General features: G+C 34.9%; 9 protein-coding genes across 19 annotated transcripts; 8 read left to right on the top strand and 1 right to left on the bottom strand.

Moving 5' to 3' along the window:
• Positions 1 to 996: 996 nt before the first annotated feature.
• On the top strand, positions 997 to 14,880 carry LOC130641838 (ribonuclease kappa-B-like). Its single transcript, XM_057448826.1, has 4 exons — positions 997 to 1,173; positions 12,831 to 12,919; positions 13,774 to 13,877; positions 14,783 to 14,880. The coding sequence occupies exons 1-3, from the start codon at positions 1,015 to 1,017 to the stop codon at positions 13,865 to 13,867; spliced, it is 342 nt and encodes a 113-aa protein (XP_057304809.1). The 5' UTR covers positions 997 to 1,014; the 3' UTR covers positions 13,868 to 13,877; positions 14,783 to 14,880.
• A 2,932-nt stretch (positions 14,881 to 17,812) lies between these two features.
• LOC130641826 (ATP-dependent translocase ABCB1-like) lies at positions 17,813 to 32,280 on the top strand. Of its 5 annotated transcripts, none has more exons than XM_057448809.1 (23): positions 18,332 to 18,454; positions 20,166 to 20,269; positions 20,824 to 20,884; positions 21,949 to 22,316; positions 22,401 to 22,697; positions 22,871 to 22,987; positions 23,068 to 23,236; positions 23,468 to 23,581; positions 23,715 to 23,840; positions 23,931 to 24,137; positions 24,464 to 24,634; positions 24,865 to 25,075; positions 25,405 to 25,538; positions 25,878 to 26,060; positions 26,315 to 26,416; positions 26,492 to 26,569; positions 27,113 to 27,196; positions 27,634 to 27,938; positions 28,061 to 28,201; positions 28,381 to 28,537; positions 29,132 to 29,533; positions 30,204 to 30,350; positions 31,374 to 32,280. In XM_057448809.1, the coding sequence occupies exons 4-23, from the start codon at positions 21,982 to 21,984 to the stop codon at positions 31,563 to 31,565; spliced, it is 3,672 nt and encodes a 1,223-aa protein (XP_057304792.1). In that variant the 5' UTR covers positions 18,332 to 18,454; positions 20,166 to 20,269; positions 20,824 to 20,884; positions 21,949 to 21,981; the 3' UTR covers positions 31,566 to 32,280. The 5 variants fall into 5 exon arrangements, with proteins under 5 accessions (XP_057304790.1, XP_057304792.1, XP_057304788.1 ...); XM_057448808.1 differs by lacking the exon at positions 18,332 to 18,454 and adding an exon at positions 19,428 to 19,569; XM_057448807.1 differs by lacking the exon at positions 20,166 to 20,269 and having other exon boundaries at positions 17,813 to 18,454.
• A 4,076-nt stretch (positions 32,281 to 36,356) lies between these two features.
• Positions 36,357 to 39,163, top strand: LOC130641834 (uncharacterized). Its single transcript, XM_057448822.1, has 7 exons — positions 36,357 to 36,464; positions 36,673 to 36,875; positions 36,959 to 37,325; positions 37,518 to 37,630; positions 37,712 to 37,901; positions 38,011 to 38,154; positions 38,277 to 39,163. The coding sequence occupies exons 1-7, from the start codon at positions 36,365 to 36,367 to the stop codon at positions 38,447 to 38,449; spliced, it is 1,290 nt and encodes a 429-aa protein (XP_057304805.1). The 5' UTR covers positions 36,357 to 36,364; the 3' UTR covers positions 38,450 to 39,163.
• A 2,202-nt stretch (positions 39,164 to 41,365) lies between these two features.
• On the top strand, positions 41,366 to 46,760 carry LOC130641831 (islet cell autoantigen 1-like). The gene is made up of 8 exons (XM_057448818.1): positions 41,366 to 41,450; positions 42,922 to 43,141; positions 43,235 to 43,307; positions 43,394 to 43,517; positions 44,040 to 44,238; positions 44,549 to 45,122; positions 45,457 to 45,576; positions 45,707 to 46,760. Exons 1-8 carry the CDS (start codon positions 41,431 to 41,433, stop codon positions 46,225 to 46,227), a joined length of 1,851 nt encoding a protein of 616 aa, XP_057304801.1. The 5' UTR covers positions 41,366 to 41,430; the 3' UTR covers positions 46,228 to 46,760.
• Positions 46,761 to 47,268: 508 nt separating this feature from the next.
• On the bottom strand, positions 47,269 to 79,530 carry LOC130641825 (kinesin-related protein 10-like). Of its 7 annotated transcripts, none has more exons than XM_057448799.1 (15): positions 79,404 to 79,530; positions 55,673 to 55,879; positions 54,397 to 54,658; positions 54,208 to 54,313; positions 53,941 to 54,100; positions 53,594 to 53,791; positions 53,219 to 53,510; positions 52,965 to 53,126; positions 52,627 to 52,725; positions 51,934 to 52,259; positions 49,890 to 51,841; positions 49,694 to 49,803; positions 49,187 to 49,497; positions 49,036 to 49,096; positions 47,269 to 47,944 (listed from the first exon to the last, which is right to left on the bottom strand). In XM_057448799.1, exons 1-15 carry the CDS (start codon positions 79,482 to 79,484, stop codon positions 47,787 to 47,789), a joined length of 4,485 nt encoding a protein of 1,494 aa, XP_057304782.1. In that variant the 5' UTR covers positions 79,485 to 79,530; the 3' UTR covers positions 47,269 to 47,786. The 7 variants fall into 7 exon arrangements, with proteins under 7 accessions (XP_057304782.1, XP_057304780.1, XP_057304786.1 ...); XM_057448797.1 differs by having other exon boundaries at positions 48,955 to 49,096; XM_057448803.1 differs by lacking the exon at positions 79,404 to 79,530 and adding an exon at positions 77,824 to 77,970 and having other exon boundaries at positions 48,955 to 49,096.
• Positions 79,531 to 100,157: 20,627 nt separating this feature from the next.
• Positions 100,158 to 100,676, top strand: LOC130642321 (uncharacterized). The gene has a single exon (XM_057449409.1). The coding sequence runs from the start codon at positions 100,158 to 100,160 to the stop codon at positions 100,674 to 100,676; it is 519 nt and encodes a 172-aa protein (XP_057305392.1).
• A 5,570-nt stretch (positions 100,677 to 106,246) lies between these two features.
• LOC130642322 (uncharacterized) lies at positions 106,247 to 109,580 on the top strand. The gene is made up of 3 exons (XM_057449410.1): positions 106,247 to 106,451; positions 107,831 to 107,927; positions 107,996 to 109,580. The coding sequence occupies exons 1-3, from the start codon at positions 106,247 to 106,249 to the stop codon at positions 109,578 to 109,580; spliced, it is 1,887 nt and encodes a 628-aa protein (XP_057305393.1).
• Positions 109,581 to 128,427: 18,847 nt separating this feature from the next.
• Positions 128,428 to 130,189, top strand: LOC130642323 (uncharacterized). Its single transcript, XM_057449411.1, has 2 exons — positions 128,428 to 129,199; positions 129,285 to 130,189. Exons 1-2 carry the CDS (start codon positions 128,428 to 128,430, stop codon positions 130,187 to 130,189), a joined length of 1,677 nt encoding a protein of 558 aa, XP_057305394.1.
• Positions 130,190 to 132,009: 1,820 nt separating this feature from the next.
• On the top strand, positions 132,010 to 133,616 carry LOC130641840 (uncharacterized). Its single transcript, XM_057448828.1, has 2 exons — positions 132,010 to 132,578; positions 132,711 to 133,616. The coding sequence occupies exons 1-2, from the start codon at positions 132,125 to 132,127 to the stop codon at positions 133,253 to 133,255; spliced, it is 999 nt and encodes a 332-aa protein (XP_057304811.1). The 5' UTR covers positions 132,010 to 132,124; the 3' UTR covers positions 133,256 to 133,616.
• The last annotated feature ends 10,563 nt before the right edge of the window (positions 133,617 to 144,179 follow it).

Here is a 144,179-nt window from a genome sequence, read left to right on the forward strand (position 1 = left end):
ATTAGTGTCCAGGGATGTTCACGAACTACGGCAGTGCACATTTCTTGCGTTATGAAATAATCGGGTACGAACATTAGTGTCCATGAAGCAGCACGGACTATTCGATCAGGCGTTATGAGATGTTTATGAATAGACATCTTTATTATTATACAATAAGATCAATCAACAATTTTTCTGGCGCGGTCATATTTTGAGTATGATAATTCTTATTCATATTCTAATTTTGTTGATGTCAGCATATATACTATATATGCTATTGCGCATGCGTTGATGATGTCATGTATATATCATATATATTATTTTGTGTTGGTTATTGGCATTTCATATTATTTTGTGTTGGTTATTGGTACTATATATTATTTTTGTTGATATCAGCATATGATTTAGTTTTTACTTGTTTTGGGATTGAGGTGGTGGTGGAAGTGGTGGAAGCGGGGTTTTTGGGCGTAAAGGTGTGGAAGGAGCGAAAACCTGATTATAATCACTCCCTACTACTACTAGTCGGGAGAAATTTTTGTCGCCAAATAAAATGCGTTGCCATTAGTTGCCATCCCTCGAATAAAATTGGATTTCAGATGAAAGAAGAAACGCAATAAGCGGCTGTCACCTACTCTATTTTAGTGAAAAAGCGCCTTAAAATTAATTTTTAAAAACTCGGTTCAGTAGTATTTCGTTGGTGACGATTATCTGAAATTAATTTGTCGGTCATATCCATAATCATCGGAAGGTACGCATTTTACTAATTATGGGCAAAGCATCAATACGGAATATTAATTCTTAGTTGTACACTATACTCAAAAAGTCATTTATTTAAATTCACCCTAACATTATAGAGTATATTTAATATATTTTTAAATAAATACATTTATCTTTAAAACAATAAGTTTATTAATTTTTTCAAAAGTCATATTTCAGCAATTACTTATACGTTCACACTGTTTATGGTTGATAATTGTTCTGTTAACATTCTTGTTTTATGTGCCAGGTTGCGTCGATCAAAACACAGCTGGTTGTATGATGTCGGCCACTAATCGATTGCTTGAATATCAAAGCGAAGGAACCGAAGAAATAGTAATCCGCATTAAGTCAAACAGTCACAGAAAAATGCCAATTTGTGGGCCTAAATTATCAAGTTGCTGTTTTGTTTTGAGCATATGGGGTATAATAATGCTGGTAAGTAAATCTTACCTCTTTTGATCTCGCAACCTAATTTTGTGTAAGCATGCCATTCATGATAAAAAAGTCTATATTGTGGATGCAACTGTTCTGCCCGGATAATGAACTTTGGCCTGATTAAGTACGGCAGCTTGCCCCGGTTAAGAACAGGGCAGAAAATACATAATCAGGGCAACATAATCGGGACAGGCCAACTTATTACTCAAAAAATATTATTTGGCACTTATAAAAGGAACATAATCAGGGCAGTTTATATACGACAGTGTAATATTATTTCTCACTTATTATAGAACGAACATAATCGGGGCAGGCCGACTTATGTATGACAGTCAAATATTATTCGACAATTATAGGACTTAAATAAAACAAATATAATTGGGGCTGACTGCTTTTATATCATTCGTGGCAAATACTAAATTTTGGGATTCGCAAGTTTAATAACTTTTCACCAAAATTAATTCCCGCAAAAAGAATAATTTAGGTTCCGTGAAATTTAGTTGCTTCAAAGTATATTATGTTGAAATGTATTTACTACAAGGGTAGTTTATACTAAGAATTACGTCGACACTTTTTTGTTTTGCCATGTCTAGTTTTTAGGGGTGTTCTATCTTCCAGAGAATGTTTAATTTACAAAAGCTCGAAGAAAATGCCAATCACAGCCTGTCTCCCAGCTATTTATATCAGCGTTCATAATCCAGTCACCACGACATAACAGTGCAAATAAAACATAATCGGGCCGTGCGTACATAATCCGGCTGTCCCGGTTGTAAACAGGTCGTTTTCGCAATCTGGGCAGAACACAACCTCGCAGGTCTCTCATATCAGTTGGAATAACTTGCTGCCCATCCGGACAATTTTTGAAATTTTGCTTACAACTAATTGTAAGCACAATTTTTAATGTAGGTAGCTAGCTACATACAAAGAAGAGAAAAAAAACATGAAATTATGACCTCTAACTAGTAACATTCTATTGACAGTCTGATTGATATCCGAAATTGGATATGTCAAGTATATCCAAATTCCTCTAACATAATATTTTAAGCTGGATAAAAATTGTTACAAAATATATCACCAAAAAGGATATTTTCCAATGCTTTTTTCCAGTTTTCCATGTGTTCACATCTTGTTTCAATTAAACTAATTAATTTTCAAGTTGGTCAACAGCGAGTGTAATATTTTTCATTCAAAAGTCGTCATTTTACTTGTACATATATATTTCGTACAAATTAGATTGGTTCCCGTGGTTTGAAAGGTATATTATAAGAATATATTATATATAAGAATAAGAATATATTATATGTTATAAGAATATATTATAAGATTTTCTTCCTTAACATAATGTAGGATTTGTGTTAGGTATGCTTTTTTGCTCCAAGGTACACCTTTAGAAAATCAAGTATAACAGATTTGTAATATCAAACCACCCTAAACACCTGCCTATTTTCCCAAATATGTTTTATCCTGTTTCACCGGTTTTTACTCGATTGATGGATGGCAGGTTAGCTGCTTGCGTTGCTGCACCCATTACAAGGGGGCCTGTGTCGAACACCAAAATTATATCAGAAAGTGGATATGTCGAAACATATTCAGTTTTGGATGTCGATTAGACTGACTGGCTGCGTGGCAAATCTCATGTGTTACTATACCTTTTAGTCATGCTTTGGACTAAGTTGGAAAAAAATTTTTCACTACGTATGTCTTTTTCTACACACGGTGGTTTGTGATGCACACCTGTATTTTTACCGTGTTAACTCTTTGGATACAAAGTTGGCATATACCATATTGTTTGATTCTCTATAAAATGACTTTTTGCAGGAATCTGGCAATTCTGTTCTCTGCACAACTTCATTATTTGACTATCCCCTAAAGGTACTGTTCTGTAAAAAATTAAAACTTGATATTAGTTACATCTCGGCACAAAAGTATAGAAAAAAGTATTTAGATGCAACCAAAATTGTCTTTCATAAGTTTAAACTGAATTTATTTACTTGACCATGCCATTCTCAATCGCCATCTTTACTAAACTTTGAACGCGGAAAAGGACTGGGTAAAAACATTAATATACGCAATTTATGCAATGACGTATTCTTTGGGTTACCCCGTGTAGAGACTGGCGCGTGCAGAAAGAAAAATTAAGAAAAAAAAGTTAATGATATTCCCAACAAAATTTTTTTATGTTTATCAATCATGTTCACAAGCAGAAATATAAACACAATTGGATTTCACTTTGAGCCAGAACAACCCAATAACAAACAACAAATTCCCTCTTATAATGACAATAAACCAAACACACCAGAATCACCTGCTGCTACTCGTACATAGATAGATGTCAGTGAATGCTGCTTATGTGAAAAGTGTGAGAGGATGCCTTCAGCTGTTGAGTGTTTGTGCTGTAACGAGGTGGACATTATAAAATACTTGCAGCTATGGTACCTATATAATTTGACCTCACATTTTTCTGATTGTTGTATTTTAAATGAGCGCCTGGGTACAAGGTTTCTACAGTGTTTTAGATGAGAAGTGTATAACAGAGCATACTAAACAGAGCGCAAAAATTTCAATGCAGTTGTGATTTTAAAGAACACTTTGTGGGCAGCGTTAGTCGCTCTCCACAATTCGGAAAGCTGTGGACTTAAAAAAAGGACGAAGTTTCTAACAAGTAATTCGCTAGCACTCTTGAAATTTCTGTTGTCATAGTATTTCCAATCTTATTTGAGAATGATATTTTTATATCTTATCGATATGCCGCCAATTCTGTTGGTTTGTTCATAACCACTTGGGAAAAGGCGTTCGTCAGGTTATACCATCTTGTGTCGTGTCTAAGATACATAGAGAATATCCAAGTACGAATAGGGTGTATACTGGCTTCAAAGAAGGTGAAGAAATACCTGAAATTGATTTTTCTTGGTCACATTCCGTGCTTAGCTCTCGTTGAGGTCGGACGTATCTAAAACGCTCCGGTCTTGGCGCGCTAAAAGAAAAAAGAAGACTAAAGCTTGAAGAGCTCCTGCTTTGACAGCTAAGTCCTTTTTGATTTAATATATATTGTACTGCCTTTTTTACTTCATTTTTATCTTTTCATTTTTTTAATCTGTTGTTTTGTAAGTTTTTAAATTATTGTTTTTGTTAATAAATTGTTTTTATCCCAGTCAGTTTTTTATCCATCTATCATCTAATATGGTAGCTTTGCTGTGTTGTGGGTTCCTGCTGCTCCTTCTGTGTAACATCGTAAGGAAATGGGCTTGCCTTAGATCCTTCAAACATAGTTTTGGAAGAGCACATAACCGTAGAATGATCTCTCTACGACTTAAAAATAACTTTACTCAGGTAGGAAACCCCACATTTACGCTAAAACTGATTTTTGTGTTCGTTGTATTTTTGAGCAATACAAAACCTTCGTTCAAAAGTAGCTCACCCAACAACAACGAAATGAGTCGACTAGATAGGAGTTTCTTTTCTATCTCTTCACTTGATGCCTGCAATAGAGTTTCTGAAAGCCAGCTCACTCTCCAATTAAAATTAATGGCTTTATCAAAACTTAAGCCAAGCAGGCACAAGTATTTCTATTTTTTAATCCTCTTGTCAGGGGACATCTGCCTCAACCCAGGTCCTGTTAAGTATCCCTGTTCTTCATGCTTAAAACCTGTGGCAAAAACACACAAAGCACTTTCCTGTGACAAGTGTGGATTATGGGCTCATAAAAAATGTGAGCGTATTTCTGACAAAAAATATCAACAATTTATGAAGACTCCTGAAGATAAACTGTTTTTCGTTTGCAGTCCCTGTCTTTCTCGTAATTTGCCCTTTGCTAATGAGGAGTCATTTGGTGACGAAATTCCGGACAACATCAATATTACTATTGATGAAAACTTTGATTTTGAGGCAATCAGAAATGGGAAGGGCTTAAAAATGGCCCATCTCAACATTAATGGTCTGTCATCCAAACTAGACTATGTTAAACTTCTGCTACATCAAACAAAACTTGATGTATTCTCCATCTGTGAAACCAAAATTGATGACACCATCACTGACAATGACGTTAAAATTGATGGCTATGTTTGTTATAGGAATGATCGGAATAGACGAGGTGGGGGTGTTCTAATTTTTGTTAATGAAAACTTGGATAGCCACCTTTTGAAACACCTTTACTTCGAAAATGTTGAATCACTATGGGTGAAAGTGTGCCTGAAAAAAACTAAACCTATTTACGTGTGTGGGGTTTACAGGCCACCTGGAGGTAGTGATTTGCAGAGTACCGAAAACCTGTGTACTCATTTTAAACAGTGTTTTAACAAGCTCCCAAAAGAAAAAGAAGTTTTTATCTTGGGAGATTTTAACTGTAACATGCTTTCAAAATATGCTCTTTCCTCCAAAATAAAGGAATTATGCTCCACTCTTTTCCTAAAACAACATGCAAAAGTGTGGAATAATCTTCCAGACCAAGTGACCTGTGATGGAAGTCTGCTTTCGTTTAAGACTTCCATCTCGAATGTATTTGGCAAATTCTAATGGAGATCACTTTTTAACTTTTTAATTTTTGTTTTTTATTCTTTTTCTTTTCAATTTTCACAGATTATAAATGTTACTATGTTTGATTGAGCTGAGGCAGTCTAAGGTTTATCATTTTTTGTTTCTTTTTTGTTCTAGTGGCCCCCAGTGGAAACAATCCACTAACTATAGGTTTTTGTGATTTTCTGGGCTAGCCACTTTAAATATTTATTATTATTATTATTATTATTATTAAATCCTGAGTTATTGAGTCGTCAGCAAAAAAATAAGAGACCTGGGATGAGCAAGCGAGTGTCATTTTAGCAAAAACATTTATGTCAATCAATTACCCTTTATATATGCATTGATAAAGTTTGAATGCAACCCCTTAACAGGTCTAAAATTACTGAGGAAAGGAAATGTCCAAATTTGCTATTACTCAAATATGACATCATAATTCATGCAGCATAATTAAATCTGAAATTCTTTAAATGTGAATATCTTAAGAACAAAAAGAGCTTTTAAAAAAATTTAAAAAGACTTGTTAGCTAACTTTTTAAGCTCTATAATATAAGTCCAACATAAAACAACAGTATTTTCCAGGAGAAGCACGCGCACGCCGTGGCACACGCGTAAATCGTTTCAGGCGTGCAATTAATCGCACACCTGAAAAATAGATATTGAGTTTTAAAAATCAACCTATAAAATCCCATTTTATAGCGTGCGATGGCAACCCTTGAAATAATTTTTGGAGTCTTGTCAGACAAAATGCCTGCCACATTTCCAGTTTGGTCGGACATGTACTTAGCTCGTTTAGAACTTTCGTCGGACAAAACGCTGATAGATTTCCGGCTTGGTCGGACACTTTTAAATCTCAGAATTATCGAATAGTCCTGGTCCTTTTCATCCATGAGCAACCCTATTCATAGCCAACCTGACCATCCAAGCTAATTCAATGAATTCTGACCTAGTTAAAAGAACTATGTAGACATAAATCTCTTTTGCCTGGCCCCTTTGCCTTACACAAGAAATCCAGCCATGTAGTTCTTAACTTATGCGGAGGTGAATGCCGATGGAGCACGGATGAATCAAGTCTGCAAAACTGCACTTACAGGCAGAACAGACATTTTGTCATGGATTTAATTGTATATAATTTCTTCATTTGACAAAACAATTGGAAACCATAGCAGGTCCGAATTTACTGGGGTTTTTTCTTCATGCCCAAGTGTTATTTAAACAATTTTAATCAATGTGCGGTATAATCTTTCTTCTGGGGGCGTTTATTCGAAGCATTACAGTATAAAAAAGTATAAATATGAATAACCTCGAACTATAAGTATTTCATTTTGTTCGCTAATTGAGGTAGCTTTGGTAATAGAATAGGGGTACTGGAAACGAGGTTTATAATTGTCGAGGAAGTATAAAGGTACATAAAACACAATTTATTTAATGCGTATTTTCTATAATTTCTTCTTTCGCTGGTCTGTTTTCTGGAGTACGATATATGTACGATATGACAACAACAGTTGATAGTTTGGTATTACAAAAAATGATTCAGATTCCGTCAAGGAATTTAACTTGTAATGTTGCGTCAGATTTTTTCATTTCATCATCTCACGATGCTGTCTGCGTTTGAGCATCGGCCACTCCAACGGATGTCTGTGTAGATATACTTTTTATACATTTTTAAAATAATCTACTTAAATTTTTGTAGAGACAGACGTTCTGTTTGTGTGGACAGGAACATAAAGTTCATCTCTGGAAGTGAGTTGCATGCTTTGAAATTAAATATTCATAAATTGCTACATTTTTTTAAAAAGGGGGTAAAATATTAAAAAAAAAATTAAATTTAATCTGGTAATATTGTTCAGAGTAAAACAATCATTTTCTATTTACAATGTTTTGATTCGCCGAGAACCCAACGCTTACGTCACAACAAAAATATTATTTTGGCCTCTCTTTCATCTGGAATGGCTTCAGTATAAATTTGCTTTTCGACAATGTGCGATATGAAAAATTTGTAAACATAAAGGTAAAGTTATTCGAGTTGTAAAACTTTAGAAATATAATCACTTATATTTTTGCAAAATTCAGTTCAGGTTACTTTTTTATTATTATATTTTTACTGGACAGTACCTTTAAAACAACCTTGGCAAAAATGCTAATGCACAGGGCAGGTTTTGCACAAAAAAGAAATCTGCTGAAATGTCCTAGTTGTGTGATTTATCTCTCAATTCTGTGGCTTCAGAATTAATTCTCCTGGAATTAATTTTAAAACGTATTTTATGACTAGAATGGTTGAAATACCTGCTGTAGCAGATCGCTGCTTTAAAAATGGCCATTTATCTTTTTCTATTGCTCAAAAAGTGTGTGTGACATTATAAAAACCTAGTAAAGCGAACTAACAAAAAAGATCCAGGGAGGAGAGCATGTGTGCCGCTACATTTTAATCTTAAAAATATCCTCCACCCTGTCTAGTTTCATCATCATCATCATTCTCGGCCTAACGTCCGTTTTCCATGCTAGCATGGGTTGAACGGGATATATTAATGATCCTCTTCCAATCTGATCTAGACTGTGTTAGATTTAAACTTAACTTCCTCTGTATCAAGTCTGTCCTTATAACCTCCTGCCAAGTCTTTCTCGGTCTGCTTCTGGGCTTTGCCCCAGGAACTATTAAGTCTCTGCACTTTCTTACCCAATTATCCCCCTCCATTCTTTCTAAGTGCCCCAACCAATTCAATCTTCTTATCTGGATAACATCTTTAATTCTACGGATACTTAGCCTGCTTCTTAGCTCATCTGAACTCTTTCTGTCTCTCAGACTGGCGTTACACATCCACCTAACTATTCTCATATCATTCCTTTCTAAACTGTCAAGATCTTCCTGCTTCTCTGCCCATGTAATAATATAATAGGTTTGTTTTGTATTAAATGACGGATTGCAAAGATAACAATAAATTAAATGTTATACCCCATGGTGTTCTGTAAAATACACAAGTTTCAGTACTGATGAAATTTGGAATGTGGTTAGATCCTAGACTAGATCCTAACCATGAAGTCTTGCCAGACAACAGAGAAAGTTGGTGAGAAAAGAGAAATCACATAATTTAGATTTTCTTTTTCAAATAAATAGTTTATAAAGTGTGCCCCCAGAGTATCATTTATCTTGACTGGTCGTCTTCTGGCATGCTTGCATTGTCGGCAGCCCAACAGTGTTGCAATGACTGAACCAATTGGTGTTTTAAAACAGTTTTTGAGACTAGTATCTGCTTCCCTAATTAGGGTTTATGGTAAATTAAATAATCAAACTGTTTATTACTGCAAATTCCTTCAATCTGAATACCACATCCTTTCCCATGTCCACCACAACCACGACCTCACCCTCTACCCAGGCTTCGCATTATGAGGTATACGCTATGAGGTATACGCTCTGTTGAGTACCTGAATTACATGAGGTACAGGAAGAACTGCGTACCTCCGTTTACATACTTCCTAATGAAAAATAGTTATATTTAAAAAAAAAACTTGTTGTTTTATCAATGTGTGGTGGGCTCTTTATCTCTATAAATCAATATGCTGTGATGCTAGCAATGTTTAGTTTAGAGCTACCATATTGGAATAAACAATAGACCCTGTGAGCATCGACTCTACGACATCAGCCCCGAAAGACCTCACAACATCGGCAGACAGGCCGCAGAAACAGGGTTGTTAAACAAATAAATTCCCATTTAAAAAATTTCGTACCTGGAGCAAATTAGGTACACTACACAATCACATAACATGGTCAACTGTCATACGTGATTGATCACGTAAGCACACATTTTCAAAATGAGAAGCCCGTCTACCACAATCTTTTTGCCAACCACATCCTTGTCAAAATTTGTCTTATACTAGAATATTTTCGCCCTCTTTCAGGTTTGTCACTTCATTGTTTTTTGTCAGAACTATTATTAGCAAAATTACTATCAAATATAGCATGTAACACACAACCTTATTCTCTGGTATTGACAGCTGTTTATCACCCTTCTTAGTGCCCTATTAAAACAATTAATTGCCAAGATACATACCTGTTGTTGCTTGTTATGATATCAAATTTCAAAAATCAAACTTCAAAAAACCTTTTTTTAATTTAAAGAGTGGCTGAAATTTAAACCAAGTATGATGTTATGTGACCTCCCATGACTGGCATATTTAGGAATACACACTAATTTGTTTTGCCTAAAGAGAATGGACCTGTTAACATTTCTGCAATTGTACTTCTACTTTTTTGCAACTTAGTAAGTTTGATGGTTAGGCATTGTTAAAGCTTACTTCCCCATAAAAATCAAGTTGACCTAAATCAATTCATGACATCTTCAGAAAAAACAATTTATTGTTTATTTTGGTAAAATCACTACAGTATTCAAGAAACCAGACAATGTTTACCTCATGTTTTTAAGCCTTCACCTCACTTGTTCGCCATTTTGCAAGTCAGGATTTAACAGTATAATTATGCGCCTGACGTCACTAGTTAGAAGCTCACATTCAGACCCCCGGATGAGAGGCGAAACTTTGCGCATTGGATGTGATTTGTAAAAAAAAGTTCCACACGTTTGATGAATAAGGACGAATCCTTTTTTTAAATAATAATATGGCTTCTTGCGCAGTACCTAGTTGTCTTAACCACCAAAAGAAACAAGGTTTATTTTTTTCAACTTTCCCAAACTGATCAAGAGAGAGGAGACACTTCCAAAGAATTTTAAGATCTGTGAAGCTCATTTTACTTCCGAGTTCTTTGATTTTAGAACTGAGTTTGAAAGAAAAAAACAAAAAGAAGGTTAGAGGATTTTTTCGTTTTTATCATCATTCATCGAACTCATACGTTATTATCTAATTCGAATACGTTTTTTTACGACGACAGGTAAGGCATTCCGTGCACACAAGTTAGTACCCGGTTCTCTTCCATAAACCGTAAACCAATCACTGTTGAGTGACCGTCAACTGCAAGATTGAATCGCATCAATGTAATTGGGACTATTGTGTGAATTTTCCCCTGCCATTGTTTAGCCGTTTTCATGAAAGTTGAAGCTATTGTAAAAGTAGCATGGGGACGAAATTGCCTTTTTACATTTGTTTAATTACTTCATTTCTCTGACTTTGTCCATATTCAGCTCATTAAATATGCATGTTCGTGCAGAAAAGCCAAGTAGAGAAACAACCATCGAACTATCTTCAAAGTATTCCCGGCTTAAATAATATTTAAAATTGTATAAATAATGTTAATCCAATTCTTCTTCTTCCCTCAATGCCCATGCGATGTCTATTTCGGGTACGGGTTCACCATCTTTATAACCAACATAAACCCTGTTCGGAAAACGTCTTTTATTTTATTGACAACACAACTAGGTATCACTCGACGAACTTCTCTTCCTATACTATTATGCACCCACCAAGTAAACTGTCTATAACTTGCATACCTATAAGTCCTGAAAATATAAAATAGTACTTGTATTTACTTTATATATTTAATTCTGTAATTATGTTTAAAGACTGAAAATATTTACTTGTTGGTTACGTTTTTTCGTTGTGGTAGATGACTCACATTTGTGTCATGGATTCCTACCAATGCGGTCTTTAAAACCTCCTTTAAAAGTGTGATAGCTACTGTGGAAGTTTTCATGTTCTTTACTGCAGTTATCTAAAAAAAAGTATAATTTTCACACTAGCAGAATCGCAATACTGACATGTGCGTATGAATCGCAAATCAAAACTCGCGGATTCTAATTTGCAACAACAATGACACTCCGCTTCGCTCGGCATTATCTTACACTTTCCACACTTGCACCACGTGCTTACAGCAACAGCAACACGTGAAGCGACGTCTTCTTGAATAGTATCCTCATCACGGCTCTCCCAACTGAAATCCGAGACAGTGCTTGGTCTAGTATTTCGCCTGATAGGCTCAAATCGAAATTCTACAACATTTTCCTTATCGCTCTTTTTTTCTTTTTTTTTTGCGTCACAGCTTCTCGGTATTGCAATTGAATGATGATTTCTCAACTGCAGTTAGTATTCATTTTCAAAGTTTCCTAATATTTTCACGAGGGAAAACATACTCATTATCAATAAATTATTAGAGTTTGATTAAAAAATTTCAATGTGAAGATGATTTACGATCTTCTAACAGGTGACGTAAGAGCACTCAAGGTGAAGAAATTTATAAAACAACATTTTAGATGTTTTACCTTGTGTCAGAGGTGAATTTTTGAATCTTTGAATAGGCATTATTAACTTGTAAGTGCGAATTAAGGAAAATAAACTTTATATTCATAAATCGCGTATGAATATAAGCCAATTTAGGTCAACTTAATTTTTCTTGGAAGGTAATTTTTAAGTTGTTTATTCATTGTTTATATATAATGCAATCATCAATGAAACGATTAATTTGCTCTCCCTAATGTAACTGGCCTTTTCGTCTTTAAAAATATGTTTATAAAGCTTTGTGCTCATCTGGAGTGAGTTCAATGTGCTATTTGGAGTTAATTCTTATTGTTAATGACTCATTAGCGCCACCTGTTTTAATTCGGATTAGCAGGAAGACCAAATATCATATTTTCGGATGAGATAGTGCATGCACACTTCTGTATAAAATAATAGCATATTTTACTAACCATTTTTTAAAATGGCAGACAAAGAAAGTTTATCATTACAAGATTATAGATAAATTCTTTCAGAAGATGTTGATATTTTCTATATTACCCTTGCTTTAGAAAATCCTGGACACAAAATATAGGTCGTTTTCTTTTTCATTAGCCCATTGAAAATCTATAACAAAATTTCCTCCTTTATGGTATTAGCCATATTTTATATTTCAACGTAAAGAATTAAATCAGTATTAATTTTATGATTTATAATTAACTCTGAGGTCAGAAATTAGTATATATGAAAAATTTAATGCAATTTAGCGTCAGAAAAATATGCTTAGATGTTTTTAGGTAAAAGCTAATAGTTGAGTTGTCCGTTATACTAATATTTTATAGTCCGCTAATAACAGCCTACCCACCTATTTCTTGTTTGTATAAGACGTTTCGTCAAACAAACCATTTAGTATGTCTTCACCTAAGCTTTGACTGTGTTGTTATGTGTTTTGGAATGCTTCAAATTTTGATAATATTTTTTTATAGATCCTCATGGGTGTGTTCTTTCGGATAGAGTCTGTGTCTTTACTAGAAGATGTTCCAAGTGGACCTAATGGATATAATGAAGCCTCAAAGTATGTTAATGTTTGCTTGTTTAATAACGTTCTAACTTTGATACAGAACAATTTTCCCCTCTGTTTTATGAATATCTAAATACAACATATTCCCCAAAATACTGTTTCCTAATTTTGGTATAGGCTTCTTGGTATAGGCTTCCCTACTAAGTATTAAAAGTATTCGTTTTTTAAATTTTTTCTTGGAATTTATCCCAATTAACAGACACATTCCTGATAAAAACACCAGTAACGGTAGAATTGTAACAGGTTTTCTTCAGCTATGCCAAAGTCAGATCACGATTTGAATGTCTACTGTGAAAATTTAGTCCCTAATTCACTTATTAAATTTTTTTTCGCTGCTGCACAAATTTCAGGAACAATAAAAAAAGAAATGGCTACCATAAATGCTAGAGTACTTAGAAAAATAGCCTCAATTTCAAATAAGGTCTGTTATATAAGCTGTGCTGGCCGAACAAAAGTCAAAATTTCCATTGAGTTGAGACAGCTTGTGAAATCAGTGACAAACCGTGCTCAAGCTCGACTCAACTCATATGAAAAGTATGCCAAAATAGAACCATTTGAGGAGTGTTAAAAATTTTGAAAAGTTTGGCCTTGCATAGCACAGCTTATATAATTTGCCTAAGCCTATATGGGTGTTTACAATACCTTTAGCGCATATATTCTTTCAGAGGAAAAAGCACATTTTATAATAGCGCTCACATATTTTTGTATAAGTGACTACTAACTAATTATACGTTATATTAGTATATTTTATCGAATCTAATTTTGTTTCGAATTTTCCTTCCAATATACTTAAGAATTTTTGTGATATTTAAAATATATTTGAATAATAGTAACTTTGTCTTTTTTAGGAACTGTTTTATAGCAGCAGGATTATATGGTTTGGTCTTTTTATTCAGTGGGTATCAAAAAATTGCCATTAACCGAGGTTATTCACGATTGTGAGTTATCCAAGGTAAGAAATTAAAGACGTCTTACTTTCCAAGGTCGAATGACACGTGTCCTTTTTTTAAGCAATAGGCAATGTCCGTTAAAATTCGAGAGTTCCTTCCATGTTAAAATATGCCAAAAGGGTTATTTGACTGAATAATGTTTTTGAACTCCGAAAATGTAAATTGAATTATTCAGAATCAAAACATTGTCTTGAAGTATGTTCCCTATGATTTTTTTCTTCGGATAATTCTTGGGTGCCATTTCTTTTTGAATAAACACACTATAAAGTCTGCAAGTTAAAACACTCTCTTGTAGTTTCTGAGCTAACAACTTATTTTTTGAATATTTTATGAAGAAAACAAACAAAAGAAACCATTTGCATTCTGTATTTGCATGATTTTTGTTGATATTAAACTCTTTTTTCTTTCATTATTTTTTTACATATTCTGTTTACACTTTATGTGTAATTTGTGTAATGCCTCTTTATTTGTTGCTATACTGTGAGGAAAGAGAGTATTTGGTGAAGAAACTTTTAAGGTTTCTGAAAATGAGAAATTACTTTTTGGTTTAGTTTTTATGAGTTTTTTCTTATCGCACTTTGAGGCCATTTCTAACTGGAACATTTCTCAGCAATAAATTTTTGCGGTTCATGAGCTCAAAAGTAAGGTTACTTTTTGCAGGAATAAATGTTTTTAAATTTTCAAAAACTGAAAAAGTTCTTCCAAGACACTTTTTCTGTTAAAGTATCAAAACACGTGACGAGCATTGTTTAGTCGGGGGGTCTCACTGCTGACATCAGCAATAAATCAAAGCTGTAACATTCAACTCAATTTGTATTCATTACCCTGTAAACGTGAAAACGTCCTCGGAGTGTTTTAAAAGACCTACTAGCGAATTTACGTTAAATGTTAATGTCCTTTTTTTTAGATTTTTTTCACAAAGCATGATTTATCAATGGTCTTCGAAACAGCTGTCATATTTTGTTTTGGTCGAGCACGATGAAAATTACACATTTTTTTTTTTTTTTTTTTACAAAACTTGCAAGCATTGCGTTCTTTCCAATAATTATTTTTGCACTTAAATGTATTGTTGAATACCGAAAAAAATATTCACACGCATTCTCTCCGTCTCAACTTACCAAGTCTTCTATCAACCAAAAGTATATATTTAGTTAAGTTATATGAATTAAAAAAATATAATTTTGTATAAATAATGTTAGAAATTATTGTTTTTTTATAAATACGCATTGTTATCTGTCTGTTGGCGCGTGGCCTTGTGGTTATGGAGTTGCTTCGTAATCACAAGGTCCGTTGTTCGGTCCACAGCGCGGGCATGTTTAGCAAGTGTCTTTACCACAGCTACGGGTCAACCCATGCCATGTGAGGGAAATTGGGTAGGTAATAGCGGTGTATACTTAATGTATACATTCCGAACACAGGACCCACATTGATAAAAGTGTTTCCAACACTGAAGTAGCTATATCCTGTATAAATATTCGGAATAATAATAACTTCTTACTTACAAACGTCGTCATGACGACAACGCTACAATTATGATCACGATGTAATTAACAAATTTCGTTCGTGTAAATCACGTTTGCGATACCTCTTGTTTCGGTTTTCTGATGCAAGTACGGACCAGCAAGTACGGGCCGTTTAAATATACCACGATATCATATTGCAACTTTTGTTTTCACTAAAAAGTATACAATATGCTACATATCCACCTTGTGCGATTTTAAACGATGAAAGTCAAGTTTAACCTTGTCCCAGGTCTCTTCTACGCCTCTAATATTCTGCCCGGGGAGAAGCTTGAGTCAAATTAGCACATTCATTCCCACTGATTCTGCAGTTCACTACAAAAATATTGAGACGAACGTGCTGTTTGGATCATCTTACAAAATTGGCAATCATAAACTCCACTGCAAGCTTTGTTCTAAACCATAGACCTGTTGTTTTAAAATTGAAACCCATTTTGAAGATTATTCTTATAAAACAAAAGGCGTGTAATTCTCCGCAAATAGGCTACAGAAGTGCTGCGCTTTGAACTTTTTGGTTTGTTTGCTCTCAAATCCTTAGACAATATTAACAATTAGTGACGCATGAACGGACATCGTGCCAAATGATCATTTATACGAATATTGCTAAATCTGCGAGTGGCATCCGTTTAGCAATTTTCCGAAATTGTCAAACATAAAGCAATTGACGAGTGCTCCACAGTGGTAGGCTGTGAAAGCTTTGCTTTGACTACAGATGTATGTACCTGGATAACAAGGTTAAAAATGCGCTAGTCGCAGTGTTCGCGGGTTGTTATGATAACATAATTGTCTCATTATAAAAAGGCCCGTACTTACATCAGAAAACCGAAACAATCCGGACCGTAAACTTTATTTATAACACAAACGGAATTTGTTGATTAAATTGTGGTAGCACTACAAAACCACTTTAATTAAAACTAAATTCGGTTTTAGTTTTATATTGTACTTAAAAGTTTTTCATGCAAAATCCTTACCGCCGCAACGACAAGTTTAAATTTACATAACTTTTTCTGGAGTTTTGTTCCCAGTAACTTTTTCTGGAGTTTTGTTCCCAGTATATTTAAAAGAACTGGTGACAAGGATGTTATTTATTACATCAGGTTGTTATAACAATTATCTTCCATCTGTGCTTCAAAATATATTACCATTGCAATACGTTGGAGCTAAGTTTATACGTAGCGCATAGTTTTTATAAATTAGGCTCAGGGACAGGTTTTTAAATTTACCGTATTCGTATTGAGGGTGGAGAAAGGGGGGTTGGGAGGAGATAAAAAGAAGTAACATTATTACAGGGTCGTTCACAAAGCTATCAACCACACAAATGTCCACTATAGATTAAAAATACTTTCATACCACGATCCAAAAAAATTTAGATTGCATTACAGCCAGATTGGCGGAGGACTGAAACTTTGAAATAATACATGCTTAATAGCCTGAAACCAACGACAAAAAGTCCACCAATTTACTTTAACTAAAAATCTGGTGGATACCCCTCTGTCTTTCATATTAACCCTGATTGACATTCATTTATTTTTTGGACGAGAGGGGGGCGTGGCTTTTGAATTTACTGACAACAGCAAAAAAATTAAAAAAGAAGATAAAAATCCAATTTAACAATGGAAGTATAATATATTTACGATATACACGATAGTGTAACATCTTTTGTGCTAATTATAACATGACCTCTAACGAGGAATTATAAAATGTTTGACCAAGTTAATCATTAAACCATAAAATAATATTAATTTGGACACAAAGCGAGAAAGGTAAAGAAAATACAAAAAACTGCAACACCTGTTCTTGACCCGACTGCCGCCTTCTGCGGCAACTCTTCACTTTATCTCGAATTTTTTTTAAAACTTTTCCCTAGCTGAAAGATTGCTATGCCACATTTCTCAGTAAAAACGACTTGTAGCCTTGTGGCAACCTCGATCCCAGAGTTTTTTCTTTTAAAAAAAACCCTGGGATCGAGGTTGGCCTTGTGGTAGAGCTTTTGCTTTCAGTAGGAATATTGTGAGTTCGTTCTCCAGCCAATCATAGCATATATTGTAATAATGTGAAACGAAATTTTCTGCTTTTAGTACGAGAATAAAATTAATATTTTAAACAGTTGTCTATAGTTGATCTGCTGTTTTTACGTCAAATGGAATCCTTAAACGCACTAGGACCCCTTGAGAATCTCTACCCTGTGATAACAGTTTTAATATAGGTTCTGAAAGGCTATCCTGTGTAAACTTGGAGGGAAGAATACGTACAGGGTATTTCTGTATTTCTTCCTCCAAGGTGTAAATAATACGCACAAAAACATTTGAGCTGCTATTTAAAACCTTTGTTTAAGAGGGCGTTTTTTTAATATTTATTTATATATATTTTTAATTATTAATAAAAAATAATTGAAATATGCGTAGACTAGTTCCCACATCGTTCCCAAGGCCTTTTACCTTGTTGTCCGTAATAACGGCTCAGGGGCCACGAGACCCTGGAGAGGTTGGACTGGCAACGAGTATGAAAGCCACCAAAATACATGTGGCTATTATTTACAATTACAGGCATCTGAAAGACTGTTTTGTTGATTCTTTTGTCAAATATTCTTCTAATAATCAGTGACTTGGGAACTTTTCTTAAACAGAGACGTTCATTAAAACAGTTTATGATATAATCAAGTGACTTAGAGGTCAGCAAGTCTTCAGTTATAAGTTATATAAGGACTCCATAGCTTTGATGCTAACTGAAATCATATATAAATGCAATTCTTTGCAAAATATAAATTCAGCTGACAAACCAAAACTCAATTTTATTTATTATTGCCCATATATGTAAAACGCGTTAAATTGCTGAGAAAGTCAAAAATAAATAAAAATTTTAGAATATAAGTTTCTCTTTACCAAAGTGATAATCATATATCTAGTAGCCAACACGATGGTTACTCGCAAAGAACACGATGCAAAAAGTTCAAATATACACGAACCAAAGAACAAAGACAAGGCAGAAACGTGGGACGAAAATGTAGATACCGCCAATGCACAAGTTGTTCCTGACGAATCTAAAGAGGGAAATAAGGGGTAGGCAAATAAAGTTAAGTTTATATTGAGAATGGACTCATGTTATATCAAACTCGTACTCAGGGCTTCTTTTTTCTCTTCTTGACAATCTTGAACAGCAAGAAAAAAATTTTGTACAACATTTGTTAAGTTGTAAAGATGTTATTAAAAGACGTCGAGAACGTAATATAGATTGATGAAACGTAGGAGGATATATGATATTCTTGAATTGTATTAAAAGAACGCTGGAATATATAGCTGTATAAGAACAAACCCGGGACAACTCCAAATATATTGTTTCTTATAAAATTCTGATTGCCTGAAGAGCAGAAGAAAAAATTTAAGCTCCAACTTTATGAGGCGTTTACATCGCATTTTAAATAAAGGAAAAATCCTTTTTTTATGGAAAAACAAGCAAAAAAAACTCTTTCACGGAAACAACACTCGATGATTATATGCATTCAACCACATATCCGGACTCTTAGTCCCGCGATATTTAAAAAATAGACAAAAAAATCTAGGAATGACGTTGATATTAAGCCCAAGTCAACAATACATATTTTAAATACAATCTCGTCCCGCCAATTTTCGTCTCCTTCTCCCTCTTAGATTATGTCCCTCGCCGCAATACGCAACCATATTTTATAAAAGAAACTTTCAATGTTTACTACCTGCGTTTTACTTCTTATTTGTGCGCATTTACCACTGAACATCAACACCGCGTGCTTGGTTTTGTTGTTCTTTTTTGGGAATGTAATTGCGGTTTAAGTGCTATTTTGGTATCAATTTTTTTTTGCTGTATTGGCACAAATAAAACAGCTGACACAGCACAATACCAAGAGTAATTATCAACGGCAATAATGATATTTTATGATTGCAACAGAGTTTCCAGACATTTTTATTTTCTGCACCAAGACATTCACTTTATAAAGTGATACTGCGTGCAGAGGCTTAATTAATCCCTAAGAATTCAAAAGTATGACTGTTGATTGCGAAACACGTGCAGAAAATTCTCCGACATCTGACGAGCAAGATGCTGAATACCTTCACCTCAGCGACAAGACACTTAATGAAAATGTAGATACAGTCCAAGTAGAGGTTGTACCTAACGGTTCCAGTCATGAGAAGCCTAAGGGGTAAGAGCACTAAGCTTTTTTTCTAAAACAATGTACGCCAAAAGAAAATATTGTCTTTATTTTCTAAAAACAAAAACAAAAAAACATGTGGTGGCAGTTGTGGTTTTTGACAAAAGCACAAGAACTTATTTTTGGTCATATTATTTTTTATGTACTTTGAATGGATTTATTAGACTTATTTATTCAAACATGCTTAGCTGGTTGTAACTATGTATATATAGAGTAAACAAAAAAAACAATACTATTGCTGAGCCAACATTTTAAATGTTTTTCTTTTCAAGTTTTTTGTACATATGTTGTAATGTTTGTTGATATATAAATGGTGGTTATAGCTGTGGGAGCATAGGAAAGTCTAAAAGCTTTACATACAAGTAAAATAATAGGACACATATTTTAAAGCATTATAAATGGGACCATATTTAAATGAAACAGAGAATGAGGAGAACCTTTATAAAAGACAATTGGACCAAGAAAAAAATGGGAACGTAGAAGTAAAAATAGTTACTGAGGAGGGCGAAGTAACTGCTGTTGAGGAAGATTTTTTAATTAAAACAAATAAAACTATGTAAGACTACAATTGTATTTTTTAATTTCAGATCCATGTGAGGAAAAATTTCTAAACACAGGATCCCTGAATGTAGTACTGTATCTATCAAAGTGGTGGTGCCCTGTAACGGACCATAAAAACGAAATAGTTCAGGTTTAAACTTAAAGTATTTAAAAATTTTTGTTACTTTTTTATGGACCAAACCAAATCAAACTCATGGTCTAAAAACATAAAAGTGCCGACATGTAAGACCTTGTTTAATGATTTCTCAAGCCAATTGTATTTACCAAAATTACTGTATATAACTTTGTTTAGTGATTTTCTCTGACAGATCCATGCACCTCTAATAAAGTTCATATTCAAGTTGTTTAATGCATGCTATTGCTAGCACATGCATTATGCACATGCAATAATTTTTAAAAAGTTAACCAATGAAGCGCGTGTAATTTTTGTTGCACATGTGCTAAAATGTTCCTTAAAAACCCTTAGTTCTAAAAGCACAGTAATCGCCTTAAAATGAGAAAGCTGGCATCTGCTTTCTACTGGAAATAACTGACACAAAAAAAGAATAATACTACAACTCCACTAATTCATAACAAAAGAGAATTGTGACAAAACAAGAATTATCCTGGTGTGCTCAAAATTGACCTTACTGTTATTGTAAATTTAAATTTGTATTTATGATGCTGTTTTTTTTTACTATTTAGAAAAGATGGTGACGAAAAAGAGAAGCCCAAGCCAGCAGAGACAGTTTCCATTTGTTCTCTGGTAAGTGTCAATTTTGCTAGTGATTAGAAGAGATTATTTAAAAGAATCCACTCTGTTGAGTTATTGTTTAAATTAATTTTTAGGTGCTGGGTGTGCATTATAGATTATAGTACTTGTAATCCAAAAAGACGCAGTGCATGCTACACTTTATTTAACATTTTGTACATGCAGGCAGAACTCTCTTGCCAGAATGCCTGGTTAAAAAAAGTTTTCTTTCCATGCAACACTTTCACAAAAGTATCACATTTCAATACTTTGCATATAAAGTGTTGCAAGTAAATGAAAAAATAAACTACTGGAATTAATATTCCTTTCGAATCACCTTAACATTCGGTTAAAAGTTGTATCAATTAAAACTAAAAATCACCCAATACTAGCCAAAACCACCCATAATCAACCAAAACCAGCAATACTCACCTTAAGAACATTAGAAACATGACATCACCTGCTAACTATTAGCGAATGGTATAATAAAGCCAAACTTGCAACAATGATAATATTTTAAGAAATAATTACAGTCAAACCTGTCTATTACGACAAGTTTAAGGCAGGTGAACATTATAGACAAAACTTGTGTATAAAATATTGCCTACCGGACAAAACATGTAACTGCATGTGCGATCATGTATCATGTACACGTAACCTTACCTACAAGATTAAAATTTTTTACCTTAAAATCTATTTTTCAGTTCTTTTTCATATGGTTAAAATTACAATGCTCCTTGAACAATAACAATTTCCATGCTCTAACTGTAACACAATCCTGAAGAACATTTTTTTCTTTTGCCTTCAATATTATTCTAATCTAATATCTTTGTAATCACATTGAGCATATTATAATTACCTGCTTTTGGTAATAGAGAAGTATTGCAGGTAATTTATGTAGCAGCCAACATTGTGATTTGGGTTGTTCTGGCTTATTTTAGCTTGTTTTGACTGGTTTGTGGTTTTAGTAGTTATGCTTAAAAGTAAGAAGTAAAATAAGTTTCTGTTGTAACCTAAAATTCTCTGATGTAACTGAAGTTGTTCATGATACTGATGCATCACTCATAAATTATATTTAGTTTCGTTATGGTGACGTACTCGATGCTCTGCTTATGTTTATTGCTCTGATTGCTTCCATGGGAAATGGTGTGGCTCAACCAGCATCTTTTGTAATTTTCGGAGAATTAATTGAAGAGTTTGTTGATTTCGCTAAAGATATAAATGGAACCACCAGTATTGAGGACACAATGAAAGACTTTGCAGTATATTATGTCTACGTAGCTATAGGCATGTTTGTATGCTCCTTTTTGCAAGCAGCATTATGGTCCGTCTCTGCAGTCAGACAAATACACAGAATACGAATTCATTTTTTTCAATCCATTTTGAGGCAGGACATCGGATGGTTTGATGTCAATGAAGGAGGGGGTTTGACATCTCGACTGTCAGAGTAAGTTGATGTTATTTAAGAAATATAAAGTTTAAGTAATAATAATAATTAGTGACATCTTTTATAAAAAAACCATTTTTTCAGTGACCTTACAAAAATGCAATCTGGTATCGGCGATAAAGTTGGAATGACAGTACAAGCATTAACAATGTTTTTTGCTGGCTTTGGACTTGGGTTTTCTTACAGTTGGAAACTGACACTGATTATTTTGTCACTGACACCAGCTATTATTATTGGAGGTGGAATCACTGGCAAAGTTGTAGCAGCCTTTACTTCCCGTGAACAAACAGCATATGCTGAAGCAGGAGCTGTAGCAGAGGAGGTGATTAGTTCGATACGAACTGTTGTTGCTTTTGGGGGACAAGAAGATGAAATAAAAAGGTTAGACTACACGTAATGCTCCATAAGAAAATTTATTACCACCTTCACTTTCAAGTGTTACGTAACAATTGAATGTTTTCACAGAAAGCTAAAAGAGAAACAGTTTGTAATGAGGGTACCAAATACTACTTTCAAACTTGTCTTTGCTTATATGTTTTTACTTTATTTTTTAGATATGATCAAAAATTGATAGGAGCGGAAAAGGCTGGAATAAAGAAGGGTGCAACAATGGGCGGATCATTTGGATTTTTTCATATTGTTATTTTTTCATGTTATGCTTTGTCATTTTGGTACGTGCTTTTCAAATTATTTTCTGCTTTTATGTAAATCAGTGTTGTAAAGTATAATAAAGCTTTAAATATCCATCTAGGTATGGATCAAGAATGGTTGCTGATGAGGAACTGACATCTGGCAAACTTATGCTTGTTTTCTTCTGTGTTATGATTGGTGCTGCACAATTGGGACAAGTGTCTCCAAATTTTGAAGCAGTTACAGCAGCTAGGGGCGCAGCATTTCAAGTTTTTAAAATATGTGAAAGAGTAAGTCTTGTTTAAAACTTTCTGATCCTTCTTCGTTGTAGTTTGTGAATGATATCCACATCCACCATGCTTGTCACACACAAAACTGGCTTATTATTACAAAAATGGAAAATAATCTCAGATTTTTTCTACATGAACCAATAGCCAAATTAAATTAATTAGTAAATCTTAATTCTGTGTGACGATTACTGATTAATTCTACTATAAGTTGCATTAACTTCGTTTTTCTAGGTTCCTATAATAGATTCTTTAGCAGAAAATACAGGAAAGAAAGTTGGGGAAGTAGATGGTAACATTGAACTAAGTAATGTTCATTTCCGTTATCCATCTAGACCAGAAGTAAAGGTAATGGGTTTTGAATATCTTGTTAAAATGATCAAATCTCATTGTCGTAGCATAAACATAAGAAATATAAAATGTTGATATAATTGATATTTTAATATGTAATAACAAACCATGTATTTATGTTTGAATTTAGGTTCTGGATGGGTTCAATTTGCTTATTAAGAAAGGTTCAACTGTTGCGTTGGTTGGGGAATCTGGTTGCGGAAAGAGCACTATTGTTAAGCTTATTCAAAGATTTTATGACACAGAGGAGGGAAAGGTGGATATATATTTTCTGATGTGTAATCAACTGCTGATGTAGTTTGTGTGTATATGTTTAGTATTATAACATGTGCCTCTCAATATTTAGGTAACTCTAGATGGAGAAGATTTACGGGAGTTAAATTTAAAAGAGATGCGTTCAAATATTGGTGTTGTCAGTCAAGAACCTGTCTTGTTTGATATGACGATTGCCGAAAACATCAGGTTTGGTGCAAGATTTGGTGCCACTCAGCGTGAAGTGGAAGAGGCAGCTAAAAATGCTAATGCACATGATTTTATCATGACATTGCCTAAAGTAAGAATATTGCAAATATGTTTTAATTCATATTGCATAGGCTGGTGTAACTGCTTTTTACACAGTTGAACCAAGAACAGCTCAATTTTTAAATTTATTTTGCCTAAACATCTTTATTTACTAAAAAAGACTGACAGTAAAATGTATGTTACCCCTTGATATAGGGTACTCAATAAAAATTAAACTTGCTTGTGCCATTTCTTGATAGAAAGTTGTCCTGAGCACTGGAAAGCCCCTATAAAGTTCCAAAGAAGTCATCTTAAATTAAATGCAGGATTCTATTCTGAGATTTAATTCTAAAACTTTAGCTGTTTGATGTTATTTAGGGTTACGACACAAATGTTGGTGAAGGAGGTGCTCAATTATCTGGTGGTCAGAAGCAAAGAATTGCAATAGCACGAGCGTTAATTCGTGATCCAAAGATATTGCTGTTTGATGAAGCTACTTCAGCTCTTGACACTGAGAGTGAAGCTATTGTACAAGCAGCTATGGATAAGGTGTGTGTGTTTTCCTGTTTTTATCTATGGTTGCTGTCGAAAAATTTTGATTTTTTACGACTTTGGAGGAGGGTTTCGATTAGCAGAAAAAATATTATTGTGTTTGTTGATTTTTGAAGAACAATACAATTTTATATCACATTCACATTCATTTTTGAAAATCTTGTTTTTTATGCTCAGAAATGTCATAACTACAAAACCGTGTTAAAAAGTAAAATGTTTCGCATTAGGCTAGCGAAGGACGCACAACTGTTATCATAGCACATAGATTATCTACTGTCCGAAATGCTAGCTCAATCGTGGCTGTAAAAGATGGAAAAGTAGCAGAGATTGGAACGCACAATGAATTAATGGAAAAACAAGGGGTATATTACCAGCTTGTTTTGCTACAAACAATGGCAGACGAATTGGAAGAGGAAGATTTAACCGAAACAGAGAAAGGTACTGTAATGCCTTCCAATCTTCAGGTAGAAGGAAAAAACACTCTTATACACGGTTGTTCCTGTTAGAACAGACTATATAAGAACATAAGGCTTCAATGTTTTCGAACATTTAAGAACATTTAAGGCTATGCAATTCTAAGGAGTACTGAAAACCATCTTTAAAAATCCAAAAATGTCACTTTTTGAGATTTTACACCAACGTGTATTATATTTATTATGTATTATATTACACTTCCTGAAAAAAAAATAATTTTGGAAATATATATTATGGCATAAATCGTCGCCTAGCATTGGATCTTTTAACTTGCAATTTTTGTATATATTTAGATGAAATTCTTAAAGCTAAATTTATGCGCAGCATTTCTGCTATGTCTAGTGGAAGCGAAGAAGAACGAAATGTTTCCGTCAAACTTTCAAAGCAGTTATCTATAAGACATTCGATGAGAGCAAAATCAACAGTTGTATGTTTTTTTCTTTATTTAGTCTGGCTGAAAAGTTGTAATGAACATTTTATGCCACAAAGATTGTAAGAACTTTAATAAATGTGATAAAGTGAAAATTCTGTAAATAGTTTGTTTAATTTTTAAGTTTTTCATCAAGGCAATTATATAAGGATTTATCCAAAAGAATGTTTATCCAAAATAATGGCAAAAGGAGGCATTTTTTGAATAGTGCTTATCCTGATGGACGGGTTCCTATAGAATTTTTAAGGACTGGGGAAGGACTAACGATATTACAAGAATGCAGGAAAGAATATTGTTAGCAAGAGAAATAAACTTCTTTTATCTTTAACATTTTAGGATGTGAAGAAAGACTCGAAGAGTGAAAAGGAAGAGGACTATAAACCACCCCCTGCTGGTATAGGGAGAATTATGGCTTTAAATAAAACAGAATGGCCTTATTTAGTTGTGGGTGGCTTTTTCAGTGCTATTGTTGGTGCCTTTCCTGTAGCATTCGCCGTTATACTCAGCGAGCTTCTTGTAGTAAGTATGTTTTTTTTAAGAAATATTAGGTCAAACAGCAACAGTTTACAGCTTCCAACATTCTGTATCTTGTCGTTTTTTATTTGTTATTGTTTGGGACGTGTAGAGATAAGTTAACTTTAAAAGAGTTTGCAACGGATCTTCTCAACAACCAATAAAAATCACGAAAGGGTTGCCATCTTTTGTGTTATGCAGATTGAGCGTATATGCCGATGCTGGGAAGGATTTGCACATAGCTTGTTTTTTACTTTTAGACTTTTACAAAACCACCTGAGCAAATGAAAGAGGAGTCACGGAAATGGGCGTTAGGGTTTTTAGCCCTGGGTGTTGTGGATTGCGTATCATTATTTTTCTCTGTAAGGAATACATTTTTTTACGAGCTATGTCTAATCACAGAAAATGAAATTTTAAAAGTGCTTCTTGTTTTTTAGGCTTACCTGTTTGGGATAGCAGGAGAAATTTTAACCCGTCGATTAAGGAGAATGACATTCACAGCGATACTGAAACAGGTATTGCGAATTGTCGTAATGACGTTTTTTAAAAAATGTTTTTAGATATTTTTGGTTTAACATTTTGTGATTATTCTGAGTATAAACGCATTTTTTTAATAAGAATCGTATTTTTTTGTGTTGTTTCAAGAAAATCGACATTTTGATTTTTAAATAATTCTTAAAAGTGATTCTTAAATAATTGTTAAAGCGCTTGACCAAAGTTGAAACTGTTGGAGAATAAGATGACATTAAAACACGGTTGAACGAACAAGGAAAAGACTTACACTCTATAAAAACCAATGTTTAACACATTTTCAAAATATGCATGTTTGGTTATACACAGCTATATTATTCTATGTATTTAGTTACTTCTGGGAAAATATTTTCAAAATGAATAAGTTAAATTCTTCGAATTTTGCACAGAAAAACAAAATGGTGTCCGATGATAGAGCCTAAAATTTTAGAAATCGAGCTTCAATCTTTTTTAATTTTTTTACATCTTTCTGCTTCATTTATTGTCTTGCTTCTGTTTTAACCTTTGTTGGATAATTTTTTTTGTAGGAAATTGCATTTTTTGACCATCCAGATAACAGTACCGGAAAATTGACAGCGAGACTTGCAACTGATGCATCAAACGTGAATGGAGTAAGTTCGCCTCATAGCACTACACTCGTTGTTTTTCCCTAGTTAACCCCGGACATAATGCTTGTGAAAAAGGCAGTTTTTTAGTATTTCTTGAAATGGCCAAACAGCCTCACTTGGCCGGTACTCTGCAGCCAGTTAGCTGAAAACGTTTTACCTTGCTAGGGATGTAGCCCGGTTATCAACATGTCCGCATTATGAAACAATCCCCCCGAAAAGAATTAACAAAATCGAGGAATTGGGATGTGCGGACGTAGCAAAAATAATTAAAACCATCTAAGATTTTGGATCTAACCAAATAACCAAGTTCTAAGCCCACTGTAAACACCACAAGTAAACATGGATAAGTTCGAAATGCGTGTTACTTGTAAAGAAACGGCTTTTCTGATATTCACAAGTTGTAGTAATAATACCTATGTGTAGTCTTCAATGTTCTTTAGGCTACCAGCAGTCGTTTGAACACGATGATACAAGTTGTATTCATGTTGTTGTTAGCTCTGGGCGTAGCATTCGGTTACAGTTGGAAACTCACCTTAGTGATTATCGCTTTTGCTCCGTTTTTACTGTTTGCTGGTGCAGCTCATACGAAAATTTTCACAAGCTTCGCTGCCGAAGAAGGTAAAAGGCTAATTCATGCGAGTGCTTTGGCTAATCAAGCTATTATGAACATAAGGACTGTCGCTACGATTGGAAGGGAGAGCTACTTTATTGAGAAATATACTGAACTCATTGAGCAACCGTACAGGTACCTTGTTTGAGCTTGTTTATTTTTATTAGTATTTGCTTGCTTGTTTGTTTGTATGTTTGTTTATTTTATTTGCTTTTCCTTTTAATTGCTTTTGTTGTTATGCATATTTGCTTGTTTAGGCAATCTCTTCGAAAGTCTTTTGTTTTTGGCGTTACGTTTGGTTTATCGAGCTCACTTATGATGTTAGCGAATGCTGCTGCATTTTCTCTCGGTGGTAAACTAGTGCAAGATGAAGAAATAACATTTGACGAAATGTTCAAGTACGATACGCGAATCTCTCGTTGTTATTATTATTATTATAATTGTTATTTTTATTGTTAATATTACAAGATCGCGTCAAGGGCTATATGAACACGTAGTGAAGGCACGTTTGAACGAAACTGTTTTCAGAAGTGCGCCTTTCTAATATTTATCAAACAATATATGTCTTTGTTTATAGAGTTGTGTTAGCTGCAGTGTTCGGCGCGATGATTGCTGGTCAAATTGCTTCATTTGCTCCTGATTATGTTGCGGCTAAAGTGTCAGCTGCTCGTATCTTTAACCTGCTTGACCGTGTTCCTGCTATCAATGCTTTTAGTACAAGTGGATCTCGTCTAGTAAGAATAATTTGTTACCGTAACGTAAACGTATTGTAACGTTAACCTATACAGGCGTTACCAGAGCGTTACTGACAAAAACAGGGTTGGTAACTAAACAGGTTTTGAAAGAGGGTTGATAACCAGACATTTGAAAGTGGGTTGGTAATTGGACAGGTTATTAGAGAGGATTGGTAACCAGTACAGGCTTTAGGGAAAGTGTTGGTAACCAGTCGACTTTAAGTGACAGGATTTCAGAGAGAGAGTTAATAACTGGACAGGTTTTAAAAGAGGGTTGCTAACCAGACAGTTCAGAAAGGGCTGATAATTGGACAGAATATAAGAAAGGGTTAGCAACTAGACAGACTCTAAGAAAAAGCTGATATTTAAACAGGCTTTGATTGAGGGCTGGTAACCACTACAAGTGGTTGGGAACTAAACGGGCTTTCAGAAAGAGAGAGAGAGAGAGCTAGTAATCCAGCAACCTTCGAATGGTAAGCAGTACAAGCTTTGAGAGAGCGTTGGTAATAGTACAGGCTTTAAGATAGAACGTTTCAGTGTTATTGCATTGCCGCTGAGGTCTTTTTTTAAAACTTTCATAAAAACTATTTTTAGGAGAAAGTTGATGGACACATCGACTTTGAAAGTGTGTCTTTCAACTATCCAACTAGGCCTGACGTCAACGTTCTGCAGCAGTTATCATTTGGAATAAAATCGGGTCAAAAAGTGGCGCTGGTTGGCGCGTCTGGGTGTGGCAAGAGCACCAGTGTTGGATTATTAGAAAGATTCTACGACCCCTTTGAAGGAACAGTTAAAATCGATAATCACGACATCAAAGATTTCAACGTCAAGTGGTTGCGTTCGCAGCTGGGTTTAGTGTCACAAGAACCAGTCTTATTTGCTCGCAGCATAAAAGATAATATTAAATATGGTCTGGACGAGGAGATCGCAGATGAGCTAGTCCAAGCTGCAGCTGAAAAAGCCAATATACACGGTTTTATTTCAAACTTACCAAAGGTTTGTGCAATCTCTATCTGTATTTTCCAAATACTTATTGTTATCATACGGTATGATAAACAAAGCAGCAACGCTTACAGTAACCAAACAATTTTAAGTTCCGATGTAAAGGTGGGTTTACAGTCTATTCGTCGTAGACGTGCGAATAAGGGGAATACAAAATATCGTTGCAAATGAAAGAATGCAGTTCACACTAGCGCGAAAAATAAAACAACTGCACATACTGAATGAGTCAGTTATTTTTTAGTTTGGTACCAGCAGTTTTACACTATTTCAGCACATTTCAGCACTTTTTTATTTATTGATATTGATACTCAATATTATACTTAACAATCAGATATTCAATATTGCACTCGTTTTCTATTTTGAAATCTGATTGGTTAATAAATTCCCATTCGCCGTGGTAGTTGAACTTATTGCAACTACTGCGACGAATGCTGGCGAATGAAAGAAAATAACGTTGTATGCTTAAAATAAGTATTGCGCATGTGCAGATTCATAAACGCTTATTCGTGCGACTACGGCGAATGAAGTGTAAACCCCACTTTAATGTGTGACATTTCCAATATATCTTTTTTGAGCTACAAGGCGGAAAACTTTATCATATAAGGAATGATTTATTACTAATATTATTTCACTTTTTTTATTTAATATTTCTTTTTTATTTCAGGGTTACGATACAATGGTTGGAGAGAAGGGAACGTTGATTTCAGGCGGTCAGAAGCAACGAATTGCAATTGCCCGCGCGTTGATTAGAAATCCCAAAATAATGTTGCTTGATGAAGCTACTTCAGCCCTAGATTCAGAAAGTGAAAAGGTAAAACGCATGTTATTGCGTTGCAGCAAAGTCAATTGTTATTGTGGTGTAATTCACTTCCCCTGTAGCAGAAATATAGTGTTTTTTCTATTATTTTCAAATTGCTCTAAGTCTGCATATACATAGCTTTTTATAAGCAAATAACATTTAAAAACTTGACTTTTATACTTAAAATATTTTTACGAATAAGATTTTCTTTTTTGTTTTCTTTTGACTATCTACGGCCAACGAATTGGTTTTGCAAGTGAAGGTTTTGGGGGGAGGAAATGGAGTGTGACAGTAAAAAAAAAATTTTGAATTTCTTCAGACTGAATAAAGAACTGTAGTTAGTGCATTCTCATATGACGCGTTTGGCCACCTTGAAAGGCAAAATTCTCTTATTGTTTGGGAAGTCTATACAACTTATGGTTTTGGGCCAACTAGGTGGTTATGTGGTATTTTGCAGACTGTATATGAAAAACAACTTCATGTACGGGAAGTGCAAATGAAATTTAAAAGTCACTTTTTTAAAAAAGTACTTGTACCACTGGAAAGATCTTGAAGGAAGGATAAAAAATGGTACGTGTGAATCTTACTTGTTGTAAGAGGTATGGTCTACTAAATGCTTAAAAAACTGCCTTAATATGACATAAATGCTGATGTCAGCATTTATAAGGTAGTCATTGGAGAGACGTTAACAATTTGTTTATAGACATAGTTTTACCTTTTTTTCGTTAAGGGGTCATTTCATGTTGAAAAATGATAAATTAAAATCTTGCAGGACATTTTGGGGGACGAGTACCCGTATTTGACTTTTCACCATATTTTGTCAAATTCAGGCAGACTATAATTATGTGAATGTAAGACGTTCCATTTTTCATCCTTTTTTGCGAGATCTATCCTGTGTGGTATAGTTAGTTTCTAACTGCAGCGCTAACAAAACTATTCTAGTTAAAGGTGGCATCTCGCTGCCTATTTGCTTGGACTATCCACTAGGTTCCAAAACCTTAGTTTATTACGCTATGATATTCTTTCTTTCCTTAGATTGTACAAGAAGCACTTGATGTAGCCATGGAAGGCCGTACATCCATCATTATAGCGCATCGTTTATCAACCGTGCAAAACTCTGATCTTATCGTTGTTGTTCAGCATGGAAAAATTGTTGAAATGGGAACACACCAAGAATTGATAGCTAACAAAGGACCATACTTCTTGCTGAATCAAGCACAGTTGTAAGATTTATAAATCATACCGAAAACTGGGAGATATTTTTATTATCAATTTTTAACAGAAAACTGAAACTCCAAAAAAGTGGATCTGCTTCGCGACAGGTTTTATTATATTTTAAGTTATAGACGCAATAATATTTTTGTTACTATTGGAATACGTTACTGGTATTTATGGTTTATTTATATATGGTAATCTTCATAGTTTCATTGTAACGTTGTTGTTCCATTTGTTGCACATATTGTTGCAAATACTCTTTATGATGCAGCGTTTCGAAAAAAAGCGTTTTGATGTACAGAAAGGGCTCTAGATGCTTTTCCCCAAGCGAAATCTTATAAATCTATATAAATTTATATAAATTTTTCTTTAGTGTTTTTTCCACCGCCGTTTATAAGTATAGTAGTGATGCGGAAAATTCCATCGGTCATTATATAACGAATCTTGTTTTTTCGCCTCCACTTCATATATAAGAGAGATAATACTGCATATGTATGTTAATTTTTTTACAACATATTTTTAGGTAACTATTTACTGATAACTATGTTATTTTTACTCTTCCTCGTTACCAGGGTTTGTTGCCTCAGGTCAAGCGCATACTTGACAGAGTTCCTGACCTCAAAAAGACAAGAACCTCTGGAAACGGGGTTGATTTTTATTTCAAGGGATTATATAAAGTTCAGTTAATTGTGTATCACTTATATAAAATATACTTCTCTTGTTATTACATATATTTATTTTAGCATCTTTAAAGATAAAACCCTGCTTTTTTGTAATCATAAATTTACAGGCATGGCTGAGGCTGAATTTTAAAACTTAAGCTAAAAACGGAACACATAAGAAATCACCAAACTCGTCTCCAGGGCATATTGTGTCTCAGGAACGAAGTTGGAATTACACAGTTTAAAGAAATGTGGCAGTGATCCCAAAATTATTTTTGTGTTCTTACTTGTTAGCTCTGATCAAGTTTTTATTTATACGAATAACTTTCATTGATCCCACCAAATTGTTGAACTGCAAAATTGCATTTTATTGTTCATGTGCAGACTGTCAGAGAGACTGAGGTGATGGTGAAGATGGACATTGCTCACTTCGCCTCAATTCTATGTGAAAAACTAACAAGCTTAGTAGGACAGATTGGTCACAGACGATAATATTAATAAATCTACATAACTAATTCATATCTTTCATTGTGTTTTTGAGAAAGTTAAAAATCTTTAACTGCTGTCTCCAACAGAATAGATGATTCGTCAACCTCGGTCCCAGGGAATTTTGTCTTGTTGATGAAGTTTACAGTGGCCACTCCGTAATAACAGCTCAGTGGCCACAAGACCCTTGGGACGCGTTTGCCACATCGTAGCAACAACTTAGGGGTCACAAGACCCTGGAGATGAGGTCGATGATTCGTCTCAAACTCGCTTTATAGCGCTAATTCAAATGAAGAATGTTGGTCATTGATTTTGCTTGTTAAGAAGTTTAAGGATTAGCTATAAGTTTTCATACAAGAAATTCTACTTTGGAGATGTGAAATATCGACTCGCGAAATTCAAGGTAACGTAAATGGCGAAATAACCGCCCAGCGGTTTTAAACTGAAACGCTTCTTAAATCGCTTCTTAAAAACGCTTTTAACGAAGAACTTAGTGTAGCTTAGCTTTATTTCGGCAGAATATTGAAAAATAAAAACAAAATAGAAAAATTTTTTTACACAACCTTCTCGAATTAAATTTCATCGAATTGAAATTTGGGGCGTTTTTTTCAAAAGGCCTTCATCACGGCTGTTTCAGCTAGCGAGATTTCGGAAACTCAGACTGCGCATGTCAAAAAAAAATTTAAAATAAGGACTGGGGCGAGTTGCGCTTAAAAGTAAACAAATTTTAGGGTAGCTAGCACCAGGTTTAATAGGCATTTTAATCACATAAACCAACTTAAGGACTGGAAACTAAGTGGTTTAAATAAAATATAGTCCTATACCAATAAGATTAATTCAAATACAAAGCTATTCGCTTGTTGCCTAGCTAAAACAAAACAAAAACTTTCAACCTCCATTTTGAAGACTGTGGACACCATGCCAACTTAAAGCAAAATATTTTCAGATACGAAGTTATCCCACAGATAATTTTTATAAAAATCATTCCAAGATAGTTACGAGATACGAATAAAAAAAGAACTGTAGGTGTATCAGTACATTACGAATTGATATTGTATCAAACATTAGGTACTTTTTTTTCAAAATTTTTGTTAAAGTTCAAGATGGCTACTGGGGATTTACACCTAGCTCGGTTGAACAAGCTGTGTCGAATATGTGGAAACACTCTGCCTGGACGATCACATATTGTCCAAGAGCACATAAAGAACTTGGACAGTATTTTCAGAGCTGATTTTTATTCTGATCGGGCAGGCATTCACCCAAAAAAATTCTGTCACTCGTGCTTTGCTACAATAAGTAATGTCCTAAAACGTGACTCAGCTACCGCTATTGTGCCTGTTAAATGGTATACACATAAAGACACCGAGTGCAAAACATGCATATTAAGTGCACAAAAAAAGAGAGGTGGCAAACCTATGAAAAGAAGGGGCGGTGGTAACCCAACACACAAAGCTGTGGATTCCGCAGAAAAAACTTGGACACCCCTAGAACTTAATAAAATTTACAGAAAAACCTCTGAACTTTTTGACTATAGTGGAAACGTTCTCTCAGACATAAATATCAGTGAAGGCAACTGGGAACATCTGATTTGTGCTTTGTGTAGCAATATTTTAAAAAGGCCATTAATGATAAACCAATGTAACCACGTGTTTTGTGCCTTGTGTTTAACAAATTGGTTGGAAAATTCAAATAGATGTCCCACCTGCAGCATCCCAACAACACCCGGGGATGTCTCGCCTGGTTTGTGCATTTCCAGGATTTTAAACACACGAGTTGTCAAGGGAACATGTGGTTGTTCATTTAAACTGCTGTCTGCACAATCGCACACATGCTCTCCAGCATTGTCATTTACAACACTAGAGATGATGCAGTTGAGCCCTTCCAAGCCTGTACCGAAAAAGGTAGAAGAATGCATTGCTCATGTGGTTGGAATAAAAATGCAGCAGTCAAACTTGCCGAATAAAACTGTCCAATTGCCCAGTGGAAGTTCACAAGTAAGATTACTTATGTATGGAGTGGACTCAGTAAAAGTGATTTGACATTGACTTTTTTTAACAAGCAACTGATTTTCAAACGGCTGATAAAGCAAAAAATTTTGATCTTAGCAATTTTAAGGCTGAAATCAAAACTGAAAATAAGTTGCTTTTGTATATGTCTATATATGTGCATACCTAGGTTATCATTTTTTTACAATTCCAGTGAAATGTTTCTTATACACATTTTTTATACAAAAAACAAGCCATAATAAGAACAAGACAAATTTTAAAATGTTCAGAGTAAATAATTAAAAATAATAATAAATATAAGTAAGTGGCTAGAGGGGTCACAGAATATAGGAAGTTTTGGGGGTCAATAAAAACCATTCTATATATTAGGAGATTTACTAAAATTTTGATGTGCCCACCCTAAATGCTAAGGCGTCTACATCGTTAAGTGATCTTATATAAAAAATGTGTATAACTACTTTATACAAAAATACAAAACTATGCTATGTTATATTAAAAATAATGTACACATAATTGTCTGTAACAATATGATAATTTTAATAGTAATATTACATTTTACATAAAACAAATTAATAACATATGTTCCATATTTTAGCCATTGACAATAACACCCATTAGAATTCCTCGCAAGTCTTCTGATGAAACATGTGAAAGGAATGTGCGGAAAAGAGCAAATACAGCCAAGGAGTTAATCCATCTGATGTCTGGTGAAGAAACCCAATCTGTCACAAAACAGACCACAGCACTGCTAAAGTCTATGGAAGAAAGTGACAGAAATACTATCATTAAAAATTTGGGTACAGAAGTCATTATTCCAGCCAATCACATCACAGCAATGAAATCAAATTTAAACATGCCATGGAATCAACTACGTGAAATATCACGTTGGTTGAAAACATTCAACATAAAAATTGAATCAGAAAAAAAAGCAAGAAGTGTCGCTGCTGAATGGGTAGGCCAAGGACTGAGAGTTGAGCTGGCTCCTCTCACCAAATTATCAGTTGGAAACAGGGTATCCGTTATACCTAGGCCCTGGGGGTATCTGTATAATGTAGTTGGCCACATTCTGTATCAACTCAAAAAGCTAGAATGTCACAATTTACTTGTAAAACATAGTTTCATTCCTGACAATGAGATCCATGTTAAAATTGGTGGAGACCATGGAGGAAATAGTTTTAAAATGGCATATCAAATAGGCAATGTTCTAAACCCAAACAAGAAGGAAAACACAATAATGTTTAGCATTTTTGAAGGTAACAAACATTAATGCAATATATTACAAATATGAAAAAAAAAAAATTAAAACTGGAATTTCCAAAATTCTATGCATGTGATGTCTAATTGTGATCTAAAGTAGAAATGATCTAAGTGATCTAAAGTAGAAATCAAAACATTTTTTATATTTTTTTTTTAAATTAGGGAAAGACACAAGAACAAACTTAAGAGTCTGCCTTGAACGGTTTCGACCACAAATAAAAATGCTGCAACAAGTCAAATATAAAGAGTCGATATTCCGTGTATTTATGTATGGCGACTACGAATTTCTGTGTGCAATGTATGGTATAACTGGTGCAAATGGTAAATATTAATTACTTAAGATCTGGGGCAAGTTGCTAGTTGATAATCAAAATTAATTAATTTTTGACCACAAATAAAAATGCTGCAACAAGTCAAATATAAAGAGTCGATATTCCGTGTATTTATGTATGGCGACTACGAATTTCTGTGTGCAATGTATGGTATAACTGGTGCAAATGGTAAATATTAATTACTTAAGATCTGGGGCAAGTTGCTAGTTGATAATCAAAATTAATTAATTTTTACAGAACTTTTTTTGCAACTTCATAAAGTTCCTGTAGTTTAACAATGGGTTTTTACTACGCAGATATGGGAAATGCATAGTTAAAAATGGTTTATTTTTAAAAGTTTCTAATAAAATATGTATACTTTAACATTTGTGTTTAGGGCGTCACAGCTGTTTGTTTTGCAACATTACCTCAAAACTAATGAACATCCCAGTGTTTACTCGCAAGAAATTTAAGAAAAGGTCACTGGCGACACTTGAAGAAAATTTAGCAGATTTCCGTGAAAGTGGTGGGAGCCCTAAAAATGCGAAAGAATTTTATAATGTCATTGACAACATATTTTTTGACATACCTATTGATCAAGTATACATCATATTTTTATGCTTTTCCACTGCAAGTTGATTTAATAATCCCAAAATAAAATCTATATAAACACCTAATTTTAGGTCTGTATTCCTGGTCTTCATATTTCCTTGGGTGTATATCAAAAGATGTTTAAAATGTTTGAGTCTTCTTGCCAAGACTATGATGTAAAAATAGCTCTGCTGTTGGCAACAGAAGACAATGAACTGGATTCAGATTATGGTGACTACATCGAAGTCCTTAAAGAAACAAATGACTTGCAGCAAAAGCTGGAAGATGAAAAAGCCAAATTAGCAAACCAGCAAGATCAGTTAAACTGGCTTGTAATATCTGGTGGCTTACAACGAAATATACTGACGTACGAGAAAAGTATAATAAAAACTGAGAAGAAAATCACAGAATTAGAATTAGAAATCTCAACCTTGGGAAACAACAAAAGAATTTTAGTGGGTATGATCATTTTTATTACCTAAGTAATTTTTTGTGATATTCGCAAATGTTTTTTTGTCTGGAAATTCCAAGAAATTTAATTCCCGAAAAAAAACTTTCCAAAATTATAATTTTCATTCTGATCTTATGATGCAAGCCTTATATTCTCTCCAATCTAAAGCTATGTTTAATAGTTTGTTCATCTTATTTTAGGTGTTGGTCCTTGTGCTTCTTCAATAGATAAAACGCTGCAAAAAATGGGTGTTGAACGTCAGGCCTACCATGGCCAAAGTTTTATCGGCAACCATGTACATAAATTGCTAAAGGTTTGTTAATACTAACAATAATGTAGCAATTTAAAAATAACATATTTAAAGAAAATTAAAAAAACAATCTTGCTCTTATAGAAAGAAAACATCCAAAATTTAACATCCAGCATTAAAGAGATTGTTGCAGCACAAAAGCATGATGACCAGCTTATTCACAGTGTGAATTTAGAAATGGATAAGTACGACATGTTATTTACTTACTTTGCAGAAGTTCATAACATTTACAATTCGGCAAAATATCTGTCATGTGAGGAAATACTGGCTTTAGGTGAGAAACTTGTTCCTTTTTTTAATAATAAATAAGTTTTTTTTAAAATTTCATGTGCCAAAAACAAAACAAAAAGAAAGAATAATATACATATAGTACATAATTCTAGAAATTTCAATTAATAAATTCATGATGCATCTGCGAACTAACTGGCCAAAAGTTAATATTTCACCAAAACTGCATATGCTTGAAGATCATGTCACTGAGTTCATAGCAAAATGGAATGTTGGATTTGGGTTTTATGGCGAACAAGGTAAACAGCCACTTAAATTTGTAACCTGGTAACACCAAAATTTGTGTTTTTTACCAAAATGTGTTATTTTTCAGAAAATGTGTAGCTAGCTAGCTTAAATGTCAAATTATAACATTTTTAAGGTGGAGAAAGCTTGCATCATGAAATCAACAGGATGTCGAGCAGGTACAGCTGCATCAAAAACCCAGTCGAGCGGTTACGAAATACATTAAAGCAACATTTTGTTAATGTAAATCCTGAATCGAGCCAATTAAAACCAAAAATTAAAAAAAGAAAAATTGCACGTGAAGAATAACTTTTAGACTTACAGCTTAGATAGCTAGTTATATCTTTAACTGCATATTAGCATTACTTTGCAAGCTCCTTTAGTCTTTGCATTATTTCAAAGGTGGATCAGCTGGTCTAGAAAGAAAAAGAATTGAACAGTTAATTAGCTTACTACATGCATAGTTCATTTTTATTTGACTTTTTGTCGAGCTTACGTTAGTAGTGTATGAGACGCAGAAACCTTATTTAGAGTTACAGAATTGTTTATATAGAATGTTGTTTAGTGTTGTTATTCTGTGAAATATTAGCTTAGTAAACTACAACAGTTTTAATGCCTACAATAAATCATACAGTAGATTATGTCAAAGAGGGAGTTAAAATTTTCAGGTTTTACACTAACTTTTATTGCCAGAATTCAGCGCTCTAGCATTCTTTCAGAAGTACTGATACAGTTTTTTCGTTTTTCTTACCTTGTAGATGAGCCTTTCAGCTTTCCAAAAATATATAATACACCAGCCACATAACTTCGCAACGTCCACAAAACCAAAAATTAGTTGGAACAAGTTGCCATGTTAATTTTAACAAAAAAAAGTATGCCTTCAAAACTGCCACAGTATTACTCCAACAGCATGCTTGTCGCAAAGGTAAAAGAAAGATTTAGCTTCCAGCGTGTTGAAATGCTTTAAAAAACTAAATTAAATCCACTGAAATAGATTCTATCATGCAAAAGCGATTTCAAAAAGTTAGTTACTTATTTATCATGATTGTTTTTATTTGCGCCCGCCATCTTGCGCCTCAACGTGGCCGTAATTATTGACGCATGCGCAGTCTTAGTTTCCGCTCTGAAACAGCCGTGTCATTAGAAATAATTTTTTAATCACTCCACAAGGGAAGGCGATTTTCCGAAAAATTCACTCCTGCCTTGCTACATTGAGGAACTCTTTATTTATCTTTCTTTAGCCTGATTAGCTAGTTTTAATTTTTTCAATAATAAGTGATAGTTAGATGTGCATATTTTACATGGCTAGCCTCACAAATATCGAGGGATATACCCTGTCTAATTATTTCCATGACTTAGATAGAGAGTCCTAGAGTATTTAATACTCTTTTTGATTAAGGCCCGCGCTCTACTAGAAAACTCCCAGCAACATCCAACGGCCCACACAATGTGCCATCTCCCCAATTTGCCTCATATGGCTTGAGTTAACCCGGGGCTATGGTGTAACATTCAGTCGCCCATGTTGAATCGCCGTCAGGAGGAATCGAACCCCGGTCTCCCGCACAGAGTACGAGAGCTATATAAACACTAATCTACGGCGCCACAATAGCCTTATACCTGGGGCATGAGGGATATTTTAACCAAAGTTAAAGTTTAAAGAAATAGGACACAACTTGGAGTCCCTAAATTAAAGTTTATTGGGAAGCGATTTTTTTTTCTTGTTTTACTTCACCGCCCGTCTGGCGGTGATATTTTACGCGCATGCGCACGTATTTGCCAGCTCAAAAAGTCAGCAAAAATGGCCGATTCAACACGAACATTAGATCATCTATGTTATGTTTGTTTACATTGAACAATTTATCTGTTGCACGCATAGGTTGAAGACTTGCGCCTTTAGCTAACTATTTATGTATATTTTATCGTGTTTGTAGTTTTCTTTTCCTTTCTTATCTTTTCATTATGCTCTAAAAGCTGGACAAGCCATCTGTAATTTATTTTTTTTGTTTTTTGTTTAGTATTTTAGTTCTCGCTGTTAAGTTATAAAACTTTAGCTGCAAATATAAGAATAACAATTGTGGTTGTTACAATCTAGCTAGCTATTTAATGAGAAAAATATATGAGGTTGATAACTAGCTATCATCCTTTACTCTCTAAAAAGTCAACCCACCAGCAGAATGATTCATTACCCCACATGTTTGTTTCACATTGTTACTATTAAATATGTATTCATATGCTGTTATAATTGGATTTCTTTGTTTACAAAGCTCCTTTAGTTTCATCAAATAGTGTACGCTGTCTTTAATATGATATTTCTGGATGGGTAAACAAACAGGAACAAGTTCAGATTTGTTCCTATTCAAATATTCCAATTATATAATTTATTCAACATCTCAATGGCTTTGTGGCTTCATGAATTTGTAGCTTTGTGGCATTTGTACAACAGCCTAAAGGATTTATTACCTGGCTTGTATACCACACAAAACCCTGTTTGGATGTTATTTTTAAAAATTCTGCCTCCTTACATAATATCTGCTGTGGTACGCAAGTCAAAGAATCTATTTACATAGATTTTTTATATATAACTATTTTAAAAACAATTGATTACTATATACTGTGTACACTCATATAATAAACCCATGATATAATAACCATCTTGTTATAATAAACCAAAGTCCATTCCCCTTGGATTTATCTAAACCTTTCTATATACCGAACCCCATAAGTGAACTCTTGAATCCCCACCTTTGATACAACAAACTCTTGATATAATGAACTTTTCCTATTCCCCCTGGAGGTTTGTTATATTTAAAGTCCACTGTCATCACAACTTCCTCATCACATTTACCACAAATTCTTCAATTTCTCTGTTCACACTTTCTCCCTTGACTAAGTAAAGTACTGCCACAGGAGCAGGGTTGTAATTAGTCACTATAGAGCAAAAAAGTGTAAAATGTTGATGCAATAATGTTCACAAATTCTTTTAAAAAGCTTTTTGAATATTCTTTGGGTAGTATTTTTGGACCAAGCTCTAGCTAGCATCTTTTTGCCTGTAATGCAGATGATGGAACAAAAAAAAGTGTTAAGTAAGCCTTTGTTTATTGTCAATGTCACCACTGCACAATTAGCATGTCCTTTTTCTTTTCAGTAAACAGAAACAAAAATCAAATAATCTGTAGAATTTCAAACCTATTGTTAATGTCAGTTTTTATTATGAGCATATGATTTTTTTTAGATCATAGTATAAGCACTGACTATGCCAATTATAACAGAAAAATAGAGTGACAAAAATAATGTACCAAGGAGGACAAGGGTAAGGATTCTTTCGTTATGTTAGTTATGTTAATGTCTACTATATACATTGGAAGAGTCGTGAAATTAGCTGTGAGTCAGGTTTAGCATGGTCAAGAATTCAATGGGTCAATATAAGCCTGTATGACACATTGCAAAACTGGTAGCAATGTTTTTATTGTTTTATTCTAAGGCTTTGTATCCACCTGGAAAAATTTATATTTGTTAGAAATGCGTTAAGATATATTGCAGTGTTCGACTTAATGGTCCATGAATCGCAATTTGCAAGTCTTTTTTTGCATATCAAGTTTAGCTGCTAAACTTAAAATTTACAGATCAAAACTTATTGTTTAAAAAAAATATCACATCACGCATCTACAAATAATAGTACATTAAAACGTTATCTTAAATAACACCATATTTTGTTGAGAACAAAACTATCAACTATAGTGAAAAAGTTGACTATTTTGGGGTAACATTTGACCAAAAAATGTAATGGGAAGAGCACATTAATGACATAAATAGAAAAATACTGATTTCTCTTTTTTTTCAATTTTCACAGATTATAAATGTTACTATGTTTAATTGAACTGAGGCAGTCTAAGGTTTATCATTTTTTATTATTATTATTATTATTATTATTATTATTATTATTATTATTATTATTATTATTATTATTATTATTTAAAATCATCAAAAGCCGATTGTATGGAGCTAAAACGATCTTGTATTTTTGCTCAATGTAAACATTTCGGGCAAAATTTTCGAAAATCAGTTTTAATATTTAATTTGAACCCTGTATTGGATACTACATTACACAGAATTATTGCTATGTTTACCTTAGCGTCATACAAATTGGGGGTCTGGTGCATATAGCTAAATAAACTGATTACCAGAAGTGGCTTGCGTAAGTTAATGTATGAAAGATTATCATAGGATGGCAATTTCTTTTAGTGACAAAGTATTTCCCTGTAAAATTTTAACCAATTAGAATGCAAACTTCAGTGTTTATTCTTTGAAAAATTAATAACTGAAAATAATTCAAAATAACTGCCTTGTTTTTAATACCCAAAAGAGTGTTTACATTAGTATTTTAAATTTGCCACATGTTTTTGTGCCTTGTGTATCAAAACAATATTTTGCAGCTATTTTGCTACCAAATTCCCTATTCATAATTTGTTTTGTGAAAATCATGCTTTAGACATTATGGATTGATGTTGTAAAAACGTCTTAACAAAAAAAGAGTGACACTATTATGAGGAGTTTAAAATAACTGTTTGGTGATAGATCGTTCAAACCTCTTTTTATGTTAAACAATTTTTTTACACCTTTCAAAGGTGTGTCTTTGCAAGGCAGTTTAAATGTTTTACTTGATGTGTGGTGCATTTTTATACTCACTTATGTGGAATACAAGTTTTCAGTTAGTTAAAAAAAAAGAAAAGATCAGCTGAAAGCAGTAAAGAAAAAACTAAAATTTTGTTGATTGATTTCAGGCACTACCCTGTCCAATCTTATCGCGATGATGATGGTGACTATGGAAATCAAAGCTATGGTTACAACTATCGAAACTATAGAATGCCAAATGAAACTGGCATTAAGGGAAAAATCGAACAAAAGTATTGGCGGTCGAAACAAAAGGTGATAGAAAAACTTGGCAAAGATCAGGATGAACATGTGATTGCAGGTGATGCAGAAGTTGATGCGAGATTAGAGGTACAGAGTTTGTCACAGATTCTTTTGTTGAAAGGTTTTGACTTTTATTTATTTATTTTTCCTGTTGATTGTGAACCTGTTGTTTTGTCATAGGCTTTTCGTCATATTAAAATGACTTGCATACAGTTGATGGCAGCCATTGAGTTTTACCAGAATAAAATATTTGGTTAGTTAATTATCATAGCTGGTTAACATTCAAATTCATTTTGTTTTGTTTTTTATATCATCTTTATTTGTTATGTTTGATCGTAGCTCTGTCACAAGATGAGAACGAGATGGGACGTTTTTTACGTGACCAAGGTACAACAGATAAAACAAAAGCTGGCAAAATGATGATAGCTGTCGGTAAAGCACAAAGTTTTGCTGCTCAACAAAGGTATAACCATATTGTGTTTTGTTACGAAAAGTTTCAGTGGTGAATATCACGAACCTGCAAAAAATAGAAGTGTGACTGGGGGAAAACCAAGCAAATCTACAAGATCTTTTTAATATCCTCTTTTTAATATTATTATTATTATACAGAAAATCCTTTATTGAAAATTGAAATCTGCATTTGGTAGGTGTTTGGAACTTGGGGTCAGAAATTATTTTATTTTGCTCAATGTCAGTGATGAACCCAATGTGAGATGTTTAATATAGTAAACCTGTACTAGCTTTCCAAAAAGTTGAAAAAGATTATAGATTGAGTGGCAATTGACCCACCACCTCTCTTGCTTGCCCTTATGGTATGTCGCAAAGAGGATCCTTTGTTGTTTACAGCACTTGCTTGGGAAATGATTTAAGATGAAAGGCCCAGTCGGTAGAGTAATCACTTCGCAAGCGAGTGGGCGTGGATCCAAGTTTCAGTTGATCTACCTTATCTGTTTCAAAAGTAACCATATAAAGCTCATTTCTATAGATTGTGTCTGAGATCTTCGCTAGCTCGTTTACATGCTGAAATGGAAACGTTTCGATTTCGGGCTATCCAAGACACGCAGTTGACAGTGGATAAGATGGAGCAAGCGCGTTCCGATTACAGAGCCCGACTGCTGTGGATGGCAGATGTATCGAAAGAACTAGACCCTGATCATTACAAACGACTCGATAAGTTTCGCGACGTAAGTGATGGTGTTGCTGATATGTTTTGACGGAAAGTGTGTTGTATGTGTATTTGAAACGCGTTATAATAACTAGAGGAAAACTCGGGGAAATTTTTGAGATGCTTTGGCGGGATATCAACAAAAATGAAAGGGGATATTTATATACTCGACTTGAGGGTATTTTCCTGGCATTTTATATTCTAAGCCTACCATTTACAGATGCTAGGTTCACATTTTGTAAGAAACAGTGTAAGTCTCTGAAATAGTCAAAAACTGCACAATGATGAATGTACTACGTCACTGTATCGCATTTGGATTTATTTTTTAGGTGCAATTTCAAGTAAAAGCAGCTAAAAAATTATTCGATAAATTAAAAGGAGATGTGATTCAAAAAATCGACCTGTTATCAGCGAGTAGATGCAACCTGCTCTCAGCCACTCTAGAACCCTATCAAGCTGCCATGGTGAAGTTTTTAAGGTCAACTGCGAAGAGCTACAACGAAGTCTATCAACAATATCAGGGCCATCCCTCCTATCAGTTCAACATACTAAAACACATCATTCCAAACAACGGCATTGTTGACGACGACGATGAAGAAGTGGAAGAGAAACGTAGGGAGTCGAAAAGGCATAGGAATAAGAAAACGAAAGCAATCGAGCCAGCGAAAGAAGTTACTGAACAAGCAACGGAGGAAGGTAATTCGAACGTAGCCGAAGATAAGTTAATATCGTTCGATTCGTCACCGAGTGAAGAGAACTCTGCTGCTCTTCAAAACGTTCAAAGCATAAATACTCCACAACAACCACAAGAAGACTTGCTGGGTGGGTTACACCAGTCTGAAGATATCAGCCCTGGATTTGGTGATTACGCATCAGATGAACGTACAAAGATCGGTGAAAGCGGTAATTATGCTTTGATATTGTGTTTCTTCTTTATTAGTATTTTTTTGTATTTTATCACAGTAGGGAAAAAGTAAATATAAGTGAACCCAAAAACTGTCTAGGATGAACAAAAAATAGCCAAGCTCAAATTTTATTAAGTACGATTTTGTGTGGATTTTTTTTTAAACGCGTTTGGTTTGTCTATTGTTAAGTGAGTTTAGAGCATAGTTCTAACGAATACAAGATCACTGATAATATTTCCACAGTGGTATAGCTGATTTACTAAGTTCTCTAAAGCGATTAAATTTACTGGTACACCGGAAATTACACCATTCCACGTAATTTCAATTTTTAGGGTTCGAGGATCTTCTTGGGAAATTTGAAGAAAACAACCTTTTAGCAGGTACTATCGGCGAATCAGCAGAAACTTCCTTGCTTGGTGATGTGAAAGATGGCGGATTTGCACAGCCAAAAGGTAAGTTGTTTTCTTGGCCTACGTCTAAGTCTTCGTAACCGCCCCTGTCCTCCAACCCCGCCCTGTAGTGTATTTCTCGCTTTTTAATTACTTGGCGTATATGGATATTTATGGATGCGTTTTTTCTTAGCTCCTGCTACCCTTGCGCCGTCCGTTGACGACTTGTTATTTGGTTCACCGTTACGTCAAATCGACGACGCACAAAAGTCGGATCTCGATATTTTGTCTGACGTGCTTAACAACCAGTCGTTAGGAATAACAGAGACAGAACACAATGATTCGTTCTCTGGTCAGTGGCAATCGATGTTCGGCGCTCAAGATGTTCCAGATAACAAACCTACGGATGAAAGCGTTAACTCAGAAATAGACGTCGACACGAAAAGCGATCAGATGTTTATGCCGTCATTTTTATTGGATCAAATGCGTAAAGCTGACCCTGTAGCTATGACGCAAGGCGCACCTAAGGGTTTCACATCTGTAAAGGACTCTGATAAAGTTAGTAAGACACCTCCGCAATCCCGTAAGAGTAAGAAAAAAGAAGGCAAAGATATGTCAGCTTGGTTCAATTTATTTGCTGATCTCGATCCTCTCGCTAATCCAGATGAAGTTGGAGCTACAGCAGAAGCGAGTGACGGGAAACAAGCTTGTTAATCAAGACGAAAACGAATACATAGTAAGATGTTCCACACTTTGACCTACATTGAGTAGTGTAGATAGAGAATTGACAAAACTGTGTGTGTTTGTAGTTGTACAAAATTCTTTACATAATAAGGAGGATAGAATGTTTTTTTTTATTTTTACAACGTATTCTTTCAAGCAAGGTTTGTGTTCGGCATGTTTGACCCAAACACTCTTCATTTGCTTTTACAGATTGCGCATGTGCAGCTCATAACAAACAATTTAACGTGTAAAATTTTCAAAACACGTTTCTTTATTCACATTCATCACAACACACAAGTATTTCTTTATATTTTTTTGCAATATATAATGGCAGTCGAAAGTCCTCAAAGTTGCTGGACTAAATTTTAAGATATTTATTTCTTTTTTTCCGGAAAGGGTGTTTTTGTATTTGCGCATGCGCTTACTTTATTTATTTTATGGTCATACCTTATGGTGATGATTCTATATTTTGGATGTATTTTATGAAAATAGAAATTATATGAATTGACTATAAGTATTTACAACTACGTTATTTGTTCTTGCCTTGCTTTTTGAAAAATGTTTTTTTTTTCAATTTTTTGTCAGGTTAACATGAAGCTGTTATTTAATTGATGCTGGCGCGGCGTGCTGATAAAGACTGCTCTAAAGGTGCCGTTAACACCACAGGAAAAATAGCTGTTCTAAACGGGCAGAGCTTGCTGTTTAACGCCTGTATAGGTTTGAAAATAAACAAGAAGTTTTGCGTTAAATTTTTGATATTTTTTAAGAGACGATTTTTGTCATACCCGCCTAAATGCAAAAAAAACCAAAGGCGGTTTTTCTTTCGTGCAAGAGTGACGATATATTCGATATTCTTTGTTGACGATTTTGATTTTTACCAGAAAAATTTTTGGGATTAGAAGCTCTCGTGAAGAAAGTACGGGACTAAAGTGTGCAATTTAAATGCTTCTTTTTTATCAAATTTCTAAGTTATGTCAAAGGACAATAGAATCGAGTCCTTTTTTAAGGATGGATGGAAATAAAAAATAAACGTTTTATATTTGTTTAAACATATTTCTAAAAAATGAAACGTAATTTGTGCGTTCGTATATACAAACAAAACTAAAGCAAGGGAGGGGGCGGAGGGTAGGAAAGCGGGGGCAAACTTTTAAACAAAAACGTGCTGATGTGCGAAACTCTACCATGAACGAATATAATGAAAGACCTGAGCAAAGGGTTGCTTATGAAGAGACTTTATTAGATTTAGGGTAAAGGGATTGTAGAGAAATTTATATTGACGTGGTTCAAAATCTAAACACTTTAATAAATAAATCAAAAAATCGAAAAAAACATTACGTCATGGAAAACATAAGATATTTATATGAGTTATATTGTCTGGGTGTTCATAAACTCTACTGTACATATATACTTTTCTTTTCACAATTGTATATTCACACTAAATCTAGCCAGAGTAGAACAGGCTAATAAAACTGTTTTTTTATAAATAGAAAATACTTCATCTCATAATTCGAGTAAAAATATTTTTCCTCGAAATATTCGAGTAATTTTTTTTATATTTGCGTAACTTTACGTGGTTGGTGGGCGTCGAAACACGTGACCACTTGTATGTGACTTTTTAAAACCTTTAATTTTTTACCGATCATATTGTTTTCTTTCTCAAGTTCGCTGACCGATTTCGTTTGATTTCTGTTGGTGACGTCAGGCGCATCTAAAGAAAGAATACATAGATTACTAAAGATGGAACATTGTAAGAGAGTAAGGAGTGGTAGGAATTATGCGGACGTTATAAAGGAGTAAAGAGAAAGTAACCTTAAAGCTTCCTCCTGTGAGAAAACAAGTTGAGTTTTTATTAAATTAAGCTTGGCACGTTGTCTACGCATCTTATTATTTTTAAAAAAATCTTGGTTTTCGAGATATAGGTCTTGGAAGTTTACCTAATTATGCGGAATTGTGAGATCATAATGCTGAAAAGCTGGCATGATTGATAATCAGGATAACTAAGTATTAAAACTCATGCAAATATGTTCCAAATATCAAACTGAATGGGTAACAACTAAGTTAAATATTCCGGGAACTGATCAAGATTTTTTAACAATAAAAGATTCCCACATAACCTTTTAAACTTTCTCATATAAAATCAACTTGTTTTTTTTTCGCGGGACGTAAACTTTGGAAAAAAGTAATAGTTTGCAAAGGAAATAAAGCGGAATTTTTCCTAACTACACCTTTTTTTATGCGAGAAAAAGATTTCTAGAAAAGTTGTCTCTCAAATTTGAAGAGAGACAGCCCAACGCCTATCTTTTTAACTTCGTTTTTTATCATATAGACTTTTTCTACAATATTTTACCAAAGAAAGCTGTTATGAGTTTTGTCAAAATGAAATCAAAGCATGCAGTGCAGTAGATTTATTCCTAAAGTTAAGTTATGCGTTAATTTCGTTCCCAGGACTTTATACGTTTTCTTATGTTAGGATGAATCCTGAACTGTCCCAAAATTAAGAAAGAACTGGAAACGAGATCGAATATATGTTAGTCTCAAGTGCAGTTGGTACTATAATAATGTGCTCATTGTGTCAGCAAATTCGTTTTAGAAAGCGTTGTGGTTCCCTGAGTAACGAAGAAGAATTAACTAAAAACACAGGTCGGAAGAAGCAAGTGTTTGGTGCAAAAGAGGTATGTTAACGAAGTTGCTGTCTCGTGTGCAAGTAAGATTATATACCAGTTATATCGAGATTGAGTTTTGCAAGTTGTGCGTTATATTCTATGGATGGAAATTTATCCAAAGCCAAATGAAGCTCACTTTTCAAGTATTCTCGATGCTTTTTTAGTTCTTCAATTCTTCTTGGCTGGATTCTGGAAGTCTAAAAAACAAAATATGTTGTTGTTAAACTATAAGGATCCATAAAGAACTTCTTTAAATAAAAAAATTAAGAAACATTAATGCCCCCTACCATGGCATCCTCAGATTTGCAACGACGTCGATTCATCTGCGCAGGAGCGTCAATTTCATAAACTTTAATTTGCACTCCTTCGTCATCAGACTGACATCTTCGACTGTCAAACCACATTGGTTTTTTAACTCGCCCTCGTGTTGAAGACAAATCGTTAGTCGATCTCCTACGTAGGCCTAAAAAGCGTCTCTTCTTCTTAGTGCTGGCGACAGATTCGTTATCGGTTAAATCTTCAGCACAACTCGTCATCCCACCGTCAGTTATTGACGTGTCGTATCCACTGCTATGTCCGTCGGTGTACAATGACGATTCTAGATAAAGAAAGCAATTGGTTTATTTATTATATCCAAAGCATCATAACTTGTGTCGTTTCTTTTAAAGCCTAATCCTAAGTTTACGGCGAACGACCAGCGTACATTAAGGATTTACCGATTCTTCACGAACATTAGTTCAATTCCGTACGTCAGTATATTTTCCGTCGTGTTTTAGGACGAATACTAAACTTACTCGAGCGCGAAAAGAATCTGTATCTTCTGCTTGAACGAGCGGATGAATCAGTAACGTGACCGTCACTCATGTACCCGGAGGAGGAGCGTCCTTTGCGGGACTTGTGACGCCTGGAAAGAAATACGTTTTTATTAATCCAAATACAAAGATCTATATGTTTTGCTCAAACCGAGTCAATAAAAAGGGTATTACTTACCCAAACAACCACAGCCTTGATCGACTGCTTGTATCTTTTTCTATAGTGGTGTCATCCATTTTAACCTCCTCTCCGCTGTGTAGGGAAGGTGTTTGACTTTGTGACGAGTTTGAACCAATACCACTGCTGGCATCGCTACAACCTGACATTCTTTTATCCGATGAATTTTTCTGTTTACGTTCCGATTTGGGAGACAACAGAGCAAATCTTTTACGGCTTTTCGGAGATAATAGCTCTTCTGAGTTCGCGAGTTTTTTATTCGTCTTGGGAGATAAAATCTTTTTTTCAGTTTTTGGTGATTTTATGGAAGACTTTTTCGGCGATGCAATTATTCTTGCAGGCTTCGCTTCGCTATCAAGGACTACAGCGTTTTCTTTCTTTTTGTTTTTAGAGTTTGTATTTTTGTCTGGTTTAATGTCTTTTTTGTTTTCGTCTTCTTCATAAACGGTCGACCAACGATAACGTAAACGTGCCGGACGTCCGGACTGTCGCCTAGTTACTGACGGACTGGCAGCATATGACGTCGTGTCGCTGTCATAGGCGTCACTCTCATTCGCCGACACAAGACTTATGGTGTCATCTTTTGAATACGATCTTTGCAGTTGTGGTGTCCGAAAACCTAGATTGTCTAAACTTGTCGAGCTTCCTTTATAAACTTTTGTGTTGGAAATATTTGCCGCTCGGGACGAATTTTGACGAATTTTTGGCGATGAAACGAAATCTCGAAGTGGTGGCTTCTTTGTAACCGAAAAATTAGGAACCGCTGAAACAGTTATAACGTGATTCAGATCTTTAATTTTTGGCTCTTTCGTTTCGTTTTTCGTGCAGAAGTCATCGCCGTTTTCCTTTTCTCTCACAGCAGGACCGTCAACGGACGATTCTCGAATACAATCTGTAACTGTCGATGGCGGGCCGTCAACAGAAGATTCTCGCAATGAATTCGTATTTACATCAGAAGTAGCTTGAATGTTTTTGTTATATAGAACTGACGTAGAAATATGGTCAGTACTCGACTCATTATTTGTTTCGAAACTTGTATTTCCTTCTAGTTTTTCATTGAAATGTTCTTTCACAACTTCGTCGAATTTCTTATCCATTTCTTTTTGTCTGACAGTCCCACGAACAATTTGAACAGGCTTCCTATAATTATTTTCCGGCGCTGAAATATATCCGTCGTATTTATTCGATTTATCGTACGTGTCGGTAATACTCTTACAAATGTCGGATGTATATCCGTCATTTGAAACTAGATTCCGTTTGTTTTTTATATTGACGGAAGTAAGATCATCGTTACTTAAAGACTCTTTTAATAATTTCGCTATTCTTTTTTCTCTTTTCCTAAGTTCTTTTTCTGACGGTATTTTGTCGACGACATCATCAGTGATATCATTATTTGGCATCAAAATAATATCGTCATTATTCCGACTTTCAATCAGTTGGTTTACAAGTGAAGTTTTAGTACTATCCGTTGACGGACTAATTGTACTCGCAGCCGTCGAATTTTCTTGCTTTATAACTAACGGCGCGACGACGTTGACTGCTTTCTCCACATTCGACGTTTCCATTATCTTCAAGGGGGGGATTGCATCAATTACGTTCGTCAAAACTTCCAATTTATTTCTCTTTAAAGGAGTCTCCTCCGCAGACTCTGATGTCAGCTCTATTGGTTCATTAGTCTCATCTTCCGAACTGGATGCAAGTTTTAATCTCATCGCCCTAAAAGTGTCCGGTGAAGGAGGGCGTTCGTTGTCCGTTAAATCGCGATCACTCAGATGACCGTTCGAACCCATATATATAACCGTATCACAAGAATCTTCTCCAGCACTGGAAGTGTTATAATCAGAACTGAGGCCATTATCGTCGATACCGTAAGTTTGGACAATGGCGGGATAAGGTCGCCTTCTCCGTCCTGTTTCATCACAGGAATTGTTATCTGATGAACTACTACAATGCTGTAATAAATAAAATGAAACAATGTCATTGTTTGAGATACCAAAACAATATTATTAAAAAACAATGCACGTAATTGTTAATATCTAACTACCTTATTTCTTTTTCTTCTCGATCTGTTGATTTTAGATGTTATCTGTAACGTGTTGTAGGTCTTTCCATAGTTCTTTTCATCTGCCGACACGTGAGTGATGAGTGTAGATCGGCACGTCAAATTTCCGATGGAATCCTTCAACAACCTCGTAATTTTACTATCCCTATACGGAACCTGTTTGAATCCGTTTAACATAGCTACAATGATTTGCCCCAATGCTGCATGACTCGGTGCTCCACCGTGCTGTATGTTGCGGAAATTTGGATTAACGTGACTTAAATCTATTAAGTGTAAACGGGACCTTCCACCAGAGTAGGGTACAGCACCTAATGTAGAATAGGTTTTAGTTAGGTCAAGCTGTTGCAGAACAAAACTTATCGTGACAGAGCTGCGGAATTAAAGTTTTTGTTTTGAGAGTCGAAACCAAAGGAGATATGTTGTCATCAATTTCATTTATGGTTTAAAAACAGTATTAACGTCTTTACTACGTTTATAAATAAGGTTTTAAAAAAAGATCTTTACTCATGCTTCTGGAATTCGCAGTTATGAAGCAAAGGTGCTAAAAGTTACGACTTAATGAATCGTAAAGTAAACAAAACCACGAACACGCGAACTCACTCAAATAACTCAACAAACAAATAACTTGTAAAAACACATTGAAAATGTGACCACGTAGTACGTTATTTAACCTACCGCCAGGACCGCGTCTGTGGTTTCTTTCTACTCTGTACTGGTAAACATGAACAGTAAATATCATGTGACTCGATTGCCTCTGTCCAGATTCATCAGTTTCTACAAACAATTTTGTCAACATACAAAAAACATTCCGTGCCTCTGTTATTACACATATGGTTGCATAACAATTCACTAGAATCATTTCATTTACGTCAAGCTGCTGAATTTTTTCTTACATAATAGAAACCTTGAGTAAATTGACCTTGTTTCTGCACAGCATATACGGGAGAGTATCCATACCAACCGATTTGTGAGAACACAAAATGTAGGTTTGTGCTGCTAAAATATTTTTTTACCTGTAGTTCTAGCAGCCAATGCAGCGTCTAAATAAAAAGCAGCTTTCTCCGCAGAGACTGCTTGTGGCTCACTAACGTTACTCAGTTGCACGGTGCCACCTATCGGGTCTTCCCGCAGGTAGACACCTGGGGAGTCTCCCGTGCTGTCCATGCTGTCGGCACCTGTAAGAACCAAAGTTAAGGTTGTGTTAAAAATAGAAATAAATCGAGCGCCGTAACTTTAGCTATGCTTAACTCAAACTTTTATTATTTACCTGATGCTTGATCGGCTAATAAATCCTTCAAGTTCTCTGTTGATCCGACTACTTCAACCGCGGACACACGCACGGAAATTCTAGCGCCTGTTCTTTGCTTGCAATCTTCGAGAAGACTATACAACCAAGCAATTGCAGCTGGTAGGATACCAAGATCTTTGTTTGAGTTGTCACTTCCTACCATCGTTGTGGTTTTCCCGGTCGCAGACGCTCCGTATGAAAGGAGACAGCCTTCTCCACCGTTGATGACGGCGTGAAGAACATCAAGCACGGAGGTGGATGAAACTCGAGTCTATAGAAGAAAATAAAAACGTAAGCCTACTTTAATTAATTTGTTATAATCAAAACCAAAAGGTTAAGTCACGTAACACTTACCTGAGAAAGATCAGGCTCAAAAATCCCATCAAAGGCGTATAATTTCGGTGCAGAGTTGAACGATTGAAATTTCGAAGGCACATGCTCTAAGTTTTTCGGCTGTAGAACGGAGATCTGTTTGCGTCTCTGATCAACTTCAATAAACGAGTCTGTTTCTTCTAAATTCGTGTTTGGTGAGATCCGTAGCATGACACTAACCTATAAGTTATGCAAACGAAAAATTAATCTAATAAATAATCACAGAATTTAACATGAAATAACTGAAAAAAGCATTGTGGGAGAGTGCACTTATATTTTATCGTTATTACAGGCAAATAAACAAATACAGTTAAATCCAAATCACTTACTTTGCCATCTACTCTCCTCCCCATGTACTTAAATAAACCAGGCGGGTTGGGTGGAGGATCTGTTCGGAGAAGATAACTGAAATTTGTTGGAAATAAATCATCTTCGCGTCTGTGTCTCTTCTTCTTCTTTTTGCTTGGTATGTTGTACTTTTTAGCAGCTCTAAATTATTCGTATTTATCTTAAACACCGCACATTGTAAACTTGCTTCACTTAGACAATATCAAATTAAAGGTGAGCATTTTTACTACGAAATAAATCTTGCTTACTCAGCAAAAAATTGAGCAGCTGTCGGAGATGCCGTTGAACGAGCTGGAGGTTCATCTCTCCCTCCTCTGGTTTCTGACGACGAGGAGTGTTGTGTATTATTGAGTCCTATAAATCAACAAATAACAAATTAGAGGCTCTAAATATTTTGTTTATTTGATGAATTGATATATATTTATATGGTTACGAACCTTGCACTCGTTTCCCGTTCACGCTGTCTGTCGTTTCCCCATAACTTGCAACAGGCCTCCCCATATTTGCAGGATTGTTATACGGTAGAAGATTGTGACTTTGTGGCATGTTTCTCGTCATAAACGTCGCTTGTATCACAGCATGCTCCTTGATCGATTCAATATGTGTTCCACAATACGTGCAGACTCCGTTTACTGTGCCAATCAAGTGGTGTTCATTCAATTGCAAATTTTGGTAGACGAGAAGCGGTAGGCTATCAAGCTGTAATTACAACGAAAAGATCAAAACAAAAATAATATAAAATTTTGTTTGCATATCACTCTTCTGCAAAGCGAGACAAAAGAAAGTGACAATTGACACCTCTATTATTCAAACACTTGACTCTGTTGACAAAACTAGAGTAAGAAGCTTAAACTTTTAAAACATTAACGCATTCAATTTATAGTTCTATGTCAATAACTTCGTAGCTACCATACAACATAACCACAAAAGGCAAACAGGACTACTGAATGTATTTCGTTGAACCAGATAAACCAAAGTTGACTTTAAAACGGTACAAGCAATCTAGGCCTTGTCATAATTTTATTTGACGAGTTTGAGAAAAATATTTCAATACAACAACTCCAAATAATGATATATTTCAAGAAATTGACACAATTAATCTTACAAAAACGAGGCAAAAACACCATATAAATTGAGAAACTTTGCTACTCGATATAAAATTTCCATTTTAATTCTTACCTTAAACCTCTTTCTATAAACAACTAAAATATGATATCTCAGTAAAATTATTTTCGTCGGAATTTCCTCCACGCCATAAAGCTGATTTTAAATAAACTTTCTTAACTTTTTTGAATGTCATTCATCGTATGAACATCGATGGAGTTTAAACTTTTACAGTGTTAGCAAAAAAAAAAATGTAGCAAGTTTTGTTTACGTTTCTTTTTCAATAACAAACTAAGACCGTTACACGCGCTGAAAGCTATCAGTTCAAACCGCCCGCTGTTTCGATCCAAAATATTTATATGGCGCGCTTGTCTCTCGTTTTGTGTTTGTTATCTAAAATGTCAACACGACAACTATGAATACTTCACATTTTTGCACTACATTTTAACTATCAATCATTATCGTCCGTTCTTCCACACGTCCCACATTAAATTTTTAAAAAACTGAGCCTTCCCGCGCAAAAATAATATTTTTTGCACTGCATGCGAATCCACTAGGTTCGGAAAGACAAGTTACGTTAAAGAAACAAACAGAGAAAAAATAACTTACCGCGTGCGGACTAATTTTCAACATTCGATGATACTCAATCATCATAATTTTTATAGCTTGTCTTTTCAACTCAAACAATCTCGTATAGCAATTGTTACACGTCGTTTGCGCCGCCATAAATTCATTTGCCGTCGTGGTTGCCATGGAATCCATGATCAGGCGGTTATTCGTCAACCTTTGGGTCGCAGAAGCAGTCGCTGTACTCATCTAAAGAGCCAATGTGAGTGGATTAGTACAAAGAAAGCCACACCATACATCCAAAGGGAAGAGAATGATCGGAAAAACTATTTTGTGATGTTTCCGTCAAAATATTTATAATTGAATATTAAGCCGACAAGAATAACAGAACTATCGTTAGATGGAAACCCATACGAAGAAACACACACACACTGATGTCCTGAACGACGCAGTGTTGGTTTGCAACAAAAAATATCGCTTTAATCACCAACACAAATATCACTCATTCATTTATTCAGTCGTGTAAACAAAACACTAAAGTTAGAATATTATTAAAAAGTTAGTTAAATAGATTAAAATAGTGTGTACAACTTTGTACCGAGATCTCGTTGAAGTCCTTTTCACACATTCGCTTTAGAACAAAAGCTTTAAGGACTGGGTCCGTAGAAGATGTCTACATGAAAGTTTATTGTAAGTAGAGTCCATTGATGAATGACCGGATTTTTATTTTTTTGTTGATCTTACATACTTGTCATTTTGACTCGTCATGGCGGGGGGCATGACAAGATGATGCCGCCGATGTCAAGAGGCTTTACATAATACACGCAAACTCATGTCCACATGCATTTTTAATTAGATATATTAAATGGTGCCAGTGGACAAGTTCGGTGCGTATGTGGTACAAATTTTATTTCGTGGATTGCTCATTCAATCTTTTTATTACCCATGAAAGGACATTTTTTTCGCCAATGTTTACATTTCCAAGTCATCGATATTTACATGTTGACTTGCAACTGCTAATAAAACTTTGTTTATTCTCTAACAGCATAAAAGAAATGCGCCTACACACGCCTGTATGTAACACAAAGTGAAATCATTTAGCGCGAAGATGACATTCCCACGAAAAGCTTGAGAAAATAAAAATTAAGAAAAAACGGGAAGAGAAACACTAATGTAGTCGACCGGGTCAACGCGGGAGCTTGGACTTCTCTTGTGAACTATTTCTTTAGAAATGTACATGCTGTCGTGACGTAGCAACTATGACGTCATAACAATTATTTCAAAAACTTACAAAATCATAGTTTGAGGGTGGTTAAGTTGATTTATTTCATATTTATTTCATTTGTTTATTTGTTTATGTATTTGTTTGTTTATTTGTTTATTTCATTAATCAAATAAATCAGCTGATATTAGATAAGTAGTTAAAAGTACTTAAGTTACAGTCCAACGTTTTTGTAACAGAATTCGTAACAAATACTAAAGCCTTCAAACCATACACACAATAGAAAGCCACAAAAATAACACACTAGGGATGTTGTACCGGTAATAAGGCTTTGTTAAAAATCAAGTTATTTTTATGATATTTCCTTCCCTTTGTGTGTTTTGTTTAATGGGAGTTCTTCCTAACGAATACAGACACATGCTGTTGCATTCCTAAAACGTATCAGTTATCAAAACAATTTTTTGTCGTGTATACAGACCTTAATAATAAGGCTCTTGCGCTACACTTAGTAATAAACTTGATAAGTTAGTTTTGTAATCGATATGAAAATGATGTGTCTGGACTCTAATTTAAATATTATCTTTCAATTAAACATTATCAAGTAGTAATGGTGTGCGACAAACATCAAAAAACAAATACATAGAAGAAAGAAAAAAACACGAAGTAAAAAAGTGTAAAAAAATAAATAAATAAATAAAATATGATTTAAATAAGCAACCTCGTTTCCAACGCCTGTTGTCTCTTTTTTATATCATAACGGCTACACAATGTTGGTATCGCCATCATGATGTCAGAAAAGCTATAAGATGCCCTGGGGACGAGGTTGTTAAATAAATACACGCTGAAGTGCATAATCGACGAGAATTTTTCCAAACTCATTGTTCTCTGAATATATTTCATGCGTACTTATCATGAAATCAGTTTGAACACTTATACTTTTGGAGTTTACTCTCCAGAGCACAAATAAAACGGGCAGAAGATATAAAAGAACATATAACAAACAAGTGCATCACCACATTTAAAAATGTTGTCCTGAACATCGAAATATAGCCTACCTTTAAATAAAAACAGTAGCCAGAAGTTTATTGATGATTTTAGAATCACAGACAGCTTCCACGTGCAATAATTTTCAAATCTTAAGCTAAATCTCATTTTGAGCTTTAACCACAAAATAAGCCAGCCCTTATTAGGAGAAATTAATTGAATTGGCAGGACAAACTTAATTAATGTTTTTGCTACTAAGGCACATAAATTTACCACATGAAAATAATACACGCTGTTTTTAAAAGAAACACCCTTCTTAACTTCACAACCTAGATGTCTCTTTATGAAGCATTATAGCATCACTGATTTTCAGCCACAAAACTAACAGAGGAGATGTAAAGAATGCTCACAATAAAACTTACGAATTGCGCTGTATTTCCTAAAGTATTTTGTTACATGACATATATTTTCATAAGAAACCAAGCAACATCCTACTAGCCATAAATTCAGAGGCCGTTTGACTAGAATGAGTTACTTAACAAATTTCCTAATTTTGACGGGTTCTATAAAGGGATATTAAACATGATTTTGGCACAACACGACTTTTTATCAGACATATATACAAAAGAGGATAATTTAATCATTATCTATAATGGTGTCTGTTTCATTAAAATCGTCTTCCGATTTTTCAGGATAGTCTACTTGATATTCGTCTAATAGGAGGCATGTGTGAAAAAAAGTTTCTTACTTAGAAATTTGACATTTACAGTATCTTACTGTTCGTGGAAGGTGACTCACTAGTCCGTTTCTTATAAAGTGGTTACCTTTTAAAAAAATGTATATATATATATTTACAAAACAGGAAATTTGAACGAGCTGTTTTATATCATATAGATTTGATCGCTGATTATTTGTGGTTGAGAAAAGTAGGTGTTAATGACATAGGAAACGACAGACCAGCAACACATGTCTACATTGAGATTGTAAACACAAAAATGGAAAGAACGTTAGCGATGTAACATTTACAAGAAATTCGAAAAAAATGTAATTTCAAATTCACGTATGTTGTGTTGAGTACATATTTAAGGCCAGAAAGTTTTTCAGATTGGCACTTTGGTTCGCGAAATCCTATGTATGCGAAATTGATTCCGGTAAAAACAAATTTCATATTTGTACTTACAGTAATCTCCTCGTTTACAAATCATTTGATTATTACCAAACGTTAATCTAAGGTCGGGTTTCACCTTTCCATAATCGATTCGCAAAAATTAACCCTCGCTAAATCTATCAACGTATATCGTAAAGATTTCTGCGCGCGAAAATTTCTAACATTAAAAACAAATTCAAAACAAAACAAAAATGCATGGCATCACAGTTTTGCAAACATGAAATCATGTCTCGCCATTAAAATGTAAACAAAACACACATGCACAGACTTCACTTTTGACGTCACCAAAATCTAGTATAACTCAACACAGAAATATGTCTTTGATGAAGAAGCGTATTGTGCTTTCAACTTACACATTAGCTGTTAAACTTCTCGCCGGCTATCTTTGAGGCTGACAAAACTCACTGTTTCCAATTCTTTTTTTAAATTTCTCGTTGTCATATTTATAATGTTTTAAAAGTCAACAAAACACACAGAAGAATGTCTGAGCGTCTCAATTAGCTGGCAGAGTTTTGTATCAATTTCCGACTATGAAATGTTATGCAAAAAAATGATAATTAGTAGATTGGTTAAGAATCGATTATCGAAGCACGTGAAGACGGCCGTTAATTATCAAGATCAATTTTATTTGGAGACATCATTTTAAACGCACATGACAAAAAATAACCCAATGTGCTCAAATTTGTTCGTTTTTGACTACAAACTTAGCGAAAAAAGATCTAGTTTTAAAAATACAACTTATTTCTAGCTAGACAAACTAATAGCTCTGAAAGTTCAGCATAAAAACAGTGTTATGAATCTTATCAAACAAAAAACAAAGAATAGGTGTATACCTTGAAAAGTTTAAGTTAAAAATCAACTTCTTTTCTCTGTTGTCATTACATTTTTTATTGTTAAAAATATATATTGATCTGACAGTTATATGTCGCGATTTGTCATTTTTTTGTGTGTCTTCTCATACGCCCCCCGCGAGGTGACCATTTTGATAAAAATCACAGTTAAAAACAAATTAGAAATCAAATCAAATATTAGAAAACAATAAAAACATTGTAATTATAATTAACTCGTCAAGTGGGAGGGTGAAATTATTAACGCCTCTATTTACAAACACACCATGAGCGACACGCGACAAAATGTAGGAGCGACTCTGCGTGACTGGGGTGAGTCACAAAATAATGTTCATTCACGTCAAATTAAAATTGGATTCAACTTTAACCTTTTCTTAGGGCTTTTTTACGCCTATGATAAAGAGAACTTGGGACGAAGTTGGTTAAACCTAGTTCCTAATATTCTTGTCCTCGTCCTCCTGATGTCAAATAAAGTACAAAAACCCTGGGGACGAGTTTAGTTTAGATCTTACCACATCCTATGCTCCCATTCCTACGCTAATCACAAAAAAATATTGGATGATGGAATTTTGTACCAAGGACGAATGTGTGTTTTCACCGTTGTCCAACAGGCAGGTCAATATGAAACAAATATTCCCTGACATAAATAGATATCCACAGGAATTGGAATTGTAAATTTTCTGACAAACGGTCCTCCCTTCCACGTCAGTTTCACAATTCAATACACAAGTTTATCACCCTCCTCAGGGAGTAAACGATGGAAAAACATGAAAATCTTCTTTTGAGATAAAACATGAAGCCTACAACATTGAATTTCAGAATCTTTAAATAAAATTTGTTTATTTTTAGGCGGTTGACTTCGCCATGCTTTACGCATTCTACAAACTCGTCCCTATGCCTTGTTAGGTTCTATATCAAACAAAAATATCTGAAAAAACAAGCAAGCCTACAACATTGATTTTCAGAATCTTTAAATAATTGACTTCGCCATTATCTTAACGCGGGTAAAATTTGCCAAGCGTTTCAAAATATTTACGTAACCAGATGAAAAGGACTGATTTTTTATGTTTAAGACTTGCACACTAACGCAGGATACAACATGAGACACCCCATGCTGGTTATGTTATGACAGCTAGGCTAAAAGAATCAAAATACGAGACAAAGCGGATAAAGAGAAAATCAAAAAATTATATCTATAAATAAAAAACAAAGATAGAATAAATAAAAATAATAAATAGTATAGAACAATTAAAGTAACTGTAAGCTTTATAAAAATTAAATAATAAGAATAAAAATAACAAACAAAAACAAACAAACAAATAAAAAACCAAAAATGACTAACTAACTTTAACGAAATATCGATCTTTTTTCATCATTTTTTGTTTCTTCATCTCATTAGTTTTTTTTAAAGAAATGTTTTCAAAAAAACTTCTGTTGCTCCGCATATTAAATCTTAAATCATTATGTATATAAAATTTTTATTTTTTCACACATAAAATTCGAGAAACTCCAAAAATGTGGAATCCCTCAAACAAAACAATGTGTCCTAAAGGTGTTACGATATTTTCAAGTTAAAAAATTTAACAAGTTTTTTTGTTTTCACAATGTTTTTCTTTGAGAAGGTTCAAAAATAAAAATTTTCTGAAAACAATGTTCTTCAACTTGTTTTGGAAACTTTCAAAATTTCATCGACACTTTTTTTCATAAGCACCATGAAATTTGACTTTGATCTGAAGTGTTCTTAATTTTTACATGTTCAGCCTAAACGGTTCTTATATTTTGTTCTTATGTTTTGAGCAATTTTTAGAATATAGCAAATTACAAATACACGCTGTCTTTTATAAGAATATACTTTATAAGAATATTCAAAATCTAAGTTTTGAAATTTTGCTTGCATCTTAAACCAAAAAAAATAAAAATCTAATTGTCTCTGTGTTATCAACCTCGTCCATATGACTTGTTAGGCTTTTTATATTTGCACGGCCTGTAACAAGTCCTGGGACGAGGTTGGTCAGTGGTCACCTAATGGTGATTTTTACACCAGTTAAAAATATGCAAAGAATATAACAAGATGATTAAGAATATTTAAGAATATTTATGTTGAAGCGAAAAAACGCTGTTCTCATAAAAATCGTGTATTTCACAGCCGTAAAAGCACTAGTTTCGCAGAATATTAACAAATGATTCTGCATAATTCTTTTCTGATGTATCTCCCGCCATGTTTTTTGTGTTTTCGCCAGAAAAAAAATTAAAAGTCAGTAAAATTTCAGCCATTGTCCTCAATTTAAGCCATATTTAGCTTCATTTTTTTTATAATTTTTTTCAATAATAAAAAATGTACCTAAAGAAAACACGGCAAGAACAGTCTAGTTTTCAAAAGGCTCTATCTCCCCTTTTACTTAGCCTTCTCTATGACATTTTACAACAAAAAATCAAAACAAACGCGGAAATTAGAAGGTATGATAGATGATAGAGAGTGATTAGCTGATTGATATATTAAGAAATGACAATAGATTTGTTACCATAGCAACACTGAACAATAAAAGCTGGCCAAAATTTTGGGGTTTAAAGTAATTTTTAAGCACGCGCTGTGGTTATTTGTGTTTTAAACAAGTTAATAACTAGGATGTCTCGGTGTTTCGTTTCGGTTTTGCGTTGGAAGCCATTTTTGTGTTAAAAACAGATAAAACCCGAAAAAGATGTGCGGGTTTACTCGTCAAAAAAATAAGTTACTGAATGAGAGATCCGAAAAAAATCTGTGCGCAGCCATTATTAACGGAGATTCTCTTCATTATTCATTTTTATAATAAAAATTAGTTATACAAAACACATCGCAAATAAAGCTATGAAATAAAAGTATTCTCAAATAAATATTTTAATCTTTGGAATGCTTCCAATAATAAAAAAATGAACTTTCAATGGAGCACATAACATTGCGAAATTTTGTTTCAAACTCGCGCCAAAATCACATATAGTCTAGACGACAATTTCTGTTCACATGAACCTTATAAAAAAAAGCCAATCTTAGCGTCCCCCAATCAGTGAGCTCTGGGAACGAAAACGCGTAAAAAGTTTTTTAATAAGAAATCCCTCAAAGGCAGGCCATCCGAAATTTAAAAGGAAGATGAATATTATTAACAAAAACCATTCAGATCACAGTTAAGATTGAAAAATCTGACAATGCAAACTGGTGTAAAAATCACCCCAAAAGTGCTGTTGTTTTTAACGAGCTTAATTTAACTGACAGGCAGACGACTATATTTTTGAAAAAAAAACTTCAATTGAAACTTGTAGCTTATTATTAGGATATTCTAACTTTTTTCTAATTTCATCGAAAATATTCTTAAAGAGTATATTCTAATAAAGTATATTCTTATAAAAGACAGCGTGTATTTGTAATTTGCTGTATTCTAAAAAGTGCTAAAAACATAAGAACAAAATATAAGAACCGTTTAGGCTGAACATGTAAAAATTAAGAACACTCAGGGTGTTTATAAAAAAAAGTGTCGATAAAATTTTAAAAGCGTTTTAAATAAAATTTTAAAAGTAGAGTTTTCACGAGGTTTCTTATAAAAAAAAAACGGGCTCAAATTTACGTAAAAATCAAGTTTTGGGTTCTTATAAAAATCGTTCTTATAAAAAAAAATTCTATATCAGATTAATTATACACACCACAAATGATTTTTGAGTCTATGTAGTTTTTTGTAATATTTTTTCTTTGCCCTGGACTCTAAGTTCGTTTTTTTTTTATCAGGAAGAATTCAGATTTAAATTTACATGCAAAATGGATTAGTTAACCAAAAAACCCAAAAGTAAACAAAACAAAACAGAAACAAAAACACGTAGCTACCTGGATTTCATGACTCTGCCGTTGTTATAACAACACGGGACAACATTTTTTCGACGTCGTCTCGGTGAGAGAGAGAGGAGACATCATGTAAATACTCAGGAGATCACACAGAATACTTTTGTAAAATTATATAACAAAAAGAGAAAAAAAAGATTCAAAGAAATTATTTAAAATAAAATTATAAAGTGATTCCTTAAAAACACGTGTAATGTTATCAAATACATTATTTTAAAAACAATTTTTCTATTAACGTTTTTTGTTCAACGAAAATTCCGGTTACTTTCGTCTGTGACGTCATATTGCGCCGAACGCATGTATTCGCTTAGATTGCGCTGCTCGTGCCGAAGATTGCGCAAGGCTGAAAACGCGGTGGAGAGAGAATGCCGAACATGTTGATGAATGTTTCCGAAGAAAAAACTTAAAGTTTTAAAAACGTTTAAAGTTAGATTTAGATTTCAAAACCAAATATAAAAGCGTGGGTAGCCATGAAAATAAAATTGAAAATAAAACAACAGGTCAAACAAACAAACAAAAACTAACAAACAGACAGACAGACAACAACAACAACAACAACAAAAACAGCAGCAAAACACAACCTTTTTATCACATAAACGAAAGTTTTTTGTGACCCCAATACTAGAGTCTAATAATTAGCAGTCTTAAACGGGAAAGGGAGGAAGGGAAAAGGAAGAGCTGTAAAGCAAAACAAAATTAAGAACAAACAGCTAATAAGGATGTTGTAAAATGCCATAGAACGCATGCAAGCATTGTGCTACCATTTTGAATCTTTCTTTTGCAGCAAATAATGTTCAACAAACTTCCCCTTCCTTTTCTCACATAAGAACAGTCCATATATAGACATAAGACTTCCATTGGTTAAAATTTTATAGCGAGTTAACATTTAAAAGGGCGACCTATTTTTTTTAAAAAAAGAACCGGTTTATCGGTCAACAAATAATCAGGTTCGTGAAATTCGTGATGGCTGAACGCAAGATTAAGATCCGTATTTGTTACTGTTGGGTAGTCCAATTAATCCTCTGTCAAAACATAAGCACTTTTCATGACAACCTAGTTCCCAGGTACCAGGTTGTTTTCCCGCATATTTCAGTACCCGACCTTTAAGAGTTAAAACAGTTTTAAGCTTAGAAATAAAATAAAAATAAAAAATAAAAATAAAAATAGTTAATGTTCTTATGTAAAAAATTTTCCTTCAATAAAGAAGGGAACCAATCAATACCGTAAAGTTGGGTCAAAAAATTGATTTAATAAGAAAGTAATTGGTTAAAACAGGAAACTGTTATTCCAGCCTACCTACCATTTTAAACTGCAGGCCCATAGATGACACTAACCGTGATGTTCTCCCCATGAACTTCTATGTGATAAACCTACTACTACCTTTAGCTATCTATATTCTAAAATGGTAGTAAAACAATGCGTCCCCGATTTATGTTTTTGTGAATTTCTTATTTACTATGAATACTCTGTGGCTTCTGACTCGTTTCACATGATTCCGTTTCAAAACACTTCACAAAAATATAAATTCATTCAAATAATGTACTTAAACAAAACAAAATTAAAAATTGTTTTTCAAAGTCCTACACATTTTTTTTTTTGCTTGCTTTGTTCGTTTTCTTTCTTTGGTTTCGGCAAAACACAGAACAAACAATGCAATAGATTCTTCCCTATGACTTTTCTAGTAGTTAACATTTCATTCCTTGTTCTCTGTTACAAATACTCTCTCTATATTACTTCGTTCAAAACAATAATAATAATAATAATAAAAAAGAGAATTCCACTAAAAAATTCCATATTTGTTGGTTTCTAGTTTATGTGTGCAACTTGAGTTCCTCATCCAAAATACCTGCCAAAAGTTACGTGTTAATGCCAGTATACAAAAACTCAACTTCCTAAGATAGGCTTCTATTTGATTAGGACACCTGTAGAGAGAAGACTAAGGAGAGGTTGTGTTTAAAGGAGTTGTTTGCGAAACAATAATGGCGTCATAACGCATAATTATATGATCGATAATTATTTTAACATCAGCAGCAAAATAGACATTTGAAGCACCTGTTTGGAAACAATATCAACTTTGCTTCGTTTGGAAAATGTCGACTTTGAAAAATTACATATATCGTGACATCTAACGATAGAAGAATTAACTTTATAAAAACTCATCATCATTATCTTTGAAGATATATAAGATTAAACTAAAAACCCAAAACCAAAACGACGTTTCCATGACAATAAAAAGTTCTAAAAATTACATTAGATCTAGCACTCACAAAAATAACTTGGAAATTAGCGTCGATATTATTATTATTATTATTATTATTATTATTAAACATATATTTGGCATCCATAATTTACAAATGGTTCTTCTGCCTACAAAAAAATAAAAACTATAAAAAACTATAAAATCTATAAGATCAGTAAAAAAATATATTGAATCTAAGTGCATAATGAAATAAATGGGCTCACAGAGTACGAAATGGTGCCGGTAGAGTAAGTAGACACATTGAACAAGAAAAAAAAAAAAAAAAAAAAAAAAAGAAGAGACTAATTAAAAATAAATAAATTGATGGCACCATGTAAGGACACACAAAAAAGGTAGAACTATAATGAAAAGATGGGGGGAAATAGGTAGCCTACATGCATAGAGTTATTCACATTATTTGGATAAAAGTTTGCACAAAGCACTATCGTGTAAAAATAATTTGACTTTTTTGATAAATTCTTTATGGTTGACAATAAAATACAGACGATAAAAACAGTAAATTATTTTAACATTGGGCTCAGACCCTTATTTATAAAAAAAGACGTGTCTCTAACGTTTGTTACGTCTTTTAGCACATAAAATCAAACCATGTAGCTAGGACCATCCCCTTTTTTCTAAAAAAGTTAATGGATGGACATTTCGAGATAAGCCTTTATAGTTAATTTAAGTGACATATCCCTGCCATGCTAAATTATTCTTGATTTTTTTTTCAGCCTACTTGCATTTTGATACGCTGATTATATTTAATTGCAGGCAAAAAAAAATATATCTGGTGATTGGGCCTTAGAATTATTCTTAAAACATTCTTAAAATTTCAGAAAACAGACCCTTGATGATTCTTTTATAAAAAAGGAATTTTTATTAAAAAAATGTGTACAGCTTTTTTGCAAACATCTCGCGATGTCGTGACAAAAAATACACAAAAGTTTTGCTATGTTGATGCGTTGATCCTCTCTTTTCTTAATATTTAACTTAAAGCTTTATTCCGTCTTAAAATTTGACAAGTGAAATAAAAAGAATGGCATTAGAACATCCAAATAACATATAAATAGAATCGTGATACTTCACTGTCTTATGTGCAGCACAGTTGCTCGTGACAACAGAGAAATTCTGAAAGTCACACGAAAGTTGTAAAAACTAGATTGTTGTTGTTGTTATTGTTGTTGTTAAGTTTAGTTATCAAAAAATCATTTCTAATGCGGATACACGTTTTTTCTATTTTTAAAGCTCCAGGTTAAAAACATTTAAAAAAAGACAACTTTGGCTCCGCTGGTAGGGCGCTCGCTTTGCGTGCAAAAGATCGCGAGTTCGAGTCCCATCTAACGTCGTAGTCAGTTTGTCAAAAACGTCAGACATTTCTGTAACTCAAATGGAAGCTTTAAAACTTCTGGAACACGCGTTTGTGGTCCCTCCCGTAACATTAGCAGGTTGTATCCTCGAAATTAGCTAACTACATAAAACAAAACCCACCTCTACCAGCCACTACTAGATAAGAAATATATCAGACAACAGGTAATCTTTGACTGCAGATTTAACAGAGTCGTCAATTTTGTTCATACATACGCTAGTCTAGATATTGGAGTCATGTTTGATGAGAAACTGTTAAGAATATCTGAGGTTAAAATGTAATAAAAAAACAAGGATACACAATCACATTAATAGTTTAACGTCCTTATTAAAAAACACGTGCAGTAAACGAGTCATATTTTGTGTATTCATTGATCTATTTTTAACCAATGCTAAATTTCGACATCTTTGTAGAATTCTGAGTCACTTTGGACAGGTAATATACCGTCTCAAACATTGTATCGGACTTTAATATATAGTGTTCTATTTTAGACCATAGCAATATTAAAATAATAAAAAAAATTAAAACAAATTAGCTAATAACAATTTTATAAAGTTCATATGCTATATATTTAAAACCATTACCTCTGTACTGTAAAGAAAATCACAAAACGCTTCAATATTTTCCAACGTTCTGTTATCAGAAATACCATTCACAAACGTTGAATTCGCCATTATAATAATGCAACAATCTTGAAAGTTAACTCAGAAATGAAAAGCAAACCACATTAAAAAATCCTTGCTTAAAATTTTTCCCATAATAACAAAAAAAATCCCTCAAAATGTTTGCTAATTTTAAATCAATGCTTCAAAATACTTCATTGCAATTTCTTTGTGTGTGTTTTATGTTTTTTAAAGTTTTGAAATTTATTCTCCTTTCTAATCCCAATAACAAAACATGAAGTTGGCAATGTCAATATTTTCGTGTAACAGCTCTTTCACGCCGTTGTCAGCTTTCTAAAACGTATCAATTTTCTTCTCAGAGGAGAGCTTCATTTCTTTCCACCGTACTCATATTAAAATGTCCATAAGGAAGGGATGGCATGTTAAATTAAGGCGTACGCCCAACTTTTTTTTGCACTATATGCGTTTGCGAGGGCGTAAGGCATGGCAAAAATGAGAGAATATTTGCAGCAAAATTCGCATCTTAAGAAAAATGCATGCGACTTTGTTTAATTGGCTAATTTTGTTTTATAAAAACAAAGTATCGCGTTCTTAACACGTTCTTTAAAATAACAAATTAAGCGGCCATGTGCATCTTCGAACATTTCACAACCCTAATTACTCTTTTGTAATCTCCCTTTTGTTGACGCAAATAAACAAGTTTTTGTTCTTAGAAATACACCCATGTGAGGCTTGGCATGTTCATGACTTGTTTTACTTTTTTTTAACTTTCAAAATATTATATGTTCTTATATTACTGGCTATTAAGACAGCGCTAGTTTTGATTCTAATAATATTTTTAAAATGATTATACATAACTTTACCACTCTGTAAGAAATCTACACAAAATAGAATACAATGAGCATCAGCTTAGCATAGTTTTGAGAGGCTAAAGGGAAATCGTTCATAGCTCAGGTGGTAGCATGGTCGTCCTGTAATTACAATGTTGGAGGTTAGGAACTCCCTTCTGGCGGCGCACGTAAACGCAATGTCGGTCATTTTAAAGCAACCGGTTGACCGCTTATCGACTTGAGTCATGGTTGATTGTTGGTTAAGCACCTGATACTTACTCTTATGGAAAGCACACTAGATGTTAGCTTGTGGAAATATCCGCGGGATGCCTGTTGTACATGTGCATCTCAATTTCAATTTTAGCACAAAACAGCCGTCCAGCAACTATTTTGAGCAAGCGAACGACGGCTATTGCACGCTTTTAAAGAGTATTTTAACCAGAGTGTTCATTGTTCTTATTTCTCTATTGTTCGAAACAATAGACCTCTTGTTGTAACTAACAACCCCAGGATGATATCCTCATACAGCATGTTTTTATAGTGACTACTTTAGGGGGAAAAAGTTTCAAGGGCAGAAGTATTCGCCTATTTGCGACACAAACTTTTGCGAAATGCAATTTTCGGACAAAATCAAAAATTACTTCATTTGCAAGGTTCTTTCGTGAATGACAAAAATTCTCATTTTATTATTGATATTAGTAACCAAAGGTCTGCATCCATTACTGTTTCAAGGAATCAGAAGTTATGATTAAAGAAGAAACTAACTGTGAGATTTCTACTGTTTCAAGGAATCAGAAGTTATGATTAAAGAAGAAACTAACTGTGAGATTTCCCCGTTTTTTGATTTTCTTTTGTCATAAAAAAACCTTCGCGTTTTAAAAAAAATTCCATGACTTTCGTATTTTGCTGGTTTATAGTTTCCAAAGGCACAAACTTTTGCAAAACTGACGAAAAAACCAACAACAACAAAAAAAAAACACACAAAAGGTTTTGCCCGCATAAGCTTCGGCCCTTAAGTGGTAGTTGTACACCAGAGTGGCAGGTCAAGGCCATGTCTATCGGGCCGTATTCATTTCGTGTGTTTTTAAGTCGAAGTGGTAAAAGCGGCCAACTTGCAGACAAAAAACGTAGGTACTTTGTTCATTAAGAAGAAATTTGTAGATGTTCTAAGCTTGCTCCTTTTAATATCGGAACGTGTTTTTTTAGTTTAGTGAATTCTCTAAGCGCCAGTAGAAAGTGGAACCCATAGTAACTGAAAGTGGAACTCTGGGTGTAGGGTTTCTTTTACGAACTATAAAAAACTGTGAAAACACATTGTAGTCTATTTAAAAACAGGGTGGAGTTTGGTGTGATCAAAGATGCGCTGTGGAATGTTACCATGGATAATACAATCTTTGTTTAATGGTGATTTATCAACTATTCTCTAAAAAATTGTAGAAAATGCGACTAACGCATTCCCAACGTTCTCAATCGTCCAACACATTTTTCTCAGCAAATTGACTGTGGAGCAATGTCAGGCGACGCTGTTATCATATCAAGAAATGCCCAAAAATACTGCTATTTTCCACAAATTATTACCAGTCTAGCCCTTATGTTCTTATTTTGTCCTCATTTTTTAAACGAGTCTGTTCTTATAAAGTTGTTCTTACGATCAAATAAATGTAGATACTCGAGATTCTAGCTATATAATATCACTCTAAGTTCCATAAAAAAGTCACATTCTTGGTTTTTACACAAAGAACATGTTCAATTTTTACTTACATTAATCGCTTCGTCTTTCTGACTCAACAACAGCTTACAAATGATATCTCTTCATTCGTATTTACAACAAATAATAAAAACGCTTCCGTGTTCATCATATACTATTTACAGAAAATACTTTGTACATATGATTCACCGAAATTCTTCGTCGAACATCCACGTTTGTATGCGCTCGCTTTTTTTTTCACTCACACACGATAACTCGAACTGGCGACAAGATCACTTTAAACTTTGTACATAATAAAACAGCCGACATAAGACGTAAACAATGGGAACATTTTTTAAAAAAGAATAAATCATTTTATTATTTGAAATAAAGGTGTTAACAACGAATCGATTAATCGAAGAGGCTTCAAATTTTTACACGTTATTCCGAAATACCACGAGTCGCACAATACGTAATACTTATAAACTTTCTCAGTATACATAGAAAATTGCAATGCTGTTAAAATTATCGATAATAAAGTATTAACAGGCCTGGGAATACATAAATTATTGTATTGTTATCCATAGATCCTTAAATTATATTACAGTTTTGTTTTATAATGAGTGTGAAATGTTTTTGTTAAGCCAAATAAAGTCTGAAAAGAGCCAGTGAAGAACAGAAATATTTAGAAAAAACTTTGACAACAATAACAATCTTCTTCTGTTCTGATATTTTATTCACATGGAAACACCCAGCTGAAATTCTTGTACAGCGCACGAAGCTGTATGCACCATGTTAGTCAACATTCACTTCTTGATATTTTTAAGTCGTTATGACATCGTCATTTGACGTACATCGCATCTTCTTGTTATATATACAATCATCTCCATAAACAACAGACATACATCAAATAGCAAACCGTGGACTGTTTTACCGAAGTAAACATCAATACAATGTTACTGTGGTTTTAATAGTGTGCAAGTATATTAAAAAAAGCATTTTCAATATTTTTCATAAATGTTTGCATAAAATGTCGCTATGCGGTGACGTCATAATTTATACTGTCGCCAGGCTGTCGAGAATAGTGTGCATTCGTGGAGACGAGGCTGGAGAGCTTCATTTCACACGGAATCACAATTAAGTGGGGGTTGGCGGAGTGGATGTTTCCAAATAAGAGCGAAAGGAATTTAAAAAGGCCAGTTAGATTTTAGCGACATTCATTAAATAAAAAAACTCACGAATTTAAATACGGAAAAAGAAATATTAGGACTCCATTGACATACTAGAAACGTAAACAATAATCATTAAAAGTATTTTATAGCTCACCCTCCTCCCCAGGCAAAAAACCCTGGGACGAGGGTGATTAATAGCCTATAAGAGTAGTTAAAACATAATAACACGATTTGGAGATCCTACGAGGCAGAGATCAAGGAGTCCAAATCAGCTCCGATATACTTTTTAGAATAATTTCATAAAACAACAAGACTGGGGATGGATACAAAAAAATCAAAAATTAGAACTTAATAATACAATGACAAGACCGAAGTCTTACTATCCTATTAATCCTAGAAAAACGCAAAAAACATAAAAACACATTTTTCAAAAGGTAAAATTTTTCACAGCATCCTTAGAAATTCTACTGTAAAATAGAAATGCAACAATAGTCCCAGAACGTTTTGTGTCTTCTGACATCACGGTGGCGATACCATGTTACACAATCCCTGGAGATTAGGCTGTAAAATTTCACAAATTAGGAAAAATATCAGGCTGAATATATGCAGAAACAAGGACACCACATGGACAAGTTAAATTTCTCGGCTCTTATTAAAAAGAATGTAGGATAGAAAGAAAATTAAAAAATTAAAAAATCCCAAACAATGAGATATTTGTGTTCAAAAATTAGACAGTGTCAATCTCTGTCCCAGGAAACGTATCGAAAACACTACATACTCTAGGAACGAGGTTGAGTTTCGCAATTCAATAATTTTAAATTGTATGACGGAACGAAAAAGCCTTCTTTAACAATTAAATGCGAGCAAATATCTCTATATGATTTGATAGATATGTAATGTTCATACCCTGTAATATATTTTGTCGCATCGTTAATTATGTCAATTTACAATGACGTCATTTACCAACACATTGTTTTAAATATGGCGTGTAAAAAGAAGGTTTGTAATATTGTGTAATAAAAGAAAAGATTTCTATCTTCCTAAGTCTACCTGACTTTAAAAAAAATTTAAAACCTGAGAATAGTATTAAAAACTAAACAAATAAGGATAGAATATTTCCCGAAATTATTAGCTACTAGTCGTCAACCCACGGAAAAATCCACGGGGTTGTCCGTCCTTTATATATCGCATTTCGTGTTTTCGTAACAGACAGATAAACAGGCAGACGGGATACGGCTATTATAAAAGAGTAAAGATTGGTAATTTTTCTAAATTGTTCTAACATCACATGCCAATGTTGTCATATAAATGTTGGGATAAGAAAATAACACATTAAGAAAATTTAAGACTAGACTTCTCCCCAGGTTTCTTATGATAAAAGTGTGCAGCAACAAGAGTTGTTGATCAAAGAAGAATTTGTTTAAATAGTTATGGGACAGAAAAATTTGTTGGAAACAACGAGAAAGTTGGGATGGCGAATCGGCCATATTTCGCACACGCTTTTGTTAGAAATCTGCGGTACTAATTCCTTTGAAACTGAATAAATTATTAAAAACACAAAAATTCAAGCAAAACTTAGATGGAATGAAAACAAACAATTCACACACTTGAAAAAAAGGATTAAGCTCACAAATTTAAAGCAATTGACAAGAATGGCGCCTCTCAATTTGCAAATTGAGAGGCGCCATCCATGACCCCTGACCCTACAGTTGCCCAATGCACCCTATGTTCATCACTTACCAATTTAATTAGAATGAGTCTTTGTTGAGATGCACCTAAAACTGTCAACTTAGCCGAGACACAAACCCACTCGATGAGATAAAGTCGCGCTTGAATCAACTGAGATTTTATTGACTTGAGCTGACTCGCTTTTATAATGGATAGATGTTTTGCATAGTGCGCATGTGTTAATGCATAAACGATTCAGATCACGTGACATCAACAAGAAAAATAATATATGCATGTACTGCATGGTTTTTTTGTGCATAGGATAGGTTTACACAGGAATCCGATATGTGATACCTACCCCTTCTATTGACAATAGCAATTAATGTTTTCTTTAGCTCAGTTGAGCATGATATTGTGCATTTATTTTTATTTCTATTTACCACCCGTTTCCGGGATTTTACTACCGGCTTGACGTGAAAAATATTGGAAGCCTTGGGGGTAGAGGATGCCTTTTAATTTGATAGCAGTTGGTGGGAAATCGCTTAAAACTAATTTTTTTATAGGTGAATCAATTTTTATTGAATCTGTCAAAAAAATCTGTGAAAAAAACAACAAATTTTTACCCAATCTAGGAGGTTAAAATCTACACACCCTTACTTTTCCAAAAACTTGTAGTCAGCTACTGGCCTAATCTTTTAATGCTCAAAGTAAAACTAAACATTTTATTTGATCTGGAATTAAGGAAGTGTAACGAAAAAAAAAAAACAACTTGGTTTGATGAAACATTTCGCTGACTGTATTGCGGAATTTAAGAGAAATAACTGTTGATGCAATCAGGTATTTTTCCGCTTTTTTCCGTACGGATATTTCTAAACTTTCTCATGTACCCACTCCTTATTTTTTCTGCATACATAATCCTTGTAAAAATTTCGTCCCTACCATTGCGACAGAACACAAAACGTATAATTACATAGCTAACAAGATTACCTCTAGTTTTCACATACTTTTTTATTTCGTTTCATAACAGATGACGTCATCGTCATTGCGATGTACATCACGCACGAACGTTGGTTTACAAAAAAGCTAGTAAACATTTAGCCAACCTATCGATCATATTGTCATCGCTTCTGCTTTGATTTATCTGATTTGCTCAACGATCCATATTAATGATAGCTTTTAGTTATAAAGTGAAAACACATTGGCACTACCCACCACTCCCCCCAGCCTCAGCCCCAATCCCCTAACTCTCTCTCCCCTCTTCCCCATTAACTCAAATCACTAAACAACGACATTTTTAGGTCATTCCACGAAGTCAGCAAATAGAAATAACTTGTCAACCTTTCTAATCATGCGTGGGTTAGCCAAGTAGTGTTTAAAATCCGCATTTTTAACATGCCGTTTTTACGGAATAATCCATGGCAGGGTACACGATGGAAAGGAAATGTTGCAGAAATGTCGTGCTGACGTCAGCGTGACATTGGCACATTTAAAAAAAATTACCAAATGACTTGAGATCCTACGTCCTGTTTCCACCGGCTTCGAAACTCGCTGCCTTGTGTCAATATACTTAGTGAAGGAGTGTAGTTTTGTACAAGGGTCAAACAAAGTTTTTGCGTCTTGATAGATCCAACATTTTGGCTTGATGATCTTAAAGCCATTTTCAGTCATAGCAACAAGAACGAATGTTAGACGTATAAATGTAGTCACAAGTGCGTGACATAAATATTGTTCAAAAATTATAAATGAAATCCAAACTTACATCTCTATCAATTGGCAATAATTTCCAGAATTGGTTCTTATCCCAAAAGTCATTATGTTTCGCATTCAATATCCAATCATTATACCTTAAATTTCCTGACATCAGCATGTTAATTGACGGTCGACTAAATGTTGAACAATTTTTCATCGCTTTCTTTATATACAAACGCGTTGCTACAACTGCGCCAGGAGAACACACTCAATTATACGATTTCTTTCATAAGTTATATAAAAACCTTTTAAAACTGTGTTTTACTTTATACTTTCGCACACTAATCGTTTCATTATATGTTAGCCTCGTTTTCATTACGTAATCTACCTCGCTCTTATTATAAAGAAAAATTTCAATTAAGTAGCCATTGTACGCTAATACAAACGTTAAGTAAAGACAGAAAAACAGAAATGGGCACAAAAGAAAATTATATTAGAGCTTTTGATTTAGCTCTAGCGTTTCAGGAAGACATGCTTATCTATCGATTAGCGTGCAAGAGACCCCATCAGCTTAGCTATTGTCCAAAACATAATCAACATATTTAACCTTGAATCGGAAACCGGTTAATTGATTACGTGTTTTCTTGCAATTTTTTTTATTATGTATACGAAAAAATTGGATTAAAAATCATACAGCCACACAGACTCAAATACAAAGCGATGGAGTCAAGCCTTAAGTAGGGGGAGTTATCTTCCTTTCCTCTTTTTGCATCAAACGGCATCCCGTTGGCATGGTTGCGAAAATTGATTAAAATACAAAATGGTGGGATTCAAAGTAAATTTATAAATATATACGTGAGTAAGAACTATTTTATTATGACATCACATATAACATAAAAAAATTGACTTTCTGTTTTAGGTCCTACTGATATCAAACCTCATTCCTCGATCAATCCAAGTGTCAATCAATAATAATCAAACTTAAAAATAGAATTTTTTCAGTGATAGATTTATCACTATCATTTTCAACGCCTTCCTTAACATCCTACGCCCCACGCCCTCCATCCCTACCCATAAAAAACAGCGTATATATTCATATTAAAAAAAATTGAAAGTATGAAGCTCTTTTTTACAGTCATGTGAATCCATAAAGCAAAGAATGGGGAAAGCTTTTTTTTGACATTTAATCTATAAATTTACACGTTTTCACCTACAACTCCATTTTTGATTTCCCCCTGAGTTTTTAAGAGCAAATGTTCTGGTAAACTATCCTGGCTTAAGTTTTTTTAAATTAATACCTTGGGCACTTATTTAATTTAGCACACCAATTATATAATTGGTGTGCTAAACTCCACCCTCAGCTTTTTGTCACTACGTTGCAAAAAAAAAAAACTGTCCATTTATCAGATATATTCGTGTTATGATGGTTGACCTGTCACGAAATTCGAAATAATATTTGATGACGCTAGATTAGCTGACAACGCTTTTTTATTTGCACCGAGGTGAGAATAAAATTTGCAAGAAAGCACCAAAGAAAAAATGTTGCGCAATAAGAAATTCTTTTCTATTTATCTTATCGTATTTATTTATTGGATTTATGTTTTTGATCATTCAAAATCGTGTAGTACATTAAAATTCTTGATTAGGATTAATCAGATGAAATTGATCTTATTATTTCAATGTATTAGATCCTCTTAATTGCAATTAGCTAAATAAACTGTTATTTAACTTGAAGGAAAACGACATAAGCTTTTGACAATCAGCAAAAGAAAATGAGCTTATGTCAATCAGTCACAGAAAACTCTCATAGAACACTATTACAGAAAACTCTCACAGAACACTCTCACAGAGCACTATCACAGAAAACTCTCACAGAATATTTTCACAGAACACTCTCACAGAACACTGTCACAGAACACTCTCACAGAACACTCTCACAGAACACTCTCACAGAACACTCTCACAGAACACTCTCACAGAACACTCTCACAGAACACTGTCACAGAACACTCTCACAGAACACTGTCACAGAACACTCTCATAGAACAGTCTTACAGAAAAAAAAAACGCATTCTTAGAAATCTAAACTCTTTTCCGGACTAATCGTTCAGAGTTCATCGTTGTTGACTCAAACTCAAAGGCAAACAAATTGTATTAATTGAATGTTCATAAATTGGGAATTCTACACTTGATGATAAATTTTGTATTAGCATGTTATAAACGGCTAAAAAACACAGTTTGCAGTTGTACAGTTTTATGAACCAAGTTTTAGCCTTTTCCTTTCTAACATCATCCGTGCTCAGAGAATATAGAATATCAGCCTTTCGTTTCTACTTTAAACTTCATGTTCCCTTAGCAACCTAACTGTCTTCTGGAATTACCAAGTCGATTTCTAAAGTACGATATGTTCGTCAGTTGAAACGCACTGATATAACAAGCAAAAATACAATTTGATCCGCGGTCCCCAGAACTGGGAGCTGCAGACGAACCCACTACACTACGTGCGGCACTACGGTCTGCGGCTCTCAGTTCTGGGGACGGCGGATCAAATCCCGCTCATTGCTTGGCAGTATTATAGTGATGAACAAAGTAGTTCTTCTTCAATATGACTTACACACATTATACTTGCCCGTCATGATCAGAGGTCTGATCGGGGTGAAACATTCTCTGTTGAGAATGAAATACGGATGTGCTATGATAAATATTCACCTACATGTACATCCCACTAAGTTCACAATTCTTGTCCTTCATTTTACAAAAGTGCATATGCAGAAAAAATTAACATTTACTCAAATTTAATTCCAAGAAATGAAATAAAAAGCGACTCACCACAAGGTCATTGAATGATCAAAAAACTAGAAAAAACAGTACTAGTTGCAATCGAGGACACTGTCTTCCTCAAGTTTCTTTTACACAATAATGATGTCGCGTATCGTGCACACAAAGTAGTTCAATTATTTCCTAAATTGTTTTTTTATTTTGACATTATTGTTTCATTGTTTTTTTTTTCGGAAAAATAATTAATAAAATAAACATTTTAATGCATAAAATTATTATATACTTTGTGTTACTATTTGGTTTGTGTGTCTCTTTTCACAAATTTATTAAATTTGTATATAATTTCACACAACGATAATTATACCGTGTTTTATATACCGAATATGCATTATGCCGGCTGTCAAACCACATATTGTCGGATAAGGTCGCAATGACGGTGTCGGAGTATGACATAACGCCGACAATAAAACATAGACCGACCGTATTTTCCGGCAAAGAGAAATATAGAATCCGTTTGGGGTTGATTGATCTTTTTACGTCATTCACAACTACTTGAGAAAAAGAAGTGGAAGGGAACCGGCTCACGTTTTTGGAATGGAATCGAAAAAACAAAAAACAAATTTAAGAAACTTTCAAAACAAATGTAGTCACTTTACCTTCTTACTTTGTTTTGTACATTGAACTTTGGGAAAGTGTTGGAACGTTTTATTATCGTGCGTTTTTAATCCTAAAAAATGTTTAAGACTTGGTAACGCATGCCACCTTTGTTCCCAGGGATTTTTTAAAACAGGCAAAAATCCCTGACAACAAGGGTGAATGCACACAATAAATATTCTTACTGAAATGGGGCCTAATTTGTAACATATCAATGCACTACTTCTCTGTTACTATTCTTCTTGTTATTCTTGGATTTTAGTACAAAATATTGCTCTTACTTGCTTACCTGCCACACAAGCCAATTGGTGGTCAGTAGATAGCACCAAATTGGCTGACAACACTACATTTAAAGTGCGCCGGAGTAGGGACTCGAACCTGAAACCACCACACCATCCCCGCTTATTTTTGGCTGCAAAGTGATTATTCGGATTTATAAAATGCGCAACGCAAAACCAAAACTTTATCTCGGAGAATATTGCGGTTGTTCTCATTTAAAAGTGTCGTTAAGATTATCATTAACATTACTCAAACAAACTTTTGCAGAATAAATTGAAAAATAAGAATGGCTTTAAAAACCACCTTCCGAGGTCTCTTCTGACCTAAGATGGCGTATGGAGTTCTTACTTATTCTTTATTAGAAAAGAAATTGTTGGTAAGGATAAATTTAGCAACGATTACCTTCACACCAATGATACAGCGCAAGAAAGTCTTAAGTTTCTAATATTGCGGTATGAATTCTATATGCGGAACATTTTGTGACGTTGCCTAATTATGCAATTGGTTGGTGTAATTATACTCTCCTTTAGAAAAACATAAAGGAGGCGCAGATGAGCCAAAAAACGTGTTTACAATAAAAATAATTAGAATTTATTTTATTTTGATTCTAATACAATTCTTAAAGTTTAAGAATATGACTTTCATTTCGTGTTCCATATTCTCTTTAAGAAAATTTTGAGGTAATTCCAAGTACATACCTTCATCGAGTTTCGTATGCGAGTCTTTATAGATTCTTTATAACTCTTGGTTTGTTTACACTTGGTCTTGTGTTCGTACATCGTGCGAGGTAATATAGAGACACACAGACGATAATATAAAGTAAAACACACAACGCTAAAAATGAACATTAAGCTGAATCAAAACATATTCTAAAATTTATAAAAAATTAAAAAAAACAGTATTTAAGCTTTCTAATAATTTTGCATAATTTATTACAGATGAATGTTGACCATGCTAGAAAATAAAGAAATTTCAATAACAAAAAAAGAACAATATTTCTCTTCACAGCTCAAACGACGATGGCAGAATATATGAATACATTAATAGTTAGCCCGCGAAAAAATTCCTAGATCATTGTTTGTCTGTTTTTGACGAAGTAATGAAAATGACCTGTGGGCTCCGCATAAGTTGAGTTCACGAAATACTTATGTTATAATGTAGAATAGAAGTTAACCCGACAAATTTCACCGGAATTCACCCGTCAAAAGAACAGACGGGAATTCACCTGAAAAAGAGGGATTCGCCCGTCGCAGCTACCATGTTTAGTTCACGGGAATTCGCATCGTTAATATATCGCATTTTCTGTTGATGCGTCTGTAGCACAACTTTACTCTCGTGGACAGAAATACAAAATACAACTATTATTATAGAGAAAACTCGCACTTAACTACGGAAGCTCATTAGTGCCATTTTTAGTAGGCTATTCAAAATTTTAAACAAGTGGTAGACATGGAAAAAAATTTAGTCGCCTATTTATAATTTCAAAAATATGGGTTAACATAAAAAAATAGTTGAAAAATCCATGAAAACACGACCGCTCGTTGGCGCGTGTGCACTTGGACAAAATCTCAATAAAACCATACCGCATTTCCTATTATGTCCGTAGCTGCTTTATCCCGCGCAAATAGATAAACAACAGAAAAAGTAAAGGTATTATTATAGTCGACAAATTAGTTCCTGACCAATGGAAAAACCGACCGTGATACTTGATGCATCCGTTAACAAAGCATTTTTTACTAGGTCGCAGGCAATTCGATAAAAAAACTATCGCATGTGCTTTTTCGTAGAGAACAAGGAGTTTGTAGAGACACAGTTTGTGAGTCCTTTACCACGACATCAAATCGGATTACAGACCAAATACGAATAATATTATAGAAACTATTTGGGAAAACCGTCGAGGCACGCCCATCTCACGGTTAGGCTTCCGGACATAATTCGTGCATGTTTAGCACGTGGTTTTAGCAACCATATTTCAGAAAAAATACAGTGAAACCACCTCCCACATAGCAAACACCTCTTTACAGCGAACCCACAATTAAATAATTTCATTTTATAAGGATACAACTCACAATCGTTTCTCTCCATTCAATGTCCTCCAGCACATAGACACTGGGAAAAATAATAAAACAACCCTAAGGAAGACCCGAAAATGGTATTACCGACAGACCTTTCGCCCTCAAAAGTAAGTACACTAGAATGTCTCGAAATATCAAACTTCTTTTTATTGTGGAAAAGGCTCATGCAAAATCACCCTAGGCTAAAAAGATATAATAAGGTCCCATCTTTGGATTTTGATGATGTTAGGATGTGCTGTCAATACGCAAAAAAATACCTGTATTTTGTGGAGCTTGAAACGTTGATGGAAATAATGTATAGGATCGCGCAGTTTGTCAGCGTTTAAGGAGATATACGAGTTTTTTTAAGGATGTCAGCAATGTTCCACCAATTTATAATTTTTTCTTAAATTTGCATCCTTGTTGCCTTCATCTTATAGAACTAGAAACGCTGATCAAGAAAATGTATAGGATGATGCACGTTCGCCGAACAGTTACAGAGATATTAGGGTTTGAAGGTTCATTGATGATGTCATCAACTTGTTTGTTTCCAAAGCGGGTGGTTTGACCCAGCATAAGGAAATTAGTTCTATCCTTAGTTACCTACGCAAGAGATGACGTCAGTTATTTGCAACCATTTCCAAGTTATTTAGCCTTATATTTAAAAATGCAACGGCTTCACTATTCTTATTAAATAAATTGAAGGCGGTCTAAATGCATTGGTACTAGGCAGTGAACAAATAAGAGATACTTTTTTCGGTGACTTTAATGAAAATTTTGGTGACTTCAAAGGAAAATGAGCACATCCACCATGCCTGCTAAGGTGCCACCATGCGAATTGCTTATGTGCTTGAATTTTGATGCCGTCAACCCGTCAGGAGAAAAATCATTTTTGTTTACTTGTTGCTTCAAATGTGTAGAGCTTGAAAACTGATCAAGAAAATATATAAGATCACGTACATTGGACAAAAGATTAAGGAGATATAAGGGTTTAAGAATTTTTTTAGCCGTTGCCTTCATTGTGTAGAGCTTAAAACACTTATCAGGAAAATGTATAGGATCATGTACTTTTGACAAACGGTTACATAGGTTACATAAATATTAGGGTTTAAAGGTTTTTTAATGACGTCATCAACCTGTCTGTTCCGAAAAAGGTGAGTTGACCCAGCCTTGAGAAACTTACTCAATATGGTGCTAGGTGGCCTCTAGTTACCCACGCGGGAGATGGCGTCAGTTATTTAAACCATTTCCAATACATAAGGCCGTAACATAAAAGTGCAATGCAATGACCTTGCTAATTTTAAAAATGCTTTAGCTTCAGAAAGGTTAACAAATAAGACATAAATCCTGTGGCAACATTAAAGGAAAATGAAGATATTCTGTTTTATTTACACAGACACACTTATTATAGTCTGGATAAATTCATCCGTACTCGATATTCAAAGCAACGACATAAATTTTTTTTTAAAAAAGCTATATTTCGTACAACCAACGTATACACATTTCGGGCAACTAAAATTCTATTAACAAGGTTCGCTTTAAAAGTAAAAGTGATAAAATGACCAATTAGTGTCGAATAAAATAGAATTAAGAAAGTTGTTTTCAACACATTGTAATTCTTTTGTTTGGGCTTATCAAGTTCAAGAAATCATAATGCATCATTTTGTTAATGTAATTGTATAAAATAGCACTGTCTTTTGTTGTCGCATGTTCAAGACAACGTTTATGTAGCTTCCGCTCTGTTTTACAGATGTAATCAGCGGAACAACCGTGCCAACAAAAACGATATACTACATTTGACTTTGACATTAACGGTGTTTTATCTTGTTGTTGAATAAGTTACTCTCAGAATAAGTATCATGTTTCCCCGAACAGACCTACGCAAAGTGTTGGCTTTGCTCGCCAAGGTACGGTATTTTCATCCAAGTAGTAACAGCATTGGCATTAGTAGTGCTTTCAGCACTAGTGTTATTTTAACTCGTAAGTGTTCTTTTAATTATGCCAGTACAAAAATGTTTGCCAAGTGCATTCCAAGAAGCAAATATGCGAATCATTAAAAGTTCTTGTGAAAGTTTGTTATTGCAACAAATCCTTTTAGTTCGAGTTACAAGACTGCGAATCCCGGCAATTATATGGTTTCAATTTGTATAACTATCAAAGTTTGTATATTGTCCTGTGTTCGTATCTTTACAAAAGAGGGTTAGACCATCTGGTGCAATCTCTATATCCAAAAAATTTTGAACCTCATTTTTAAAGTACCAACCGTAAATTTAAGATTCGAATCAAAACTGTTAATCATACTACCAACAAGGTGTCGTCAACGTATCTGCCGTAATATTTTTTTGTACCATCTTTTTACTAAACTTTTAATTATTACCTCGTCAGTCATAATTAAGTTTGCAAGTAGTGGGCTCATTGAGCTACCAATACTGAACCCATCACTTTGTTCATAAAGCTGATCATTACAAGAAAACACACAGTATCCTTGATGAGTTTCTTGAAAGTGGACTTTTTTTAGATCTGGTTTGAGCAGTTTTTTGTTGTAAATTCGGTCTAAAAAAACATCAATAGTTCTATTTAATTGAACATTCGTAGAAAGTGATGTCACATTAAAAGACACAAAAACACATCCTTCAACAAACAATTCACGTCGTATATTACAAAGCTTGATCCCAATGTCGAAAGAATCTTTTACGACAAAGTTATTATGTGTTAATAGAAAAAGAAGGCTTGATAGAAATTTATTAACATGATCATGGGTGGATCCTGTTGTGTCATTAATGGGTCTAAACTTTGGTCATCCTTTAAAGGCTTTTTGTGTTTTGGGAAGCCCATGGAAACAAGCAGGTTTTGCATGCTTAGGACGCATCGATTTATACCGAGCTTTAACAATCTCGTTACGTTTAAGGAGTGGTAATAGGTAACTTTGTAGCGATTTCAATCGTGAAAAAGTGGAATCTGCTTTAATTTTTTTAAACTTGGTTTCATCATCAAATAAATTGTTACAATCTGAGTGTCAATACTATTTACAATGTTACAAAGATGTAACGAACATTAAAAGGATTCAGACATTAAAGGAAAGATATCAAAAGATATCATTGAATATTGATGATAACGAAAACAATAATGAAGTGTGTATTAAAGACACTCAGTCAAATATTGAAGCTTACGACAAAAGACGGAGATAAATAGCATGAAGATCAAATTAATGGAATTGGCAAGGGTATGCTTCATGTAGCTGAACAACTTCAGGATTCATGATTTTTGATTCAAATGAACGATATCCCAAATGAATGCGATGCATCAGCCAACGATGTTCAGTATTACCAGAAATGTTGCGTGACTATTCAATGCTAAGTAGCAAAATCAAACGTAGAACTTGCAGAAGTACAAGAGTTAGAAGATGTAAAAATCTTGTAGTATTTGTATATAATCGGCGACCGTGAGAATTGTAGATATATAGAACGTGGAGACGAAATATAAATATGGCGGTATATTTTTATATAAGAATTCGTGTGTCACATAGTTGATTGGTCAGACTATTCTAGGTTCATCTTAGTCAGCTAGGTATTAGAACACTAAAAATTGGCGACGAGCAGAGGATCCGAGTTCATGCAAGTTTTAACAGAATTAGTTATCGAAACAAAAGCATAGAAAGTCAAAATCAGAATATCTACAGCTGCAATACCAGTACAGTTGCCAGCATTAACACAGTTTGACCCAAAAGGGGAGCTATCAACCTTAGCACAGCGTTGGGAGCAGTGAAGAAAGAGTTTTAGTTACTTTATTGAGGCGTCTGGGATCGTAAATGATGGTCAAAAAAGAGCCACACATCTGCACATGTCAGGAGAGGAAGTACAGCAAATCTTTGACCCTTTACCCAATTCAGATGAAGCCACAACATTTCAACACGCATTGACAAAGTTGAACGATCAATTCAATGTCAAGAAGAATGTACCATATGAAAGAATTATTTTCCACGAAGCAAAGCAAGAAAGTGGAGAATCAGTTGATGCATTTGTTACCAGACTGAGGAAGTTAGCACAATACTGTGAGTACACAAATCTGGATGATGAGATCAGAGATCAAGTCATCGCAAAATGTCGAAATTCAAAATTTCGCAGAAGATTACTTCAGGAAACAGACTTAAACAGTCAGCAAGTCAAACAAAGAAAATTGAAGAAAACGCATTAAGTGTAGGTGAAGTAAACACCATGATGGAATGAATAATTTCGGAAACAAACGAAATTACAACAAAAACAATGGGAAGAAAGTCTATAATAAGAGTGACGTTAGCAGAGACAGCAAAAATATTTTACAACAATAACCACGGTGGTAGATGTGGCATGACGTCACACTCTAGCAAAGATTGTAGAATAACAAAAGGGAAAACATGCAAGAAATGCAGTCTCATTGGACATTTTGCAAAATGCCGTAAAGCAAATTAGACAGACAGAAACACAAAGTTAGAACCACAGAAGACAATGCAAGTGAAGAAGAGTCAAACTCAAATGACGAAGATGATTGTTATGTATTCTGCATATTCAAAAACATTCGAAAAGATTGTCCCTGCACCGAAACTAGCAAAATGTTCTACAAAAATATATCCTTATCAATGAAACACACCATTGAAAGTCAGAGGAACATTCAAAGCAATCACCAGGACTTCATATGGGAAAATAGCAAAACTGAAGTGCTATGTAGTCGAAGGTGATTGAGGAGCATTATTAGGATTAAAAAGTGCGAAGATACTAGATCTTATCAGAATTGGCCCACCAAATGTTGAATCTATTAATAACATGGACACAACACCTGTACAAATGCTACTGTCTAATGCAGAGAAAATCATCACAGATAAAACAAGTAATTCAGAGAATCCTACACCCAAAGATACAAGAAGTTTTAGATAGACACAAGAAAGCTTTCAGTGGAATGGGGAAACTCAAGAATTTCCAGCTTAAACTTCACATCGACGAGTCAATCACACCAGTCCAGCAACCAGTGAGAAGATTGCTATACCATACTAGACAGACAGTATCAGATGAAATAGACAGATTAGTTAAAAATGACTACATAAAAAAGTAAATGGACCAACTAGTTGGATAAACCCAATAGTAGTGGTACCCAAAGCAAATGGGAAAATAAGACTATATGTATTGACATGCGAAGAGCAAACGAAGCTATAATAAGAGAGAGACATCAAATTCCGAAGTTAGATGAGATACTACCGGAACTCAATGACGCAAAATATTTTTGCAAGCTTGATCGAAGAGAAGGTTATCATCAAATAGGGCTTGATGAGAGTTCTAGACACATTACCTCCTTTATAACTCACAAAAGCTGTTATCAATCAAAACGACTCATCTATGGAACTAATTCTGCATTTGAACAATTTCAGAAAACAATACACCTTTCCGGAATTTAAATTATCGATTACATCATCGGCATGAAAACGAGGCACTTCTTAGTAAACTTTGTAAACATTAAAAATACAGCTGGTGAGTGTGATACTTTTATGTGTTGTGAATGATCTTTCATTGTGTATTTTTCTAAAGGATTGCAGGTTTTTCTTAACGAAACTACTTATAATGTATTTAAAAACATACTTGTCTTGTAAAAGAAGAATATGTATTTGTGATGGCGAGTAGCAATCAGAAAGGTCAGCAAGAAATTTATCATAATTTAATCTATCCAGGTATATCGACCTCTCGACCTGGTAACTCTTGTTGCGTACCGTTATGCAAAAGTTCTACTCTTAATAAACCCAGAGTTAAACAGACATTGGAATGTTTTCATTTCCATCGGATCCAAGTTTGAGAAAACAATGGGTAAGCATCATTTCAAGATATCGTAGAAGGGGAGGTGTGATGTGTTCACAGTAAACAAGAACACAAAAGTATGCGAACACTTTGAAGTACACTGTGTGAAATTAGGTTTTGGTTGTGAACGGAAAACATTATTCAATGGCTCTGTGCCATATATATTTACGTTCAAACACAATAATACAGCACAAAAAAGGAAAAGTCCGACAAAAGAGCACTTCCTGTAGTAGTCGAAACAGATTCTAAAAGCACATATGAAAGTTATTCATCTGATTCTGCTGAGATCACTGAAGAACAGCCCACTTCTGACTCACTCCTGATGAATTAGAAACTATCAAAACTGAGGAATTCAATGTTAAAAGAAAAACTAATTGATGATACTATAAACGACTTTACTGAACAGCTAGGCGTGTGTAATGTTGATTTAATTTACCTCAATCTTTTGGGATTAATACAGGATTTACATCAATAAACTCATAGGGTTGTGTTTCGTTATGCTTTGATTTATTTGAAGTATTTGATATATTATTATTAGTAACAACCTTGATATTATGTTCTAACGGTAGTAGTTGGTGTGACAATGTAGATCCGACTAGAAAGTTCCCATATTTAATGTTGTTTTTTCTCTTTCGTGTACTGTCAATACAATGAGCAAAACCAACCCGTTTGTCAACCATAAGCATATCTTCTTGCAGTTTTAATATTCTTTGATTTATGTTACACAAACTATCATTAATTCTAGGATCATATAACATTAGATGGATACCTTTTTGTCAGCATTACTTTTTACAGGGCTGACCATAACTAAGTCTTTAAAAATTCTGTTTTTACTTGGAGCAAATGTAGTTGTTGATGTGAAAATGCTATCAGCAGATATGTATAGTTCATCCCTAAACTTTCTGCAACGCTCCAAAGTCTTAATAATAACCACACCGTGCTGTTTACCACTATTTTGTCGATGCATTTCAATTTCTTTTATCGTGAACGGTGGCATTCTCTCCTTGTTTTCCCTAACGCTTTTTCTTCAATTTCATCGAAGACTAAATCTATATTTTCCTCAATTATTATAAGCAAATATCTATCATAGTATTGTCTTCCTCCATGTTTATATGAACGCGAATAATGTTTACCAAGATTTGCCTCGTTTTTATGCACGCAATATTTTACAAAATATAAATTCGGGAAAGGTGTATTGAGCATTGTATTGCAGGTGTCGATGGAACAAAATCAATTTCGAATGATATCCTGTTATGGGGAAAAAGCATAGATGAAACTGCAACAAGACTAGACAAATTACTGAAAACACTCTACGACAATGCACTGCGAGTCAACTCAAGCAAATGCGTATTCGCAGTAAATGAGCTCACATTCTCTGGATTCTCTGGATTTTTATGTCAGGTGTTGAAAATAATGATTGTCGTGTATGCAGCAGAAAGGTGAATAAAACTACTGCATTTTTTTGCACGTCATGCTCTAGATGGTCCCACGGTAAGTGTAACGGTGTTAACTCGAAATTCTTGCAAGGGTTATGGCTTTGTATTTCCTGTAAATCAGACGCTCTCCTTTTGAAAGCTTGGCTACCAGCATCACATTTTTTCAGCGCTAGAATTTTATTCCAATCAACACTACGAAAATCCTGTTTAAAACTTTCTTCGTCCAAAAGAGGCCATTTCTGGTATAGACGGTTTCATGTTTTTTAAATGAAAAAGTAAAGTCATTGAGGAAAAGAAATTGGGGAATGTGATCAGATAATCCCACCGTTAAATTTCCAGAAATACTTTGGTAGCGGGTTTGTCAAATAAATATGTTATAAATAAGATTATTCGAGTGGTCTGTTATTCTAAAATTTTAAACTTCCTAATTGACAAACATGTCCCAATGGTAAAACTAACTGTCGAATTGTTTCACTTTTAAAGCAAAGCAAAAAAAAATCCTTATTGTAATTATTTTATAAATAATTCCAACAGCGTCAAAGGTCTGGGAAGGTATTAAAGAATTAATTTCTATAAATTCATCCAACAAACACAAAATTTCATTGGAAAACGGTAACTCGGTTTCCTCCAATCCAAAAATCATTTCTCAAAATTTCAATATTTTTTTCACTAATATCGCAGAAAACATAAGAGCAAAAATTCCTTTTACTCAATATCATTTTTCTAAATGGTTTAAGAATCCAATTCCAAATACTTTATATATATTTCCAACAGCTACTGAGGTTTACTCAACTATTACGACACTTGGTGGAAATAATAGTACCGGGCCCAACAGTATCCCTGGTTCCTATTCTACAGCTCGTTAAAAACAAACTTTCTATCCAACTTTCTCAACTTATAAATTTGTCATTTTAAACGGGTGTTTATCCGAAAAGACTAAAAGAGGCTCAAGTAATTCCAATTTTTAAAAAAGGCTCTCCACTTTTGATTGAAAATTATCGTCCAATTTCTCTTTTGTCAAATATTGATAAGATATACCAAAAATTAATGTACAAACGTTTAGCCAACTTTCTTGATATCAACAGAATTTTTTATCACCTTCAATTTGGTTTTCGCAAAAAACATTCCACTACGAATGCCTTAATCAACAGTATTGAAGCTATTTATAAAGCTCTTGACTCCGGCAAGTTTGGTTGTCAGGTTTTTAACGATTTGCAGAAAGCGTTCAAAACAGTAGACCACTCAATTTTATTATATTGTCACGATATCTAATTTCACCTCTGAACTTCGCTTGATATTACATGGGGTACCCCAAGGTTCGGTCCTCGGGCCACTTCTTTTTTTGTTAAATATTAATGACTTGAATAACTCCATAATATATTCAACAGTTAACCTTCTTGCTGATGATACTAAACTTTTATACTGCAACAAGTCCCTTAAATCATTTTCCAAAAAAATTAACATTGATTTGAAATGTTTATCTAATTGACTAAACGCAAATAAAATTTCATTAAATTCTACTAAAACAGAATATAATATTTTTAGGCACAAACGTAAGTATCTTGATTTTGAAGTGAAGCTTAAGTACTTACGTGCTTTTATTGACGAAAACGTTAAATTGGGAAAAACACACAGATTTTGTTTACGATAAATTAAAACAAGCTAATAGCGCACTGTGCAAACTCAGGCATTATATTTCTCTAACTATAAAAGTGTCTCTATACTTCGCCCTATTTCACTCACATATGTCTTATGCTTGTCAAGTCTGGGGTCAGAACTCATCTTATAAAACCCAACGAGTTTTAAATCTACAAAAAAGAGCTATGCGCAAAATAACCTTTTCCGACTTTAATTCTCATTCTGCTCCTCTGTTTCAGGATCTTAAAATTCTTTCTTTTTTTTGATATGTCAAGATGTGCAATATTATTTTTCTTTATAACTTAATCAATAACAAACTACCTTTTACTCTTTTAAATAATTTTATAAATACATTTCATGCTTGCAATTAGAACAGTCACATTTGGGAATAATTCTATCCAGTTTCAATCCATCATCTCCTGGAACTTTCTTCAACAGTTTTTAGAAGTTAATATATCTACGCTGTCGTTGGGTCATCTAAAGTATCTGGTCAAGTTTTATTTTTTTTTATCATACAGTAGTTTTAACATTTAATCCTTTTATTGTTGCATATATCGATCGTTATTTATGAGTACATAAAGTTCGTAATTATAAAATTTTTCAAAGTTGTAACTTGGTTTGGTGGTCATTCCTACATATTAGGTATTATCCTATCGGAATGGTATTCAGTCTATTAGGACAAATAAATAAATACTTACTTACTTACTTCCACTTTCAGATTAATTTATTATTAAAAACCCCTGGTGGGACAAAAAAGAAATTAACAAATGGTGCCAAGACTACACTTCATTTCTGAAATAATTTTGAAAAAGATATTCAAACTCGAAAGGCTCCAGTGGACAGAGCTTCCCCTTATTATTGTTATTAGAATTATGACGAATGAAGATAATAAAAGTGATGGTAGTAGTAGTACACAAGATGCTGATAAGGCTAAAAATGACAATAAAGATTTGCTTGAAGATGAAAACAAAAAATTAAAAGAGCCGTTATCAAAATTAGAGGAGGATTTGTCATCAAGCAAAAAAAGATGTTGGAAGTGTCAGCTAACCTTAAAATGAGATTTACAGACCATGTGCTATCTTCAGACAAGTCGTGCAACCATTACACTGTTTTGCCCACTCTCTCAATATTTTCTCATACGTTTACCTTTTTAGATCCTGCTTACTTGAGGAAAACCTTGTTTTATAACAATCAAGAGATTAAGGGAGATTTGAACAGAGGATGTAAAATAAATTTATCTCCTGTTGAAGGTTTTTTATTAACTTTGGTTAGGTTAAAAAGAAATTTCGACATTAAACATTTGACATTTTTATTTGACGTTTCAGAAGGAACAATTATAAACACAGTAAACACTTGGGTTAATGATATGTACGTAAAATTTGGTTCAATATGTATTTGGCCAACTAGAGAAGCAGTCATTGATGCCATGCCTGAATCTATGAAATTTTTTTTTCCAAATGTACGCTGTATAATAGACTGTGTAGAATTCAAGGTGGCGCTTCCTACATCTCTAATGCTACACAAACGGGTGTACTCTGAATATAAAAGTCACACAACAGTAAAAGTGTTAGCTAGCATCGCACCAGGTGGTGGATTTAATTTCGTGTCTGCAGCTTACCCAGGAAACATATCCGATAAAAACATAGTTGTAAAAAGTGGTTTTTTAACTAAGGAGATGTTGCAAGAAAGTGACGGTGTCATGGCAGATAGGGGTTACCTCATTGCTAATTATCTCAACCCATTGGGTGTTGAATTAATTATTCTTTTATTTTTACGAGGTAGAGAGACCAGCTGTCAGAAAAAGAAGTCAGTGAAAGTCAACAAATAGCTTCAGAAAGAATACATGCCGAAAGGATGATTTAACGTTTAAAATGTTTTCACATATTTGACAGAGTGGTTCCACTAAATATACTTGGAAGTTTAAATCAAATTATATTTGTTTGTGCGATGTTAACAAACTTACAGGAACCCATACTGAAAAAGTAACAATGTGTATATATAAAGTAATTATATATATAAATAAAATAGTATAATCAAAAAAATTTCCTCAAAAAATTATTTACATGTATAACATTTGTTTGCTGAATCCTGAAAATGGAAATTTCTTTGATTATTTCTGTTTTAATATAATTTGTGGCAGCATATACACAATATAAAATTTTTTTGAACTATTTTTTTCTTCAGTAATTTTGGTTGAAATAGACACGATCAATAACTAACCTTTTATTTGCGTATAATGATAGGGGGAAATTTTGAACATTGCAGCAAGGCACAATGAAATACTCAACCTGTTAAGTTTTAGGGTTAAATCATAGAGGTTTTGTTCCTCCAAAGTTACTGCTAATAAGACAATTAAACTTCCTTTTCGCAGGATACACAATATCAATGAAAAAAAACACACACACACACACAAACACACAAACAACACAGATTGCACAATCCCAACCTTGACACCAAACGGTTTCGCCGCAAAGCCTCAACCAATGGGTGTCAGGATTCCAGGCGGGGCACCTCTAATCCGAGGTGCACTAAGTGGTCATCAGGAGGCCCTGGAATCCTCTTCTGTCATCAAATGTTCTTTAATCCGTGCAATCTATTGACATATAAAACAAAGGTTGACTGGGGTAATAAGTGGGGTCGTCACACACAAAGACAAGACTTGTAGAAACCTGTAAAAAGGGAACTAAGCAAGTCAAACCCCTTGTTATGCGACGTTTTTATTTCTAATTTTTTTTTCTTTTTTTCTTTTTATTTTATTTTCTATTATTTCAAACTGCCTGGAAGAAAAAGACGTAGGATAGTTTGCTGTTAAGTTCCTTCCGAACGTCACATTGTGTCACAGCTCTGTCATTGCAGTGAAGCCACTGGCCTGTCTTTTAGTCTTGAACAATGGCTGTATAGTGCCCATTTTTAAGAGAACCACAGTGGTTTATAAGCGCTCTGATCTTAAAGTGCTTACGGCTTCTTATCTCAGGGTCGATGGTAAGAGGAAGGGATAAGAAGTCTGGGAAACAAGAAACTGGTGACATGTGTTTTGATCAGGATACAAAACAGTTGACTGTAATGATTATACTTGTCTAATGACAAACGGTAGTACAATGTAGAGGTCCAACCCTAAAGGTTTTCCATCTAAAATAAATTGGAATAATGTTTAACAAGTTAATATCAGTTGCATTTGTATTTCATCATAGTAAGTATGCGACTTGTTTATTGTTATATGGTCATTAACTGATCATGGATAAGGGGTGGATTTTTTGAGATACAGGTCAGGGCTAAGTCAAGGTATTGCTGTTCTTTTTGTGGTCAGCTAAAAACTTCAAAAATGTAGCTACATTAGTAGAAAATTGGAAAAAGGTATATCTGTGGTAGCTAGCTACCTAGCTAGACAACTCAACATATTTGAATTAGCTAGCTAACACTTACGAACAGATGAATCTTTAAAATAATCGTCAATATCTTCTACCAACACTTCATGATTCTTCCCTAATTTTTGTAAAATTACAACCAAAACAACGTTTTTGCACTTTTATATTGATAAACAAGCAACCAACAAACCAACAGTTTATCTCTTCTTTTATGTGGCTTTTAGGCTTCATAATTTGCTTACGACGTAACCCGAGCGTGTTATTTGGGAGATATATAAAATGTGGTCAAAATGATGGAGAGCTTTGTAATTGCGCCAAATTCAAAATACAGTATGGTGGGGGCCTCCTAAATATTATACTCCTGCTAGTTTTACACAACAAATCCTCTGTACGACACAGTTCGTCAGAGGAAAAAGGCACAACACTGGCCTCGTTTTGAGAAATATTACGCAATAATTTATGAGAGGAAGTATATGCTGCAACTAATTCAAATCGCGTATACGCGGGTTGTTTGATATATCAAGCGATCGTATGTTGACATTTTTGCATGTTTTTCGACACATGCATTGCTTTCCATCATGCTTTGCGCGCAAATCCGAATTTCTTGCGCGACCACACTGTACTTCTTCTTCCTTCTTCCTCTTCCTCTTGTGGACAGGCTGTATGTTATAGACGTAGACGTGAAGTTAAAAAGAAAGACAAGCACAACGTAAGTTTTCGTCACATTTATTGCATTCGTCAAAATTTTACTCAACATTACCTAGCGTTTACTTTATCATTTACTTAGTTTACTAATTATATTATGTTAATTTTGTTTGTCAATCACATCACTTACTCAAATTTTCACTTTTCCAAAATGATATACCTGTTATTACTTCTCCATGGTATTGAGAGTAATCCGGGATCAATTTTTTCCAAGATAGTCAAAGGATCTTTTCATCAAGGTACCGCAGTTTGCCGAAACAGGAGGTTTTCAGTGTACTGGTAATTCTTATATTGCTATATGCTTTAGTGCTATCAAGAGAGAAGACTTAGACTATGTTTTAAATCAAGGCAATGTGTTATTTAAAATGTTACAAGCTACAAGTAAGCAGTTGATAAAATGCCTCACAATGAATGATTGAAAACCGATTAGTTACAGTAGATTTGTCAACCGTGTGAAGTCGTCTTTTTGAAAACCATACAGACCTTTTTCACATGCACAAAACCCTAACGCCCAGTGAAATTGGTTCGGGTGCTATACTTACCTGTGCGGGATACAGTTTTGCTTTGATATGGCATTCTCTAAAACATTCAGTCTGTTTATTTGACTCGCATAGCAAAATTATTTATGGAACCAGCTATTCATCTGGCCCTGATGGTACTTCTATATTAGTTCAATTTTTGTGATATTGATAATGACGTAACAAAACAGCAAGCTGTAATGATCATACTTGTATAAAGAGAGTTGGTTATGGCTATGTAGAGGTTATACCCTCTAAAGATTCCGAAATAATCCAAAATCTTCCCTGTTGCAAGGAATTGGTAAATTATACGATCACCATTTGACTAGCATTAAAGTAACACAGTACACAGGAACAAAGAAGAACAATCTTTGAATATAACAGAAAACATTAAACAAAACAATAATAGAAACAGCTAACAGTTACAGTTTAGAGACAATAAAAACAAGCGATTCAGTGCATAAAATAAATAAAACTTATTAAAGTGAATATCCTTTAAGAGATAAATTTCAAAGGAATTCATTACGTATTTGTAGATATGAAAAAGCAGGCAACGATCTGTGCGCCAGAACTTGTGACTCTGGCAGTGGCTTTATACGTGTTACTGGGCCAAATACTCAGCCCTACACAGATCATTGCTGCAATGGACCAGCTCAACAACAGGACCAACTTGTCGTAATTGAGGTTTTATGCTACTAAGGTCGAAAAATTGCTTAAAATTGCTCTTTTAAAAGGAACTCGGCTCGGCAGGATCGTCAATCCTGAAGGCCAACAGGGTGACCAGCACCTGGAAAATCCTGGAAAATGAAAGGGTGTCCTTGAAGACCTGGAAAAACATTAAAAATCCTTAAAAAACAAGGTTTTTTGATAACGGTCCTGGACTTTTAACTAGTAGAATATACAATACTTATAAATATGTCAAATCATTTTGTCTGTAACAACATTTTTAAATGTTTTCTTACTTTTTCTTTTACTTCTTTAATTTGGTATTTGATTGATCTGTCATTTTTGTATTGTACCCTTCCTAACTACACATGAAAATTGTACTGTTGTCTTTTAGTATAAATGATTTTCCGTTTCTTGTGCATCCATTCTAATCTGTCATATACATTGACATTTAGTTGAAAATAGAAATTGAAATGAGTACAAAACAAAGATTATGTCATTTTCAAGAAGAATAGATTACTAACATAAAGTACAAATTATGGATTTTGAAAACTGAGAATAAAAAAGTAGCTAGACGTAATCTTTGTAAGAAAGATATAGACTTGTCTACAATGGGAAGTTGTGCGTTAGATTCTCATGCAACTGGAAAGAAGCACAAAGAAAAAGTAAAGGAGATCTCTCTCCGCAAAGTCTAGAGACATTTTTCAAACCAAAGGCAGCAGCATCTAGTGTTTCAAGTGATGTTGGTGTGCAAAGAGATGCTTGCATTAGTTCTATTGAGAAAAAAAAAGTTAGTTTAATAGAGAGTTTATCGGCAAATGAAATAACTATGAATTCTGAAATCCTATGGTCATTGAAACATTGTATGAGCAGGAGAACTTTGCTTTATCATCTTTATTTACACAGAAAAAAAATTATTCGAAATTCAAACCGAGATTGTTGTTACACATTTTGTTGATCTTATGTGGAGATGTGGAGACATGTCCTGGTCCTAATCCATGTATGGAGAATTTGACAAAAAAAAAAGGAATACGCATAATTCATCAAAATATCAGAGGTTTATTACAAAGTTTTGAAAAAATCCAATCGTTTTTTGGTTTGTATAAAAACGTAGATTTAACACTATCCGAAACACATATTCATTCTCACAGTTTTAACGATGACGATAGTTTGTATCAAATTCTGGGGTACAAGTTCATTAAAAGAACAGAACAAATGGTACCCACGGTGGTGTTGCCATGTATATATCAGATAAAATCAGTTGGAAACGAAGAAAAGATCTTGAAAGAGATGAAGTTGAAGGTATCATTATAGAAATATTCCAGAAAAAGTCAAAAAGTTTCTTAGTTGGGAGTTTTTACAGACCCCCGGATGGGTCAAATTATCTTCACGCACATTTTAACAACATTTTCGATGATATGTTAACTCTCATTAACAGTACAAATCTTGAGACAATAATCCTTCAATGTTAACTACGGAAATAAAAATGTATGCAGAGAATTAAAAGACTTTATTACTTTGCACGGTTTTGCACATCAATTGATAACTAAACCTACTCGAGTGACTGAAGATACAAGTACTATAATTTACATTATTTTAACTAACAACAAAAGTTTAATATCTACGGTTGATGTAGCACCATTAGATTTCAGCGATGACATGATAGGATGCGTGCGTAAAATGAATCACGTTAAATACCAATTTAAAACTATTACATGTCGTAAGCGCTGTTTCCGACGTTCTGCGATAAGTCGGGAACAAAGTTTCTTTTCGGATTCGGCACTACAATGTAACCCGATTTTTCGGGTTATGCGCATGCGCATGAGAATAGTATAAATGCACGTGTTGTATCCTCGGCCAAGCCTCTGTCTTTGGTCGCGTGGAAAGCATCGCAAACTATAAACAGCATGTCGAATCCTGAAGAACTCGATACACGTATCTAACAGCTGGTGGAAGATACACTTCAACGTCACCAAGAGCAAACATTGGCAGCTGCTACCTCTGTTGCTGAAACAATTGCTTCACGTTTCTTAGACAGCCAACAGTCACAGATTGATAAAGCGTTGGAATCTCAAAAGAAATTGGCCAGCGTCAATCTAAAAGGCAAAGGAAATCAACACCAATTTAACTTTTGCCAAAACGTTATGGACAAATTCGACAAGGCAGCGGACAGTTTGGCGGATAAGGACATCGAAAAAGCGCAAAAATTGCTTTCTGAAGGTAAGACCTTAGTTGAGAAACGTATTAAACTCATTAAGTTGGCAGACAGAGAAGATTGGGCAACGGTTAATGAATATTTAAGTAACGACTTAGCGTCTCAGCCAATGCTAAAAGCGAAAAGCGTAGAAAATTAAAGCAACGCACTTTTCCCCAACGAATGAACTTTGATCGTAGTAGACCAGCATCCCAATTTCAAACGTATTTTGGCCCAAGGTATTCTGGAACAAGAGAAAGTCCTCGCCTAAGCGAAAACATTGTATGCTGGGGCTGTGGTAGACTGGGTCATTATTCCGCACGTTGTCCTTTTTCACGAAGCAACAATACGATGGTACCACAAGTCACTCATAACGAATTGAAAAGAGACAAACAATTTTAGTTTTCGAATCTACTTTTTGAGTTTAACACGTTTTTAATTTAATGTAATTCTTTGCGTTTTTACTTGTTTTAGAACATTCTGTAGTGGGAAAACTTCGACAAAATTTAAGATTCTGGCAGGATGAGCTTGATACGTCACCTTTCGTTTTAAGTATGATAAAGCATGGCTATCGCCTACCTTTTAACCTTCAACCGCCATCGTTTGCCGCTAAGAACAATGCCTCGAGTCTAAAACATAAAGAGTTTGTAGCGCATAGTATTAAGCAACTTTTAAAAGACGGTTGTATCGAAGAGGTTTCCAACGTTCCATATTGTTGCAATCCGCTTACAGTAGCAGAAGGAAATAAATTACGATTGGTTTTAGATTTAAGACATGTGAACGATTACTTAACTTTTCTAAAATTTAAATACGAAGATTTAAAAATCGTATCACAGCATCTTGAAACAGATTATTACTTCTCAACGTTTGATTTAAAACATGGCTACCATCACATTCCCATTCATGAGCATGATCGAAAGTATTTAGGATTTTCCTGGACTTTTCCAGATAACACGGTCAAATATTATCAATTTCTCGTTTTACCATTCGGTCTGGCTAGCGCTTGTTACGCGTTTACAAAATGACAAGACCTTTGTTAACAAAATGGCGAAAGGACGGTATAAGATGTACTATGTATTTAGATAATGGTATTTTTGGTTCAAAATTATTAGAGACAACAAAAAAGCATTCTGCGATTATTCAAAACGATTTAGCAAGAGCAGGACTCACCATTAATCTAGAAAAATCAAAGTTTGAGCCTCGTAAAACTGGCAAATGGCTCGGCTTTAACATCGATACCCGCACTAGCAAATTTTACGTTCCATCTGAAAAACTAAGTAAACTTTTCTCACTTGTGAAATTAGCATTAAACAGCGATCGTGTAAGCGCAAAATATATCTCAAAAAATTGCCGGACGAATTATCTCAATGACTTTAGCTATTGGCCCTTTAACAAGACTTTTTACAAGGCACATGTACCGCTTTATAGAATCTCGTATAACTTGGCAAAAATTAGAAACGTTAGATGAATTTTCAAAGTCAGATCTTCTTTTTTGGTACAGAAACCTCTTCAACACAAACGGTTATCAAATAAAAAAGAACACCTTAACAACCAAGGTTATTTACTCCGACGCCAGTGACAGTGGTTATGGGGGTTATATTGTGCAACGGTTGGGAGATATTATCGCCAGGGGAAATTTTACTGCGGAAGAAAGACGTACAAGTTCTACTTACCGGGAACTTTTAGCTGTTAAACTTAATGGTTTTCCGATAATGTTAATGTCACTCGAATTATAGAAGTAGGCAGCAGGAGACCGCATTTACAAAAACTCGCTTTAGAAATTTTTGATGCTTCAATGATTTATAATATCAAATTACAATCGTCATGGATCCCGAGGGAGGCAAATAACAAAGCAGATTTTTTATCAAAAATAATTGATTCCGACAACTGGGGGATAGATTACGAATCATTTAATTACATTCAACAGAAGTTTGGCATTTTTACAGTCGATCGTTTCGCCGATGACATAAATAAGAAAATTAACAACTTTAACTCAAAATATTTTTGTCAGAATTCGCGTGGTGTTAGTTAACGCGTTCACTTACAATTGGTTCGGTGATTTTAAATGGTTGTGCCCCCCTATTTTGTTAGTGGGCGATGTTCTAAATCATCTAAAACTTTGTAACGGTCGAGGCGTTCTATTAGTCCCTCTGTGGCAATCATCATATTTCTGGCCATTGTTAACTCCGAACAGAATCTATTTTTACGAATTTGTAAAAGATTACTTGTTATTAGATCCTTATTTTTATAATTATACCGCCAGTAAAACCGTATTTGAAGGCTTTGCTAAGTTTAAATCTTTAGCTTTGTTAGTGGAATTTAATACAGATTAAAAAATCAACTTTTGTTATTTTCTCTGTAACGAATTTGACACAAAGACAACTGCCGCACGGGTGAAAAACGCCTTAGCAGACTTATGTATATTACTTAACCGCCGAACGGGCGTATGTCTTAAATCGCCGGACGGGCGTATGTCTTAAATCGCCGGACGGGCGTGTGCATTAAATTAGCCAGAACCACTAAAGGTTAGGTTTTCTAAAAAATCATATATAGGAGGCTTATTTACATTCTTTTATTCTTAACAGATCACATCAATGTTGGTATTTGGGAAAAACTAGACGCGATACAAAACACTGCACTTAAGTCAAAAGCAGCAAATTTACCACAACTTTTACAAGCGGCTTACGCGAAGGAAACGATTATTAAATACAAAAGAGCTTGGCAAAAGTGGGTAGATTGGAGCTCTAAATATACTGAGGTCAACCATTGTCCTGCCGACCCATTTTTCGTATGTATTTATTTTAACGACTTGGTTATGGAAGGATGTTCAATAAGTACAATAATTTCGGCACTTTGTGGAATACGCTAGGGACACATTAATGCAGGTTTTTTTGTCGCCAACAGACCACTCAATTGTTAAATTAGCCTTTGCAGGCGCAAAACGATTGTCGGTAAAACGTGCAATAAGAAAGAGCCGTTCACAGTGGACATAATTAAAGAGATAATTGCATATTATGGAGAAAGTTCAAACTTCATGCACATGAGGTTTATAGTGTTATGCATGTTAGGATTCGCAGGATTCTTTCGCATTGGCGAATTATTAGCCTTAAAAGTTATCAACAAGATTCATTTAAAATTAGCGTTAAAAAATCCAAAACGGATCAGCTAAGAGAAGGTCATATTGTGTACATAGCTCACACTGGTAATTCCACATGTCCAGTAACCTGGTTACGAAAGTATCTGTGTATGACTAATTTGAAATTTCAGCCGGATTCTTATTTAATTTGTCGTTTGGCGAAAACAAAGACAGGCCACAATGTGTTAGGGCATCTTTCTATATCCTACGAAAGCGCCAGAAAAACATTTCACAAACATTTGAATACAATTCAAAAAGTACCGGAAAATTTTGGGTTACATTCTTTACGCTCAGGTGGAGCTAGTGCTGCTGCAAATAACGGCGTCACTGACAGAATGATAAGTAAACACGGCAGGTGGTCATCAAGTTCCAGTAGGGACGGATACATAAAAGATAGCAAATCTCAACGACTCTCTGTAAGCAAAGATTTAGGATTGTAACAAAAATTGGTCCTCTTTTAACTCTCCTACCAATATAACAAGTTACTCCTATACTGTTGTTTTTTCTGTTCTAATTTATTGTTAGGAAGATGGGAAAAGAAGCGCTGTTTCCGACGTTCTGCGATAAGTCGGGAACAAAGTTTCTTTTCGGATTCTGCACTACAATGTAACCCGATTTTTCGGGTTATGCGCATGCGCATGAGAATAGTATAAATGCACGTGTTGTATCCTCGGCCAAGCCTCGGTCTTTGGTCGCGTGGAAAGCATCGCAAACTTTAACTGTCATTAATATTAATTGATGCAATTTTCGTTTTATGTACCGCACCGGCGCAAATAATCAAGAAACCAGGTGAAAACAAGCATGATTTTTATTGCAATGACTTCAAAGATGGCGGACGTCTTTCCGCTAACGGAAAACAGCTAATCACGAAACCAAGAGTTACATTCTTAAGTTATTTGTACGTCTATAAACGTTGAATCACATATGAACTTTGCGAATTGATAACACATTGGGACAAGTTATGGCTGCAACAAATACGCCGTTAGTGATCAACACAGACGCCACCGGGAACGATGCGCAAATGAACAATCTGACGATAACTATGAGAAATTCATGTATACGATGCAAAAGAACTTTCAAGACGAGCAAAGGACTCTTGGTTCATTTGAAAGCTTGCAAAAGAAAAGAGGTATCATTAGTAGACAACTCACCGACGCAAACACCGAAGGAAGAAACTTTATTTAAATTTAAGTGGAATGAGGTAGAAGGCGAAAAAGTTAGCAAAGATCTCGACATGATTTATAATGAGATTGTGTTTTGGAAAAAGAATTTGTTTATACTACCATCAGGTAACGCTGGAAAGTCTTATATTAGGGAACTCACTCGTCTAGTTAATGCTTGGAACAATAGTTCACCTCTTCGCAGTATTGCAATGAAAGCGATCCATGTTATGCCAGCCTTGCTACTACAGAAACCAAGTAAAAAATCAAAAGCGAAAGACCATCAACTAGCTCTCGAAAAGCGATTGAAAATGTGGCACGAAGGAAACTTCTTGGAACTTTATACAGAATGTTTAACTATACAAAGCCGTATGACGAACGCATATGCAAAGAGAGATATATCGGCGATATCTAAAAAGTTTAAACTATTCATGCAGAAAGGAGACGTCAACTCAGCAATGCGATTATTATCTAATAGTATGCAGAATGGAATTCTTCCGTTAAATGACGAGACCTTGATGCTGTTAGAACAGAAGCACCCGAATGCACAAGAGGTATGTGGGGATGATGAAATCTTACTCAATTTTCCGTTACAGAGAATACACCCCATTGCCTATGACGTCATTGACGAAGACCTTGTATTGGATGTTGCTGCTCACACGAAAGGAGGATCTGGACCATCGGGTCTAGACGGCGATGGATGGAGGAGAATATTATGCTCTTCTTCGTTTGGTACTACGAACTCAGATTTGCGGAAGGCTATTGTTGATATGATAAAGAAATTGTGCACGGAGAAGATAACTGACTCAGAGGGTGGTGGTGATTGTTTGGAAGCTTTTGTGGCATGCCGTATGATCCCTTTGAATAAGAATCCTGGTTTGAGGCCCATTGGGGTAGGAGAGGTTTTGAGACGAATTGCTGGGAAGGTAGTTATGCGTGTAGCTAAAAAGGACATCATGGAATCAACTGGGTCTTTACAAGTCTGTGCTGGACAGGACGCGGGTGCAGAGGCGGCAATTCATGCTATGCATGATATTTACGAGAATGAAGAAACAGAAGCGGTGCTACTGATCGATGCTGAGAATGCATTTAATTCTATCAATCGGAAGGCGATGCTACATAATATTGCAGTCCTTTGTCCTCTTATTTCTACTTTCATGGAAAATTGTTACAATGTTCCGGCACGTTTGTTTGTTATTGGGGGTAAAGAACTGTCATCAAAGGAAGGGACTACTCAAGGTGATCCGACCTCTATGGCGGCATACGCAATTGGAGTTTCGCCTCTTCTTAGAATTCTTCTTGATTTTATGAACACTAGTGGTAACAATACGGCAAAACATGTTGCATTTGCGGATGATTTCACTGTAGCTGGTAAATTGTCAGAGATAAAGAGCTATTGGGAAAAATTGACTTCGATTGGGCCGAAATTTGGTTACTTTCCGAAGGCTGACAAGTCTTATTTGATTGTCAAAGCAAGATATATAGAAAGCGCAAACGAAATTTTTAAAGAGATGCATGTGAAAATAACGTCATCGGGTCAAAGACACCTTGGAGCTGTCATTGGAGATATCAATTACAAAAACCAATATGTGAATAGTAAAATTCAAGATCTTTCGAATCAACTCCAGCTACTTTCACAGATTGCTGTTATGGAACCACAGTCTGCATTTACTGCCTTCAACGCTGGTTTCAAATCGAAATTTACGTATTTGATGAGAACTATACCAAATATTTCGAAAAATTTACAACCAATCGAAGATATCATACGTAACGAATTTCTTCCAGCAATTACCGGAGGACATTGCTGCTCAAACGCTGAAAGGGATCTCCTATCCTTACCGATTCGTCTGGGTGGCTTGGGAATCACTAATTTCGTGAATGAAAGCGACTTTGAGTATGACAACTCTCGTTCCATCACTGCTTCACTTTCCAAAGCCATTTACGAGCAAGTGGACAAATCTATCTGCGAGATTGAAAAACGTCATTTGAAGAATCAAATCAAGGACTCTCGCAACAAACGTCATGAGGACAGATTAACAGATGTTAAAAAAAACTTAGACGAAAAACAATTACGATTAAACGACATATGCAGTGAGAAAGGTTGCTCCAACTGGTTGACAGTATTGCCATATGCTGAACACGGATTTGATCTCAACAAGCAGCAGTTTTGGGATGGAATAAAGCTCCGTTATAACTGGCCTGTTGAAGGATTACCGACGCATTGTGTTTGTGGGTCGACATTTGACATTCAACATTGTTTGAGTTGTAAGAAAGGTGGGTTTGTCACGCTTCGACACAACAACATACGTGACATAACGGCATCCATGTTAGGTGAGGTTTGTAAGGATGTGGCAATTGAGCCTTCGCTAATTGGGTTGACTGGCGAAACTTTTGATTTAGAATCTGTGAAAAAGGGGGATGATGTAAGAACGGATGTACGTGCTCGGGGATTTTGGACGAAGGGTCAACAAGCATTTTTCGACGTAAGGGTTTTTGATCCCAACGCTTCGAGACACTTCAGCATACTCTCCAACAATGCTATGCAAAGAATGAGGCGGAGAAGAAAAGGCAATACAACACTCGCATCAACAAAGTTGATAACGGGACATTCACGCCACTGGTATTTTCTCTTTACGGAGGAATGGGAAGAGAGTGTGCGACTTTTTACAAGCGTCTCAGAAATGATCGCCGAAAAACGTAAAATAAATATTTCTGTTGCATCATCTTGGGTCAGAACTAAGATTTGTTTTGCTTTAATTCATGCTTGTTTGCTTTGTTTGAGAGGTTCGAGAGGGATTTATAAAAGAATCGAAATGGGGGATGATATTGTTTTGAGTGAGTTGTCAAGTTGTATCAAGTAGTTCGGTTGTACCAAGTTAATGAACTGTTAAATCTATATCTAATTTATTTTGTTTATTATGTTTGTTAAATGCTTTTGTATTGAAGTAACAATTTTTAGATTGTAAAATAAATTTATTGTCTTTGAAAAAAAAAAAAAAAAAATTATAATAATCAAGAAAATGTCGGCGTGAAGAAGAACAGACGGACATCGACAACTGTAAAGTGACCAGCTTCACGGTTTTCTTTCTTGGAAAATACGCACAAAAGATGCAATCCACATTTGGCCGTGGATACCGAGAAAGTTTTTAATCCAGTTGCTGGTCACAAGTCGGTCGATGTCAAGTGCAAAGATCTGTGATGAATATGAAATATGTTTTATAAAATATGTCATGCGATGTACCACTCTACCAACCTACCAATATACCAATCAATATAACCAATATAACAAGTTACTCCAATACTGTTGTTTTTTTCTGTTCTAATTTATTGTTAGGAAGATGTGAAAAGAATTATTCAAAATACAACAAATCGCATATGTGCCGTGATCTTAAATCGGAAGAGTGTAATGCACTTTATGATATGACTGATGTAAATCGTGCATGGACATTTTTTAAAGATATTATATCAACGGTATATAATAAGCATGCTCCCAAGATAACCAACCGAGTAAAGGGAAGACATTGTCCATGGCTCACACAGGAAGTAAAAGGGCAGATTAATCATAAAGATCAATTGTTACGCAAAGCGCGAAGATCTAAAAATAAAAACGACTGTAATTCATTTAAAATTGCCAGAAACCACTGCAACAATTTAGTTCGACAAGCAAAAAGAACTTACCATTTTGGAAAGCTTTAAAATCAGTTTTTCCGTCCAACAATAAAACACGTGAATCCTTAGTAAAACCTGTTGACCACCAAGCCAGTAACCCTTCGAAAGCAAACAAGTTTTGTAATTTCTTTAGTACTGTTGCTCGAGATTTGAAGAATCGTTTTATACCACTCGTCAATGTCTTTGAGTTTTCATGTCAGCAAAGTGTACATCCAAAAAGAACCGAAATCGTTAAAGCGTAACAAAGCAACTGGGTTTGATGATTTACCTCCTAACTTGATAAAGGACAGTGCCGGGATGATTTCAAAACCAATGGCATTTCTTGTAAATCTTTCTTTAAAGACCGGAGTTATGCCAACTGAATGGAAAATTGCTTTGATCAAACCTCTTCACAAATCTGGAGAACGAGCAAATCCTGATAATTACCGCCCTATTTCAATACTGCCTGTGCTGTCCAAAATTATGGAAAAAGCTGTCCACAATCAATTGAGTGAATATTTAGAATCCAACAATTTACTGTCAGAGAAGAAATTTGGCTACCGTAAAAAGAGATCGACCGAGCTTGCTACAGCATTATTGTTAGATAATATAAGAAAAACTGCAGACAAAGGAAAAATTACTGGCGCGATATTCATTGACTTATCAAAACCTTTTGATACCCTTGGGCACGCAACCCTTCTAGCAAAGTTAAAACAATATGGGGTGAGCAATATCACACTTCAGTGGTTTGAGAGCTATTTGTTTGACAGAAAACAAATTGTTGGTTTTGACGATGAGTTATCCGATCCTTATTCGGTTTTGTGTGGGGTGCCACAAGGTTCTATCCTTGGACCTCTACTGTTTTTAGTTTTCTTTAACGATTTTCCGGACATTCTGAAAACAGCTGACGTTGTGGAATTCGCTGATGATACTGTTATCTACGTTTCTTCAAACAAAATTTCTCGGATAGAAGAATTGTTAAATAATGATTTAAAGAACATCAGCTCATACTTTCGTGAAAACAAACTTGTGATTAATTTAAGACTTAGTGCGTGCTATTTGGGACAGCAAAAAGATTATCAATGTCAAAGACTGACTTTGCATTGCTTTTTGACGGAGTACCAATCAATGTGACTACATCTTAGAAATATCTTGGCACAGTACTCGATCACACTCTTAATATTGGTCCGCAATTAGATAGTATGTACAAAAAGTTCTCGTCAAAGTTAAGGTTGTTGTGTAAACTCAAGTATTTCTTGAACGAAGAAGCTATCAGACGTGTTTATCGATCTCTCATACAATCTGTTATTCGATATAATTGCTTGTCATTTTTAAATTTAACAGCAACACAATCACAAAAATTACGATCGTTGGATAGACGAGCAATAACGATAACAAAAAATGCGAGTATCAACACATCAGAAAAAAATAATTTACAAAAAGGTGGCAAGCCACCGCAATGATGAACTCAACCTGTTAGGTCTTTGGAAACAAGCTAGAGGTTGTACTCCTCTAGAGAATATGCCTCTAAAAGCACAATTCTCCCTTTTTACAAGGAATTAAAAAAATAAAATAAAAAATAAAAAGGACACAACACATTTGAAAAGATGAACAGAACTTTAACCAAGGGCAGGTAGGTTTCGACCCATATTTCTGAACCTAAGTACCCTGGATGTCTAGCTGGGTCACCTCGAAGAGGTCCGCGGACGGTCATCAGCAGAAACTAGACATCCCTATCTTCCTAAAATTAACTTTGACCACTTTCTGTTCAACTGTGCTATTCTTTGTTTTGAACTCAGGTAATAAGTGGAGTCGTTACTCTCCAAAGACAAGATCATGTGTGATCAAACCCCCCTGCTAATATTTTTTTTTTTTTTTTTTTTTAACTGGGGTAATAAGTGGAGTCGTCACTCTCCAAAGACAAGACCTAGTATGATCAAACCCCCTTGCTAACTTAATTTTTATTTGATTTTGTTTTATTTTTGACTGGGGTAATAAGTGGAGTCGTCACTCTCTAAAGACAAGACTGACTGTAGTCAAGCCCCTTGCTGACTCATTCCGGTTAAAATATTCTTATCTCAGCTCTTCTAAAAAGAAAACATATGACATTAAAAACACGCTGTTAAGTTGGTAAAAAATGTTTGGATGGTGATTGTTGCTCGAATTTTGATAATTATTTTACTTTAAACTCCCATAATTTATCAACTAGAAATCGAAATGTTCTTTTAAAAATTCCTAAAATAAAACTTGAGTTTGCTCGGTCGGGTTTCTTCTTTCAAGGAGCTAGGCTTTTCAACTCCTTGCCCGAGGAGACCCGGTAGAGTGGACACGAGTTTGGTAAAAATTTACTAAATTTTGAGTTTAGATAATTTCCTTGAGTACTTTTCATACTTTAAGTTTTCTCGTAATATACCTTCGCCGAATTTTTAGTTTTTGGTTATATTGATTTATTTGTGTGACTGTGTGTATGTGTAAACTAGTTCTTTCATGCCACTGTTTCTTTTGGTTGTTACCTTTCGAACGTTTAGGCTAATTTTTGCGTTTCTCATGAGTTTCTGAGATTTTTATTTTTTTCAGTTTAATACTTTTCTTTGCATTTTAATATATATTACTAACTAGATTTAACGTATGCATAAACAGGACGTATATTTATAACAGTATTTTTTACTGACATACTCATCCTGTATATAAATTTAAAAATAATAATAATAATAAAGTTATCAACTCTCATTTTTCCTTCAGGTCATGTATTGATTTAAATAAACGTTTTTTGAACATGTTTCCAGACAGCGATATTGTGAAGAATTTTAAACTTGGCAAAACAAAATGCAGCTACTTGATTAATTATGTATTGCACCTTATTTCTGCTATGCTGATGTTATCGTACCTCGTGTTCCGTCCTCGTGTTCCCTGTGTCCGAAAACGGTTCGCAAAAACAGCAAACTCGTCAGCTGCTGTCGATGCCAACAGAAGACTCATCTCCGTTGTGTCGATCCTAAAAGAAAATCTACAATAACCGACTGGTTGTGTCCGAACTGCTTGCCTTCCATCCTACCATTTTGCAACGTCCGAGACCTATCCCAAATCGAGCAAGAAGTTGCTCAACAACAGCTCCAAGACCTTCAACTCGAACAACTCAACCAAAACAGAAACTTGTTTAGTATCGCTCATCTCAACACTCAGTCAATGGTGTCTACATTCGACGAATTTGTGCTTTTTGTACACAAGTACGATTTTGATGCGATAACTCTCACCGAAACCTGGCTAAAAGACAACCCTTTCCTACTCGAGTACGCAAAGATCGAAGGTTACACAATGTACTACCATAATCGAGATAACAAGCGTGGTGGTGGTGTAGGCGTTTATATCAAGGATAATATAAAGCATAAATTGCGCAAGGATATCGTCAATATCAATCCAGCTCTCGAACATTTATGGGTTGAAATCGATGGGAAAAACAAACACTCGAAGCTACTCCTTTGTGTCGCCTACCAGCCGAACTTCACACACCAAGAAAAAGCAGAATGGCTCGACAACTTCGACCGCATCATTGGAAACGCTAATCTCGACTGGTCAGGAAATGTGGTGATAACAGGTGACTTCAATATTGATCTTTTGCAGAACTCTCAAATTAAAGACTCTTACCTTGAAACCCTTCGATCGTTCGACCTCACTCAGCATGTCAACTCTCCATCACGAAAAGGATTATCCCTACTCGATCACATCTCGACCAACTCCTCCTGCAAAGTGAAATTCTGTGAAGTTCTTCCAACACCAGAAATCAGCGACCACGATGCTGTATTCGCTTGCATCAATACTCGTGTAGCCAGATTTGAACCACGGTACAAGATCATTCGTGACATGAGAAATTTTGACCTGTCGGCGTATGTTGCTGACACCGCAAACATCCCTTTCAATGTCGTTTATGCAACTGATTGTACCGCACCGTTGAAGAGAATCAAGGTCACCCGTCCTCCGGCACCCTGGATGAAAGACTTAAAAATCACCAACCTACAACAAACTTGTCACGAAAAGCGTACTTTAGCCCAACAGACTCAGTTGAATGCCGACTGGAATGAATTTCGAAATGCTCGAAACGCTCTAAAAAGACAGATAAAATACACCAAAAAGACTTTCTACCGCAGACTTCTTTCATCGAAAAAGCCTAAAGAGGTTTGGAAACTAATCCACCGATTTCTCCATCCAAATAAAAACGTTATAAACATCCAACCCTCCGAACTAAACGCACATTACATATCTACGGCACCCAGAATCCTTGGATCGCAACCGACATCTAAAGAAGAAATTCAACTCCTTCTTCAAGACCTCGTTACTGAAGCTGACCAAGAATTCCAATTTCGTCCTGTCACATACGATCAAGTGCTCAGAGAAATTAAAAAACTTCGAAGCGACTGTTCCGCTGGCTACGACAACCTCCCTGTAGCACTCATCAAACCCATTGCTGACCACATCGCATCCCCACTTACTCACATCATCAACTCAGGGATAGCTGAAAACACCTTTCATCAGCTGTAGAAAATCGGCAAGGTAACACCAATTCCAAAAACAGAACAGTCCATTACTCCAGACCAATTCAGACCTGTCACTGTTTTACCGATCTTATCAAAGCTTTTCGAACGTTTAATGGCAAGACAGATCGTTGATTATATCGAACAGAACCATATATACCACCAAACGATGTCCGGTTTCCGCAAGCGTCACTCGACCGAAACACTCTTAATGAAGATTCGAGACGACATCGTTGGCGCGATGAACAAAGGCGAGGTCACGCTAGCAGCATTTCTGGACTATTCAAAAGCATTTGACACTGTAGATTACAAAACCCTGTTGATTAAATTACGAAGGATAGGCTTTTCCAACAATGCTGCTATGCTGATGTTATCGTACCTCAGTGACCGCCGCCAATTCGTTCAGATAGACGACAAACAATCTGACTACGGAACAGTGTTATTTGGGGTACCTCAAGGTTCAATTCTTGGTCCTGTACTATTTAACCTTTATACGGTCGACCTACAAGACAACGTCGATGGTGGGACCACAAACCAATATGCAGACGATACAAGTATCTATGAACATTGTAAGACTATAAACATACAACCTACAATCAACAACTTGACTCAACGATTAGACCAGCTGAAGCAATGGTCGACCACAAATAATCTTGCGTTCAATAACAGAAAAACGAAAATCATGCTTTTGTCAACACCGAGAATGGCAAAACTTCACGACCTCATGAACCCCAACCATTCAACATTCCATATCCATCACTCGGACCAACTGATCGAACGCGTTACCGTTTACAGACTTCTTGGCATCCAGTTCGATCAAAATCTAACCTGGGAAACCCATATCAATAAACTCTCTCAATCAGTTTATGCGAAACTATACGTTCTTCGCTATCTTCGTCGCACAGCAACATTTCGTTTGCGGAAGCAACTGGCAGAAGCCCTTCTAATTTCGAAAATTCACTATTGCTGTTCATTGTTTTGGAACCTGCCACTATTCCAGCTGAAAAAACTTGATAAACTATTGTGCAGAATTGCGTCTTTTGTAACGCTGAGATATTCCACGCTCGAGGATGTAATACAACTTGGTTGGCTACCAATCCAGCAACAAATACACTTTGAAATTTTAAAACTTGCCCACAAATCGATTCACCAGGATGAGTTTCCATCGTATTTGAAAGGTTTCAAGTTGAGAATTGCTGGACGTGGAACTCGTAATGTTGACGAAGTTATTTCTAAGTATGAAATCAATGTGTCGGAGAAATTGTTTCTTGGTAAGGCAAGTCGCCTTCTAAATGATCTTCCCAAAGCTATCAGGGAAGAACCTGATCACAAAAAATTTCGTACTTTTTTGAAAAAATATTTATTAGACCATGGTCTTGCGATTTTTATTATGCAACATACCTAGTTTTTTTTTTTTTTTTTTTTTTTTTTTTTTTTTTTTTAAACGACAATTTCTCAATATCCTAACTTAACATCTACTGACCGATTGAGACCAATCCACGAGGAATACTTTATGCTTTGATTTATTCCTTCTGCTCTACTTAGTCTCAATTTTTGTTTATTTGCTCGATTGTTTTTATTTCTTAAGCCCGTCGATTAATAAATATATTTAATATATGTATATTTTTTTTATTATATATTTTGGTGTATAATTTTCATTTTCATATGTTCTGGTCTTAATTCTCCGTCAGAATCTATTATATCGATGTCTTTCAATCCTTCGCCACTTTGAACTCTGCTAATCTTGTCTACAGTTCTACAGTGTCTTTTTTTATAGAATAACTTATTTCTTTATTTAAATATTATTATTATTTTAATAGGACGAATAGCCATTGTAAAATATGGAAGTGCCTGAAAGACAATTAATAAATAAAAAATAAATAAATAAATTAATAAAATAAAAAAAATAAAAAATTCAAGGAAATTCTTTTGAATGCAATCAACTTTTCACCATTTTACAGTTCATCTTTCGACGAAAGTATGAATTCTGTTTTGCAGAAATGCCAAAGGGAAAAAAGCTTGTGTGGAGTCAAGATATTGTGACTTGCAGTTTTTACACCATCCAAATGCATCAGCTCTGTTTGAGTGTTTTCAGATTGCTTCAAAAGAACTTTCTGAAGAGCGATTTGTTCAGTTAGCTATGGATGGACCATCAGTCAATTGGAATGTTTTAGACAAGCTTGACAATATGTTAATAGAAAGGGCTGCATGGGTAAGACGTGTATGGGATTGCGGACGCGTATTGGTGCATTTGACGTATAACCACTGTTCGGCACTGATGCGGTGTATCAGGGTGCGGAGTTAATTGTTCTGTCGTCATCCTTTTTTTTTTGGGGGGGGGGGTGAAGGGGCGCACATACAGCCACCTCCCTTTGCCATATTCATCTGGAACAAGTCAATGAAAACATCACGCACATACAATCTAAATTAAACCAAATTGAATTACAATTACAGTACATACATATACCTACACCCATACCAGACAAGGTAACGTGCGGCCAACCCTCTCCAGGTAAGTCAGGTAAGTATCCCTCTACACCTCTGTCTCCACCTGTGACCACAAACAAGAAAAATCCAATAACTAAAAGAACTACACTCCTCCCAAAAGAAGAAATTCCAAATCAAATGCAGCGACCAATACCACTCATGAATCTCAAAATCCGACCACCTAAATTATACTACAAAAACACCAACTCCATTACAATCGAAAAAACACCAAATCCAATGACCACCATAAAGTTCAAAGAAAACCAAAACAAAACAATTATCAAACCCAACAAAAAGAATATAACTCAACAGCATCAGAAAGCACAATAAAATACAGGTATTATCGCTATTTTTAGTGATATATCTCTCACACACATACACCTCCCCACTGCCATGGTAAGCCCGCACAAAATTATTTTCCAAATAAATTTAAATCAACAAATTATGCTATTTTTTAATTTCAACGAAGTCCAAATTTGAATAATCTCTGTACCCACCCATATACAAGATATTTTGAGAGCTCGCAACATGCACTAGTGGCACTATCGCTTGCTATAATTACCAATTTTATTTAAGCTTCTAGGCAAGAGGCTGTGGAGCAACATGCGTGACAAGATTAAAGTCACCGTCTTGCAGTAGTCACAAATTTCTTACCTCAAGTTTCTGGGACATCGCGGGAATAAATGGTAAAGGGACGCGAGATAAATTGTTATACACTGGCAAAGGTTGTAGCTTTTTCACCACGGACTTCTAGGCTACAATCTGTTAGGGAAAAATGCGGCTTATGACTTAATACAAGTGTTCTTTAATTTTGCCGATTTACCATAACTACAATTGCTCGCGAAGGGCTGCATGGGAGGGTAAGACGTGAATTGGATTGGATTGCGGACGCGTATTGGTGCATTTGACGTATAACCACTGTTCGGCACTGATGCGGTTCATCCGGGTGCGGGGTTAATTGTCCTGTCGTTATCCTTTTTTTGGGGGGAGGGGGGGGGGAGGGGGGTGGTGGATGAAGGGGCGTACGAGGCAGGCACGTGTGAATAGACTTATGGGTTAAAAGTTATAGAAATACGGACTAAAGTTTGAAGGACACCGCTTAGCACTGCGAATACAGGGGTGTTTGTTCTGTCGTTTTATCTTTTTGTGGGAACGAGGGGGCGCGGGGGGCACGTGTGACTTCTATCATAGGTTGGAGGGCAAGTTAGAGTATCATTTCTTTTTTCGTCACAATTTAGGGTAAATAGAAATTGGGTTGCACTGGGCTGGAATGAGCGTGTTGCTGAATGTTAAAAACACATACACTTATTTACCTACAGGCACTATTTCTGCAACTTTTAAACTATAAATATGATATTACATGAGCAGAGGCCACCCTCCTTGAATACACACACACTACCTGTACACCACGCTTTTCTTTCAGCTCCACGCTAATTTCAAATCTTCCCCTATAAGGTTAACTGATACATAGTTACTAAGGTTCCTTTACATTTCTCATCTCCTTGTTTTAGAATTACCAGGATGAAATTTACGCCAGCATGACATCGTTGACGCAAACAACTCCCTCCATTGCAGAACACTTGGAAATCTTACCTATAAAACGAAACATAAAACTTCCCTCGATCCGACGTCAGTTCCCACATAGCGTGGAATGGAAGAAACGCAAAAAAGCTTATCCCGGAAAACGTCGGCAATACTAAAAGAAAACAAAAGAATATTCGAAAACAACCTAATTACCAATCTCTCCGCACACACATTGTCTCCAGAAGAAACAGAAATCCTCTCTCGGGGTCTTTCCTTTGTGCCATACACTAACAAAATACTCCTCCCCATCTGAAACTTTAATAAATAATTTTAATAAATCTTTAATAAATTTTACTACTACTATGAAAAGACAAATATTTTTCGCAAGTGAGGGCCCTGAAAATACGAAAGTTGAGCCTCACCCCTTCCACGTCCGAACAAATTGGCAACCACCTACACCTGATAACATGGACTTGCACGAATATTTTGAAAAAAGCACAAACGACATAAATTTAATTAATTCTCCAACTCCCGGGAAACATAATATAAATCACCAACACAGATCTAGCAAGAAACCCAAACATCACCATAAAACCAGCAGACAAAGGTAGCGCTAGTGGAAGCGCTTTATAGATGATAGGAACTGAACTACAAATAAAACAATTATTCACACACATGAACAAAATTCACCCTTCCATAAAATTTACTTTTGAGTATTCAAAATCAGATATTCTCTTCCTTGACACACGCATATATATTGACCAGTCTCGCAAATTGCAAACAACCGTATTCCGCAAACCTACTGATAGAATGATGCTTTTATACTACTCCTCTGAACACCCTCATCATGTTAAAGCTAGTATCGTATATACCCAGGCATTGAGATATTGTACAATCATATCCAATGGCCAAAATTTTGAAAAGGAATTATATACTCTTGCACGCACATTCCATTCTGTTGGTATGGCGCAAAGTAGAATTATTCACAAACATTGGTCAGTTATCGAAAAAAATGAGACTTTAAAATCGATTTGGCCGTCCCGCCCCTTAACTCCATACACACGAGGCACAAGCCTAAGAGACACTTTGGTTAAATCGGCCCAAAAACCTCTGTAATTATATAAAAATTATTTTTTTTCTGTCTACATATATATATTTTAGGTAAAACATTATTGTGGTTTTCTTCAACAGCCTTTTCGTCCTTAAGTCAAAGGTCCTATTAAGCAATTATATTTTAGGGGACAAAATTCCTTCTCAAGAGAACCAAAAATTCTCGAATTAATCATTTTTCGTCTTTTAATAAAACGGATCGAAAATTCCCGCCATTTTGCAATTTGCAATCGGATCAAAAATTCCCGCTTTATGCTTCCATTTGCGTCCGAAAATCATCCAGACAGATCAAAAAACCCCGCCTTTTTGCAATCAGATCGAAAATTCCCGCCATTTTCGGATCAAAAATTCCCGCTCTATCCTTCCTTTTGGGCCCGACAATTATCCAGACATAAAGATCGAAATTTCCCGCTCCCAAATTCGAACATTCTTGTTTACATCAAAGTCCGCAACCACCGATGTTTAATCGAATAACGCGTTCAAAAAATTTTTTTTGGGGAGCTTAGACACAACCAAAATATTATTGACATTAACTTCGAGATTCTCCAACTGTAAACATTGCTACCAACATATTTTATTTATCTTCAGTAAGTATGTTCAATTAGCATATAGCTAATGCACACATCGGGACCGTTATTTTTCAATCTGGTCTAAGTACACACTTCTTTCTAAGAAAAACGAACGGGGACTTCTGTAATCGCAAGGAGTTTGCTCAGACACTTCCCTGTCGGGCAGGTGAAACATGTTTCACAGAAACAGGGAAGAATCAGTACATGCTCCCGATGAAGACTGTTTTGGCAAACTGATCATTCTGGTTGTTTTGACAGTCCGCTCCGTTCGGTTTTCTTCCGTTCTGTTTCATTCCATTATTCCTCTCAGCATTATTACTATATGATTTTTTTTCCCGCAGATAATGTCGCTGAACGCAACATACGCCGGTGAAGGAGATATAAAGAAGACAGAAATTTTCTTCAGCATTCTTAACAATAGCAATATCCAACAAATACGCGGCGAAATTTGTCTATAAATGGTGACAACTTTTTCCCAATACACACATGGCCTTTAGATATGCAGTTATTGTTTACTAACCTCCCTCTATCCGATTCAGATACATTTAAATTAATTTTATTTATGTTTGGAAATGGTTGCTCTGCACAATTTGCATACAACATATTTTATGTAGCCACTTTAACAAAAACGCTAGGAAAACGATAAAACGCATCCACCAAATTAGATGGATTACAACCAATTTGGAACACAAATTAAACACATGGTATTATTTTGACATATTTGAAAACAAAGTGCTCTCTTTGAGTGGGATACCCAGGGAATCGTTATAAAACTATTTCACATACACCTCCCTTTTCGTCTCCCCCTCCCCTTTTTAACCCCGACAAAATAAATGATAAAGTGTTGTACGCTATTTTTTGCTTTGAAATTTTAGTCTTTAATCATGAACTGCGATCAACTCAGTACTGGCGTTCCTGAAGACTTTGACATGTTTGCTCCTCCAGAAGACTCCCCTACCTTCGTGCACCAAAGACACCTCGAAAAAGAAAAAAAACAAGGTTGGACTTGCTCCTAAAGGAAAAATTAAAAAAAACAACAGAAATCGAGAACTTTGGGCCATGCATAAATATCATCCCCACCATTTCCCTTACAAAAAACGGAACTACCCACTGGAAGCAGATATGTCAACATACAGCCACCTCCCTTTGCCATATTCATCTGGAACAAGTCAATGAAAACATCACGCACATACAATCTAAATTAAACCAAATTGAATTACAATTACAGTACATACATATACCTACACCCATACCAGACAAGGTAACGTGCGGCCAACCCTCTCCAGGTAAGTCAGGTAAGTATCCCTCTACACCTCTGTCTCCACCTGTGACCACAAACAAGAAAAATCCAATAACTAAAAGAACTACACTCCTCCCAAAAGAAGAAATTCCAAATCAAATGCAGCGACCAATACCACTCATGAATCTCAAAATCCGACCACCTAAATTATACTACAAAAACACCAACTCCATTACAATCGAAAAAACACCAAATCCAATGACCACCATAAAGTTCAAAGAAAACCAAAACAAAACAATTATCAAACCCAACAAAAAGAATATAACTCAACAGCATCAGAAAGCACAATAAAATACAGGTATTATCGCTATTTTTAGTGATATATCTCTCACACACATACACCTCCCCACTGCCATGGTAAGCCCGCACAAAATTATTTTCCAAATAAATTTAAATCAACAAATTATGCTATTTTTTAATTTCAACGAAGTCCAAATTTGAATAATCTCTGTACCCACCCATATACAAGATATTTTGAGAGCTCGCAACATGCACTAGTGGCACTATCGCTTGCTATAATTACCAATTTTATTTAAGCTTCTAGGCAAGAGGCTGTGGAGCAACATGCGTGACAAGATTAAAGTCACCGTCTTGCAGTAGTCACAAATTTCTTACCTCAAGTTTCTGGGACATCGCGGGAATAAATGGTAAAGGGACGCGAGATAAATTGTTATACACTGGCAAAGGTTGTAGCTTTTTCACCACGGACTTCTAGGCTACAATCTGTTAGGGAAAAATGCGGCTTATGACTTAATACAAGTGTTCTTTAATTTTGCCGATTTACCATAACTACAATTGCTCGCGAAGGGCTGCATGGGAGGGTAAGACGTGAATTGGATTGGATTGCGGACGCGTATTGGTGCATTTGACGTATAACCACTGTTCGGCACTGATGCGGTTCATCCGGGTGCGGGGTTAATTGTCCTGTCGTTATCCTTTTTTGGGGGGGAGGGGGGGGGGGGGTGGTGGATGAAGGGGCGTACGAGGCAGGCACGTGTGACTGGACTTATGGGTTAAAAATTATAGAAATACGGACTAAAGTTTGAAGGACACCGCTTGGCACTGCGAATACAGGGGTGTTTGTTCTGTCGTTTTATCTTTTTGTGGGAACGAGGGCCGCGCGGGGCACGTGTGACTTCTATCATAGGTTGGAGGGCAAGTTAGAGTATCATTTCTTTTTTCGTCACAATTTAGGGTAAATAGAAATTGGGTTGCACTGGGCTGGAATGAGCGTGTTGCTGAATGTTAAAAACACATACACTTATTTACCTACAGGCACTATTTCTGCAACTTTTAAACTATAAATATGATATTACATAAGCAGAGGCCACCCTCCTTGAATACACACACACTACCTGTACACCACGCTTTTCTTTCAGCTCCACGCTAATTTCAAATCTTCCCCTATAAGGTTAACTGATACATAGTTACTAAGGTTCCTTTACATTTCTCATCTCCTTGTTTTAGAATTACCAGGAAGAAATTTACGCAAGCATGACATCGTTGACGCAAACAACTCCCTCCATTGCAGAACACTTGGAAATCTTACCTGTAAAACGAAACATAAAACTTCCCTCGATCCGACGTCAGTTCCCACATAGCGTGGAATGGAAGAAACGCAAAAAAGCTTATCCCGGAAAACGTCGGCAATACTAAAAGAAAACAAAAGAATATTCGAAAACAACCTAATTACCAATCTCTCCGCACACACATTGTCTCCAGAAGAAACAGAAATCCTCTCTCGGGGTCTTTCCTTTGTGCCATACACTAACAAAATACTCCTCCCCATCTGAAACTTTAATAAATAATTTTAATAAATCTTTAATAAATTTTACTACTACTATGAAAAGACAAATATTTTTCGCAAGTGAGGGCCCTGAAAATACGAAAGTTGAGCCTCACCCCTTCCACGTCCGAACAAATTGGCAACCACCTACACCTGATAACATGGACTTGCACGAATATTTTGAAAAAAGCACAAACGACATAAATTTAATTAATTCTCCAACTCCCGGGAAACATAATATAAATCACCAACACAGATCTAGCAAGAAACCCAAACATCACCATAAAACCAGCAGACAAAGGTAGCGCTAGTGGAAGCGCTTTATAGATGATAGGAACTGAACTACAAATAAAACAATTATTCACACACATGAACAAAATTCACCCTTCCATAAAATTTACTTTTGAGTATTCAAAATCAGATATTCTCTTCCTTGACACACGCATATATATTGACCAGTCTCGCAAATTGCAAACAACCGTATTCCGCAAACCTACTGATAGAATGATGCTTTTATACTACTCCTCTGAACACCCTCATCATGTTAAAGCTAGTATCGTATATACCCAGGCATTGAGATATTGTACAATCATATCCAATGGCCAAAATTTTGAAAAGGAATTATATACTCTTGCACGCACATTCCATTCTGTTGGTATGGCGCAAAGTAGAATTATTCACAAACATTGGTCAGTTATCGAAAAAAATGAGACTTTAAAATCGATTTGGCCGTCCCGCCCCTTAACTGCATACACACGAGGCACAAGCCTAAGAGACACTTTGGTTAAATCGGCCCAAAAACCTCTGTAATTATATAAAAATTATTTTTTTTCTGTCTACATATATATATTTTAGGTAAAACATTATTGTGGTTTTCTTCAACAGCCTTTTCGTCCTTAAGTCAAAGGTCCTATTAAGCAATTATATTTTAGGGGACAAAATTCCTTCTCAAGAGGGCCAAAAATTCTCGAATTAATCATTTTTCGTCTTTTAATAAAACGGATCGAAAATTCCCGCCATTTTGCAATTTGCAATCGGATCAAAAATTCCCGCTTTATGCTTCCATTTGCGTCCGAAAATCATCCAGACAGATCGAAAAACCCCGCCTTTTTGCAATCGGATCGAAAATTCCCGCCATTTTCGGATCAAAAATTCCCGCTCTATCCTTCCTTTTGGGCCCGACAATTATCCAGACATAAAGATCGAAATTTCCCGCTCCCAAATTCGAACATTCTTGTTTACATCAAAGTCCGCAACCACCGATGTTTAATCGAATAACGCGTTCAAAAAATTTTTTTTGGGGAGCTTAGACACAACCAAAATATTATTGACATTAACTTCGAGATTCTCCAACTGTAAACATTGCTACCAACATATTTTATTTATCTTCAGTAAGTATGTTCAATTAGCATATAGCTAATGCACACATCGGGACCGTTATTTTTCAATCTGGTCTAAGTACACACTTCTTTCTAAGAAAAACGAACGGGGACTTCTGTAATCGCAAGGAGTTTGCTCGGACACTTCCCTGTCGGGCAGGTGAAACATGTTTCACAGAAACAGGGAAGAATCAGTACATGCTCCCGATGAAGGCTGTTTTGGCAAACTGATCATTCTGGTTGTTTTGACAGTCCGCTCCGTTCGGTTTTCTTCCGTTCTGTTTCATTCCATTATTCCTCTCAGCATTATTACTATATGATTTTTTTTCCCGCAGATAATGTCGCTGAACGCAACATACGCCGGTGAAGGAGATATAAAGAAGACAGAAATTTTCTTCAGCATTCTTAACAATAGCAATATCCAACAAATACGCGGCGAAATTTGTCTATAAATGGTGACAGCTTTTTCCCAATATACACATGGCCTTTAGATATGCAGTTATTGTTTACTAACCTCCCTCTATCCGATTCAGATACATTTAAATTAATTTTATTTATGTTTGGAAATGGTTGCTCTGCACAATTTGCATACAACATATTTTATGTAGCCACTTTAACAAAAACGCTAGGAAAACGATAAAACGCATCCACCAAATTAGATGGATTACAACCAATTTGGAACACAAATTAAACACATGGTATTATTTTGACATATTTGAAAACAAAGTGCTCTCTTTGAGTGGGATACCCAGGGAATCGTTATAAAACTATTTCACATACACCTCCCTTTTCGTCTCCCCCTCCCCTTTTTAACCCCGACAAAATAAATGATAAAGTGTTGTACGCTATTTTTTGCTTTGAAATTTTAGTCTTTAATCATGGACTGCGATCAACTCAGTACTGGCGTTCCTGAAGACTTTGACATGTTTGCTCCTCCAGAAGACTCCCCTACCTTCGTGCACCAAAGACACCTCGAAAAAGAAAAAAAAAACAAGGTTGGACTTGCTCCTAAAGGAAAAATTAAAAAAAAAACAGAAATCGAGAACTTTGGGCCATGCATAAATATCATCCCCACCATTTCCCTTACAAAAAACGGAACTACCCACTGGAAGCAGATATGTCAACATACAGCCACCTCCCTTTGCCATATTCATCTGGAACAAGTCAATGAAAACATCACGCACATACAATCTAAATTAAACCAAATTGAATTACAATTACAGTACATACATATACCTACACCCATACCAGACAAGGTAACGTGCGGCCAACCCTCTCCAGGTAAGTCAGGTAAGTATCCCTCTACACCTCTGTCTCCACCTGTGACCACAAACAAGAAAAATCCAATAACTAAAAGAACTACACTCCTCCCAAAAGAAGAAATTCCAAATCAAACGCAGCGACCAATACCACTCATGAATCTCAAAATCCGACCACCTAAATTATACTACAAAAACACCAACTCCATTACAATCGAAAAAACACCAAATCCAATGACCACCATAAAAATCAAAGAAAACCAAAACAAAACAATTATCAAACCCAACAAAAAGAATATAAATCAACAGCATCAGAAAGCACAATAAAATACAGGTATTATCGCTATTTTTAGTGATATATCTCTCACACACATACACCTCCCCACTGCCATGGTAAGCCCGCACAAAATTATTTTCCAAATAAATTTAAATCAACAAATTATGCTATTTTTTAATTTCAACGAAGTCCAAATTTGAATAATCTCTGTACCCACCCATATACAAGATATTTTGAGAGCTCGCAACATGCACTAGTGGCACTATCGCTTGCTATAATTACCAATTTTATTTAAGCTTCTAGGCAAGAGGCTGTGGAGCAACATGCGTGACAAGATTAAAGTCACCGTCTTGCAGTAGTCACAAATTTCTTACCTCAAGTTTCTGGGACATCGCGGGAATAAATGGTAAAGGGACGCGCGATAAATTGTTATACACTGGCAAAGGTTGTAGCTTTTTCACCACGGACTTCTAGGCTACAATCTGTTAGGGAAAAATGCGGCTTATGACTTAATACAAGTGTTCTTTAATTTTGCCGATTTACCATAACTACAATTGCTCGCGAAGTGCTGCATGGGAGGGTAAGACGTGAGTTGGATTGGATTGCGGACGCGTATTGGTGCATTTGACGAATAACCACTGTTCGGCACTGATGCGGTTCATCCGGGTGCGGGGTTAATTGTCCTGTCGTTATCCTTTTTTTGGGGGGAGGGGGGGGGGTGGTGGATGAAGGGGCGTACGAGGCAGTCACGTGTGACTGGACTTATGGGTTAAAAATTATAGAAATACGGACTAACGTTTGAAGGACACCGCTTGGCACTGCGAATACAGGGGTGTTTGTTCTGTCGTTTTATCTTTTTGTGGGAACGAGGGGGCGCGCGGGGCACGTGTGACTTCTATCATAGGTTGGAGGGCAAGTTAGAGTATCATTTCTTTTTTCGTCACAATTTAGGCTAAATAGAAATTGGGTTGCACTGGGTTGGAATGAGCGGGTTGCTGAAAGTTAAAAACACATACACTTATTTACCTACAGGAACTATTTCCGCAACTTTTTAACTATAAATATTGAGAAGAAAAAAAGTTAGTTTATTAGAGAGTTTATCGGCAAATGAAATAACTATGACTTCTGAAATCCTATGGACATTGAAAGTTTTCAACTCTCATTTTTCCTTCAGGTCATGTATTGATTTAAATAAACCTTTTTTGAACATGTTTCCAGACAGTGATATTGTGAAGAATTTTAAACTTTGCAAAACAAAATGCAGCTACTTGATTAATTATGGTATTGCACCTTATTTCAAGGAAATTCTTTTGAATGCAATCAACTTTTCACCATTTTACAGTTTATCTTTCGACGAAAGTATGAATTCTGTTTTGCAGAACTGCCAAATGGATGTTGACATTCGATATTGGGATGAAAAAAAAGCTTGTGTAGTTTTTACACCATCCAAATGCATCAGCACTGTTTGAGTGTTTTCAGATTGCTTCAAAAGAACTTTCTGAGGAGCGATTTGTTCAGTTAGCTATGGATGGACCATCAGTCAACTGGAATGTTTTAGACAAGCTTGACAATATGTTAATAGAAAAGGATATACCTAAAACCATTGATATTGGAAGTTGCAGCCAACACATTATGCATGGTGCACTAAAACTGCAGTTAATAATTGAAAATGGAATATTGACAAAATTTTTGAAAGGTATGTTTTGGTTGTTAAATGACTCTCCTGCTAGAAGAGAGGTCTACATTCAGGAAGGTGGCTCCGATGTAATCCCGTTAAGGTAAATATTTGATTTACTTATTCTCTTTTCTGCTCACATCTGTTTTGGTGGTTTGAATAGTTTCATTTTACTGATGTGGTATGTTATAGTGAAAATCCATTTTCAGGTTTTGTGCAACAAGATGGATAAAGGATCAATCAGTTTCTGAAAGAGGCCTCCAAATTTGAGAAAACATGAGGAAAGTCATAAAGTATTGGGAGGGCTTATGCAAATCATCAAGACCATCAAATAAGTCATACAAAACTTTGGTCAAACACTACAATGAACCTTTAGTGCCTGTGAAGCTTCAATTTTTCGCTTCTATTGCAAGCATATTTGAACCATATTAAACTCGTTTTCAAACAAACAATCCCATGGTCCCATTTATGTTACAGTAATTAGACCAGATTGTTAGCCAATTGTTGCAACTGATATTTAAGCAAGAAGCCCTGCAGAAAGCAGACACTTCGATTAAAAGAATTAAAGAATCTTTCCTGAAAAATACAGATAACCATTTGGAAAATGGTTTAGTTGACACTGGATGTGCTACTAAAGAATTGTTGCAGAAAGTGAAAGTGTCTGCAGAACGTAAAAGGAAGTTTAAAGGAGAGTGTAAACAGTTGGTGTTAGAAATTCTCTTGAAGTTACAAGAAAAAAGTCCTTTGAAATACAGTATTGTCAGAAATGTATGATGCTTAGCTCCAGGTAGCATTGTTAGAAAGCATGAAGAATGTGCCATCAGAGTTTGAAGCTTAGCTGAGGAAAATTTCCAACGTAAATTGGTGTCTGCCTTCGATCCTAACATATGACTAGTGGTTTTTGAATAAAATGTTAGTAATTAGCAGGGTAGCCTCCATTAAGATACGTCACAGCAATGAAAGCAAAAAAAGTTATTTGGAGCTTCCTGGGATGAAATCTTCCAAAATAAAGGGAAAATAGGCTCTTGAAATTTGGAATTAGAATTCCTAGCTACAATCCCGGTCAAAATATATTGGCAGTAAGCTACAAAAAGTGCAGTATAATCCTTTCCTCTCCCCTCTCCCCCATTATCAATGTTTGGAAACGTGTTAGCACAACCTTTGAACATTGATACTGGGGAAAAGAGGGCTTTGTACTTATCTTGCTTTTGCTATACGTGTAAAAAGGGTTTACTGCCATTATTTTTGACCGGGATTGTAGCTCCTTATTTCAAAAATTCATCCACTTAAATTAAAAAAAGAAGCTCAACTCATACCAAAAATATAAATTTATATATTACAATGGGAACATTTTTAGAAGAAAAGTTCCATAAAAGTTTTGATAATTTCTGCCGCTTGGCAAACAGCGATTTACAAGTTACCCGCGTTAGGAAGATTAGTTCATCAAAAATGAATTATTTCTAAGTACTCTTGGCTTAGTTGGTCTTTGACCGTTTTGTTCAAGTTGAGAAGCAATTATTTTTCAAATATGAGCTTCCTGGGATGAAATATTCCAAAATGAAGGTAAAATAGGCTCCTGAGATTTGGAATTATAATTCCTTACTGGCTCCGTATTTCAAAAATTTATGCACTCAAAATGATTAATGAAGCTGAAATCATATAAAAAATGTGAATTAAAAATATAATGGGAGCATTTATACGAAGAAAAATTCATCAACATAATCTGTTTTTCCTAGAGAAACTCCTATAAAAAACTCTTTCGTTTGAATTTCAAAAGCTTAAAATTATCGAACTTTTTTCAAAGCATTCGAATTCGAATTTGAAATTTGAGTTTCGAATGTTTTGATACTTTCGAAGAAAACAACGAACAAAAAACATTGACGGTGAAAGATGGTTTTTCCTTGTCGTAAGGACACATGTGAGAAACATTTTCAACGAAATTCAATAGGAATAAACATAAAAGAACTAAAGGACACTTTCAAGAAACAAAGAAAGTCCATATACGGTACGACGACAAGACAAAACTCTTCAGTTGCCCAACAGATACGTGCAATTTATCTTCGAAATACAGATATTATCGTAAAGCGTTTAAAATCCTGCAAAACTTCCAATAGTAAAAAGAAAACAGACAACAAGACATGCAATATTTGTAAAAAGAAATTTAACAGAAAATCAAACCGAGACCGACATGTCGCAACTGTACATAGTCTTGAGGAAGATCTGGCAAGAATAAAAGATGACAATGGCAGTGAATGCCCAAGGTATAGCCTATCAAACATCTCAACACCGATGGAGACATCATTTTCTGAGATGGAAATCGAAGCAATATCGTCAGCTACAAGCTCAATTACTACCTGTCCGCTGCCTACCTGCCCGCTGTTTTCCGACCCGCTGCCCAAAGACCCGCTGCCTACAGACCGACCCGATGGTGGCTCACGTTCTTTATAAAATATAATTTAGAAAGCATGATTCAATTGATTACGAAGATAAATTAAATCGTTGCGTCATTGACCAGCTTAAAACGCAATTGAAGAATGATCGAAATAAGGCAGTTATTTACATGCGTGAATGTGTTTGGAACACCACTCGATGACGAACATTTCTTGAAATGGCGTGCAGTTAAGCTCGACTATAAGCCATACAGTCTGAAGATTCTTGCTAATACCAAAGAACCAAATCCCCGCCAATACAACTTTTTTAACCATCCAGAGGTTTATGACTTTTGGGTTGAAAACACTATTACATCGAACGATTCAGCAAATAGCAGCAAGCGAATTTCGAAAATGAACTTTCTTAGAACTTTCAAAGATATTACAGATTACAATGTTCGAGAAGAAGCTAAAATACGAAAAATAAGATCGACAGTGAAAATGATCGTGGCTAATAAAAGAATTTACACCGATTCTATCAGAAAGCTGCTCCAACGATTCAACGAAACCCAAGAAACGCCTATTTCACTGTCTTCATTTTTCAAGCTGTAACCCTTTTATTGCCAGACACCCAGTGAAAAAAATAAGCAGAGTTGTTTATGCATCAACTGCCTCAATCCACACATTGTGTTGAAATCCATCAATGGCTTTCGAAACAAACACAAACTCGCACCTCATGATTCTCTGACCGCATATTTGAAGATTTTGGAATCGAGGACAAGATTTGAGGAGATGGAAGCAACAAAAGACTGCAAGTATTATGAATATCGGCGAGTAAAAGGAAGTTACATCGGGAAAAATGGGGAAAATGTAGATCTACAAGAACCAGTTAATATGCTTGTCATGAAACTGAAGGGCTTAAGTTAAAAATACTTGAAGCATAGAACTTTGTTGATAACTGTAGTTCAGTGTTGCCTCTGTTGAAAGACTCGTACACTGGGAAATATGTTGAGCTAGATACAAAGTAATAATGCCCCCTCCCAATATAAAAATAAGCATGCCTTTAGATTCTACCAAAACTTGGCCGAAGATTTCAACTTAAGAATCATAAGAACATACAGAGAAGCAGGTCACGGCAAAGGAATGATAGACGCAATGTCAAGCTTTGGGGCAAAAAACATTCTCAGGCACGATATTGTTACACAAGATGTGTTTTTCAACGATAGTGGAGTAATTGTCGACTATCTAGCGATGAAAAAACCTGAATTTTAATACACAAAAGTTTCTGCGTTGGAGGCGGGATCAAACCAATGATGCCTATCTTGAGAGTGGAGAATTTTCCGCGAATAAAAAAAGTCAGATTTTTAATTTCGTTGCTACTCCGTCCTTCGTCACGGTTTTTACAGGAGTCAGTGCTGAACCCCTTCAATCAACGCTCGGCAATTCCAAAATGATATAACTTAAACGTGTGCATTATTAAAACAACATTCGTATTGTGTTTTTAAAACAAGTTCTTATATTATTTAAGCATATATTTGATTTGATGTTTTTAATTTGTTAGATTTTTGTGTATCATGTCATTTACAGTGATACGTTTTTATTCCTTTTAAAAATATATTTAATATCTCGCAAGTTTCTGACTTCCATTTTATGGAATTTCTATTCTTTAAATGCTCTTTCTTCCGATATCATAGATTTTAATTGGTGTAATATATGTTCTCAGAATAGTATAAGCCACTAATTCAGTTTATGCTACCGTAAATCTTCTAATAATCAGTAGAAAAATAATTTTCAAATACATCGAAAGTTTCCGCTTGAATAAATCTTCCAAAAGTGCTCTTCGACTTGGTTTTCGAGAATTCAGGTATCTAAGATGATTTCTGAGTGGTTTTAAACAAGTTTAGCAATTACGTGCTTTAGTTATTAGCTCAATTAAAGAACTGTTTTTGGAATATTGATTCCGAACGGACTCCTCAAAATTCGGGAAAATTTCGAGGGCCTTAAAAGACAGCACCTCCCAAAACCCTATTCGGTAAATCCTATTTGTTTTGATTTTATTCCAAAAAAAGCTGATTTTCAAAATGTTGAACCTGAACATTTGGCAAAGTAAAAAAAAACAAACAAACAAAAAACAAACAAAAAAAACAAACAAAAAAACACTCACATAATATCATTTATATACACAATACTTGAGTTGTGTTATGTTGATTATTTTGTTTTCTTTAAGCACCTGAATGACAAAAATTTGACTTTGATTCTTTTTTTTATCGTTGCTCGTAAAAACATAACATTCAACATTGGTTCATATTTTTCTTCGTCCCATCAATTTTCTTTCATTTATTTGACAAAGTTTTGAGAGTTATATTTTACGTAGAAATGTGTTATCATTATCAATTCTAATGTAAAAATGTTGTTTGAAAGCAAAAATGTCGTGTAAAAATTTGATTTTGTCCTGCAAAAATGCCTAAATACGTTCCAAATTCCTGGAAAAGTCCTGGAATTTCATTTGAAAATCTTGCTGACTACTCTAGGAGCCTGGGGGGGGGGGGGGGGGGGGTTGAGTATGCACTTCAATGTACACTAGGTCTGACTTCAAATCCTGAAAGTACATGATGGAAAGGTCAGAAAAAACTTACTTTTCCATTTTGGTTCATGGTCGTTTGGCGGGAAAGATGGCGGAAGGGCTCAAAAAATGCATAAGGGCGTAATTTCCCAAATATGGTCATGTTATATATCAATCGATCACAAATTTAATACTGATCAATAATCACATTAGAACTTGGGTCTGTACCGTTCAAAAGTTAGAAGCATTTAAGTGTATTTTGGTATCTTATCTTTTCAAAAAATATATTGTATTTTCAAAAAAATGTTGTGTATATTTTCTTGTTTACTACATGTTGCATTTTAATTGAAGATCATTGCTAATTTTGCAGGTTTGTATTGTTTTATATTGAGTATAGAAATCATACCTAAAGTGTGGACAAAAAGTAAATAAATTACATGTGAATACTATTATGCGAATGAATTGTAAGTTTTGTCTCGTGATATTTTATAGCTCTTGTTCATCGTGCATGATATAAAAATTTCTCTTTTTATGTATTTAGAACTAAAAATATGCAATGACTAGTGTTGAATCGCCTACAAAGCTACATGCACCGTCTTGTACAAAAGAAGATAGTAAAAAGAGTACAAAAGACCTTACCAAGTGTATTATTTGTCAGAAAAAACAAGATAATAAGGGAAACAAGAAACTTACAAGTACAGAGAATGGAAGAAATGCTATATTTAACTGTTCAAAAAGTTTGAATGATGATTTATTGAAGGGGATACCATTGAGTCAATACGATGATATCAACTACCATGTCAATACTTGCTATCCCCGGTATGTACGTTCTAAAGAGAGATTTGAAAGTAGGAATGAAACAGCAACAAGCACAGAAGATCTTGAAGTTAAACCAAAACGAAATAAATCAAATGTTTCCAGTCCTCCAGCTCTAGCTGAGAAGCCATGTGTTATTTGTAACCATATCAAATTCAAAGGTGATTTGAAGCGTTTTCCAATTTGCGAAATAAGACAAGCTAATTCATTTTTATCTGCAATAAAATTCAACAAAGATGCTGTTTATGACAGATGTGTGTTACTTAAGTGTCCTGGTGATATTTTTGCAGCTGACATTGTGTATCACAGAAAGTGCTTGAATGGCTATATTGTGAAATTTGAACGTGATATAGAAGCTATAATGTATGCCAGAAACGAACATCATGAAGGGGCAGTATTTGCAAATACATTTAAAAACTTCCTTTCAACTCTGGATTTGAAAAAACATGCTTATTCAATGTCATTTTGTCGAGACCAGTTGAATGAAATTTTGGAAAAGGAACATAATAGTGGTATGAATTATTCTTTTCATTAATTTATTACTGGACACCCCTCGTTTCTTTTTTCAATTCGTAATTTCTTTCGCGTTATTTATAGAAGCCTATGTTACGAACAGAACATTGAAGACACTTCTAATTGACAACTTTGGAGAAGAATTATCATTTACATATCCAAAAGATAGGAAGAAATCACAGATGTTTTATTTATCTGACACACACACTACTGCAACAGTTATAGAAACAATGCGATCAAACAACCCAATTGAAGTATGTGCAAATAAATTGAGATCAGAGTGTGAGAACTTTGACTTTAACCTCGATAACAGCTTCAGATATGCCAGTGATTTAGAGCTAAGTTTACAGTACTATCATTCAAGTAGTGCACTTCCTTATTGGGAGAAGTTTTTCAAAATATTATTTTCCAATCGAAGTTATTCAGAACAGATTAAAAGGAAGTGTGATGTAATCTTTCAGATAGTTTTCAATTTGATTACAGACGGTCAAAAGAAAACACCATTACACACTGCAATTGCCCAGTGTATTCACGACACATGTAAATCGAAAAATCTGATTCAAATTTTGAACCGCTTAGGACTGTGTATCAGTTATGACGACCTAGAACGTATTGACATTGGCATCACCCAACACACAATTGATATAGCTGGTACAAATAGAGTACCAATATCAAAAAGTATCACATCAACTTCCATTATTCACGGTGCTACTGATAATTTTGATCATGATGAAAACACACCATCTGGAATAGGAGGGAGCCATGATACTATCCTCATGCTCTTTCAAAATGAAAAGAAGGACCGTGAGGGGAACACAATGAGCCAAAAAACTGAAGAAATTCGTAAATTTTCACGACAGAAAAGAAGTCTTAGCTGTGCTTTAGATTGCCAGAATTTGATTAAGATGGGAAGATTTTCAAAACGTGGTGAAATTTCAAATGATTTCATCTCAAAGAAGCCTCCAAATTTAACGGCTGTTATTAAATAATCACAAAAGTATTATGAAACATGGATTGCTGCAAGGTATTTCTCTGGTGATAGTAATGCTGGTATTCCATCACTCTCAGCTACAAATAGCGTCTTTCAAGATATAGCACCACAGATAATAAGTGTTGCATTTACACCAATCATACCATACCCAGCAACTTCATACGATACCATTTTTACAGTCATGAAAAACTTTCAAGATGTTTTATCTCAAAAGGATTAGCCATATGGACCACTATGGTGTGATGAAGGCGTTTACCGTTTGGCAAAAGAGCTGCAACTGCTAAATCCAACACTCTTTAAAAATATATTCCTTGGTCTTGGTGGATTTCATTTTGAAAAGGTGATCATCGCATGTTGTGGAAAGTACTTGGAAGATGTTGGGATTGATTCCATATTTGTGGAAAATGAGGTATTTGGTCCTGCAATTGTCAATACTGTTATGAATGGTGGCAACTACAATCGCGGTTTGCGTGGAATGTCATTATTATCAGAGGTTTTCTATACTCTCTTGTTGAAGCAATTCACTGCAGAAAACAAAGATTCATATGAGGAAATCAAGCTTCAGGTCGAATTACTCAATACATTAATACCAACATGTGAAGTTAAAAAGACTATCACCGAATGGGAAAAACTTCAAACACAATTTCATGAAATGAAAATTGATTCGTTCAGACAAGATGGCAGAGTTAAAAGTAACCAATTTTTGTACTGGGATACATTTCTGACAAGCATCTACCCAGTGTTAAGAGATCTTACGCGTTCTCACAGAGAAGGTGACTGGGAATTGCATCTTTCAGCAATCGAACGTGGATTGTCATTAGTGTTTGCTTTCGATAGAACAAATTACAAGCGATGGCTACCAATATATTTTGAAGATTGTTTAGCATTAGAGTCAGAGTTCCCATTGATATATATATCTTTCAAGGAGGGAGGTTTTGTTGCAAAGTTATCCCAGAGAAAAGGGAGTGCGATACCGATGGATCAAGCTCTTGAACCAAAGTACAATAAACCAGCCAAGAGTTCGTCCGGTATCATTGGAATAACTCGTAGAAAAGAAGCAGTGTGTAAATGGAATCTTGTGAAGCATGAAAAATCTAATTATACCAAGTTTTTGCGTGATATATCAGGTATCAGCGACGACGATGAATATTCTTTGCACCATGAGTTTTCTACTAAACGAACAGAGAGTGATAGAAAGCTAGTCAAACAGCTCAGTGCCTATATCGATGGTAGAGGTAACCCATTTAATGCATTGGAAAATCAAATAATGAATATAGCCACTGGAGCAAAGTTAAATGATAAATCTGCTGAATTTGACTTGAAAAGTATCACTTTGGGACAGGAGTCTTACAAAAAATTCAAGATTGAAAGACTTGAAGAAAAAAGCAAGAAGTTGTTTGATACAATACCAATGACTCGATCTTCAACAAAAGCAAAACGTTTGCATACAATCGATGTCAAAAAAGAAACTATATCTTTTCTTCGAATAATGGATTATGCACGTCTTAGACAATACAATGTCGAAAATCTTCTGTCATATGAAGTATCAAGTACTTCGTTTTACCTGACTAAAGATGGAAACCTAAGGAAGTCCCCTAAATCAGAGCTCGCGCAAGAAATGAAAAAGCTTTTGAAGGAAGATTGCCCAGCAAATGTTCCAAATAATGTGGAAATGAAATCAATGATTGCTATCGATTTTATGGGTTATGCTCGTAAATTACCTACCAAAAAAATGAAATTGAAGACATACGAAGATTTTGCAAAGGCATTATGGAAGATATTTGTCAACCTATCGAAAAACTGTGAAACGATAGACATAATATTCGATCTGTACCTTCAACAAAGTATCAAACAAGATGAACGTAATAGGAGAATGAAAGCTGATCCAATCGAAGTCAAAATTACACACTTCAAGCAGTAATTACCTGTTGAAATGGATAGGTTTTGGTCATCCTCAGAAAACAAAATGGGTCTCCAGCAAATGTTCATCAATTGGATGATTGAGTGTTGTCGATCAGAAATTCCTGTTTTCCTTGGTGGTGCAAACACCGATGATATAACATCTTGTTTGAAGCTTTGCAATGGGGAGAGATCTGTTGTTCCATCACTCAGCAATGATCACGAAGAAGCTGATGATCGCATCATGTACCATGTTAGCCAGTCAATCTCAGAAGAAAGATTTGAGAAAGTTATAGTTGCTTCTCCAGATACTGATGTTTTTGTATGTTCTGTTTACCATTTCAAGCGTTGGATTTTCAATGGTTTGAATGAGTTGTGGGTAGTCAGCGGTAGGAGCGGTACAAGAGTTGCATTTCCTGTTTATGATCTGGCAGAGAGGATTGCTCCTGAAGTTATAGATATCTTACCAGCTGTGCATGCATTAACAGGTTGAACCATAATTTGAGAATATTGAGTACATTTGTTAATGTAGTAACTGTAGACCTGCAATGTAAACATGTATTCAAAATTTAACTGTTCATTCACTTTAAACATGCAATTCATGAAATCTTTTTTTATAGGATGCGACACAACAAGCAAAATTGGAACAAAAACAGCAGCATTAAAAGTTGCGTCTGGAAGTTGTTTTGGTGAACTATCTTTCTTTGGTGTATCTACTTTGAATGAAGAATTAGTCGACTTTGCACAACATTTTATGGTACATTGTATTTCAAAAGATAAGGACGTTACAACATTTGATCAGTTACGAAACAAGATCTATTATAAAAAATCGCAACTGTTAGATTTAGAGAAGCTTCCTCCCACATCGTCGAGTGCAATATTACATATTAAACGTGCCTATCTTCAAACGTATGTATGGTTACATGCCCCATTTGTGAGAAGTATTGACATAGATCCAACACATTACGGCTACGTATTGGATGAAGAAGGTGATTGCCTGAAGCCAAAAATAACTGAAGATGACGTTTTGCCTGATGATTTACCACAGCCTTGCAACTGTCTGAAATGTGCTCGAGCTAATGTCTGTATATGTCGAATAAATAACATTAACTGTTGTCAATATTGTAACTGCAAACGCGAAGAGTGTCAAAACCCATTCGGATGAAATTAGTAAATCTCTATATCATCAACGAACAAAGGCGCATGATATTTTTGTTATAATAGTTTTTTATATATATAGTGTCGTTTTACTCTTATCGTTTGATCAAGATTTTTTATCAAGAGCCTGAATAAAATATATTACAATACTCCAAATTATGATCAGTATTGAAATTTTTAGTTTAGTATGCTTCACTTAAATGCTTCTAACTTTTGAACGGTACATTTTCAGACCCAAGTTCTAATGTGATTATTGATCAGTATTAAATTTGTGATCGATTGATATATAACATGACCATATTTGGGAAATTACGCCCTTATGCATTTTTTGAGCCCTTCCGCCATCTTTCCCGCCAAACGACCATGAACCAAAATGGGAAAGTAAGTTTTTTCTGACCTTTCCATCATGTACTTTTAGGATTTGAAGTCAGACCTAGTGTACATTGAAGTGCATACTCACGCCCCCCCCCCCCCCCAGGCTCCTAGAGTAGACCACCCTGCCAAGTGAGCGAACTAATGGACTGGGGTAACAAGTGGGATGGTCAACCCCAAAGAGAAAACAAAACGTCAAGCCCCCTTGCTATGCTTCTTACATGGTCTCACGAATGAGAAAGGAGTGCGCAAACTCCACTTTCACGGTGCCGGGGTGAATTGCAACCACTAGGAAAATTTCCTCCCCCGATTTACTTTGTTGCAGAAAAGAAGGCTTATTTCTACTAAAGAACAGTATGTAAGCTGAGCAATTCTTAAGTTGCGATGAATCCACCGCACTAATGGTACAAAGCCCCCTTTATTCCAGTATCAACGTTCGAAAGATGTTCTAACACGTTTTCAAACATTTTTTAAGCAACAGTTAATTCTCTTGGCTAAGGAGACTGGGTTTCAATTGGATGGGATTGGATTTACAAATATTCCCAACACGGCTGGAGAGGCGAGGACGGCATCAAGTATGACCTGACGTAGGCCCAAAGATCACTCCATCACAATGAAAGGGGGAAAAAAGGCAGTGGGTTAATATGGCAAATTTATTCGTTGCAATAAGTTTTGGTAATGGGGTTGTCATGTGTCACCATCATGACTGGAAAATCGATAGCGAAAATTTTGAGAGGTATGTTATTTATGAACAATTCACACTTGCCTTTGCAAAGTGCGGGTCTGCGCAACCTTACAAGTTTCATCAGGATGGATGTCCTAAACAAAATTTCAAAGCAGCAAAAATGGCCTGGAAGTGCAAGGGTTACGTCATGGTCAAAATATCGTACACAAGAAGACGCGATGAAATAGAACATCACAACAGAAACATATGAAGAGTTTGTGAACGAATTATCAAACCATGTTGACTGGTGTTCCGAAATAAACTATTGACAATCTCATATCATCAATGTCAAAAAGTGTGACACTTGTGCAGAAGCGCAAAGGTGTCAGAACAAAATATTGAGTTTTTGTGCAGAATATTATTTGATTTCACTTTCGTTTTCTTCACAAATTGGCGCCTAGTTTTTCTTATCATTTTACTGGATTCGTTACAGGAAGAAGGAAATTTACAAAGTGCACGTACAATGATGAACTCGACCAGTTAAGTCTTAAAATTTAAATTCTAGAGGTTTTGCTCCTCTAAAGAATATGCTTATTCTTGGAAGGTTGGATATGATTATTTGATCTTTGAAATAGGAAGCCTTCCATTGCTGACAATTCGTTAATGATAACTTTTGTTATGTCTTGAAAAAGTCAACAGCATTTTTAAGTGAAGAGAATTTTCCTTTGCTATGTAGCTAAAGAACAAAATAATGATATTGTAGCTAGCTATCTTTGAAATGTGGAACACAAATAAGAATGATGGAGAAGCTTTCAGATTTCTTCAACTTCCTCAAGAAAAAGTAAGTTCTATTCACCATATTTACCAAATAAAAAAACTGGTTATATGTGCTTTGTCTAGTGTCAAAAATGTTACTGACAGTTCTTTTAATTTTTTAATTTCGATATTTCGTCTAGTGCAGTGAATTTGCTAAATACATTTTTATTCTATTCCCATTTTTTAGAGGTGTCCTTAAATCCATTTCTTCAGAAACTGAAGAATCGATTGTGTTGAACGAATCTGCGTAAGTCAATGTTTAACTATGCTGGCAAAAGCTACATGTTTATGTAGCTTTAATAACTGACCAATCTTTAACCCAATTGATTGTTTGAATCATTTAATTAAATGTTTTATTTACATTTTCAGAGATACGGCTATTCTTGATGGTGCAGATATTGAAAATAACAACACAGAAAATCACTTATTTGAAGAAGACTTCCGGAAATCGGAGAGACATCAAATAAAGTTAGGTAAGAAAGCAGTTCTGTTCCTTTTGTTAATATTTCTTGACTTAAATATTTTATATGATTTGAATCCTATTAAATTAGCTTTGTCGACTTAAACAATTTTAATACAATTTTAAACTAAAAGTTTTGTATTATAATATAAAACATATTATTTTCTCTGTTCAGGGCTAAAAAACGAAAACGTTTGTCTGTGGTTGAGCGGAAAGAACGTGATACTAGCAACCATAAGCTCTTACCACCATGCTTGTGTAAAAGGAAATGCATTGATAAAATATGTGAAGAGAGGAGAAAGGATATAAATAACCAATTTTGGAAATTAGACTACAATAAAAGGCGTATGTGGATAAAAAATAATGTCAAGCTTATTCCGGCTAAAAGAACGCGCTTAGATTCCAGAGAAGATGTAACAAGAAATACTTCGCGATTGTACTTTATGATGGATGAAGAAAATGTTGACCATCAAGTTTGTAAAGTTTTCTTTTTAAGAACTCTTGGTTACACTTCTGAGAAGGTTATTACTGTAACCCTCCAAAGCTGTGACCAAGGATCTATTATGCCAGCAAATGATAGGCGAGGAAAACATGAGCTTCCTAACAAGTTATCAGATGAAAGTCACCAATTAATCGTAGGACATACCATGTCATTTAATCCATTTGTAAGCCACTATAGGCGGGAGCATGCTCCAAACAGACTTTACCTGAGTCCAGAGTTGTCTATTAAAAGTCTATACAATGATTTTAGAGTAAAGCATAAGGGGCTTAGACTTATGACAGATATAGAAAAGAAGTAAATAGTTTGAACATTAGTTTTGTTAAGCGCGGAGAGGAGGAATGTGAAGATTGCATACTTTATGGGAAACATTCTCATGACGAGAACAGTGATAATATTACATGTGAAATGTGCACTAAATGCAAATCCCACATTGAAAGCGCAAGAATTTCACGAAAGTATTACAAAGAAGATGCTCAATTGGAGCATGACCCTTCAAAAATCTTATTTTCTGTAGATATGCAAAAGGTGATCATGTTACCTAGAATGCCTGGTGTTAAAACAACTGTCTTTACAAAGCGATTAGTTGCATTTCACGAGACTTTTGCTCCTTTAGGTAGCTTCTCAAAAGCTAAAGGTGTCATGCCCACAGGTGTTATTTGACACGAAGGTATTTCTGGCAGAAATGCCGAAGATGTTGCAAGTTCATATGTGAAAATAATTTGTACCGTGACATAAAAGAATTTATATTTTGGTGTGATAATTGCTCGGGTCAAAAAAAAACTGGACGTTATTTATAGCATTTTGCTACTTGATAAATGTTGATGGTTGTCAAGAAACGATTACTTTAAAATATTGTGAAAAGGGCCACGTATTTATGGGTGCTGATTCTTTTCATCATCAAATTAAAAAAGAATTGAGAGCAAAGAAAAATGTTTATGACTTTAACGATTTCGAACAAATTATTGCATCAAAAGGTTACATGCTGTTAATGAGTGAGGGAGATTTCTAGACTGGGAGAATGGTGTCAGTCAAGGTAAATTTGCAGATAATAAGCCTCTGTTAGCGAATGTACAAGTCTTGCAATTCAGAAAAAATGAGACTAAAATGTTTTGGAAAGAAAGTCACGAGGAAAGTGAGTTTAAATCAGCCGTGTTTTTGAAAAAGAAAATTTGTTCTAAAATTTTAAAAGGTCAATTTCCTCAAACACGTCAAGAACCACGTGGTAATACATCAAGCAAGAAAAATGGAATAGTTGAGAAACTAGCACCACTGATTGCTCCAAACAGAAGGGAGTTTTGGTTTAGCTTATATGTTAATGATGAGTCAAATGATTTAATTGACAATTTTTGTTAAAGTTACAAAAAACAAATTTATTAGATTTTATCTAGTAACTTTTGAGTTTTTAGTTTCCTATGGTTAGTCTTCGTTAGTTATTTTGGTTTTGTTGTAACAAAGAGTTTTCTTCTTTTACCTGTAGTTTATGGTTAAAATGTTATATGTGAATATTTCAAAGTGTAAATAAAATTTTTAATTCATTATTTGTTCAATTATTTATTTGTAAAAATTAGTTGCAAATTATTTATTATAACAGTTGATTTTCAAAACATATATATGATAGTAACTACTTCATTTTATCAATTTAAAAGTAGTTTGCTTAGATCATAGTCATAAGAAAAAAAGATAGTCTGGTGACAAACAATGGCCTATTGTTTTATGTTTTTGCAAGCAAATGAAGCTCGCACCCAGATCTGCGATCCTGCACAGATTCAAAATGGTGTATAATTGCCTGTATGTTTTGGTTTGATTTCATAACAGTGTGATGTTTATTCTAATATGCCTGGGGAAAATTGCGCAATATTTGGTTGTTCCACTTCCAGAAGACATAAGGATATAAGTATTTTTAAAGTTCCTTTGCCAAATAGTGACTTCAACAAGACATGGGGTGAGAAATTGATCAACATCATAACAAAGGATCGGGAAATACCATATCTGAATCTTCCTAAAAAAAATTTTCAAACTGTCACCATTAGTAGTGAAAGTAGTTCAACCACTTCTATACAAAAGCGTGAGGAATTCCTAGTTTTTCAAGATTTATCTCCGCCACCATCTCCTTCCACAATTTATAAAAGTTTTTCTGATTTTAAACAACACATCGTGAAACTTTCATTAAGTAAAAGTTGGCATGTTGATGTGCAGGATACTTTAGTCATTGTTACATGTTTTACCACAGATCATATCCTACCAAAGTATGTTTTTTATTCGTTATACAATCGAGCATTTTATAAAATTACACTTTCAAGTTTTATTTTTGAATTAACCAATAACTACATATTATGTGGAGGTATTACTATCCTTGATCCTGGTAAAGAATTTAACTATCAAAAACATGTCATACCTAAAAAGTTTAATTACCTCTCCTTCCAACAGCAGTCATTTCAATCTTATTTACACCAAGATGAATACTACCGGTTTAATGATTGCAGGATGCTGCTATCCACCAATGACAAACATCCATGTTTACAGTGTGTTTCTCACAACATAAAGGTTATGTATAGTGACACTCGAAAAGAAAAAAAAGATGCTTGAACCAGCTAAATTGAAGCACTCTGAAAATGTAAGTCCTGCGTTAAGTAAAGATCTAATATCTATTTTTACTGGTTGTGACAGAGAGGCTGTTCCACCTTTTATGAAGTTATTTTGGGAGGAGCAACAAAAGTATGTGCAATCTTCTAGTCCCCATGGTGTCAGATACCATCCTATGATCATCAAATACTGTCTGAATCTAGCTCCTAAATCTCCCTCTGCATATTCCGACTTGCGATTTGATAAAAACACTGGTTCTGGAATATTAGTCCTCCAGAGTTTGCGTACTCTGCGAGATTACCGAAACTACATTCGCCCAACCAGAGTATTTAACTATCAAATTATTGAAGATCTTTCTAAGAAAATACCATTATTTTCAGCACCTGAGAGATTTGTCACCACACTATTTGACGAGATGAAGATACAGGAAGATTTGGTGAGAGATAAGTACACAGGTGAACTAATTGGTTTTGTGGACCTAGGTGATATTAATACAAACTTTGCAACACTCAAAAATGTAAAAGAATTAGCATCCCACGTCCTCGTTTTTCTTGTTAAAAGCATCGTAAACCTAATGTCATTCAGTTTTGCGACATTTGCTACCACCGGTATTAGCTTATTTCAGCTCATGCCTATTTTTTGGAAAGCAGTTTCTTATTTAGAGCAAATAAATTTAAAAGTTATTGCTGATACAGCTGATGGTGCTTCTCCAAACCGTCGTTTTTTTAGAATGCACAAGTTATTATGTGGAGAGTCAGAAAAAAATGTAGCGTATCGTTCCATCAACCTATATGCTACAGATAAACGTTTTATATATTTTTTTGCTGATGTACCCCATCTCATAAAACAGCTCGCAATTGTCTGTCCAACTCTGGTTCTGGTACAGCAACACGGTACATGTGGAGCAGTGGGTTTTTTGTACTTTGGAGTCATATATCTCAGTTATATCATGAAGATCTTGAAAGTGGCTTGAAGTTAGTGCACAAGTTGACAAATGATCACATATATTTGACACCTTATTCTAAAATGAGAGTCCGTTTGGCTGCACAAGTACTAAGTGAAACAGTTGGAAATGTAATTAAAGAGTTTGGTCCACCTGAAGCAGCTGGCACTGCACAATTTTGCATCATGATGGATAAGTTTTTTGACTGCCTTAATGTGAAAAACACTGTTGACCATGAATTGAATTATTTTTTTCGTTATCCATTACTTCAGTAACTACAGCGTTCACATCTGCATTAAAAATTGCATCATCGTCAAGAAAACCACCATCAAATGACTGAAACAAGTCATCAAGTTCGTCACCAGCTAAGTAATCTTCCTGTGCTGAAGCCGCAATGTTTAACTTTTGTGCAATATCGGAGGGTCGTCCTACCTAAGTTAAGGATACATTGCGTAAACAATGTCGGTGGTCGTTGCCTCTAGACTATCTTTTTTTCTTATGACTATGCTTAGATATAAATGGATTTTCTTAACTGTAACTGAACTCAAAAGATAAGGTTCGTTTATTGTATTATTCTCATAAAAACCTTCTTTGTGTAATGATGTGAACTTTATTACACAAAAGTCACGGGTAATTAAGTTTTATTATTCCTTTAAGCACGTCTAATGTTATATGAGAAACATATTGGTTTATTTATTCCCGCTTGAATAGAATTAACAACAAAACGTTTTGACGAAAAGAACAATGAACTTTATGGTTAATTTCGCTCACTATTTCGCTGTTTTTATTCTGGTAGCTATAGTGGATTTTTCTACGGGACTAAATACTAGTCTCTTAAACATTGTTTTGAAAAGTTCAAAAACAAAACTTTATCCTTATGCTTCACAGCCTGTGAAAGTTGTTGGTAAATTCAACGCCCTTTTTGAAACAAAGAAACAATTGTGCTCAAGCGTGATTTACGTAATTGACAAACAAAAAGCTGGAAATCTATTGGGTATCGACGCCGCAAAACAATTGAAACTAGTAACAATCGTAATGAAATTTCAACCAATGAGAAAATTCGAAATCATTATACCGAAAATCAAAACGTTGTACCGAATATACCGCAAGAAATAAAAACTTTGATAAACGACTTTGATGAATGTTTTCATGGTACCGGATACGAATGCAAACTACATGTCTAACCAGATGTTCAGCCAATTTATCAAAAAATGAAGCGCCATCCCATACATCTTCAAAAACAAATAGAAAGTGAAATTATACGTTTAGAGGAAGCTGGAATTATCGAGTCTGTGGAAGGACCGCAAGAATGGGTTTTAAATTTAGTAGCCACACCCAAATCAGACAACTCAGTACGACTATGCTTAGATGCTCGCAGCATCAACATTGCGATACAAAGAGAAACGCATCCAATACCGACCCTCGAATCTATACTTGATGACATGCATGGGAGTAAAATTTTCAGTAAAATAGATATGAAAAAAGCATACACACAAATAATGCTTGAGGAAGAATCGAGAAAACTGACAAATTTTCACACGTCTTTCGGCATTAAAGATTTAAAAGATTGTACTGGAATGGAATAAACAATGCTTTTGAAGTATTTCAAAGATTGTTCGATCAAACCATTGGTAAATTATGTAATGTGAAGTGCATTTCGGACGATATTATTGTTTACAACAAAAATTATGCCGAACATTTAGAAACTTTAAAAGAGTTATTTATAAAAATAAAAGAGCTAGGACTGCGTTTAAACAAACGAAAATGGGTTTTTATAAAAGGGTCAATCTTATTTTTCGGAGTTGTTATTTCTTCAGAAGGAGTCAAGCCAGACCCAGAGAAAATCCAAAGTTTGGTAGAAGTATCGCACCAAACCTGTTTTTCTGAACTAAGAAGTTTTCTTGGATTACTTACTTATTTGTCAAGATTTATTGACAATTTTTCAAGGAAAACAGCACCGCTAAGATTATTATGAAAGAAAGGTACGAAATTCATATGGGGAGCTGAGCAACAAAAAGCATTTACTAGACAATCCTTCGTTGAAGGACTGTCTAGTAAGCGATAAAGTACTCTCATTTTACGACTCGAATCTTAACACGGAATTAATTACCGATGCATCAGATTTTGGTATAGGAGGTGTACTTTTGCAAACCGACTCCGACGGACATCAAAGACCGATCTCATTCATATCGAGATCATTAATAGAAACCGAAAAACGATATGGTATAACAGAAAAAGAAGCACTGTTTGTAGTTCGGTGTATTGAAAAATATCATCATTATTTATATGGTATGAAATTTAAATTAACAGTTGATCACAAACCACTTCAGTTTATATTTAAACCGCAAGCAAAGTTCAACTATGTTCGTGGAGAGCAAAACATTGCCGATTTTCTGTCACGACAACGAAATGCCTAACCATTGGACAAAGATCGCACAAACCAGTATATCAACTTTATTACGAAACACAGCACACCAATGTCAATTAGTCAAAATGAAATCAGAAATGAAATATCTAAGAATTGTGAACTGCAAAAAATATTGTAGAAATATTTGTTTTATTTTTAGAAAATATTTACAAAAATCGTTTACCAAAACTTTTATATATATATCATAATAACATCAAATAAAAAAAGCTTGGATTGTTTTTTCTTTTTAATAAGGACAGGCTATAAATTACACAATGCAGAACACGATAAAACAAGATATCAGCATGCCGCAACATAGTTATTGGTAATGTTCCTTTTAGAATACTGTAAAATTTTATTCGATTTATTGCTCGTTCCACATGAAATCTAAGGTTTGCAATATCTTTTGTTTTACGACATTCTGCACTGGTCATTTGGCTCTTTAATCGTGCAGCAGGAGGAATTTGAAAGCATCACCATCTGCCATAACTTCATCGTCTCGCTCTAAATGTTCATAAAAACCACTGTCCTTTGTTATAAATTTATCACTTGAACGACCACCATAGCAGTTTGACAAAAATGAAATAAAGCCAGTAGGTGATATACCAATGAGGAACTTTAGGGTGTTATGAAAAGAAAATAATTTACAAAGAGGTGGCAAGCCACCGCAATGATGAACTCAACCTGTTAGGTCTTTGGAAATAAGCTAGAGGTTGTACTCCTCTAGAGAAAATGTCTCTAAAAGCACAATTCTCCCTTTTTACAAGGATATAATCAAACCAAGTACATGCCTGATGAATTGATTTTGGTTCCCATTTTGATTTGTCACTATTTTCTTGTTTCATTGCATAAAGGCCAGTATCCATACAACCGCATTTTGCGCCCAGTCGCAAAAAGCGCTATGACTTTTGATCTACGCATGCGCATTATCGGAATAATGTCGCTGACCTCGCGCTTTTGCATGCGCTGGGGCGATTTTAAAAAAGTTGAATGGGCTCTACTTTTTGTGCTTGAACTTTAACAGCCAATTAAAACGTAGAAATCTACGTGAATTACGAAACAATATTTAATTAGATCATTTCAAGATGGCTAGCAACAACGTAAGAGATCTCGCTTCTGTGTTAAAATTTTATCAAAGCCAAATGAATGAAGAGAATATATATCAATCAAGTGAAGTAGAAGATAACGAACAAAATAACATCAATGAATCTGTGGAGGCACAAAGCAAAAAAGTTGTAAATGAAGGGTTGAAACTTTTAGAAGCAAACAGGGAGGAGTATGATGACGAACTGTAGTTTTTAAATATGATGTGGAAGTTTTTATCAATGAGATTGAAGGCTATCCAGCTTTATGGAATACCTCTGCTCATCTTATCATGATCAAGACATAGGAAGAACCTCTTGGGAAGAGTTATCCAAAAAGTTTAATAAGCCAGGTAAGATAAAACTTTGTCTTAAAGTATAAAGATTTTAAGCTATTTTTATACAGCTAACTACTTTTGTGGTGCTTGTATATATTTTAGCTAATACGTCTTCTCTTATTTATTTAGTTGAATGAATGCGGGAAAAGCTAAAGAGATGCTTGGTGAAGCGGTCTAAAATGATGAAATCTGGGGCAGCGTTCCACACTTTGCCAAAATGTAAATATTTTGCGCAACTACAGTTTCAAGAAAAAGTAATGAACAAGGAAAGGTGTAGTAATGTTATGGGATCACCACCATCAGTCGAATTATTTTAAGTCCAGAAACAGTTTCCCGCAAGTACTCCAGGTTGACCTTATGCAAAACGCTCTAGTTCTGAATGCAGTTCCAGCAGCAGCAAAAGTAGTTTAAGCAGCAGCAAAAAAATTAAAGAACAGACACCTGCTCAAATGGACATGCATGTCCTCGATACGCTTAAAGATATAAGCGAAGCAACAAAAAATATCTCTAGCGAAAAAATTGTCGATGCAGAGGAGGATGAAGACATGCACTTTTGCAAAAGCCTTGTAGGTACACTTCGGAAAGTCGATTCACGAACAAATAAGATAGCCAAACTCGAAATACAACAACTGCTTTTTGAACTTGAGTTTGGAGAAAGCGTATAGAGGAAACTTTAATAAAAAAGGGTTGTATTTTTACATACTTTTTCAGTGCAATTATTTATCTGTTCGATGTATAAATATTTTATACATGAAACGGACCTA

This window comes from Hydractinia symbiolongicarpus, chromosome 4 (genome assembly GCF_029227915.1).
Source record: "Hydractinia symbiolongicarpus strain clone_291-10 chromosome 4, HSymV2.1, whole genome shotgun sequence".
Lineage (NCBI taxonomy): Eukaryota > Metazoa > Cnidaria > Hydrozoa > Anthoathecata > Hydractiniidae > Hydractinia > Hydractinia symbiolongicarpus.

What these genes read in the sequence shown, in the direction of transcription:
- LOC130641831 (XM_057448818.1), top strand. Translation starts at nt 41,431, where the DNA reads ATGTACCAAGGAGGACAAGG. An exon ending in GACTCGATAAGTTTCGCGAC is followed by an intron (nt 44,239 to 44,548) that starts GTAAGTGATGGT and finishes TTTATTTTTTAG; the next exon opens with GTGCAATTTCAAGTAAAAGC. An exon ending in CGGATTTGCACAGCCAAAAG is followed by an intron (nt 45,577 to 45,706) that starts GTAAGTTGTTTT and finishes GTTTTTTCTTAG; the next exon opens with CTCCTGCTACCCTTGCGCCG.
- LOC130642322 (XM_057449410.1), top strand. Translation starts at nt 106,247, where the DNA reads ATGTACAAAAAGTTCTCGTCAAAGTTAAGGTTGTTGTGTAAACTCAAG. An exon ending in AACGATAACAAAAAATGCGA is followed by an intron (nt 106,452 to 107,830) that starts GTATCAACACAT and finishes ACATGTTTCCAG; the next exon opens with ACAGCGATATTGTGAAGAAT. An exon ending in TCTGCTATGCTGATGTTATC is followed by an intron (nt 107,928 to 107,995) that starts GTACCTCGTGTT and finishes CAAACTCGTCAG; the next exon opens with CTGCTGTCGATGCCAACAGA.
- LOC130642323 (XM_057449411.1), top strand. Translation starts at nt 128,428, where the DNA reads ATGACTAGTGTTGAATCGCCTACAAAGCTACATGCACCGTCTTGTACA. An exon ending in GGAAAAGGAACATAATAGTG is followed by an intron (nt 129,200 to 129,284) that starts GTATGAATTATT and finishes CGTTATTTATAG; the next exon opens with AAGCCTATGTTACGAACAGA.
- LOC130641825 (XM_057448798.1), bottom strand. Translation starts at nt 67,999, where the DNA reads ATGGCGAATTCAACGTTTGTGAATGGTATTTCTGATAACAGAACGTTG. An exon ending in ATTTTCTTTACAGTACAGAG is followed by an intron (nt 55,880 to 67,909) that starts GTAATGGTTTTA and finishes TTGGCTCTTTAG; the next exon opens with ATGAGTACAGCGACTGCTTC. An exon ending in GAACGGGAAACGAGTGCAAG is followed by an intron (nt 54,314 to 54,396) that starts GTTCGTAACCAT and finishes GTTGATTTATAG; the next exon opens with GACTCAATAATACACAACAC.
- LOC130641834 (XM_057448822.1), top strand. Translation starts at nt 36,365, where the DNA reads ATGCTGCAACAAGTCAAATATAAAGAGTCGATATTCCGTGTATTTATG. An exon ending in TTGACATACCTATTGATCAA is followed by an intron (nt 36,876 to 36,958) that starts GTATACATCATA and finishes ACCTAATTTTAG; the next exon opens with GTCTGTATTCCTGGTCTTCA. An exon ending in TGGGTTTTATGGCGAACAAG is followed by an intron (nt 38,155 to 38,276) that starts GTAAACAGCCAC and finishes AACATTTTTAAG; the next exon opens with GTGGAGAAAGCTTGCATCAT.
- LOC130641826 (XM_057448805.1), top strand. Translation starts at nt 19,412, where the DNA reads ATGACTGTTGATTGCGAAACACGTGCAGAAAATTCTCCGACATCTGAC. An exon ending in CTCATTGAGCAACCGTACAG is followed by an intron (nt 27,939 to 28,060) that starts GTACCTTGTTTG and finishes TTGCTTGTTTAG; the next exon opens with GCAATCTCTTCGAAAGTCTT. An exon ending in TTATTTCAAACTTACCAAAG is followed by an intron (nt 29,534 to 30,203) that starts GTTTGTGCAATC and finishes TTTTTATTTCAG; the next exon opens with GGTTACGATACAATGGTTGG.
- LOC130641838 (XM_057448826.1), top strand. Translation starts at nt 1,015, where the DNA reads ATGATGTCGGCCACTAATCGATTGCTTGAATATCAAAGCGAAGGAACC. An exon ending in TATGGGGTATAATAATGCTG is followed by an intron (nt 1,174 to 12,830) that starts GTAAGTAAATCT and finishes ATTTTTTTATAG; the next exon opens with ATCCTCATGGGTGTGTTCTT. An exon ending in GGATATAATGAAGCCTCAAA is followed by an intron (nt 12,920 to 13,773) that starts GTATGTTAATGT and finishes TGTCTTTTTTAG; the next exon opens with GAACTGTTTTATAGCAGCAG.
- LOC130642321 (XM_057449409.1), top strand. Translation starts at nt 100,158, where the DNA reads ATGCATGTTAGGATTCGCAGGATTCTTTCGCATTGGCGAATTATTAGC.
- LOC130641840 (XM_057448828.1), top strand. Translation starts at nt 132,125, where the DNA reads ATGGATAGGTTTTGGTCATCCTCAGAAAACAAAATGGGTCTCCAGCAA. An exon ending in AGCTGTGCATGCATTAACAG is followed by an intron (nt 132,579 to 132,710) that starts GTTGAACCATAA and finishes CTTTTTTTATAG; the next exon opens with GATGCGACACAACAAGCAAA.